Source organism: Salvelinus namaycush, chromosome 18, assembly GCF_016432855.1.
Source record: "Salvelinus namaycush isolate Seneca chromosome 18, SaNama_1.0, whole genome shotgun sequence".
NCBI classification, from domain to species: Eukaryota; Metazoa; Chordata; class Actinopteri; order Salmoniformes; family Salmonidae; genus Salvelinus; species Salvelinus namaycush.
Genome location: NC_052324.1, coordinates 15,092,565 through 15,236,743, shown reverse-complemented (window position 1 = coordinate 15,236,743; position 144,179 = coordinate 15,092,565). Strand labels below are relative to the sequence as shown.

General features: G+C 44.6%; 4 protein-coding genes and 1 pseudogene across 5 annotated transcripts; all 5 read right to left on the bottom strand.

Annotated features, from left to right (window-relative positions):
* Positions 1–8,172: 8,172 nt before the first annotated feature.
* Positions 8,173–8,919, bottom strand: LOC120063576 (annotated as a pseudogene).
* A 53,093-nt stretch (positions 8,920–62,012) lies between these two features.
* On the bottom strand, positions 62,013–63,123 carry LOC120063575 (LIM domain transcription factor LMO4.1-like). Its single transcript, XM_039013925.1, has 3 exons — positions 62,906–63,123; positions 62,484–62,580; positions 62,013–62,195 (listed from the first exon to the last, which is right to left on the bottom strand). Exons 1-3 carry the CDS (start codon positions 63,121–63,123, stop codon positions 62,013–62,015), a joined length of 498 nt encoding a protein of 165 aa, XP_038869853.1.
* Positions 63,124–74,424: 11,301 nt separating this feature from the next.
* On the bottom strand, positions 74,425–78,768 carry LOC120063128 (CCN family member 1-like). Its single transcript, XM_039013306.1, has 5 exons — positions 77,775–78,768; positions 77,261–77,474; positions 76,692–77,045; positions 75,916–76,118; positions 74,425–75,739 (listed from the first exon to the last, which is right to left on the bottom strand). Exons 1-5 carry the CDS (start codon positions 77,844–77,846, stop codon positions 75,437–75,439), a joined length of 1,146 nt encoding a protein of 381 aa, XP_038869234.1. The 5' UTR covers positions 77,847–78,768; the 3' UTR covers positions 74,425–75,436.
* Positions 78,769–105,176: 26,408 nt separating this feature from the next.
* Positions 105,177–121,280, bottom strand: LOC120063126 (FK506-binding protein 15-like). 2 transcript variants are annotated; one of them, XM_039013304.1, is made up of 28 exons: positions 121,092–121,280; positions 118,359–118,462; positions 117,148–117,226; positions 116,957–117,026; positions 116,755–116,829; positions 116,552–116,650; positions 116,296–116,445; positions 116,104–116,172; positions 115,816–115,959; positions 115,557–115,708; positions 115,418–115,466; positions 113,281–113,397; positions 113,116–113,191; positions 112,797–112,900; positions 112,445–112,645; positions 112,265–112,363; positions 112,075–112,169; positions 111,661–111,763; positions 110,658–110,829; positions 110,414–110,550; positions 110,014–110,169; positions 108,246–108,398; positions 107,919–108,011; positions 107,703–107,831; positions 107,107–107,214; positions 106,403–106,989; positions 106,125–106,221; positions 105,177–105,835 (listed from the first exon to the last, which is right to left on the bottom strand). In XM_039013304.1, exons 1-28 carry the CDS (start codon positions 121,139–121,141, stop codon positions 105,755–105,757), a joined length of 3,549 nt encoding a protein of 1,182 aa, XP_038869232.1. In that variant the 5' UTR covers positions 121,142–121,280; the 3' UTR covers positions 105,177–105,754. The 2 variants fall into 2 exon arrangements, with proteins under 2 accessions (XP_038869232.1, XP_038869233.1); XM_039013305.1 differs by lacking the exon at positions 106,125–106,221.
* Positions 121,281–123,003: 1,723 nt separating this feature from the next.
* Positions 123,004–125,714, bottom strand: LOC120062704 (fibroblast growth factor 17-like). The gene is made up of 5 exons (XM_039012764.1): positions 125,683–125,714; positions 125,560–125,596; positions 125,030–125,207; positions 124,263–124,369; positions 123,004–123,294 (listed from the first exon to the last, which is right to left on the bottom strand). Exons 1-5 carry the CDS (start codon positions 125,712–125,714, stop codon positions 123,004–123,006), a joined length of 645 nt encoding a protein of 214 aa, XP_038868692.1.
* Between the last annotated feature and the right edge of the window lie 18,465 nt (positions 125,715–144,179).

The window sequence follows — 144,179 nt, the reverse complement described above, 5'->3', positions numbered from 1 at the left end:
CAAACCTCATCCACGGCCTGAAGGAGGGTGGTACGCTCATGGAGATGGAAATCATACATCTTCCACCTGTATTGTAATTGCTTATTGTATTTTACAGTATTGTATTGTACTTATGCATTGTACGTGTCCTGTACGTGGCTCAGTTCATAACAGCATTATACTAGCAACACCAGAACTGTGGGTTCGATTCCCACTGGATTCACATACCCAAATGTGTGGACTGTTACATAAATGGTATATATTACGGTATTACAGTACTGTATTGGCCAATGCAATTAAAGCAGTGTGAACCCCCACACAGTCAGATTAAGTAATAGTAAAATGTATTTTAACAAAAGAGAAGAGAATCATATCAAAAGTAATGTGAGCATTGCATTGTGAAAGGGAATTCCTTTATATGAACATGTTTTGTAACTCGATCATCAAGTTTGCAAGCGACACAACAGTAGTAGGCTTGATCACCAACAACGACGAGACAGCTTATATGGAGGAGGTGAGGGCACTCGGAGTGTGGTGTCAAAAAACCACCTCTCACTCAACGTCAACAAAACAAAAGAGATGGTTGTAGACTTCAGGAAACAGCAGAGGGAGCACCCAACTATCCACATCGATGGGACAGCAGGGGAGAAGGTGGAAAGTTTTAAGTTCCTCGGCATACATATCACGGACAAACTGAAATGGTCCACCCACACAGACAGTGTGGTGAAGAAGGCCCAACAGCGTCTCTTCAACCTCAGGAGGCTGAAGAAATTTGGCTTGTCACCTAAAACCCTCACCAACTGTTACAGATGCACAATTGAGAGCATCCTGTCGGGCTGTATCACCGCCTGGTACGGCAACTGCACCGCCCACAACCGCAGGGCTCTCCAGAGGGTGGTGCGGTCTGCACAACGCATCACCGGGGGCAAACTACCTGCCCTCCAGGACACCTAGAGCACCCAACCACCCGAGCCACTGCCTGTTCACCTCGCTACCATCCAGTAGGCGAGGTCAGTACAGGTGCATCAAAGCTGGGACCGAGAGACTGAAAAAAAAATAGCTTCTATCTCAAGGCCATCAGACTGTTAAACTGCCATCACTAATACAGAGAGGCTGCTGCCTACAGTGGCTTGCAAAAGTATTCACCCCCCTTGGCATTTCTACTATTTTGTTGCTGTAACGTCTGCTTCCCACTCACACTCTCAAACACGTAGATCCCTTAAACGCAGCTCACTTTCCAGCCCACTTTCCAGCTCACACTCTCAAACACATAGATCCCCTGAACGCAGCTCACTCTCCAGATCCCAATCACCTGAATTCTGATCACCTGTTCACACACCTGTATGTCATTATCACACACTATTTAGTTCAATTCTTTGTACCCCATCATTGTGAGGTATTGTTTGTTTTGTGACACAATTCTATTCGGCGCGCTGTTTTTCCTGTATTTTAATCCTCCCGTGTATGATAGTTTTGGCTGCCTCACTAATGACTCCTTTTGCCTATTCCCTGTCTGTACCTATCAGATTTCCTGTTATCAACCTATTGCCTGATCTCCTGGACGACGTTACTAGCCTTTTCCTTGCCTGTTGCCTTTTTGGACACCATGTGTATGACCTTCTGCCTGCCCATGGACCCAGCTACCTGCCTCCTCCTGAGGTCATTTACAATAAACACCTACTGCGCCCTGTGCTTGAAACCAGCTCTCTGTCTCCCATCATGTTCATTACAGTTGCCTTACAAACTGGAATTAAAATAGATTTTTGAGGCGGTTGTATCATTTGATTTACACAACATGCCTACCACTTTGAAGATGCAAAATATTTGTAATTGTGAAACAAGCAAGAAATAAGACAAAAAAACTGAACTTGAGCATGCATAACTATTCACCCGCCAAAGTCAATACTTTGCAGAGCCACCTTTTGCAGCAATTACAGCTGCAAGTCTCTTGGGGTATGTCTCTATAAGCTTGGCACAACTAGCCACTGCAATTTTTGCCCATTTTTCAAGGCAAAACTGCTCCAGCACCTTCAAATTGGATGGGTTCTGCTGGTGTACAGCAATTTTTAAGTCATACCACAGATTCTCAATTGGATCGAGGTCTAGGCTTTGACTAGGCCATTCCAAGACATTTAAATGTTTCCCCTTACACCACCCGAGTGTTGCTTTAGCAGTATGCCTAGGGTCATTGTCCTGCTGGAAGGTGAACCTCCGTCCCAGTCTCAACTCTCTGGAAGACTGGAACAGGTTTCCCTCAAGAATTTCCCTGTATTTAGCGCCATCCATCACCCCTTCAATTCTGACCAGTTTCCCAGTCCCTGTCGATGAAAAACATCCCCACAGAATGATGCTGCCACCACCATGCTTCACTGTGGGGATGTGTTCTCGGGGTGATGAGAGGTGTTGGGTTTGCGCCAGACATAGCGTTTTCCTTGATGGACAAAAAGCTCAATTTTTGTCTCATCTGACCAGAGTACCTTCTTCGATATGTTTGGGGAGTCTCCCACATGCCTTTTGGCGAACACCAAAGATGTTTGCTATTTTTTTCTTTAATGTCAATAGGGGGTGCTGTTAGCACTTTGTAATAATTACGTTCCCAAATTAAACTGCCTCGTACTCAATTCTTGCTCGTACAATATGCATATTATTATTACTATTGGATAGAAAACACTCTCTAGTTTCTAAAACCGTTTGAATTATATCTGTGAGTGAAACAGAACTGGACTTAGAGCAATTTTCCTATGTGGATGTGAGAATGCAGAATTCTGCAAGCTGCTCTGAGATCTGTTTATAAATCTGCCTGTCTTCTATTGGTTGAGATGCACTGCATACGCCTTCCCCTGGATGTTAGCGAATAGTGAGACTTGAAATGGAGTCTCTACGCAGATCTGAAAGGTTATAAATAGCTTGGCAAGGAAGTGTCTGGTCTTTTCCCTCTTCGCTCTGACGCAGGGAGGACCTTGGCATATCGTACTAGAACCTTCGGTTATAGCTCTTAGAAATATCCGGCTGTGTTTTTATTCGATATAGGCGTTAAAGACATCATAATGTTGTTATTTTAAACCGAATTATATCAGTTTATGTCAGTATATTGCGATTTTCGGGTATTTATTTTTGTGGCGTTCTAGGGAGTTGGGTATCTCTGGCTCACATGCTAATGTTTACTGCTAATTGCAACGTTGAAGACGACATTCTACAACCGAGCAACGATTCTTTTGGACAAAGGACACCTTTCCCAAGATTCTGATGGTGTCACGCCCTGGCCTTAGTATTCTTTGTTTTCTTTATTATTTTAGTTAGGTCAGGGTGTGACATGGGGAATGTATGTGTTTTTGTAGTGTCTAGGGTGGTTGTAAGGTTTAGGGGGTTTATTAGAGTAGTTGGGTTTATGTTTAGTATAGTAGTCTAGCTGTGTCTATGGTTGAGTGTAGGTGTCTAGGAAAGTCTATGGTTGCCTGAATTGGGTCTCAATTAGAGACAGCTGGTTATTGTTGTCTCTGATTGGGAGCCATATTTAAGGCAACCATAGGCTTTAGCTGTTTGTGGGGAATTGTCTATGTTGAACGTTTGTAGCCTGTGTTTGTGCACTACGTTTATAGCTTCACGGTCGTTTGTTGTTGTTGTAATAGTGTTTCGTTTCATGTTCATCTTCGTAGTCAAATAAAAGAAGATGGCTTATTTTCCACATGCTGCGTTTTGGTCCGTCTCTCCTCCACACGATCGTGACAGATGGGAGTTCATCAAAAAGTAAGAACTATTTATGCTGTTAATTCGTTGTTCTGTTGAAAAATGTAAAATGCATAAGCCGCCATTAATTTCAGTGCAGCCTCGCTTTAACGCACGCTGTATGTTGTAGTAACGTTAATTTTAAAAATGTAACACAGCGATTGCATTAAGAACTAATTTATCTTTCATTTGCTGTCCAACCTGTATTTTTTTGTCAAGTTTATGATTATTTATCGATTAGAATAGGTGCCTCTCCCAAGATTTCTCCCGACATTTTCTTGGCAGCTTGGCTACTTTTCTCATTGTATAACCACGATTTGTGCCGCTAAATATGCACATTTTCGAACAAACTCTATATGCATTGTGTAATATGATGTTATAGGACTGTCATCTGAAGAATTCTGAGCAGGTCAGTGAAAAAATTAATATATTTTGGTGGTTTATACGTTATCGCTATTTTTGGCTTGAATCAATGCTGTTGTGTGGTTTGCTATTGTGGTAAGCTAATATAACGCTATATTGTGTTTTCGCTGTAAAACACTTAGAAAATCTGAAATATTGGCTGGATTCACAAGATCTGTGTCTTTAATTTGCTGTACGCTGTGTATTTTTCATAAATGTTTTATGACGAGTATTTAGGTAATACACGATGGTCTCTGTAGTTATTCTAGTTGCTTTGGTGAGAGTTGTGATGGTGGCTGCAATGGTAAACTATGATTTATACCTGAAATATGCAAATTTTTCTAACAAAACATATGCTATACAATAAATATGTTATCAGACTGTCATCTGATGAAGTTGTTTCTTGGTTAGTGGCTATTTATATCTTTATTTGGTCGAAATTGTGATAGCTACCTATGCAGGAAAAAAATGGTGGAGTAAAAAAAGTGGTGTCTTTTGCTAACGTGGTTAGCTAATAGATTTACATATTGTGTCTTCCCTGTAAAACATTTTAAAAATCAGAAATGATGGCTGGATTCACAAGATGTGTATCTTTCATCTGGTGTCTTGGACTTGTGATTTAATGATATTTAGATGCTACTATTTACTTGTGACGCTATGCTAGTCAGCTTTTTTACTGATGGGGGTGCTCCCGGATCCGGGTTTGGGAGGAATTAGAGGTTAACCTCTCTGCGAGTAAGGCTAGTTTCCTGAATTTCAAAGTAAACTGCCTGTTACTCAGGCCCAGAAGCTAGGATATGCATATAATAGAATTCGTATAATTGGATAGAAAACACTCTGAAGTTTCTAAAACTGTTAAAATGTCTGTGAGTATAACAGAACTGATATAGCAGGCGAAAACCAGAGGAAAATAGATCCGTTAAAAAAATATCTATATATTTTTTTGGAGCTCCGAATTACTTCCAATGCAATGCTATTGAAAGATCTAATTTCCGCCTCCCAGATTGCAATTCCTATGGCTTCCAGTAGATGTCAACAGTCTTTATTTTAGGCTTATTTTTTTAATGAAGAAGCATTTGTAGTCTTTCCAAGTTGAGCGTCAGGGCAAAAGTAGTCTTTTTGCGCTAGTGAACATGGGCGCGTTCTTCATTCTTTTCCTTTGCTATTGAACATAGTAATCTCCGTCTGAAATGTTATTGTTTATTTAGATATTAGACAACCTGAGGATTAATAAAAAACATGCTTTGACTCGTTTGGACGAATTTTGCTGGTAACTTTTTGGAATCCTTTGTATGCATGTTGATGGACTGGATTATTGAATTCAAGGGCGCCAACTAAACAGCGTTTTTGGGATATAAAGAAGGACTTTATCGAACAAAACGACCATTCATTGTGTAGCTGGGACCCTTGGGATTGCAAACAGAGGAAGATCTTCAAAAGTAAGTGATTTATTTTATCGCTATTTGTTATTTCGTGACGCCTGTGCTGGTTTGGAAAATATGCTAATGTCAGGCGCTGTCCTCAGACAATCGAATGCTATGCTTTTGCCGTAAAGCCTTTTTGAAATCTGACAACGCAGTTCGATTACCAAGATTCTAAGCTAAAGATTCATGTATGACACTTGTATTTTCATGAATGTTTAATATTACGATTTTGTATTTTGAATTTGGCGTGCTCCGATTTCACCGGATGTTGTCGAATTTGATCCCGCTAGCGGGATCTCCGCACTAAGTTAAGCAATGGCTTTTTTCTGGCCACTCTTCCGAAAAGCCCAGCTCTGTGGAATGTACGGCTTAAAGTGGTCCTATGGACAGATACTCCAATCTCCGCTGTGGAGCTTTGCAGCTCCTTCAGGGTTATCTTTGGTCTCTTTGTTGCCACTCTGATCAATGCCCTCCTTGCCTGGTCCATGAGTTTTGGTGGGCGACCCTCTCTTGGCAGGTTGGTTGTGGTACCATATTCTTTCCTTTTTTTAATAATGGATTTAATGGTGCTCCGTGGGATGTTCAAAGTTTCAGAAATGTTTTAATAACCCAACCCTGATCTGTACTTCTCCACAACTTTGTCCCTGACCTGTTTGGAGAGCTCCTTGGTCTTCATAGTGCCGCTTGCTTGGTGGTGCCGCTTGCTTAGTGGTGTTGCAGACTCTGGGGCCTTTCAGAACAGGTGTATATATACTGAGATCATGTGACAGATAATGTGACACTTAGATTGCACACAGGTGGACTTAATTTAACTAATTATGTGGCTTCTGAAGGTAATTTTGTTGCACCAGATCTTATTTAGGGGCTTCATAGCAAAGGACTGAATACATATGCACGCACCAATTTTCCGTAAAAAAAAACAAAAAAACATCTGAAGTTCTTTTTTCATTTCACTTCACCAATTTGGACTATTTTGTGTATGTCCATTACATGAAATCGAAATAAAAATCAATTTAAATTACAGGTTGTAATGCAACAAAATAGGAAACACGCCAAGGGGGTGAATACTTTTGCTAGGCACTGTACATACAGCCTTGAAATAATTGGCCACTCTAATAACTTTACATATCTTGCATCAAATCAAATCAAATTGTATTTGTCACATGCGCTGAATACAACAAGTGTAGACTTTACCGTGAAATTGTCACGCCCTGACCTTAGTTTTCTATATTTCTGTATTATTTTGGTCTGGTCAGGGTGTGACGAGGGTGGGTATGTGTGTTTTTGTCTTGTCTATGGTTTTTGTTTATCTATGGGGATTTTGTATGTATAGGTAATGTAGGTTTATGGTGGCCTGAATTGGTTCCCAATCAGAGGCAGCTGTTTATTGTTGTCTCTGATTGGGGATCCTATTTAGGTTGCCATTTTCCATTTAGGTTTTTGTGGGTAGTTGTCTATGTGGAGTTGCATGTCAGCACTCAATCTATTTAGCTTCGTTTTTGTTACTTTGTTAGTTTGTTCAGTGTTCTTCCTTTTATTAAAGAAAGAATGTATTCATATCACGCTGCGCCTTGGTCTCCTCAATACGACGGACGTGACAGAAATGCTTACTTACAAGCCCTTAACCAACAATGCAGTTCAAGAAGAAGAAAATATTTACCAAGTAGACAAATAAAAAGTATAATAATATAATATATGCTTGGGGTGACTCAGTTACACCAGCTCTGTCAGGAGGAATTGGCCAAATTTACCCAACTTATTGTGGGAAGCTTGTGGAAGGTTACCCAAAACGTTAGACCCAAGTTAAACAATTTAAAGGCGATGCTACCAAATACTAATTGAGTGTATGTAAATTTCTGACCCACTGGGAATGTGATGAAAGAAATAAAAGCTGAAATAAATCATTCTCTCTACTATTATTCTGACATTTCACTTTCTTAATATAAAGTGGTGATCCTAACTGACCTAAGACAGGACATTTTTACTAGGATTAAATGTCAGGAATTGTGAAAAACTGAGTTTAAATGTATTTGGCTAAGGTGTATGTAAACTTCCGACTTCAACTGTATTTATACATATGTATTCTTATCCCATCCCTTTACTTAGATTTGTGTGTATGAGGTAGTTGTTGTGGAATTGTTAGATTACTTGTTAGATATTGCTAGAACTAGAAGCACAAGCATTTCACTACACTCGCAATAACATCTGCTAACCATGTGTATGTGACCAATAAAATTAGATTTGATTTGAATGTGAAACGTATTTCTAGATGAAACAGTGACTCTATGATTTTGTGTGTACATAGTCAATTGAAAATGTGCGTAGAGTTTTGAAACAACTGCTTTTTTGATCTGTTTTGAGTTTTGTACTAATGGACCCCATACTTGTGAAAAAAGCTATTACTAAGATAATGTTTATTGCCATTATGATTCAGAGGTTTTAAGTTACACATACATGATACACATGATGTGCATGTATGTATGCTGTGCATTGTTGATGTTATTGTTAAAAAACTCTACTGTTATTGCGCACTTCAATGGTTTAAAATAGGGGATAGTGGGTCATTGAGATGCGTTTGGAAATGAGAAGCTTTGGGGAAATATTTAATCACAGAGCAGATGATGGAGCTATCTGAATGTGGTCACCAGGTGGGGGTGTTGTTTAAGCTATTTTTTTGTTTCCACAGGAAATAGGATAAGATGCTGGTGACCAATAGCAAGAGTCCAGCAACACACATTCTTCACCTGGGCCTCCAAGTCCTGCTTCTGCCCAAAGTGGCACACAAAGCCTGTCTACCAACAACAGAAAACATGATTAGATCCGAGGAGTTAGAATGCAAGATTCACAACAACAGCCACAACAGTACAACGTAACCACATTTTAAACTGTAGCCTAGTCTTACTATGCCAGTGAAGAACCTTGACCAGTGAACTTACCCATCCACCTTTGTGCCTAATCTCTGGACAGATGACCCTCTCCACATAACCACCCACACACTCCTTAAACTGAGGCACAATTCCGTCCATGCCACTCTCGCACATACACAGACAGCACAGCGTTCCAGGCCAGGTCTCGCCGCCGTCCTCCGGGGGTTGGTGGGTGCAAAGTGCTCGTCTAGGATGGCGGTGAGCATGGGGCAGGCTGAGATCTGAGTCACATCCTGGAAGACGCGTGGCCAGCCCATGAAGAAGATGGGGAACCTAATGAGCAGCTGGTCCCCAGCATGGCGCAGGGCTGCTGCTGTGGCTGTAGGGGGTGGCCCTACGTGGCCGTCGGGCCCTGCGGTCACATAGTTGATGTAGTCATGTAACATCAGATAGGCCTCTCGTACCAGGGGGTCAGGCCTGTTTATACCACTCCTGCTCAATAGCCCCTCTGACTGATCCATCGCCTCTGGCTGACTGACTCCCTGTTGCAAATCACAAAGCTGTGACTTGCAAAAAAGCAGTGGTCCGGGCACAGATAAACAGTCCCTATGCCAAGTAGCCCTCATCCATCCTCTTAGTAATGGCAATCCCTAGTACAAGGCTAGAGATCCAGGCACCCTTGAAATTACTAAGAAATGATCAACAACTGCACTGCACATGCTGACCAACAGTGGGTAAAAAACATGTAGCTAACAAAAATAATCTTGGCAAATCTCTAACTCCCTAATTTGTTAGACTAATGTCATATTATACATATTGTACAATATTTGAATATACCATATCCTCAAATGTCAACTAGTACAGCAAATGTGCCCGTGTCCAATTAACAACACTAGCAATCGTCAGATAAAGCATTTACAACTCACCCCTTCCTTTCCACCAAAACACAAGCGGTACCAAGACATACACACACCAACAAAAAAAGGAAAAAGAGGAACAGCTGACGGAATAACAGCGGGACCAGAGCAGTCTGTAGTTCAATAGGAGTAGGTCACCACCGGCTCGGCTCGCTGCTGCCTTTAACCAGGCTAAATTTAGAGGCCTTGTTGGAAAATGACACTGAGCTCCTACCTCATATGCACAATCATCAACCCTCTGACACACAGCCCCGTTCCAACACAAGCCGAGTTAAATATAGATCATAGAGAGTATGTGGCTCAGTGTAGAAACAGGTTAGCGTTAACAGTCTGTGAGTTCCTGTCGACCGGTGAAGACAGACAGAAGGGGCAGGCCATAATAAATTCAAGTAATCAGTTGATAGGTTTCATCTTTCACTGAGCTATTGCCTTTGAAACCCATTCAGAGATGTTTATTTTGGGATTCTGCCCTCATCAAAACCAGAGATCATAATTTGATGTTGTGCTGCTTTACAAAGACGTTCCATTATACCGTTTTAGCTCTGGAATATGTATCCTGGAAGCTTGTTATTGATGTTTGATTGTGCTATTTTAATTTAGAGATCTGTGATCAATCTCTGCAACACACGCACGTGCGCACACACAGTATTACAATAAACATACATGCACAATCCCTCTCTTTCTCATACAGACATAGTGTAGAATGTGCTTCTTCCAGTCTGGCAGTAATGTGTGTGATGCTAGTCAGGGGAATGTGGTGAGGAGGCATAGGCTTTAGGAGCTTGGTGCTGCTAAAGGCTTTGCACTACTGACCATTGTTTTCGTCCAATGGGAGTCTGCCAATCTACACATCCATTCCTCCACCTTGGGATATAGGAACAATGCTGCCCAGTGAAGTGCAAGGCAATATTCGCATGCAAGCACTGGGACTTCCACTAGGGTACAGTGCTGTGTCACTGAACAGATTTTAGGCTTGTGGGTTGCAGTCAGTATTTGTTTGAACTGAAAATGATGGTTTTGGAATACTGTAGATTTGTTATTTATGATTGAAATAACAGAGATCAGGAAATGGTCTACTTGGTACTCTGTGCCCGTCAGCTCTGTCTATACAACCTGTTTACACTATGGCCTAGGCACCAGAGATATGGAAACAACAATAATCATCTTTAACACATTTTCAAGCAATTTGGGTTTCTAGACATTTCTGGTGATTATGCAAATTGCAGTCAAGTGATTGTCTGTTGTTTTAAAGAGACGAAAAGCAGGGTGTTGTTATTGCTACAGTGTATGGTTTCATGACACACTCGTTAAATGTTTGTGTGTGGATCTCCACTGGCATGTGAGTGTTAACTATCTATTTACACTTTAATCTGATGGAGCACTCGGGGACCAATCAAATGCACTCAACATGACATTTACTACTGTTTACTCCACTGATTAATAATCTACGACAAAGACATGCTCAAGTGGCACCAGTAGCAGCTCTGTGTGTTTGCCCATCTGGTACATACATTGGGAATGTGCATGCAGAAGTAGATATGGAAAACCCCAAGAACCCTCATCCACCCCCATAGATAGATGAGAGAGAGAGAGAGAGTGAGAAAGAGAGCTGAATTGCGGGTGCAACATATTTTCTGAATATCAAAATGAGAAAATGTTATAACATTACAGTGAGTGTGTAACATGGCTACCCTCTCCTCATAGAGGAGTCCGGGTGCAGGGGAAGTGACATCGTTGATAGTACCTGCTATCAGGGCTCTCATATGTTCATGTGGCAACATCTGCAGGGGGGAACTTTCTGTCTAGAGTTTTACTGTAGGCTACGGGGCCCTTTGAAGTTGGTTCAGTCGCAGACAGGGAAAGCAAAGTGTTTAAACAGATGACAGAAAATACACTCTGACAGTTTCATCTGACAAGCTGATTACAAGTGAACTGCTTCCCAACGCCAGCTTTAGTCGGAAGCTAAAGTAGTAGAGAGTATGTGAGTATGTTACGTACTGCAGTTTCTTTGACCTTGGTAAAACAAGGATTTTTACTGTTTAGTCTTTCTCATACAGTACATCTTACACCTGATTGAGTGTAAAAACTGTCTCCTCCTTTTCCAAAAGAATCACAGGATATTGTGGAAACACCCTGCAAGTTATGCCCTTTAGATGGTAGATTCCTCTTGTGAAGTCTGCAGAAACACAAACTGTTTTTGCCCTATTCATTAGGACAATATACTTAATCCATCCTGTCTGTCTGTTATCTTTAAATCCGTAAGTACGTATATATATCAGTGTTCAGGCAGTTTCTTATCAATACCTAACAGAGAACTTGAAACAATTGGACGTTTTTTACCTTTTCTATAAAAACACTCTGCTCAATATAAATCTGCAAGGTGACTGAGAAAGGTAAAATGAGACACACAAATGAAAAAGCACCCCCTCTTTACCTTTATCCACCCACCCCCACTCAAACAACCACACAATTGATGCTGATCTTCCCGCCTCTATTGTGTGAGCCTCCAATCCCCCTCACAGAGGGGGGGCTTGGCGGAAAGATGAGGAAATTGCTCTGATTTTGCCGGTAATTGAAAACACCTATACCACCCTGTGTCCCTATCTCTACCTGACCTCAAACATCCCCACCCCTCTACCTCCCATGTTACTGCCTTTTATTCCAAAGCAGTCTTAATGGCTCACATACCCCAACCTGTCCTCTGTCTCCCACCGGACTGAATTGATGCAAACGATTGGGGCCCATTTAGTGTCTGGAGGAGAGGTGACCCATTTGTGCTGTGTGCCCTGCTGTCTCCCACCCCACCTACATTCCCCCAATTGCAGGTATTGATGCTCCGCCATTGTTTCCCCCTCTGCCCAGGGGGTAGAGTGGTTTGGAGGAAATTGGGGGACCCCTCAGGCGTAGATGGCGTTTATTGATTTCTGCCTTCCCTTCCTATTTTTCTTTTCAGATACCAAGCCAAATCTGAGGAGGTGTTTGCAGTTAAGTGGCATCATTCTGGGTTCTGTACTGTAGATGCAGAAGCCACATTTTCTTCATGCTGGGACGATGACAATAGAGAGATGAATGTGTCTTTCTGAATGGTTGTCTGTCTGTGATCGCTGTCTGACTGGGTCTCTGTGCTTCTGAAGTTAACTTCAACACTCTTCTCATTTGTCTTCATAAAGGTTTTTATTTTTATTTTTTAATTTCACCTTTATTTAACCAGGTAAGCTAGTTGAGAACAAATTCTCATTTACATTTGCAACCTGGCCAAGATAAAGCAAAGCAGTGCGACACAAACAACAACACAGAGTTACACATGGAATAAACAAGCGTACAGTCAAAAACACAATAGAAAAAAAAGAAAGTCTATATACAGTGTGTGCAAATGGCGTGAGGAGGTAAGGCAACAAATAGGCCATAGTAGCGAAGTAATTAGAATTTAGCAAATTAACACTGGGGTGATAGATGAGCAGATGGTGATGTGCAAGTAGAAATACTGGTGTGCAAAAGAGCAGAAAAGTAAATAAAAACAATATGGGGATGAGGTAGGTAGATTGGGTGGGCTATTTACAGATGGGCTATGTACAGCTGCAGCGATCGGTTAGCTGCTCAGATAGCTGATGTTTAAAGTTAGTGAGAGAAATAAAAGTCTCCAGCTTCAGCGATTTTTGCAATTCGTTCCAGTCATTGGCAGCAGAGAACTGGAAGGAAAGGCTGCCAAAGGAGGTGTTGGCTTTGGGGATGACCAGTGAGATATACCTGCTGGAGCGGTGCTACGGGGGGGGTGTTGTTATCGTGACCAGTGAGCTGAGATAAGGCGGAGCTTTACCTAGCATAGACTTATAGATGACCTGGAGCCAGTGGGTCTGGTGACGAATATGTAGCGAGGGTCAACCGACTAGAGCATACAGGTCGCAGTGGTGGGTGGTATAAGGGTATGCTGGTGAACATTATACAAGTTAATTGTCACGCCCTGACCTTAGAGATCCTTTTTATTCTCTATTTTGGTTAGGTCAGGGTGTGACTAGGGTGGGCAATCTATGTGTTCTATTTCTTTGTTGGCCGGGTATGGTTCCCAATCAGAGGCAGCTGTCTATCGTTGTCTCTGATTGGGGATCATACTTAGGCAGCCTGTTTTCCACCTTAGTTTGTGGGATCTTGATTTTGTTAGTTGCTGTATAGCCTGCAGAATTTTACGTTCCTTTTTAATTTTGTTGGGTTTTGGTGTTCATTTGAAATTAAAAGTAAGATGTTCACCTACCACGCTGCACCTTGGTCTAAGTCATCTAACGAGCTTAACATTAATATTCACTGAGTATAGCAAACATTAGGAACATCTTCCTAATATTGAGTTGCACCCCCCCCCCCCCCTTGGCCTCAGAACAGCCTCAATTCATTGGGGCATGGACTCAACATGGTGTCCAAAGCGTTCCACAGGGATGCTGGCCCATTTTGACTCCAAAACTTCCACCAGTTGTGTCAAGTTGACTGGATGTCTTTTGGGTGGTGGACCATTCTTGATACACACAGGAAACTGTAGAGCAGAAAAACCTGGCACCTACTAACATACCCCTTTCAAAGCACTTAAATCTTTTGTCTTTCCCATTCACCCTCTGAATGGCACACATACACAATCCATGTCTTAGTTGTCTCCTCCCCTTCATCTAAACTGTTTGAAGTGGATTTAACAAGTGACATCAATAAGAGATCATAGCATTCACCTGGTCAGTCTATTTCATGGAAAGAGCAGGTGTGCTTAATGTCTTGTATACTCAGTGTTTAATATTGGTGATGTCAGTGGAGGCTGCTGAGGGGAGGACAGCTCATAATAATGGCTGGAATGGAGTCCATGGAATGGCATCAACCACATAGAAACCACATGTTTGATGTGTTTGATACCATTACATTGACTCCATTCCAGCCATTATTATGAGCCATCCCACCCTCAGCAGCCTCCACTGGGTGATGTATGCATCTCAGATATGTTGAGTTCTATGGAGGACGGTAAATTATGTGGATAGAATACAGTGTTGAGGTCAAGGTCAGGTTAAGGTAGAGTGGGTGCTGAGCTTCCTAAAGTGGTCAACTTTTATCCAAGTGTTCTCTATCTATTAGCCTGCATTAGCAGTTAGATCCATTGGACCAACCAGCTCTAAACCTCTCCTTCACCTCCTAAGCCATTCCAAACCTGGATGAATTTAGCAAGCTATTAAAATGTAAAACAATCTCTATCAATGTGCTAGGACCTGGGCATACAGAAATAGAGCTGAGAGGATGTTCTGTTCATTGTTGTGAAGGAGGGGTGAGAGTTGACTCTCCTGTGGAATATGAGCTGCCTCTCCATACCAATAACTCCCTCTCACTGTCAGACCTGTGACATGATGAGAGCTCACCCACTGGAATATGTATCAGTCTCAACTAGCATTCTCTGCCTGCTCTTCACCACATTAACATGTTCACACACACACACACACACACACACACACACACTCTCTCTCGCTCTCTCTCGCTCTCTCTCACACACGCACCCACACAGTCAAGGACAAGGGGGATATGTGTGAGTACCTGCTATCTGTATTTGAGATAATGAGATAAAAATTCTAATTGTGTAAGACAAAGAACTAGCAGAGTGCTGCATTAGTAGCTGCTTACAAAAACACCAAAGTAATTACATGAATTTAGATTAGGTTTTTATTTTTCATTTTTCAGTTACTCTCACAGTTTTGTTTCTCACCTCCATATTTTTGTGCATTCCCATATGAACTACTGCTTGCTTTTTGCCCTTTAATCCTTCCTATCGATCATATAGGCCAGAGGTTCCCAAACATTCAACCTCCAGCTGCGTAGCCCCTCTAGCACGAGAGTCAGCGCATTCTCAAATGTTGTTTTTTGCCATCATTGTAAGCCTGCCACACACACACTATACGATACATTTATTACATATAAGAATGTGTCTGAGTTTTTGTCACAACCCGGCTCGTGGGAAGTGACAAAGATCTCTTATAGGACGAGGGCACATATAATAATATAATAATCATCAATCATTTTGCTCTTTATTTAGCCATCTTACATATAAAACCTTATTTGTTCATAAAAATTGTGAATAACTGTAACGCTCGTCGGAAGGATGAGACCAAGGTGCAGCGGGGTACGTGTTCATGATATTTTATTAAATCCGAACTCCAAACAAAACAACAAAAGAACACTGAACGGCACGTTCCTTGGCTACGCAGAGCTAACAAAAAAACAACATCCCACAACCTAAGGTGGCAAAACATGCTGCCTAAGTATGATTCCCAATCAGAGACAACGATAGACAGCTGTCCCTGATTGAAAACCATACCCCGGCCAAAACATAGAAACCCAAATCATAGAAATAAAGAACATAGAATGGCCACCCAAATCACACCCAGACCAAACCAAATAGAGACATAAAAAGGCTCTCTAAGGTCAGGGCATGACAATAACTCCCCACAGGTTATTGAGAAGGGTGTGCTTGAAAGGAAGCACAAAACTCTGCAATGTTGGGTTGTATTGGAGAGTGTCTCAGTCTTAAATCATTTTCCACACACAGTCTGTGCCTGTATTTAGTTTATATGCTAGTGAGTGCCGAGAAATCACTCTCACATAGGTACGTGGTTGCAAAGGGCATCAGTGTCTTAACAACGCAATTTGCTTAGGCAGGATACTCTGAGCGCAGCCTTATCCAGAAATTGGCAGTGGCTTCTGATTAAATTACATTTTCACAGAACCGCTTGTTGCAATTTCGACGAGGCTCTCTTGTTCAGATATCAGTAAGTGGATTGGAGGTAGGACATGAAAGGGATAACAAATCCAGTTGTTTGTGTCATCCGTTTCGGGAAAGTACCTGCGTAATTGCGCACCCAGCTCACTCAGGTGCTTTGCTATATCACATTGTCCGTAAGCTTGAGTTCATTCGCACACAAAAAATCATACAATGATGGAAAGACCTGTGTGTTGTCCTTGCTAATGCACAGAGAAGAGCTCCAACTTCTTAGTCATTACCTCAATTATGTCCCGCACATTGAAAAGAAAACTTTAAGCTTGTCTATCTATGCAAAAATCGTGTCAATACTTTGCCCCTTGATAACCAGCGCACTTCTCTATGTTGTAAAAGCATTACATGGTCGCTGCCCATATTGCATAATGCAGAAAATACACGGGAGTTCAGGGGCCTTGCTTTAACAAAGTTATCCATTTTCACTGTAGTGTCCAAAACATCTTTCAAGCTGTCAGGCATTCCCTTGGCAGCAAGAGCCTTTCGGTGGATGCTGCAGTGTACCCAAGTGGCGTCGGGAGCAACTGCTTGCATGCGTGTTACCACTCCACTATGTTTCCCTGTCATGGCTTTTGCGCCATCAGTACAGATACCAACACATCTTGACCACCAAAGTCCATTTGATGTCATAAAGCTGTCCAGTACTTTAAAAAATATCCTCTCCTGTTTTCCTGGTTTCTAGTGGTTTGCAGAAGAGGATGTCTTCCTTAATTGACCCCCCATAAAAGTAACGGACATATACCAGGAGCTGTGCCAGGCCCGCCACGTCTGTTGACTCATTCAGCTGTAACGCATACAATTCACTGGCTTGTATGCGAAGCAGTAATTGTTTCAAAACATCTCCTGCCATGTCACTGATGCATCGTGAAACAGTGTTGTTTGATGATGACATTGTCTGTATAGTTTTTTGGGCCTTTTCCCCCAGCATTGTCCCAGCCATATCCGCGGCAGAACAATAGTATGGGGCTTGCCTGTCCTAGCCACTTGGTAGCTCCCCATATAAGACACTTCTAGCCCCATCATATTAATGGTATCTGTTTCTTCATGTCTTACTACTCGAAAGTCGTCATAAATCTCGCTCAAAAAAGTCCCGTGGCTTATTAACACACTGTGGCTGAGGAAAGGAAAGGCACTGTTCCCAATATAAGTGAACCCCAAACCCAACGTCCTTGTCTGTTGTTAGGTGCTTTCCCGGTTAAGGGGGCTCTTCGGCTGCATCAGATTCACAACTGTCAGTGTCCATGCTAGCTGGGCTAGCAACAAATGTAGAACTACTGATGCTAGCATTGGGTATGCTCGTGGAAGCCAACAGCTTGTGTCGTCGACAGGTGCAGGTGTAGTAATGCTGGTAGTAGCAGTACTACCATTAGAGCTGCTATGTGTCTCTATGGACGCGCATCTTTAACCATTTATCAATTTTTGAGCAAACGGAATGAGCAGCAGCTACGTTTGGCTACATAAGGACCGTTAGTGGAATTCCCGCGAGAGAGTAACGGTTCATGTGATTGGATGTTAATTATTTGACTAGGCTACCTGTATTTGACATTGTGTTGTTATTTCGCTGATGTCACAATTCCAATAGTGGTGATGAAGGACTCAGGCGCAGAGAGCAGGGTAGTGAGAATTCAAGTGGATTTAATATTCCAAAAGAATAACGAGACGGCTACGCCACACATATAAGGGCGCGTCAAGTACAGTCCAAAACAAACAGGACAAAATCCACATGGAACAGACACCACAAGAAAATACGACACCACAAACAGAAAAACAAGCCCGCACAAAAGTCGGCGGGCCAACTGGGTTTAAATAGCCCACAATAAACCTAAACACAAAACAGGTGCAACAAATCAGACAAAACTAAATGAAACAGAAAAGGGGATCGGTGGCAGCTAGTAGGCCAGAGACGACGACCGCCGAGCGCCGCCCGAACGGGAAGAGGCACCATCTTCAGCGGGATTCGTAACAGTACCCCCCCCCTGACGCGCGGCTCCCGCAGCGCGCCGACCCCGACCTCGAGGGCGACCCGGAGGGCGAGGAGCAGGGCGATCCGGGTGGAGGCGGTGAAAGTCCCTCAAGAGGGAAGGATCCAAAATGTCCCCCACCGGTACCCAGCACCTCTCCTCTGGACCGTACCCCTCCCAGTCCACGAGGTACTGCAGGCCCCTCACCCGGCGTCTCGAGTCCAGAATAGCTCGTACCGTGTACGCCGGGGACTCCTCGATGTCAAGAGGGGGCGGAGGGACCTCCGGCACCTCACCTTCCTGAAGGGGACCAGCTACCACCGGCCTGAGGAGAGACACATGAAACGAGGGGTTAATACGATAGTAAGAGGGAAGTTGCAATCTATAACACACCTCGTTTATCCTCCTCAGGACTTTAAATGGCCCCACACACTGCGGCCCCAGCTTCCGGCAGGGCAGGCGGAGGGGCAGGTTTCGGGCCGAGAGCCAGACCCTGTCCCCTGGTGCGAACACAGGGGCCTCACTGCGGTGGCGGTCAGCGCTCTTCTTCTGCCGTCCACTGGCCTGCTGAAGAGAGTCCTGGACTGCACGCCAGGTCTCCCTAGAGCGCTGTACCCACTCCTCCACCGCAGGAGCTTCGGTCTGACTCTGATGCCATGGAGCCAGGACCGGCTGGTAGCCCAGCACGCATTGAAATGGCGATATGTTCGTGGAGGAGTGACGGAGTGAGTTCTGCGCCAACTCCGCCCATGGGACGTACCTCGCCCATTCTCCTGGCCGGTCCTGGCAATACGACCTCAGAAACCTACCCACTTCCTGGTTTACTCTTTCCACCTGCCCATTACTTTCGGGGTGATAACCAGAGGTCAGGCTGACCGAGACCCCCATACGCTCCATAAACGCCCTCCAAACACGGGACGTGAACTGGGGACCTCGATCAGATACGATATCCTCCGGCACCCTGTAGTGCCGGAAGACGTGGGTAAATAGAGCCTCCGCAGTCTGTAGGGCCGTAGGGAGACCACGCAATGGGAGGAGACGGCAGGACTTAGAGAACCGATCCACAACGACCAGAATGGTGGTGTTCCCCTGAGATGGGGGAAGATCAGTCAGAAAGTCCACCGATAGATGAGACCAGGGCCGTTGTGGAACAGGGAGGGGCTGTAACTTCCCTCTAGGCAGGTGCCTAGGAGCCTTACTCTGCGCGCACACCGAACAGGAGGAGATATAAAGCCTCACGTCCTTAGCTAAGGTGGGCCACCAGTATTTACCCCTAAGACCACGCACCGTCCTCGCAATCCCCGGATGACCTGAAGAAGGTAGTGTGTGAGCCCACCGAATCAATTGATCACGAACACCAAGCGGCACATACCTGAGGCCGGTCGGACACTGTGAGGGCGCAGGTTCCAACCGCAACGCCCGCTCGATGTCCGCGTCCACCTCCCATACCACCGGAGCCACCAGCCTAGAAGCTGGAAGGATGGGAGTTGGATCGATGGACCGGTCCTCAGTGTCATAGAGACGGGACAGCGCGTCGGCCTTAGTGTTAAGAGACCCTGGTCGATAAGAGATGTAAGAGATGTGAGAGATTCAGTCTCCTCGCCGCCCGGATATACTCCAGATTGCGGTGGTCAGTCCAGATGAGGAAAGGGTGTTTAGCCCCCTCGAGCCAGTGTCTCCACACCTTCAGGGCTTTTACCATAGCTAGCAACTCCCGGTCCCCCACATCATAGTTCCGCTCCGCCGGATCCAGCTTCTCAGAAAAGAAAGCGCAGGGGCGGAGCTTCGGTGGCGTGCCCGAGCGCTGTGACAGCACGGCTCCAACCCCAGCCTCGGACGCATCCACCTCCACTATGAATGCTAACGAAGGGTCCGGATGCGCCAACACGGGCGCGTCAGTAAACAGAGCCTTCAGCTGGCTGAAACGCACCGGCCCCCCCTTCAGCAGTGAGGTAATAGGCACCGCCACTTGGCCAAAACCCCGGATAAACCTCCGGTAGTAATTGGCAAACTCTAAAAACCGCTGCACCTCCTTTACCGTGGTCGGAGTCGGCCAATTACGCACGGCGTTAACGCGGTCACACTCCGAGGTGGAAATGCGATAACCCAGGAAGGAAACGGCTCGTTTGGAGAACACACATTTCTCAGCCTTGACGTATAGGTCATGCTCCAGCAGTCGCCCAAGTACCTTGCGCACCAGGGAGACATGCGCGGCGCGTGTGGCAGAATAGATCAAGATGTCATCAATGTATACCACCACACCCTGCCCGTGCAGGTCCCTGAGAATCTCATCGACAAAGGATTGAAAAACGGCTGGAGCATTCTTTAACCCATACGGCATGACGAGGTACTCATAGTGGCCTGATGTGGTACTAAACGCTGTTTTCCACTCGTCTCCCTCCCGAATACGCACCAGATTATAGGCGCTCCTGAGATCCAATTTTGTGAAAAAACGCGCTCCGTGGAATGATTCCACCGCCGTAGCGATGAGAGGTAGCGGATAACTAAATCCCACTGTGATCGAATTTAGACCTCGATAATCAATGCACGGACGCAGTCCTCCCTCCTTTTTCTTCACAAAAAAGAAACTCGAGGAGACAGGTGACATGGAGGGCCGAATGAACCCCTGTCTCAGAGTTTCCGTGATATATGTCTCCATAGCCAACGTCTCCTCCTGAGACAGTGGGTACACGTGACTCCTGGGAAGTGCAGCGTTCTCCTGGAGGTTTATCACGCAATCCCCCTGTCGATGGGGTGGTAATTTGGTCGCCTTTTTTTACAAAAAGCGATCGCCAAATCGGCATATTCTGGGGGGATACGCACAGTGGAAACCTGGTCTGGACTCTCCACCGATGTGGCACCGATGGAAACTCCTATACACCTACCTGAACACTCCTCTGACCACCCCTGAAGAGCCCCCTGTCTCCAGGAAATGAGGGGATTGTGACTAGCCAACCAGGGAATCCCCAACACCACTGGAAACGCAGGTGAATCAATAAGGTAGAAACTGATCCGCTCCCTATGATTCCCCTGCGTTACCATGTCCAGCGGTATCGTGGCCTCCCTGACCAGCCCTGACCCTAACGGTCGGCTATCTAAGGAGTGCACGGGGAAAGGTGGGTCTATCTGCACTAACGGAATACCCAACTTACAGGCGAGTCCGCAATCCATAAAACTCCCAGCTGCGCCTGAATCGACTAGCGCCTTATGCTGGAGAGAGGGAAAAAACGCAGGGAAGAAAATAAACAAAAATATGTGACCGACAGGGAGCTCTGGGTGAGTTTGTTGCCTACTCACCTGGGGTGGCCGAGAAGTGTTCCGCCTGCCATTTCGACTCCCTGACTGACTCCTCCAGCACCGGTCCGAAGTGTGTCCTCTCCGGCCGCAGTAGGTGCAGGAGGAGCCTCCTCCGCCGGTCCCCCTAGATGCAGCTCCTCCCAACTCCATCGGAGTTGGAGCGGGAGGGCTGGGAGGTGGAACTGACAGGACCCCCTCTGAACGCCCGCGGGCAGCTAGCAGGTTGTCCAGTCGTATCGACATGTCAATGAGCTCGTCGAGGGAGAGTGTAGTGTCCCGACAAGCTAGCTCCCGACGGACGTCCTCCCGAAGGCTACATCGGTAGTGGTCCATCAGGGCCCTGTCATTCCACCCCGCACCAGCAGCCAAGGTCCGGAACTCCAAGGCGAAGTCTTGCGCACTCCTCATCTCCTGTCTGAGGTGGAAAAGTCGCTCACCCACCGCTCGGCCCTCCTGAGGGTGGTCAAATACGGCCCGAAAGCGGCGGGTGAACTCTGGGTAGTGGTCCCGAGCCGAGTCTGGGCCGTTCCATACAGCGTTGGCCCATTCCAGGGCTCTACCCGTCAGACAGGAGATGAGGAGGCTAACACTCTCCTCTCCCAAGGGAGTCGGACGAACGGTAGCCAGGTAGAGCTCCAGCTGGAGCAAAAACCCCTGGCACCCAGCCGCCGCTCCATCGTATTCCCTCGGGGGCGCGAGACGCAACGCGCCGGAACCAGACGACGACGTGGAAGGAGTGGGTTGCGTCGTCTGTGGAGGAGCTGGGGTAGATGTCGGGAGACCACTCCTCTCCCATCGCTCCATCCTCTCCATCATCAGGTCCATCGCCGAACCGATCCTATGAAGGACGGCGGTGTGATGGAGGACACGCTCCTCCATCGATGGAAGAGGGGTGGTCGCTGCTCCTGCTGACTCCATGCTTTGGGTGCGGGCTTCTGTCACAATTCCAATAGTGGTGATGAAGGAGTCAGGCGCAGAGAGCAGGGTACTGAGAATTCAAGTGGATTTAATATTCCAAAAGAATAACGAGACGGCTACGCCACACATATAAGGGCGCGTCAAGTACAGTCCAAAACAAACAGGACAAAATCCACATGGAACAGACACCACAAGAAAATACGACACCACAAACAGAAAAACAAGCCCGCACAAAAGTCGGCGGGCCAACTGGGTTTAAATAGCCCACAATAAACCTAAACACAAAACAGGTGCAACAAATCAGACAAAACTAAATGAAACAGAAAAGGGGATCGGTGGCAGCTAGTAGGTCGGAGACGACGACCACCGAGCGCCGCCCGAACGGGAAGAGGCACCATCTTCGGCGGGATTCGTAACAGCTGAACACTAGACAGTTTGTTTAATTTGATTTTTGGCAGTGAAACGAGGCTACTCAGGCGAGAAAAAAACATCACCCAAATGTATAGCCCCGTTGGAAAATCTAAATGGACTGTTTGAAAATGTGAATCACATTTTTATTTGGCGTACCCCCGACAGCATTGTGCGTGCCCCTGGTGGTACCCCCAGTGTGGGAATAGTCGATATAGGGCATCACATTACAATGCATAACAATGGAGGTTTAGCCCAGTTCCAGGCCTATCACCCGAGTTAGATTATAGTTAGTGAGGGAATTCAAGGGCTATTTAAAGTTTAGCTGCTCTCAACTCCAAGGTACTGTAGCCTCCCTGACACTACCACAGAACTAGTAGCCAGGGTGCATGGAGCTCAGCTCACAGGGAGTATAAAGACCACATTCACTTTGTATTTACTTTATGGATCCCTCCCATGGGGCATGTCCACAGCCTAAAGGCATATTAAGAACTATGTGTATGAGACAAGCTGCATCCGTTTACACTTGACACTTTGACAGTTTGAGCTATTCTGAGACAGAGCCGGCTCCAGGCATAGGACACATAAGCAGTCACTTAGGGCCCCCGGCTGCTAGGGGGCCCCCGACCCCAAAGTAAAAGAAACTCAGTCGGGGTCTCAACTTACTGACGAGAGTAGTAGAATACACAAGGTGCACATTCGAAATTTGGTTGTGCACCATCAGTTTCTCTCTTGTTTTGTCTGTCACTGACAGTCACTCAATTAGCTATGTCAGCTAACAATTTGTAGATTGGTAAATTAGTCAAACCAGTTATCTAAACTTGTAGCAATCATGGCCGAATACCAACCGGGCATGCAGGGCACGTGCCCAGGGGTCCTGACCTCCAGGGGGCCCTCATTGATTGTATTAGTCACTCTCACTCAGATATCATTAACATGGCATAAGTCATGGCAAAATGTGTATAATTGCTGGAAATTCTCTTTAAACCTGCTAAAATCTCTCTCCACCCCATGCAAAAATGGGTAGAGTTGCTGGAAATCAGCTTTAAAACTGCAAAAATGTCTCTCTGCCCAATTGCAAAAGGAGTAGAATTGCAGAAAACTTGATTTAAAACTGCAACATTATCTCTATGTACAGTAGCATGGTCAATTTTGTAGATTTGATGGAAATTAACTTTAATACATTTTTCTCTCTGTCAATGAGGGGGCCACTTAAAGATTTGTCCATGTCACGCCTGCTCCCGCTCCTCCTCTCTGGCGCTCTCTGGCGCCAGGCTGCCTGTCATCATCATCTGCGCTCATTGGACTCACCTGGACTTCTTCACGTCTGTTGATTGCCCCTCCTATATCTGTCTGTTCCTTGGTTAGATCCCTGTATCAGCATTATTGTTATTTTGTTTTCCCCTGTCCAGACACTGTCCGTATTCTGTTCCTGTCTGTGTTTCATTAAATGTTCACTCCCTGTACTTGCTTCTCGTCTCCAGCTTCTGTCCTTACAGTCCGCTTGGTGGGTGGGTGGGGGGGGGGTCCCCCAACCAAAATCTCACTTAGGTTCCCCACAAGGCTAGAGCTAGGCCCTGATCTGTTGATATACAAGCTGTGCGAACATACAGAACTGAATTGTGCTGTGGGGGTTCTGAGAACGGAGATCAGTGGCTGTTGCCAACAGGTCTGGACCTGTTCGTGTAGAACCAGTTACATTTTTGTCTAAACTGAGTAAAGGGTAAATCAAATCAAATCAAATTTACAAGCTCTTAACCAACAATGCAGTTTTAATAAAATAAGAGACATAAGAGATAAGAATAACAAATAATTAAAGAACAGCAGTAAATAACAATAGCGGGGCTATATACAGGGTGTACCGGTACGTAGTCAATGTGTGGGGGCACCTGTGTCGAGGTAATTGAAATAATACGTACTACATGTAGGTAGACTTATTAAAGTGACTATGAATAACAGAGAGTAGCAGCAGAGTAGAAGGGGTGGGGGCAATGCAAATAGTCTAGGTAGCCATTTGATTAGCTGTTCAGGAGTACTATGGCTTGCGGGTAGAAGCTGTTTAGAAGCCTCTTGGACCTAGACTTGGCGCTCTGGTACCGCTTGCCGTGCAGTAGCAGAGAGAGTAGTCTATGACTAGGATGGCTGGAGTCTTTGACAATTTTTAGGGCCTTCCTCTGACACCGCCTGGTATAGAGGTCCTGGATGGCAGGAAGCTTGGCCCCGGTGATGTACTGCTGCCGGACGCACTACCCTCTGTAGTGTCTTGAGGTTGGAAGCCAAGCGGTTGCCATACCAGGCAGTGATGCAAACCGTCAGGATGCTCTCGATGGTGTAGCTGTAAAATCTTTTGAGGATCTGAGGACCCATGCCAAATCTTTTCAGTCTCCAGAGGGGGAATAGGTTTTGTCGTGCCCTCTTCACGACTGTCTTGGTGTGCTTGGACCATGTTAGTTTGTCAGTTTGTACATGTAGTTTGTTGGTGATGTGGACGCCAAGGAACTTGAAGCTCTCAACCTGCTCCACTACAGCCCCGTCGATGAGAATGGGGTGTGATCGGTCCTCCTTTTCCTGTAGTCCACATTCATCTCCTTTGTCTTGATCACATTGAGGGAGAGGTTGTTGTCCTTGAGCCACACGGTCAGGTCTCTGACCTCCTCCCTATAGGCTGTCTCATCATTGTCGGTGATCAGGCCTACCACTCTTGTCATCAGCAAACTTAATGATTGTGTTGGAGTCGTGCCTGGCTGTGCAGTCATGAGTGAACAGGGAGTACAGGAGGGGACTGAACACGCACCCCTGAGGGGCCCCCGTGTTGAGGATCAGCGTGGCGGATGTGTTGTTACCTACCCTTACCACCTGGGGGCAGCCCATCAGGAAGTCCAGGATCCAGTTGCAGAGGGAGGTGTTTAGTCCCAGGGTCCTTCGCTTAGTGATGAGCTTTGAAGGCACTATGGTGTTGAACACTGAGCAGTAGTCAATGAATAACATTCTCACATAGGTGATCCTTTTGGCCAGGTGTGAAAGGGCAGTGTTGAGTGCAATAGAGATTGCATAATCTGTGGATCTGTTGGTACGGTATGCAAATTGGAGTGGGTCTAGGGTTTCTGGGATAATGATGTTGATGTGAGCCATGACCAGCCTTTCAAAGCATTTCATGGCTACAGCTGTGAGTCCTACGGGTCGGTAGTCATTTAAGCAGGTTACCTTAGTTTTCTTGGGCACAGGGACTATGGTGGTCTGCTTGAAACATGTTGGTATTACAGACTCAGACAGGGAGAGGTTGAAAATATCAGTGAAGACACTTGCCAGTTGGTCAGTGCATGCTAGGGGGGTACATGTCCTGGTAATCCGTCTGGCTCTGCGGCCTTGTGAATGTTGACCTGTTTAAAGGTCTTATTCACATCGGCTGCGGAGAGCGTGATCACACAGTCGTCCGGAACAGCTCATGCTCTCCTGCATGCTTCAGTGTTACTTGCCTCGAAGCGAGCATAGAAGTTATTTTGCTTGTCTGGTAGGTTCCTGTAACTGGGCAGCTCTCGGCTGTCCTTCCCTTTGTAGTCTGTAATAGTTTGCAAGCCCTGCCACATCCGAAGAGCGTCGGAGCCGGTGTAGTACGATTCGATCTTAGTCCTGTATTGATGCTTTGCCAGTTTAATGGTTCGTCGGAGGGCATAGTGGGATTTCTTATAAGCTTCCAGGTTAGAGTCCCACTCCTTGAAAGCAGCAGCTTTACCCTTTAGCTCAGTGCGAATGTTGCCCGTAATCCATGGCTTCTAGTAGGGGTATGTACGTAAAGTCACTGTTGGGTCGACATCCTCAATGCACTTATTGATAAAGAAAGTTACTGATGTGGTGTAATCCTCAATGCCATCGAAAGAATCCCGGAACATAATCCAGTCTGTGCTCGAAAAGCAGTCCTGTAATTTAGGATCTGCTTCATCTGACCACTTTTTTATAGACCGAGTCACTGGTGCCTCCAGCTTTAATTTTTGCTTGTAAGCAGGAATCAGGAGGATAGAATTATGGTCAGATTTGCCAAGTGGAGAGCGAGGGAGAGCTTTGTATGCATCTCTGTGTGTGGAGTAACGGTGGTCTAGATTTTTTTTCCTCTGGTTGCACATTTAACATGCTGATAGAAATTAGGTAAAACTGATTCAAGTTTCCCTGCATTAAAGTCTCCGGCCACTAGGAGCGCCTCTGGATGAGCATTTTCCTGTTTGCTTATGGCGCTATACAGCTCCTTGGGTGCGGTTTACATATATGCATAGGCCTCCTGCCGATGTATAACCAGCCAGCTGTACGTTCTTAATGTCGTCATTCAGCCACGACTCGGTGAAACATAAGATATTACAGTTTTTAATGTCCCGTTGGTAGTATATACGTGCTTTCAGTTCGTCCTATTTATTTTCCAGCGATTGAACTTTAGCTAGCAGGACGGAAGGCAAAGGCGGATTAGCCACTTGTCGCCTGATCTTCACAAGGCACACTGATCTTTTTCCGCAAAATCTCAGTTTCCTTCTCCAGTGAATGGCGGGGATTTGGGCCTGGTCGGTGTCTGTAGTATATCCCTCCCGTCCGACTCATTGAAGAAAAACTCTTTGTCTAATCTGAGGTGAGTAATCGCAGTTCTGATGTCCAGAAGCTCTTTTCGGTGATACGAGACAGTAGCAGCAACATTATGTACAAAACAAGTTACGAACAATGCGAAAAAACAAACAAAATAGCATGGTTGGTTAACCTGTTTGGGCTGCAGGGGCAGTATTGAGTAGCCAGATAAAAGGTGCCCATTTAAAACGGCCTCGTACTCAATTCTTGCTCGTACAATATGCATATTATTATTACTATTGGATAGAAAACACTCTCTAGTTTCTAAAACCGTTTGAATTATATCTGTGAGTGAAACAGAACTCATTTGGCACAAACTTCCTGACCAGGAAGTGGAAAGTCTGAAATCGAGGCTCTGTTCTACTTCCTGCCTATAAATGGGCATGATACGTATTAGTATACATGCACTTCATACACCTTCCCCTGGATGTCAAGAGGCGGTGAGAGAAGAAATTGAGTGTTTATCTTGGTCTGAAGTGGAATACAAGCTCTTTGTATGACGTGTCCCCCATTTCCTGAATTCTGGAGAGCGCGAAGAGGCACCTGGATTTGCCTTCTGATAAGCTGCCGTTATGGATGGCTAATATCTCCGGCTTTGATTTTATTTGATACATGTGACCATATCATCGTAAAGTATGTTTTTTCAATATAGTTTAATCAGATTATTGAAATTTTTTTGGGAGTTTTGCCGTGTTCCGTTCTCTTCCGTTTGTTGACATGGAGAGATTCGTGCCACTTGGCAAGTGTGCTTGCTAAATCGAGAGGGAAAAAGGCCGTTCTAAATCCAAACAACGATTGTTCTTGACAAAGGACCCCTTGTACAACATTCTGATGGAAGATCAGCAAAAGTAGGAAACATTTTATGATGCTATTTCATATATCTGTCGTACATGTGAACTAGTCGTCGGCGCCCAGCTTTTGGGTACTCTAGCTATACCGAAGCTGCATATCGTAATGAAGTTATTTTTTAGAATTCTAACACGGCGATTTCATTAAGAACTAATGGATCTATCATTTCCTATACAACATGTATTTTTTAGTTATGTTTATGAATAGCTATTTGGTCAGAATATGTGTGTCAGAAAAAGTGTCAGAAAAAAATCCGGACGTTGTGGGAAAAAGTAGCTAAGTTAGCACAATGTATAACCATTGATTTCAGCTCTAAATATGCACATTTTCGAACAAAACATAAGTGTATGTATAACCTGATGTTATAGGACTGTCATCTGATGAAGAATATCAAGGTTAGTCAAAAATTATATATCTTTTACTGGTTTGTCACGATCGCTAACTTTTACTGCTGGGGAAGGGCTTGTGTTTCTGGCTATTGTGGTAAGCTAATATAACGCTATATTGTGTTTTCGCTGTAAAACACTTAATAAATCGGAAATATTGGCTGGAATCACAAGATGCCTGTCTTTCATTTGCTGTACACTATGTATTTTTCAGAAATGTTTTATGATGAGTATTTAGGTATTTGGCGTTGGTGTCTGTAATTATTCTGTCTGCTTTCGGTGCAATTTCTGATTGTAGCTGCAATGTAAACTATGATTTATACTTGAAATATGCAAATTTTTCGAACAAAACATAGATTTATTGTATAACATGTTATAAGACTGTCATCTGATGAAGTTGTTTCTTGGTTAGTTTGGTTGGTTCTTGGTTAGTTAGGTTGGTTTTGTGCATGCTACCTGTGCTGTGAAAAATGTCTGTCCTTTTTTGTATTTGGTGGTGAGCTAACATAAATATGCGTGCTGTTTTCGCTGTAAAACATTTTAAAAATCGGACATGTTGGCTGGATTCACAAGATGTGTACCTTTCATTTGCTGTATTGGACTTGTTAATGTGTGAAAGTTAAATATTTAAAAAAATATATCTTTTGAATTTCGCGCCCTACACTTGAAGTGGCTGTTGTCATAAGTGTACCGACACCGGGCTGCAGCTATAAAAAAGAGCCGATAAGACGGCAGCCATCACATATAATATAAAGGGTTATTCTAATGTAATAAGTTAATGTCCCTTTATTTTAGAAGATTACAGTGCATTTGGAAAGTATTCAGTCCCCTTGACTTTTTCCACATTTTGTTACGTTACAGCCTTATTCTATAAACGATTAAATTGCATTTTTTTCCTCATCAATCTACACACAATAGTCCATAATGACAAAGCAAAAACAGGTTTTTAGAAATTTTTGGAAATGTATAAATAAGAAAAAGCTGAAAAATCACATTTACATAAGTATTCAGGCGTTTTACTCAGCACTTTGTTGAAGCACCTTTGACAGCGATTACAGCCTCAAGTCTTCTTGGGTATGACACTACAAACTTGGCACACATGTATTTGGGGAGTTTCTCCCATTCTACTCTGCAGATCCTCTCAAGCTCTGTCAGGTTGGAGGGGGTGTGTCGCTGCAAAGCTATTTTCAGGTGTGTCCAGAGATGTTTGATCGTGTTCAAGTCCTGGCTCCAGCTGGGCCACTCAAGGACATTCAGAGACTTGTCCACAAGCCACTCCTGCGTTGTTTTGGCTGTGTGCTTAGGGTCGTTGTCCTGTTGGAAGGTGAACTTTCGTCCCAGTCTGAAATCCTGAGTGCTCTGGAGCAGGTTTTCATTAAGGATCTCTGTATTTTGCACCGTTCATCTTTCCCTCGATCCTGATTAGTCTCCCAGTCCCTGCTGCTGAAAAACATCTCCACAGCATGATGCTGCCACCACCATGCTTCACCGTAGGGATGGTGCCATGTTTCCTCCATACGTGATGCTTGTCATATAAGGCAAAATAAATTGAATTGTCACGCCCTGACCTTAGATATCTCTGTTTTTCTATATATTTTGGTTAGGTCAGGGTGTGACTAGAGTGGGTACGCTAGTTTTGTATGTCTAGGGTTTTTGTATGTCTACGGTTTTTGTATGTCTAGGGGTGTTGTATGTCTAGGGGTTTTGTATGTCTATGTTGGCCTGATATGGTTATTCTTGGGATCTTGTCTACATTGAGTTGCCTGAGTGCATACCAGTAGTTCCACGTTTCGGTTGTTCTTTATTTGTTTTGTTTTGGTGAGATTCAATTTCTTAAAAATATGTGGAACTCTACTCACGCTGCGCCTTGGTCCAATCATTACGACGATCGTAACAGAAGATCTCACCAAAAATAGACCAAGCAGCGTGTACAGGAGGAGTGGACTTGGGAGGAGATCCTGGATGGAAAAGGACCTTGGACGCAGGCCGGGGATTATCGCCGTCCTAAGGAGGAAATAGAGGCAGCGAAAGCGGAACGGCGACGATACGAGTATATAGATCAACGGAGCAAGCACGAGAGGCAATCCCAATAAAAGAAAATTGGGTGGGGCACATGGAGCAGTCGGCGAAGTTGAGGGGTGAGTCAGAGACTGTCGAGGAGTTATTGGACGAATTGGAGGAGAGTGAACGGAGGGGAGAGTTAGAGACCTTCGAGGAGTTGTTGGTCAAATTGGAGGAGAGTGAAGAGAGAGAGCTGTTGGTTTGGCGTAGTATCCACGGCATTCGCCCTATGGAGCGTGTTAGCGGTCCGATGCCACCTGTGTCAGTTCCTCGTACTCGTCCTAAAATGTGTGTTAACTTCTTATGGCTGCAAGCCCGACGTCGGTACACTTATGACAACAGCCAGCTCAAGTGCAGGGCGCGAAATTCAAAATATATCTTTTTTAAATATTTAACTTTCACACATTAACAAGTCCAATACAGCATATGAAAGGTACACATCTTGTGAATCCAGCCAACATGTCCGATTTTTAAAATGTTTTACAGGGAAGACACAATATGTAAATCTATTAGCTAACCACGTTAGCAAAAGACACCACTTTTTTTACTCCACCAGTTTTTTACTCCATCAGTAGCTATCACAAATTCGACCAAATAAAGATATAAATAGCCACTAACCAAGAAACAACTTAATCAGATGACAGTCTGATAACATATTTATTGTATAGCATATGTTTTGTTAGAAAAATGTGCATATTTCAGGTATAAATCATAGTTTACATTGCAGCTACAATCAGAAATTGCACCGAAAGCAGCCATAAAACTTACAGACACCAACGTCAAATACCTAATTACTCATCATAAAACATTTCTGAAAAATATATAGTGTACAGCAAATGAAAGACAGGCATCTTGTGATTCCAGCCAATATTTCCGATTTATTAAGTGTTTTACAGCGAAAACAAAATGTAGCGTTATATTAGCTTAGCACAATAGCCAGAAACACTTGGGCGCCGACGACTAGTTCACATCTACGACAGATATATGAAATAGCATCATAAAATGTTTCTTACTTTTGCTGATCTTCCATCAGAATGTTGGACAAGGTGTCCTTTGTCCAGAACAGTCGTTGTTTGGATTTAGAACGGCAACTTTCCCTCTTCATTTAGCACGCGCACTAGCCAAGTGGCACGGATCTCTCCATCGTCAACAAAGTCAGAGAACGGAACACGGCAAAACTCCCGAAAAAATTTCAATAATCTGATTAAACTATATTGAAAAAACATACTTTACGATGATATGGTCACATGTATCAAATAAAATCAGAGCCGGAGATAGTAGTCGTCCATAACGGCAGCTAAACAGAAGGCAATCCCACTGTCCACCTCGCGCTCCCAAGAGTACCGGAAATGAGGGACACGTCATACAAAGAGCTTGTATTCCAATTCAGACCAAGATAAACACTAAATTTCTTCTCTCACAGCCTCTTGACATCCAGGGGAAGGTCTATGAAGTGCACGTAGACTCTTACGTATCATGCCCATGTATAGGCAGGAAGAAGAACAGAGCCTCGATTTCAGACTTTCCACTTCCTGGTCAGGAAGTTTGTGCCAAATGAGTTCTGTTTGACTCACAGATATAATTCAAACGGTTTTAGAAACTAGAGAGTGTTTTCTATCCAATAGTAATAATAATATGCATATTGTACGAGCAAGAATTGAGTACGAGGCCGTTTGAAATGGGCACCTTTAATCAGAGCTACTCAATACTGCCCCTGCAGCCATAAAAAGTTAAAGTTCCGGAACAATTGATGCCGGCTATACACACCAGGTCTCCAGTGTACCTTCACAACCCAGTGCGTCCTGTGCCAACTCCTCGCACTCTCCCTCAAGTGCGCTTTCTCAGTCAGGTGTGTCCTGTTCCAACTCCTCGCACTCTCCCTCAAGTGCGCTTTCCCAGTCAGGTGTATCCTGTTCCTGCTCCTCGCACTCTCCCTCAAGTACATGTCCACAGTCCAGTGCGTCCTGTGCCTCCTCTTCGCACTCGCCCTGAGGTGCGTGTCATCAGCCCAGTGCCACCTGTACCGGTCCCATGCATCAGGTCTCCAGTGCGCCTCCACAGTCCAGTACGTCCTGTGGCTCTTCCCTGCACTCGCCCTGAGTTGCGTGTCATCAGCCCGGTGGCATCTGTACCGGTCCCACGCATCAGGCCTCCAGTGCGCATCCACAGTCCAGTACGTCCTGTGCCTCTTCCCCGCACTCGCCCTGAGGTGCGTGTCATCAGCCCGGTGCCACCGGTACCGGTCCCACGCATCAAGCCTCCAGTGCGTCTCCACAGTCCAGAGCTTCCGGCAACAGTTCCCAGTCCAGAGCTTCCGGCGACAGTTCCCAGTCCAGAGCTTCCGGCGACAGGTCCCAGTCCAGAGCTTCCGGCGACAGTTCCCAGTCCAGAGCTTCTGGCGACGTTTCACAGTCCGGAACCTCCAACGACGGTCTACTGTCCGGAACCTCCTGAGACGGTCTACGGTCCGGAGCCTCCTGAGACGGTCCCCAGTCCGGAGCCTCCTGAGACGGTCCCCAGTCCGGAGCCTCCTGAGACGGTCCCCAGTCCGGAGCCTCCTGAGACGGTCCCCAGTCCGGAGCCTCCTGAGACGGTCCCCAGTCCAGAGCCTCCTGAGACGGTCCCCAGTCCAGAGCCTCCGGCGACGGTCCCCAGTCCAGAGCCTCCGGCGACGGTCCCCAGTCCGGAGCCTCCGGCGACGATCTGCAGTCCGGAGCCTCCAGTGGTGGTTCCCAGTTCAGAGCCTGCGGCGATGATCCACGGTCCGGTGCCTCCAGCGACGAAGCCTCCAGCGACGGTCGGCGGTCCAGAGCCTCCAGCGACGGTCGGCGGTCCAGAGCCTCCAGCGACGGTCGGCGGTCCAGAGCCTTCAGCAGGGGTTCTCAGTTCAGAGCCTCCTGCGACGATCTATGGTCCGGTTCCTCTGGCAACGATCCACGGTCCGGAGCCTCCAGAGATGACCCATGGCCCGGAGCTTCCGGCGACGATCCACGGTCCGGGGCCTCCAGAGACGACCCACGGTCCGGAGCTTCCAGAGCTGCGTCCAGAACCGGAGCCGCTACCAAGGGTAGATGCCCACCCGGACCCTCCCCTATAGGTTCAAGTTTGTGGCCGGGAGTCCGCACCTTTGGGGGTACTGTCACGCCCTGACCTTAGATATCTGTTTTTCTATATATTTTGGTTAGGTCAGGGTGGGTACGCTAGTTTTGTATGTCTAGGGTTTTTGTATGTCTAGGGTTTTTGTATGTCTAGGGGTGTTGTATGTCTAGGGGTTTTGTATGTCTATGTTGGCCTGATATGGTTCCCAATCAGAGACAGCTGTTTTTCGTTGTCTCTGATTGGGGATCATATTTAGGTAGCCATTTTCCCATGGTTATTCGTGGGATCTTGTCTACATTGAGTTGCCTGAGTGCATACCAGTAGCTCCACGTTTCGTTTGTTCTTTATTTGTTTTGTTTTGGTGAGTTTCGATTTATTACAAATATGTGGAACTCTACTCACTCTGCGCCTTGGTCCAATCATTACGACGATCGTAACAAGAATCTTGGTTTCATCAGACCAGAGAATCTTGTTTCTCACGGTTTGAGAGTCTTTATGTGCCTTTTGGCAAACTCCGAGCGGGCTGTTATTTGCCTTTTACTGAGGAGTGGCTTCCGTCTGGCCACTCTACCATAAAGGCCTGATTGGTGGAGTGCTGCAGAGATGGTTGTTCTTCTGGAAGGTACTCTTATCTCCACAGAGAAACTCTGGAGCTCTATCAGAGTGATCATTGGGTTCTTGGTCACCTCTCTGACCGAGCCCTTCTCCCCCGATTGCTCAGTTTGGCCCGACGACCAGCTCTAGGAAGAGTCTTGGTGATTCTAAACTTCTTCCATTTAAGAATGATGGAGGCTACTGTGTTCTTGCGGACCTTCAATGCTACAGACATTTTTTGCTACCCTTCCCCAAATCTGTGCCTGAGCTCAATTTTGAGTCTCATAGCAAAGGCTCTGAATACTTATGTAAATAAGGTATTTCTGTTTAGGTTTTATATAAATTTGCAAAAATTCTATAAACCTGTTTTCGCTTTGTCTTTATGGGGTATTGTGTGTAGATTGATGAGTAAAATAAATAATTTAATCAATTTTAGAATAAGGCTGTAACGTAACAAAATGTGGAAAAAGTCATGGGGTCTGAATACTTTCCGAATGCCCTGTATGTAATTGTTTTATGATTGTATTGAATGTTCATATAATGGAGGGCATTAAGAGGTATGAGCTGTGATACGGATCCAGTTTGTATTTATGTTACTGTAAACACAGGACTTGCAAACATCCAGTAAACAGTGCTGCTGAGGTATTTTCTGTGACATGGAACTTTGAGCTATGGCATCCTGAGACATCCCGTGTGTTAAGCCTAGATTCAATCAGATCAAGCGTTAACCAGCGACAGAGTCACATGTATAGAGAGTTCGGCCATGTTTTTGAATGGCTGCCATGTTAGCGCCTTTATTCTCAAAATGTTGATGATGTAACAATACCAGAGTGCCTCCGACAATTCCCTATTAAATGACCCGCTGTAAACAACCAAAACAGAGCAGCGAATTTATCAGACTATTTATTGATTAGCATTCGGTGTATCCAAGTCTGCACTGTGTTTTCAACAAATTGCATATCTGCTGTCACTGGACATGCATCTTCATAGGTTTTGAAAGCTATCAGAAATAAACAGCACAATGCAGTGTCAATTATCCTGTAGCAATGGCTATGGAGGAGAAAGTGATGTTCTCGGAACGTTCAGACAGAATCTGCATTGGCCCAACTCTGTATATCAGCATTTCTTAAAGTATGGGTGGTGAACCAAAGTGGGATCATGTTAAGGGTGGGTCGCCACAAGTTTTTAGGAACTCAGTAGTAGAATACACAAGGTGCAATTTCAAAATGTGTTTGTGCATCAGCAGTTTTTCTCCTTTATGACATTCAACTCAATTCAGTTCAATTTAAGGGTCTTTATTGGCATGGTAAACATATGTTTACATTGCCAAAGCAAGTGAAATAGATAATAAATAAAAGTGAAATAAACAATAAAAAATGAACAGTAAACATTACACTCACAAAGGTTCCAAAAGCATAAAGACATTTCAAATGTCATATTATGTTTATATACAGTGTTCTAATGATGTACAAATAGTTAAAGTACAAAAGGGAAAATGGGCAACACCCTTCCAGGTGTCACTTCACCAGAGCTCCCATCTTGGTTCATCCTGACCCGTCCCGCCAGTTCGTGGTGGAGGCCGATGCTTCAGAGTGGGGGCTGTCCTGTCCCAGCAGTCTGCCCTGGACCTCAAGTAACATCCCTGTGCCTTCTTCTCCCACCGCCTCAATGCCACGGAGAGGAACTACGATGTGGGGAATCGTGAGCTTCTCGCGATGGCGTTGGAGGAGTGGAGGCACTGGCTGGAGGGGGCGGAACATCCATTCATTGTGTGGACCGACCACAAGATCCTGGAAAATCTCCGCACCGCCAAGCGCCACAATTCCAGGCAGGCTAGGTGGGCCCTGCTGTTCACCTGGTTCAACTTCTCCCTCTCCTACCAGCCGGGATCCAAGAATGTCAGGCCGCATGCGCTGTCACGCCGCTATAGCTCCACGACTACTACCCTGGAACCTGAGACCATTCTTCCCATCTCGTGCCTGGTGACGGCACTCAGCTGGGGAATAGGGAAGCAGGTTCCAGAGGCGCAGCATTCCCAGCCGAAACCCGGGGAGGTCCAGATAACCGGATGTTTGTGCCTGATGCGGTCTGCTCCACGGTCCTGGAGTGGGCCCACTTCTCCAGGATTGCCTGCCACCCGGGCTCCTGTCGGACCCTGGCTTTTGTGTGACAACACTTTTGGTGGCCTACCATAGTTCCTGACGTCTCCGCATTCGTTGCCTCTTGCACGGTCTGCGCACAGAACAAGACTCCTTGGCAAACTCCAGCTGGTCTCCTCCAACCTCACCGTCCCTCAACCTCGCCTTCCCTGGTCTCACATCTCCATGGACTTTGTCACGGGTCTCCCCCCGTCTGATGGCAACACCACCATCCTGACTGTTGTGTATCGGTTTTCCAAAGCCGCCCACTTCATTCCTCTACCCAAGCTACCCTCTGCCAAAGAGACGGCCCGGCTCATGGTGCAGCACATCTTCTGGAGCCATGGACTGCAAGTTGACATGGTCTCCGACCAGGGTCCTCAGTTCTCTTCCCGGTTCTAGAAGGCTCTCTGCACCCTCATTGGGTCATCGGCCAGCCTGTCCTCTGGGTTCCACCTCCAGTCCAACGGCCAGTCGGAGCGAGCCAACAAGGACCTTGAGACTACTTTGTGCTGCCTGGTCAACACCAACCCCACCACCTGGAGCCAGCAGCTTGTGTGGGTCGAATACGCCCGCAACACCCTTCCCTGCTCTCCCGCAGGCCTATCATGTTGTACCTGGATGAGAGCCCGGTCGGCCCTACTCAAGACCACCTTCAGGTATTGACGACAAGTGGATCGCAACTGGACCCCGGCTCCCCGGAATCATCTCGGGCAGAAGGTATGGCTGTCCACCCGGGATCTGCCCCTCCAGGCAGGGGTCAATAATGTGTTTGTGCTTGTCTCCACCCTCCTCCAGGTGTTTCTCATCTTCCCCATTATCCCCTGGGTACTTATACCTGTGTTCTCTGTTTGTCTGTTGCCAGTTCGTTTTGTTTGTGAAACCTACCAGCGTTTGTTCCCCTGCTCCTGCCTGTTTCTTGCTCATGTTTTCTAGTCCTTCCCAGTTTTGACTGTTCTGCCTGCCCTGATCCTGAACCTACCTGCCATTCTGGATCCTTTGCACCCTTTCTGGATTATTGACCCCTGCCTGCATTTGACCTGCCGTTTGCCTGCCCCTGTATTAGAAATAAACGTTTGTTTCTTTGACACTGTCTGCATCTGGGTCATACCTGAAACCTGATAAAATCACTGGACATATTGATGGAAACATAGCTAGGGTCACAAAGCCATACCCGTCCCACTCACGTTAGAAGCTTAGAAGGAGAAAATGTAGAAATAATGATGCTCAAATTGAAAATCATTAAACAAAATAATGAGGATTTCTATCAACCTCCGACAGCGCCAAAACAACCGCTATGCATGTGTCTACTAGCCCGGATCTGATAGAATCTATCCCTTAGTTTCCTAAGTTCTAAGAGGCAGCATGCTCTGAGGTTGTGTGGTAGAATAATATGGTCGGTGAGGCCAGGCCAGGTGGTCCTCTGGGGACGAGGGGACGAGGATGGGGGCTGGTCCGAGAGAGGGAGACGTTATCCTGCTGCTTCACTGAACTCCAAATCAAACCAGATGGAGTCATTTATGCCAATTAGCTCCAGTATTGTGAGTGGAGTCAATTAGACCTTTTATCTTTATTTAGAGGAAAGCCGGCAGCTGTAAAGCTATGTTTTGGTGGGGATTTGGCCACCCTCCCCTAAAGCAGTTAGAGTCACGATCGTTAGCATGCTCATAGAGGCAGAAGAAGGGACTGGAAGACATTTGATTTATTTTTTATTGAACCTTTATTTAACTAGGCAAGCCAGTTAAGAACAAATTATTACTAACAATGACAGCCTAGGAACAGTGGGTTAACTGCCTTGTTCAGGGGCAGAACGACAGATTTTTACCTTGTCAGCTCTGGGATTCGATCGAGCAACCTTTCGGTGTTTGGGTTATATATGTGTGTGTGAGCATGCATGGGTGTGTGCGGGTGGCCATAGAAAATTGAGCTGATTGGGATAACTGTTTGAACTGGGGTTTTCAAAGTGTGCGGTTTGGATTCGGGATATTTGGAAAGGGTCAAATGTATTGGTTGGGTTGGATGTACAAGGATAAATGTGGGATTATAAAATGAAAGACTTGACCTAAAAACCACAAGGAGACTGCATTTACAAAAACGACCCTGCAAACACAAAACAATGGTTGGTCTGGTGTTGGATATTCTATTGCTAAATGTTTCTTTCCTCTGTGGTGAGAGTATTTTGTTCCTGAGTGCAGTTGGTGAGAGGGATTGAGTTCTGCAGAGGAATGTTGCTGTAGTGCCTCCCTCTCTTTCATCCCTCTCTCTCTCTCCTCTAATCATTCTCTCCATCGCTTACTCAGCCTTTGCTTGACTCCTTTCGTGATGGTCCACTTCACTTAGCTCATAAACAATGCCCCAGCCCCCTCCACACCTTCATATTTCTCCCTCCTATGAACACTAACCGGGCTCTGCTGCCTTTCTACCTCCAAGTCATACTGGACCTTTTGCCAGCACAATTATAATTAGTTGAGGAGCTGCAGCACAGCAAGATATTCCCCTAATACGTCTTCATCCGAGCCGTGTGTGAGGTTATATTGAGAATGTTAAAATGATAATGTGCTCATTATACACTTATTCAAACAAAGTGGGATTTTATCCTGAGTGTGATTCCCTCTATGTTCTAGACAGGGTTGTCTAAATGTAGCTATCATAATAACATAACTGGGCAGGATGTAAGTGAGACAGACATGTGATTTTGCCAAGTTAAAACATGCAGTTTGTGGAGTGTGCACACAAGCTGAACATATCAGTACCAACCAATGACTACCTCTCTGGTTTGTTACTGCACTATTGGACATTACCCTCTAATGGTGGGGGTATTTGAATTTAATTTAGGAAAATACTTTTCCGTTTGGTGCAGTGACACAGTCCCATGGATATCAGCCACCAACCACGGCTGAGCTTCATTTCAGTGCCTCTCAATGAAACCGTTTCTAATTGTCCCTGCAATGCTTATCAACACTGCCAATCCCAACTAGAGCGGAAAGACGGACCAATTTTCCCATTACTACAGGAGCAGAAAATGGAGGATAGCTGAGGGGATTGGGGAGCCTGGCCTCTCAGGAGAGCACTGCAGATGGCTTCATCTCTAAGTTCAAAAACACAGACAGGAGGGATGGGGTGAGGGGCACTCATTTGGCTTGTACACACACACACACCCATATACACACGTGCACTCTCTCTTACACACACACACACACACACACACACACACACACACACACACACACACACACACACACACACACACACACACACACACACACACACACACACACACACACACACACACACACACACACACACACACTGACAACACGCAATCAATTTGCTTTTACCTCCTTTCTGTAGCCAGACACTGCTCCTGTACACAGTCCCACAGCACAAAGTGGAGGGGGAAGATTTTTACTGAGATCACAGCCATTTTCCCCCGTGTAAACACCCCAATCAAACAATCAATCAATCAAACAAATGTATTTATAAAGCCATTTTTACATCAGCTGATGTCACAAAGTGCTATATAGAAACCCAGCCTAAAACCCCAAACAGCCAGCAATGCAGATGTAGAAGCAGAGACCATGACCATGGCAGTCAGATGAGACTGGACAGACAGTCTGCCTTCCCTCTCTTCATCACTATATCACTGGGTCATTTCACCTTTCCAATGCCTTTCATGTTTGGATTTTCACTCAGAATGTGGAAATTTACTTTGGAGTTTCCAGGTGATCTAGAACTGTGTTTTTAGACTGCAGAGGAATGTAAAAGCAACCGTGGTTGAGTGGTTATGACAACAAGCGGCCTCATGATAAAATAATTTGGACTTGGATTCACGTGGAGGTACTCCACTACATTGGGATTGAGATTCATTTGTTTACTTGCTTACATGAAGGAATGTTTATTCAGAGACATACAGTATACTGTGAGATCACTGGACGAACAACAACAGGGTAAAGTGTGTGTGTGTGTGTGTGTGTGTGTGTGTGTGTGTGTGTGTGTGTGTGTGTGTGTGTGTGTGTGTGTGTGTGTGTGTGTGTGTGTGTGTGTGTGTGTGTGTGTGTGTGTGTGTGTGAAGGAGAGACTGCCATGACTAACTCCCCCGTCTAGTATCAGTGCAGACATCTCCAAGTCTACTGCAGAGTGTCTACAGTCTGGCTCCATACGGCTTATCAGAGTTCCTCATTGACTTACACAATAATAGAGCACACACACACACACACACACACACAAACACCCACACACACAATCACAAGTATCATTATCCACCGAGAACATTTTGTATTTTGGGGGCTAATCGAATCAACTTAAAAGGAGAGTATTATTTCAACTTAATCGCCCTAATAGCTTTTTGATTATGTCAAGTCCACTGAAGTACATAAACATGCAACTTTAAGATAAAAGGCTCTTGTCTGTAACATACTAACTCCATATACATTATACAATCAATTCACACACATAGGTCTCTCTCTGCAGTCACTGAGGTCATGAACAGTAGAGAATAAGCAAGTAGACAGAGATAAGAAACCAAGATGGTGGAGTGACTGTTGGAGTATTTATGTACTTTTATTTATTCAGGGGAGCCCTATTGAGACCAGTGTCTCATTTGCAATGGTGCCCTGAGGACAAAAATGCCATCAATACAACAACAAAATATAAAAATAAACTATAAGACAGCTATAAATACATTACATCAGGATATTACAACAAGTTACAATAATAATTCGAAACAATTGCACACTTCAGTGAACTCATTTAACAACAGAGTTTTAAACGGCCCTATCGGGATTCCATTTGTAATTAGGGAATCCATTTGTAATTAGGGAATCCAGTTGTAATTAGGGAATCCAGTTGTAATTAGTTTTGTAAGGTATTCCATAACTGTGGTGCGTTAAAACAAAAGGGGATTTACCAAAGTTTGTGGAGACAAGCGGGACCTCGTGTCACGACTTCCACCGAAGGTAGTTCCTCTCCCTGTTCGGAGTCGCCGGTCTACTTGTCACACCCTGGCCTTAGTTATCTTTGTTTTCATTATTATTTTAGTTAGGTCAGGGTGTGACATGGTGAATGTATGTGTTTTTGTAGTGTCTAGGGTGGTTGTAAGGTTAGGGGGTTTATTAGAGTAGTTGGGTTTATATGTTTAGTATAGAAGTCTAGCTGTGTCTATGGTTGCCTGAAGGGTTCTCAATCAGAGACAGATGTCATTAATTGTCTCTGATTGGGAGCCATATTTAAGGCAGCCATAGGTACTAGGTTTTTGTGGGTAATTGTCTGTGTCTATGTTGCATGTTTGCACTTAGTCTTTTGATAGCTTCACGTTCGTCTGTTTGTTGTTTTGTTTCATTTTTTCTTCTTATAATAAAGAGAAGATGTATTTTTCACGTGCTGCGCCTTGGTCCTCTCTCTCTCCCTTTGACGATCGTGACAGAATTACCCACCAAACCCGGATCAAGCAGCGTGACAAGCGGCAACAGGATCAAGGCATCAAGGATTCATGGACATGGGAGGAGATATTAGATGGAAAGGGACCTTGGGCACAACCGGGAGAATATCGCCTCCCTCGTGAAGAGCTGGAGGCAGCGAAAGCCGAGAGGAGGCGATATGAGGAGGCAGCACGGAGGCAAGGCTGGAAGCCCGTGAGTACTACCCAAAAATTTCTTGGGGGGGGGGCTAAGAGGTAGTGGGCCGAGGGCAGGTAGGAGACCTGCGCCCACTTCCCAGGCTAACCGTGGAGAGCGGGAGTACGGGCGGACACCGTGTTACGCAATAGAGCGCACGGTGTCTCCTGTACGTGTTCATAGCCCGGTGCGGGTTATTCCACCTCCCCGCACTGGTAGGGCTAGATTGGGCATTGAGCCAGGTGCCATGATGCCGGCTCAACGCGTCTGGTCTCCAGTGCGTCTCCTCGGGCCGGTATACATGGCACCAGCCTTACGCATGGTGTCCCCGGTTCGCCTACATAGCCCGGTGCGGGTTATTCCACCTCCCCGCACTGGTCGGGCGACGGGGAGCATTCAACCAGGTAAGGTTGGGCAGGCTCGGTGTTCAAGGGAACCAGTACGCCTGCACGGTCCGGTATTTCCGGCGCCACCTCCCCGCCCCAGTCCAGTACCACCAGTGCCTCCTCCACGCACTAGCCCTGAGATGCGTGTCCCCAGTCCGGTACCACCAGTTCCGGCACCACGCACTAGGCCTAATGTGCGCTCCCAGGGTCCAGTATGCCCTGTTCCTTCTCCCCGCACTAGCCTGAAGGTGCGTGTCCTTAGCCCGGTGCCTCCAGTTCCGGCACCACGCACCAGGCCTACAGTGCGCCTCATCCGGCCAGAGCCATCCGTCTGCCCAGTGCCATCTGAGCCATCCGTCTCCCCAGCGCCATCTGAGCCATCCGTCTCCCCAGCGCCATCTGAGCCATCCGTCTCCCCAGCGCCATCTGAGCCATCCGTCTCCCCAGCGCCATCTGAGCCATCCGTCTCCCCAGCGCCATCTGAGCCATCCGTCTGCCCAGTGCCGTCTGAGCCATCCGTCTGTCCCGAGCCATTAGAGCCGCCCGTCTGTCCCGAGCCGTCAGAGCCGTTAGTCAGTCAGGAGCCGCTAGAGCCATTCGTCAGTCAGGATCTGCCAGAGCCGCCAACCAGACAGGATCTGCCAGAGCCGCCAACCAGACAGGATCTGCCAGAGCCGCCAACCAGACAGGATCTGCCAGAGCCGCCAACCAGACAGGATCTGCCAGAGCCGCCAACCAGCCAGGATCTGCCAGAGCCGCCAGCCAGCCATGAGCAGCCAGAGCCGCCAGCCAGCCATGAGCAGCCAGATCCGTCAGCCAGCCATGAGCAGCCAGATCCGTCAGCCAGCCATGAGCAGCCAGATCCGTCAGCCAGCCATGAGCAGCCAGATCCGTCAGCCAGCCATGAGCAGCCAGATCCGTCAGCCAGCCATGAGCAGCCAGATCCGTCAGCCAGCCATGAGCCGTCCAGCCAGGATCCGCCAGAGCCGTCCAGCCAGGATCCGCCAGAGCCGTCATCCAGCCAGGATCCGTTCCTCAGTCCGGAGCTGCCGTCCCTCAGTCCGGAGCTGCCCCTTATCCTGGTGCTGCCCCTTATCCTGGTGCTGCCCCTTATCCTGGTGCTGCCCCTTATCCTGGTGCTGCCCCTTAGTCCGGTGCTGTCCCTTAGTCCGGTGCTGCCCCTTAGTCCGGTGCTGCCCCTTAATCCAGTGGGGTTAAGTTGGCGGGTGGTCAGTTGGAGGAGGCTACGAAAGCGGGTAGTGACTATGGTGGGGTGGGGACCACGACCAGTACCAGAGCCGCCACCGTGGACAGACGCCCACCCAGACCCTCCCCTAGACTTTATGCTGGTGCGCCCGGAGTTCGCACCTTAAGGGGGGGGTTATGTCACACCCTGGCCTTAGTTATCTTTGTTTTCATTATTATTTTAGTTAGGTCAGGGTGTGACATGGTGAATGTATGTGTTTTTGTAGTGTCTAGGGTGGTTGTAAGGTTAGGGGGTTTATTAGAGTAGTTGGGTTTATGTTTAGTATAGAAGTCTAGCTGTGTCTATGGTTGCCTGAAGGGTTCTCAATCAGAGACAGATGTCATTAATTGTCTCTGATTGGGAGCCATATTTAAGGCAGCCATAGGTACTAGGTTTTTGTGGGTAATTGTCTGTGTCTATGTTGCATGTTTGCACTTAGTCTTTTGATAGCTTCACGTTCGTCTGTTTGTTGTTTTGTTTCATTTTTTCTTCTTATAATAAAGAGAAGATGTATTTTTCACGCGCTGCGCCTTGATCCTCTCTCTCTCCCTTTGACGATCGTGACACTACTAGCCATCACCGATCACTTTTTCCTTTTCTGTGTGTATATATTTACCCTGTTGCCTGCCTAGGTTTGTGCGGGATTATTCTTTTATTGTGATGTAGCTCGGTGAGGTTATGCCCTTTTTCTTGTTTTCACGGATTTAATAAGAGTGTGTTATTGTCTGAGCTTTGTTTGTTCCTCCGTGCGTTTGTACGGGTTCTCTGTTGTCGAGGGCGTTTTACTTTTGGATTGTGCCATACCTGTGTTGGTGGACTTGCCAATTAAAGTACGCTTCTCAGACATCTCTGCTCTCCTGCGCCTGACTCCTTCACCTACCTCCTAACGCAACATTATCACACCTCAAGTTAGTAGTAATAAGTGTGGGATACACAAGGTATACACCGTCCAATGAAATGCTTACTTGTAGGTTCCTTCTTGACAATGTATTGTTTCTTTTTTTATTCAACTTTTATTTATTCAGGGGAGCCCAACTGAGACCAGGGTCTCATTCTCAATGGTGCCCTGAGAACAAAAAATTTCACAAAATCAACATGATAATTCAATAAAACAGCAAAAAAGAAATGACAGGCTACAGCAATTACATTTGAACAACACAAATCAATTATTACAATCAACTAAAATACTCGCAAACCTCAGAAAATTCATTCCTTATCAGCATAATAAACTGCCCTATTGGCACCAGCGATTCAAGAGGTTTGTTAACAATTCCAAACATGGGGGGACTACAGTTTTTCCCAATTTGTAACAGTAGTCGTCATATTCCTCCTCCTCGGACGAGGAGAGGCGAGAAGGATCGGACCAATACGCAGAGTGGAAAGTGTCCATGATTTATTAACAATAAACTGAACACTACACGAAACAAAATAACAAAAGCGAATCAAACCAGAAAGACAGTCCCGTGTGGCACGAAAACTGACACGAAATACAAAACAAATAAACGAAGTGCAGAAAACAGATACAGTACCGTGTGGTGAAAAACACAAACACGGAAACAAACACCCACAAAACACACGTGAAACCCAGGCTGCCTAAGTATGATTCTCAATCAGGGACAACGATTGACAGCTGCCTCTGATTGAGAATCATACCAGGCCGAACACAAAAATCCCAACATAGAAAATCAACCATAGACAAACCCACCCAACTCACGCCCTGACCAACTAAAATAAATACAAGACAAAGGAAAACAGGTCAGGAACGTGACAGAACCACCCCCCTTAAGGTGCGAACTCCGGGCGCACCACCATAAACTCTAGGGGAGGGTCTGGGTGGGCGTCTGTCCACGGTGGCGGCTCTGGCGCTGGTCGTGGTCCCCACCCCACCATAGTCAATCCCCGCTTCCGTGACCTCCTCCCAATGGCCACCCTCCATATACGCAGCACCGGACTAAGGGGCAGCTCCGGACTGAGGGGCAGCTCCGGACTGAGGGGCAGCTCCGGACTGAGGGGCAGCACCGGACTGAGGGGCAGCACCGAACTGAGGGGCAGCACCGGACTGAGGGGCGGATCCTGGCTGGCTGGCTCTGGCGGATCCTGGCTGGCGGATCCTGGCTGGCGGAAGGCTCTGGCGGATCCTGGCTGGCTGGCTCTGGCGGATCCTGGCTGGCGGAAGGCTCTGGCGGATCCTGGCTGGCGGAAGGCTCTGGCGGATCCTGGCTGGCGGAAGGCTCTGGCGGATCCTGGCTGGCGTAAGGCTCTGGCGGATCCTGGCTGGCGTAAGGCTCTGGCGGATCCTGGCTGGCGTAAGGCTCTGGCGGATCCTGGCTGGCGGAAGGCTCTGGCGGATCCTGGCTGGCGGAAGGCTCTGGCGGATCCTGGCTGGCGGAAGGCTCTGGCGGATCCTGGCTGGCGGAAGGCTCTGGCTGCTCCTGGCTGGCGGAAGGCTCTGGCTGCTCCTGGCTGGCGGAAGGCTCTGGCTGCTCCTGTCTGGCGGAAGGCTCTGGCTGCTCCTGTCTGGCGGATGGCTCTGGCTGCTCCTGTCTGGCGGGCAGCTCTGGCTGCTCCTGTCTGGCGGGCAGCTCTGACGGCTCGGGACAGACGGGCAGCTCTGACGGCTCGGGACAGACGGGCAGCTCTGACGGCTCGGGACAGACGGGCAGCTCTGACGGCTCGGGACAGACGGTCAGCTCTGACGGCTCGGGACAGACGGACAGCTCTGACGGCTCGGGACAGACGGACAGCTCTGATGACGCTGGGCAGGCAGGCAGCTCATAGAGCGCTGGGCAGGCAGGCAGCTCTGATGACGCTGGGCAGGCAGGCAGCTCATACAGCGCTGGGCAGGCAGGCAGCTCATACAGCGCTGGGCAGGCAGGCAGTTCTGGGCAGACTGGCAGTGCAGGCGGCTCTGGGCAGACGGGCACACCTGTAGGGAGGAGACGGAGAGACAGCCTGGTGCGTGGTGCTGCCACAGGACCCACCAGGCTGGAGAGACCTACAGGAGGCTTGATGTTAAGAAGAGGCACCTGAAGGACCGGGCTGTGGGGGAGCATTGGAGCTCTGGTGCGCAGCCTTGGCACCACTCCCCCAGGCTGGAATACTACTCCAGCCCGTACCCTCCAGAGTGCAGGCACAGGTTGAACCGGGCTGTGGATGAGCACTGGAGATCTAGTGCCTACTACGTGCACCTCTCCCTTAGGCTCCACTCCCACATTTGCCCGGTACGAGCGGAGCGTAGGCATAGGACGCACTGCACCCTCCTAGCGCCCCGGAGACACAGCACGCAGAGCCGGCGCAGGATACCCTGGACCGAAACTGCGTACCGGAGACCAGACCCGCTGAGCAGGCACAATACGCCCCGGCTGGATGCCCACACTCACATGACACTTTCGGGGGGCTGCCCTATAGCGCACCGGGCTATGGGCACGCACTGGCGACACCGTGCGCTTAACCGCATAACACGGTGCCTGACCAGTAACGCGTTGCTTATGATAAGCACGAGGAGTGAGCTCAGGTCTGCTACCTGGCTTAGCCACACTCCTCTCTAGCCCCCCCCCCCCAAAAAAAATTCTGGGGTTGCCTCTCGTACCTGTCGCGCTGCCGTGCTGCCTCCTCATATCGCCGCCGCTCAGCTTTCGCTTCCTCCAGCTCAGCTTTCGCTTCCTCCAGCTCAGCTTTGGGGCGGCGATACTCCCCAGCCTGTGCCCAGGGTCCTTCACCGTTCAAAATCTCCTCCCATGTCCAAGAGTCCTGGGATTTCTGCTGCTGCTGTCGCTGCCCTTTTCCACTCCACTTGGTCCTTTGGTGGTGGGTGTTTCTGTAACGGTAGTCGTCATATTCCTCCTCCTCGGACGAGGAGAGGCGAGAAGGATCGGACCAATACGCAGAGTGGAAAGTGTCCATGATTTATTAACAATAAACTGAACACTACACGAAACAAAATAACAAAAGCGAATCAAACCCGAAAGACAGTCCCGTGTGGCACGAACACTGACACGAAATACAAAACAAATAAACGAAGTGCAGAAAACAGATACAGTACCGTGTGGTGAAAAACACAAACACGGAAACAAACACCCACAAAACACACGTGAAACCCAGGCTACCTAAATATGGCTCCCAATCAGAGACAACGACAAACACCTGCCTCTGATTGAGAACCATATCAGGCCAAACACATAGAAATAGACAAACAACATAGAATGCCCACTCAGATCACACCCTGACCAAGCAAAACATAGAAACATACAAAGCAAACTATGGTCAGGGCGTAACAGTACCCCCCCCCCCCCCCCCCCCCCCCCCCCCCCAAGGTGCGGACTCCGGCCGCAAAACCTAAACCTATATGGGAGGGTCTGGGTGGGCATCTGTCCGCGGTGGCGGCTCTGGCCCGGGACGTGGACCCCACTCCACCATAGTCATTGCCCGCTTCAGTAACCTCTTTGGAGCGGCGACCCTCGCCGCCGACCTTGGCCTGGGAACCCTAATAAAGGGCCCCACTGGACTGAGGAGCGCCTCTGGACTGAGGAGCGCCTCTGGACTGAGGAGCGCCTCTGGACTGAGGGGCAGCTCCGGACTGAAAGGCAGCTCCTCACTGGCGGGCGGCTCTGGCAGCTCCTGACTGGCGGGCGGCTCTGGCAGCTCCTGACTGACGGGCGGCTCTGGCAGCTCCTGACTGATGGGCGGCTCTGGTAACTCCTGACTGACGGGCGGCTCTGGCAGCTCCTGACTGACAGGCGGCTCTGGCAGCTCCTGACAGACGGGCGGCTCTGGCAGCTCCGGACAGACGGGCGGCTCTGGCAGCTCAGGACAGACGGGCGGCTCTGGCAGCTCAGGACAGACGGGCGGCTCAGGCGGCACTGGACAGACGGACGGCTCAGGCGGCGCTTAACAGAAGAGAGACTCAGGCGGCGCTGGACAGACGGGAGACCCTGGCGGCGCTGGACAGACAGGAGACTCTGGCAGCGCTGAGCAGGCGGGAGCACCTGTAGTGAGGAGACAGAGAGACAGCCTGATGCGTGGGGCTGCCACAGGAGGGCTGGTGCGTGGGGCTGCCACAGGAGGGCTGGTGCGTGGGGCTGCCACAGGAGGGCTGGTGCGTGGGGCTGCCACAGGAGGGCTGGTGCGTGGAGGCGGCACCGGATAGACCGGACCATGGAGGCGCACTGCAGGTCTCGAGCACCGAGCCTGCCCAACCCTACCTGGCTGAATGCTCCCCGTAGCCAAGCCAGTGCGGCGAGGTGGAATAGGCCGCACTGGGCTGTGCTGGCGAACCGGGGACACCATGCGTAGGGCTGGTGCCATGTACCCCGGCCCGAGGAGACGCACTGGAGACCAGATGCGTTGAGCCGGCTTCATGGCACCTGGCTCGATGCCCACTCTAGCCCGGCCGATACGAGGCGCTGCTATGTAACGCACTGGGCTATGCCTGCGCACCGGGGACACCGTGCGCATCTCCGCATAGCACGGTGCCTGCCCGGTCCCTCTCTCTCCACGGTATTTTTGGGGCTGCCTATCGGGCTTCCTTGCCAGCAGAGTTTCTTCGTAACGCCGGTTCCCTTTTCCTGCTGCCTCCGCTCTCCTGGCTGCCTCCACCTGTTCCCATGGAAGGCGATCCCTTCCAGCCAGAATCTCCTCCCATGTGTAACATCCATTCCTCTCGAGATTTCGACCGCTGTTGCTGCTGCTGCTGCTGCTGCTGCTGCTGCTGCTGCTGCTGCTGCTGCTGCCCGTTACCACGCTGCTTGGTCCTTTGGTGGTGGGTGGTTATGTAACGCTCGTCGTTAGGAGAAAGAGAGGAGGACCAAGATGCAGCGTGGTGAGTACTCATATTCCTTTTAATGAAAACCGAATACTCGAACAAAACAACAAAATAACGAATAAACGAGAATAACACGAAACGAAACAATCCTGTGTGGTGACATACACAAAGACACAGGAAACAGGAACAATCACCCACAACCCACAAACAGACAACGACAAACACCTGCCTCTGATTGAGAACCATATCAGGCCAAACACATAGAAATAGACAAACTAGACAAACAACATAGAATGTCCACTCAGATCACACCCTGACCAAACAAAACATAGAAACATACAAAGCAAACTATGGTCAGGGCGTGACAGTACCGGGTTCTTTGATGGTCTGCATCATTCATACGCTCTGGTGGTATGAGAATGTTGTGGAGTCTGTCCAGAAATGTGAGAATATGGGCTGTGTTGTATGGTCCAAGGTTGGCATGACGGTGGAGGACACCATGCCTATTGGAGGTGGCAGCGCACATTGTGATGTTCCCACCACGTTGGCCAGGAACATCTATAATGGCTCTGTGGCCAATGACGTTTCTCCCCCTTCTTCTGGTCTTTGCTAGGTTGAACCCAGCCTCATCTATAAAGATGAACTCATGTGGGATTGCATGAGCATCCATTTCCAGTACTCCCTGAAAACAAAGAAAAAAAGCAGACAATATGGTGTTATCCAGTACACTGGGAAACAATGTTGCATGTAGTGTACTGCAGTCAATATTGTACTTACATCCACATATGCTCGTCTGACCTCTTTGTTTCTTTGAGAGTTTCTCTCAAACGGCACCTTATAAAGTTGTTTCATTCTGATTTGGTTTCGCTTGAGAATGCGAGCCAATGTGGACAGACTGACTTGTTGAATTTTGTTGAATATGGTGTTGTCTTGGATGATGTGGCTTTGAATTTCTCGTAATCTGATTTCATTATTTTCCAAAACCAAGTTTACAATGGCAGCTTCCTGTACCCCGGTGAACATTTGGCCCCTTCCTCCACCATGGTTGCGTCTCTCGGTCCTTTAGAAAAAAAAAAATATATATATATATAGGGCTTGGACAATGCAGCCTAAAGATATTTCCCCCACAGTAGAGTAAATTCTACAGGAAATTTGTGCAGTTAGTGTATGACATCAGCCATTCATGAAGTAAACAGGTGTCACCCAACTGATACACTATGACATGGGGTGTACTACACAGTGTGAAAGAAATGTTGGTTACATACCTGTACTCCAGTCTAAATGTCCGGATGACACAGGCGACAGTAAAACGGCTCAAGTTGGGCTGCACTCTCTGTCCAGCCTCTCGCATTGTCAGCCCATGGTTGATGACATAATCAACTAAGGTTGCTCTGATTTCATTTGAAAGTTGTTGTCTTCTTTGGCCATGAACTCCTCTACCAGCTCTACGCCTACCTCTCACTCTTCCTCCCCCTCTCATTCTCACCCTCCCTCTTCATCTTCCTCTTCCTCTTTCTGCAATGGCTTCCATTGTTGTTGTAAAACAAAAGGTGCTCACATGTGGTCTTTTCATAGTGCTTACTTGCTGATTGAAGTGGTAACAATTAACCATTGAGGTGTTTGGCCAGGTGGCACATGTATTGGCCAATTAGCTCATGTAGTGTCATTTTGAATGGCAGTGTTTTGAAATGGCAAACATGTGACTTTATGTCAGATTGTTGTGTCTTATGCAGAGAACCGTGTGCAGTGCATTTAAAAAGTGCCATTTTGAATTGCAAAATGTGTGTAAAGCAGAAAATGTGTTTAGACTTTTGGAGACTTGAGAAGAGGTTTTGCTCTCTGTGTGTCAGTTTAAATAATCATTTTAGTGTGTTAGTAATTGGAAAAAACTGTAAAACTAAAGGCTGATAAGAAATAACAAAATATAAGAACACGAACATAAAGTAAATATTTTAGCATAATTATAATACAGGAAGGCACCATTTGTAGTCCAATATTTACATGTGTTTTGGGGAAGGGAGATTGGGGGCCAAGTGTTTAAATTGTGCAGTATTTAGCAATCATAATAAGAGTCTGGTAGCAGCAGATGTGATGTGTGTGTGTGTGTGTGTGTGTGTGTGTGTGTGTGTGTGTGTGTGTGTGTGTGTGTGTGTGTGTGTGTGTGTGTGTGTGTGTGTGTGTGTGTGTGTGTGTGTGTGTGTGTGTGTGTAGCATCAATGAATGTGTGTGTGTGTGTGTGTGTGTGTGTGTGTGTGTGTGTGTGTGTGTGTGTGTGTGTGTGTGTGTGTGTGTGTGTGTGTGTGTGTGTGTGTGTGTGTGTGTGTGTGTGTGTGTGTGTGCTAAGGTGCAGAGAATCAGAGCAGGTGGTCAATCCAGTTCAAGTGTACAGCCGTCTGATGGCTTGTAGGTAGAAACTGTCTCTGAGACGGTTGGTATCAGACCTCATGCTCCGATACCGTCTGCCCGACGGTAAGAGAGTGAACAGCTCGTGGCTGGGGTGTGTGGGGTCCTTAATGATGCTGCAGGCTTTCCTCAGGCACTGTTTGGAATAGATGTCCTGGATGGGTGGGAGCACAGTCCCAGTGATGTACTCTTACATCTTATGTCCTGCTACGTCTCTAAACCTTGACTGGGAATAGAGAATTCAGTTCAACAGCAGTTTGGGATGGCTCACACAGAGACACTGTGATGACAAACCACAAGCTGACTTGCGATGACAAACCACAAGCTGACACGTATACAGTGTTGACTTGCTTGCCTTGTGCGTGACACACACCCGTATCCCAGACAAACACACACACACATCACCCTCCCCACTCCACACACACACACACACACACACACACACACACACACACACACACACACACACACACACACACACACACACACACACACACACACACACACACACACACACACACACACACACACACACACACCCTGCCATGCCCCCTATTGTCTATGTGTTCAGGTGTGTGGGTGCTGATAAGGGGTGGAGGTGCCCCATGGTTCAGTGAGGTGGGTGTCCATGGGGGTTGGCTGGGGAGAGCTCTGCCCTTGGCCCTGTGCTGGCATTTCCAAAGTGGGGAGGCAGCATGGAGGAGGGTAGGCAGACGCTGCTTATCATCCCAGAGACCAAGGCACAGACACTCAGCAGAGCCATGGGGAGTTGGCCTCCCGACCCACTGCACCAGCACTGAGCATCACCACCCTGCTTCACGCAGACCTTTCCCCAAACCATGAGCGCTGTCTGGCTGGGGGCCCTGTCAGTGTCACACACTCACAGGAAAACCGCAGTCCCACACTCTGAGGTTGAGACGGGCTCCTGAATCAGGCCTGCACACCTCTAACCCCAGTCTGAAATGATATCTCTCTTGAAATGCCATAGCACACGACCACATTCAGTGACATTTCAGCTGCTGTGCTACTTCTGATCAGCATCATCCTCTCCTGCCAGTCCTGTACAATACATGGCTGTACAATACATGGCTTCAGACAGGCAGGTACAAAACCTTCATGCACTGACTAAATGTGAGTGTAATGGTGGTTTGATACTGTAACTGTAAGGGCAACATTTTGTCTTTGAATAATCAGACATATTTTGATGCTCACAGGCACCCCATAGCAGAGGTTGATTCATGTATAAAGACTCCTGAGTTTGTTTTATTTTCTATATGGAGGCTTTTCCGGTAGGAGGCAGATATTCCTATGCCATCTGTGGTGATTATGTGATTGCTTAGGGTACATGCAAACCTGTGATATAGCAGGGGTCAAGCCCCATAAGCTGGGGGGTCTGGGACCATGCTGAGTTCAGTCCCAACGTGGCAGCGCTCAGACCGCCTTCCCCTGGAAGGCTTGAGCTCTTATTTTTAGGACTTCAATTAGAGAGCTTGGCTGGGATGGTGTGAGTTAACTTTAATGGGCAATTAAGGATTGTGTGCCTTGAAAGCATGCCCTTTTGAGGAGTGGGAGAAAGGCATTCATTACACATGGTTGTAAATGTAGACAGCAGGACACAGTGTGCTGCTGGTGTAGAGAAGAATAAAACATCTGTAAGTTATCATCAAAAACAGCAGTGATACGCTGACCAGCTGGCAAGTGTCTTCACTGACACTTTCAACCTGTACTTGACCCAGTCTTTAATACCTACATGTTTCAAGCAGACCATCATAGTCCCTGTGCCCAAGAATACGAAGGTAACCTGTCTAAATGACTAACGCTCCGTAACACTCTCATCTGTAGCCATGAAATGCTTTGAAAGGCTGGTCACGGCTCACATCAACATCCCCATCCAAGACACCCTGGGCCCACTCCAATTCACATACTGCCCCAAAAGATCCACAGATGACGCAATCTCTATTGCACTCCACACTGCCCTTTCCCAACCTGGACAAGAGGAATACCTATGTGAGTCCGCTGTTCATTGACTACAGCTCGGCCAGCCTTCAACACCATAGTGCCCTCCAAGCTCATCACTAGGCTCAGGACCCTGGGACTGAACACCTTCCGCTGCAACTGGATCCTGGACTTCCTGACGGGCCGCCATCAGGTGGTGAGGGTAGGCAACAACACATCCGCCACGCTGACCCTCAACACGGGGGGCCCATCAGGGGTGCGTGCTTAGTCCCCTCCTGTACTCCCTGTTCCCCCTCGACTGTGTGGCTGCGCATGACTCCAACACTATCATTAAGTTTGCCAACGACACGACGGTGGTAGGCCTGAACACCAACAATGATGAGACAGCCTAAAAGGAGGAGGTAAGGAAAGGGAGGGCCGACTACAGGGCTGTAGTGGAGCAGGTCGAGAGCTTCAAGTTCCTCGGTGTCCACATCACTAAGGGTCGATCATGATCCACACACATCAACACAGTCATATAGAGGGCCTGCCTCCTCCCCATCAGGAGGCCCGGCATGGGCCCTAAGTTCCTCAAAGAGTTCTACAGCTACACCATTGAGAGCATCTTGACTGGCTGCAGCACCGCTTGGTATGGCAACTGCTTGGCATCCGACCGCAAGGCGCTACAGAGTGTGGTGCGTACAACACAGTACATTACTGGGGACTAGCTCCCTGCCATCCAGGACCTCTATACCAGGCAGTGTCAGAGGAAGGCCCTAAAAATGTTCAAAGACTCCAGCCACCCAAGTCATAGACAGTTCTCTCTGCTACAGCACAGCAAGCGGTACCGATGCACCAAGTCTGGAACCAGCAGGACCCTGAGCAGCTCTTACCCCCAAGCCATAAGACTGCTAAATAGTTAGTTAAATAGTTAACCAAATAGCTACCCAGACTATCTGCATTGACTATCTGCATTTTTGCAACTTTTTATTATCTGCCGCTTTATTCCTAGTTGTATCTACCTCAATTACCTAGTACCTCTGCACATCGACTTGGTACTGGTACTCCGTGTATATAGCCAGGTTATCGTTACTCATTGTGTATTTATTGTTACTTTTATTATTACATGTTTTACTTTTCTATTATTTCTCTACTTTCTTTCTCTCTGCATGGTTGGGAAGCGCCCGTAAGTAAGCATTTCACTGTTAGTTGACACCTGTTATTTGCGAAGCATCTGACAAGTAAAACTGGATTTGATTTGATTTCACTGACACTCTAGACAGCAATGGAAAAACAAAAACTTGAAGGCAGTGAATGCAAGGCCAAGGGAGTCACAATAGCTGGAGCTCAACCCAACCACACCACCAGAATACATTTTTGTATTCAAAACTCTGACAGAACTTCATACACTCAGTTCCTTGGGGATAAAAATAGACTGACAAGAGAGAATGATATACGATCTCAGTCATTCATCTAAATTGGACAAATGTCCTTTAATGAAGCCCACATGTCGGAGCTGTGAAAGACCTCCACAACAGGACTGAATGGAGAGGAAGCCAGCGCTGTGTGAAAGAGAGAGAACTAGGGCGAGAGAGAAGGAGAGGGTGTTGCATCTGCTGCTCATTAACAGAGTGCTAATGAACGCACGTGTGTTCCACCTGGTTCCAGTGAGAGGGGGTTGGAACACACACTAACTAAACCTGCCAACCAGGGCTTTCACAACATTTCTACTGAGCAATAATGAAACTGTCTCAAGATGGAGAGACTGGTGCTGTGGAGTTGGATGAAGATGCCTGTAGAAGCTGATCTATGGTCATTTTTGCATTTCTCCTCCCACTGGTTAAAGTTAGGATTAGGGGAGGGTAATCTAATCCTAGATATGTCTACAGATCCTGAGGAACAGCCTCAGATTGGGTGTAGTAAGAGCTTCTGGAGTTTAGCAGTGGGGGACAGGAAGACACGGGTGTAAGTAAATAAGGTCGACACTACGCTGTGTGGGGTCGGTCTGTAGATGTAGACTCCTTCACTACTAGATGATCAGCATCCCACATTGAGTTCCATTTACAAACAGGTCACAGCCCATTTTAGAGCAGCATCTGTTCCCTGCCTCTCAGGTGAGAATAACTTTAGTCCCTCTGGGGGTCTCCAGTCTGTCTTGTTTTGTATCGATACAACACTCTGTAGGCTTACCCTAACACGGGCCACACCTGGGATAATCAACACCACACCAGTCTGTCTTGTGTTGTATCGATACAACACTCTGTAGGCTTACCCTAACATGGGCCACACCTGGGATAGTCAACACCACACCAGTCTGTCTTGTGTTGTATCGATACAACACTCTGTAGGCTTACCCTAACATGGGCCACACCTGGGATAGTCAACACCACACCAGTCTGTCTTGTGTTGTATCGATACAACACTCTGTAGGCTTACCCTAACATGGGCCACACCTGGGATAGTCAACACCACACCAGTCTGTCTTGTGTTGTATCGATACAACACTCTGTAGGCTTACCCTAACATGGGCCACACCTGGGATAGTCAACACCACACCAGTCTGTCTTGTGTTGTATCGATACAACACTCTGTAGGCTTACCCTAACACGGGCCACACCTGGGATAATCAACACCACACCAGACTGTCTTGTGTTGTATCGATACAACACTCTGTAGGCTTACCCTAACATGGGCCACACCTGGGATAATCAACACCACACCAGACTGTCTTGTGTTGTATCGATATAACACTCTGTAGGCTTACCCTAACACGGGCCACACCTGGGATAATCAACACCACACCAGACTGTCTTGTGTTGTATCGATACAACACTCTGTAGGCTTACCCTAAAATGGGCCACACCTGGGATAATCAACACCACACCAGACTGTCTGGCGTTTCAACCATTAATATGTGAACAGGATTAGAAATAGTGTGTACAGGATGTTGTGTGGTACTGTATGTCAAAGAACTTGTATGTTCTGCTCCCTACATTCAACCCCCTCCACCCCCCCGACCTCCTCCCTCCACCGTCCTCTGCCTCTGTCAACCATGCCCCAACACACCATTTCTCAACCATGTCAAACAATGACAGGCCATGGTAATGACAGCTGAACGCATGCTTGCTCTTCATTTTATCGAATTGGCAGCATTACGCTTCGCTCAGAATCTTAAGTGGTTGATAATTTAATATGCAAATGACTCTCTTGTCAGTCTGTATGCATTTGAATGAAAAGCCTGTTTCCAAGGGAGGAGGTTGCAGGTTGTGGGGATGTAGAGGAGAGAGAGTCCGGATAGACAGGAGAGCAGGGTGAACTTGAATCATGATCTAAATGCGACAGAGAGGTGGGGATACAAGATATCATGGGCATTTTTTTCAAAGGGACAAACTAGATATACCAAGTTGTCCCAGGGCCCAGCTAGATTTACCTAGGCACTCTAATTTTAACATCTGAACCTTACAGTAGAGAGCATGGTAGTTACTGAGCAGAACATGCAGCTATGTTTAGCTTCTGCTCTTCGAGTCAAACAGAAGCCATGGGGTGGGGTCTGGGGACTTTGAGAGGGGCTGGTGTCACTGTGAGACCCTGAGAGGGAGCAAACACAAACATCAGCCTGCACAAACTGCATCATGCATGTGCACACACACACACACACACACACACACACACACACACACACACACACACACACACACACACACACACACACACACACACACACACACACACACACACACACACACACACACACACACACACCTTATCAAATGTACACACATATATACAAATCCTCTATCTACAGACCTTGGCAAAACATTTGCTTGTACATCCATTCTGTTGTAGACGTGTGATGGGAGTAAGGTGAGTGTGTTATTGGGGGGGTGGGGGGTGGATTGCAGGCGGTGTTAAGTCAAGCAGGAACTCTCAATGTTGCTAATTTATTTACAAATTTAATTAGATGGATAGAGCCCTCACAGATATAAGAAAGAGAGGAGAGATGTTGCCTGCGTTACAGCACTTTAATTATGGTACCAGGCTCCTGATCCCTGTGCGCTGCTGTCTGGGGAACCAGTTAATTAAAATCCTCATTATTTTACTTTTAATTAGTTCCCCCCTCTTTTGTTTCCTTTCACCATATGGCCGTGTTCCGTGGTCAAATTAACGTAATTGAGCTAATAAAGCCGATCAGTTTAATTATTCAAAGCATTCTGATTGGCCAGGGAACTTTTCTCTTCTCTCTCTCTTTCTCTCTCTCTTTCTCTTTCTCTCTCTGTCTCTCCTCTCTTCCTATCTCTCTGACATTCCTGTGTGAGGCTCATAGTTGTAAACTCGTTTTCTTTGTCTTAAGCCTGTTCTCTACCCACCTTGTTCAAGACAGTGAGTTATTGCTGAGGAAATGATTGTCTTGGAAAACATGTTTCTGTTGAGTTCATGCCTCATTCAGGAACATAATACATTTATAGGCCTAATAATAATGATTTCTGCAGAAGTCAACATCTTTCCAGGGGACACTAAGTGCAATGCACATTCTCTTGATGTTGAGATACTTATCACTAGTTATCTAGTGTTGAAGGAGGAACGCACAAATAGTTTTAGCAGACAGGACAGTTTTATGGTCGAAAGAAGGATTCTTAGCATAGTTACAATTCCTTAGGCGACAGTATCAAATAGATAGACCTAAATGTAAAAAAAAAAGTAAAAGATGTATTTTACTGGAAACCTGTTACCATGAATATTATGTACAGGTAACTGCCAAAATAAAGGAAACACCAACATAGAGCGTCGTAATAGGGCGTTCGGCCACCATGACCAAGAACAGCTTCAAAGCACCTTGCAATAGATTCTACTAGTGTCTGGAACTCTATTGGAGGGATGTGACACCATTCTTCCATGAGAAATTCTATAATTTTGAGTTTTGTTGATGGTGGTGGAAAACACCGTCTCAGGCACCACTCCAGAATCTCCCGTAAGTGTTCAATTGGGTTGAGATCTGGTGACTGAGACAGCCATGGCATATGGCCCTCAAACTCAACTCTGGACCTCGAAGCCAGTTCCAGTGCTTTTTTTCATTGTTCCCCTCTAACCAGGAACTGATTTAGACCTGGGACACCAGGTGGGTGCAATTAATTATCAGGTAGAACAGAAAACCAGCAGGTTCCGGACCTTATAGGGTAAGAGTTGAATAACCCTGGAATATCATTTACATCGTTTTCATGCTCATCAAACCATTCAATGACCACTTGTGCCCTGTGGATGGGGGCATTGTCATCCTATGGGGGCATAGCCATGGTAACCAAAATAATGGCCTGCCCAGCATTTTTACACATGACCCTAAGCATGATGGGATGTTAATTGCTTAATTAACTCAGGAACCACACTTGTGTGAAAGCACCTGCTTTCAATATACTTTGTATCCCTCATTTACTCAAGTGTTTCCATTATTTTGGCAGTTACCTGTATGTTTGTGTAGGCGAACACATAGACATAACCTCAGCTTGCATGCCTGTCTATCAACACAGACCCCCTTTCAGCACAGTCTCTGGCTCTGTTCCTGACAGTGACCACATGCACATACCTCTCTAACATACTGTACACTCACTGGAACAGATCTAACACCACACTGCTTGAGCCCAGAGGATTTCAATGAAGGGCTGTCTGTCTGTCTCTTAATTCCAGTTTATTGTCAGATTGCTCAAACCCTCTCGTTGGCTTCTCAAAAGATCATGAGACAGAGATGATCTTCTTGCCAGTCCTGCTGGCACAGAGACAGTGGATCATCATCATGACACAGAGACTCCATCTTGGATCTGTATCAGAGTGTCTGGGCAGAAGGACACCACTCAGAACCTCTCTTCCTCTAAAAAAAATATACTGTCTCATTTCTGTCTCTTCACACAACGTGAAGCGTTGAAGCTAAGGCAATTACACTCATTTGCATGTGTTAATATGATTAATTAGTGAGTATAAACACTTTCTTATGACAGAAACTACATAGTGAGCCATACACCTGCAAAGTCTCTAATAAAAGACAACGCCTCTTGGCAGAGAGGCTTTTTATGAGACCTGCTAATTGGCATCTGAAAATGCTGGGCTAATTAGAGATATGCAGATGAGGCCTGATTGGTTTGAATGCAAAGTGTAACTTGTGGTGCGGTGGGATTCAGATTGTGCAGAGGTTTATTTTCTCACTATATAGATATGAAGATAATTGTAATTGTGATCATTTGCATACGTTAATGAATTTGCGTGATGCTTTTCAATCAAACGTGGAATAAATAATTGATGCAGGATCAGCACCTACCATGACAAGTGGGACTTCTGAAATAGCTAAGCACATTAAGGTGTAATTTTTATGGCTGCCATGCTCCTAGCAAAGGTGTGAAAGTACAGAGCTCATTTAAAGCACAGCAGATGCTATCGACTGCTTCACTGTAGCTTGGGTTTTCTTAAAGCCTTAAAGGAAAACTCCACCCAAAAACTAACTTTTGGTATTTGTTTCTTTTGTCCATTGTTGACATAGTGCCAACATGTTATGCTTGTTAGCACTAAAGTTTTCAAGATATGTAACTTTCAAAATACAGAAATCATCCCAAATGCAGCATCATATGATGCTAAATGCATCATATTTGGTTGATTTCTGTATTTTGAAAGTTACACATCTTGAAAAGCTGACAGGCAAAACACTTTGGGACTATGTCAACAATGAACTAATGAAACAAATACCAAAATATCGTTTTGGGGTGGAACTTTCCTTTAATTCCTCAAGTCTACAAACCTGTCTGGCTATATATGCTACATGTACATAGTCATGTCCAGTTTTACATTACAAGAAAGTTCAAGCAACTTAACCAATGCAGAGCCTAACAGAGAACAAAGACCAGCAAAGGGGGATTGGAAAAGCTTTGGTTTGTGTCTTTTAATTGCAAAATGGTAAACAGTAAAAGTATCAGATTGTTGTCATGTTTTTTTCTACATGCTGACTGGATGCATAGGAGCCCCTCCCTTTAATTAGGCTTGGTTTCTAGATTAGTCTTTATTAAAGTCAGCCACGGGATATGGCCAAAGTTCAGCCTCCCAGGAGCTGCAGCAGGCAGCAAGCACAGCAGCACAGATACACCACTCATGTTTAATTGCTTCTGTAAACGGTCAGGGCTCTAGCCCTCTAATTCCATTCCTCAGGGTAATCAGGCATGTTTTCACCATACAGGGCTGGAGGGAGCAATGCAGGGACAGTCAGGGAGGAAATGTAACACCAACCGGGTGGTAGCCTACCATATAATACCACGAGACTCGTGTCATGTAACCAACCAACTGCACATAGACTTCAATTACTTCAGTTCACCTCGTTACAGTCAAATGTTTTAATAGCATTTTTTTCTCTCCATTTGATAATTTCACATATTGAACAGGCATCCAAAATGAAATTGAATGCAACATTTATTAAGGAAATAGAACTCTACTGGGAAACACACAATAACATTGTAAAAAAAGAATGTACATTTATCTTCTTCCTTCACTTCAGCCAGATTCATATGATGGTCTAAACATCACTGAGTAACAGATGACAGGCCATTGAGAGGGATTGTGAGTTCATCATCTAAGTGATGGGATATCCCTGACAATAATAACCATAGCAATGCCACTGTTAGTGATAGGGTTTTAGTTGTGTTCATGAGAAAGCTTATTTTTGTCTACTTTAATCTTACTATAGATTCTAGACAGGGTCCAGACTATTACCTTACTCATTGCAAGATTTGTCCAAAAGCACCAAAGTTCTGGATATGCACAAAGTTGGGTGTCCTTTACATACAACACGTAGCCTCAGTCCTGAAATAGTTGATGTGGTCCATATTGTCTTTGATGGACAGACCAGCACTGCACCACACACACACACGACTCACCACCACTGTGTATCTGTACACTCTCTCAAGCATGGATATACACAACACATCTGAAATAGATACTGCAAGCAAAAAGAACCTCCTGGTCAAAGAGACAGGGTGGTGGTTGGTGATGAGGGTCAACAACAACAGTATCGGGAGCAGGGTGAGCAGGGATGGACGGTCCTCTGGTGACAAGGGAAGCATGAAGGGAAGGATGAAGGCACACCGCACCGCTCTAAGCACTCAGCACACCTACAGACAAGAGCAGGGGGGGAATAGAATGTTAGTTACTAGACATACAGCATGTCTGTAGGTCTCCTATCATGATGGTTGTGTGTGTGAAATGTGTCAAAGTGTGAAAGGCCTCATGGTCCTGGTCCCTCTTTCACCTTCTGGTCAGACAACACAGGGTTGCTCTGCAGTGGGGGCAGGTGGCTGCTGAGCAGTGCACCCCCTGGCCGGTCGTGCTCACAGAAGATGGTGCCGTTGACATAGTGGAAGTGGTCGCCTGGCACCAGTCGGTTTCTACAGGTGGCACATGTGAAACACTAGGGACAAAAGACAGACACAGGAGTTAGAATCCTCATCCCAAATGTGCCACTCAAGTCCAGGCCTAATCTCTCGTGAACAGAATACGCAAGATTTTAGTTCTGGGTTAACCAAGGTTAGTCCAGGCCTAACTAGCGTCATAAGCAAACGCTAAACTCAGGTACAAGGTAACTTTAGGTCAGTGTATAGCACTTATTTCAATGGGTTTCACACAAACAACTGTTACACATTCACTGATGACGACATACACTAACAACAGTGAGACCTTAACTGCCAGGGGGTCTTACCTTGAGATGATACACATTGCCCTGTGCCCTCATCACCATCTCATTAGCCGGGATGGACTGGCCACAGGTGCTGCATGCCCCACTGTGCCCGAACAACCTGCAGACACAAAGCAGAGCCAGATCAGTCTTAGTGCCCTAGCCTGGGAGATAAAGTCTACATCCTACCCTCCCTGTCCTCTCCCCAGAGCCAGATCAGTCTCAGTGCCCTAGCCTGGGAGATAAAGTCTACATCCTGCCCTTCCTGTCCTCTCCCCAGAGCCAGATCAGTCTCAGTGCCCTAGCCTGGGAGATAAAGTCTACATCCTCCCCTTCCTGTCCTCTCCCCAGAGCCAGATCAGTCTCAGTGCCCTAGCCTGGGAGATAAATTCTACATCCTCCCCTTCCTGTTATGTCCTCTCCCCAGAGCCCAATTAGGACCTCACCTGATATAGTCGCTCCTACACAGGATCATGCCTCCTTTACTGTAGCAGGTGGTGCCGATGTCGCCCAGGTGTGCGTGGCAGCAGGAGCAATTGAGGCAGCGTGTGTGCCAGTAGCGCTCCATGGAGAAGAGCAGGAAGCGGTCAGCGATCTTTCCCCCGCATCCAGCACACGACCTGGGGGCTGACGCCACACCACCGCCCACCTGACTGTTCACCATGCTGGGCCCTCAGGAGCTCTTGTTAAATAAAAACAATGTTGACACTTCAGCGACATGGGAAAGCTACTGTAGCATGCTGTTACAATGACCTCATTGACAACGTCTCCCTCATCCACTATGGTTTTGATTTTGTCTGTGGTTTGGTTAACAACTTCATTACACTGTTCATCCGCAGTTGTCTAAGACAGGGCTTGAAGTGTTCAAAACAAACAAGTGTACAGCCACACAACAACCAATATGATGCATAGCCTAATGCCTCACTCACTCTATCAAAAACTGACCTGACAGCAGTGAGCCCCAAAACAACTACTACTGGAAGGGATCAGGTTATCCAAAGTCCTAACAGGTGACCACTATCGCAAGCATGCATGGGCAACATGAAGAATTTTAACTAAGTACAGTGTTTAGTCAACATGCTCATGTTTCACTACTGTACACCTTCAGACAAAGGAACTCCCCACACCTTTACTTTCTGTATGTTCGCTAGCTCAAGAACATGTAGGAATCTCTTACAGGACATGCCGGGTAAGCTGTAAATGTAGGTTTTAATGATGGTGCCCATATTAGTTGTTGGATGCATTTTTTTTTTATTCCAAATACCAAGCAATACCAAGGTATACCTAGAAAGTGTTCATTTGCCTCCATCACAAGTCCCCAAAAACATTGGAGTTCCACAAATAATCTGTTCACTGATTGAACAAAATAGGCTAAATTATACTAAAAACAATAATATAACATTTATAACACATTTTATGACAATCCACAAAAATAACACCCATTTAACCTGTCATTTTAAAGGTAACACAATTAAAAATACTTCAGTGTGATAAGGTAGTCTAAGCATCCAGGTTTCTGCAAATAAAATTCAAGTTTATTCAAGTTGGATGAAATATTTGGGGAAAACTGTGATTTATATTCCACAAGACAAGGGAGCTATATATATTCATACAGAACACTTTCCTATGAGTAAGGTCCTGGTTTATGAATAGTACGTTTTTTTTAATAGAGGAAATCATACAGTGAAACACAGAAGAGTGCGGATGATGCCCTTGCATGAAAACAGAATAGCAGTCTTAAAACAGGAGGCTCTTGGTTGAACTTCGAACCAGCATGCAACAGAGAATCAAGATGCGGTAAAGATAGCCTGTATGTAATACAAATTCATATGAACATTACGGTTAGCTCTGTTTTGGTTATGAAAAATAGGCTAATTTGCACACCACAGCGAACAGAGAGATGCTCACCTTGATGTGCGTTCCAGATAATTCAGACGTGAAGAAGTTCAGTTGTAAAAAATAATAATAATACAAATAAATCCAATGGATGACAGCGGATAATCTTTCAACAATAGCTAATCCAGACTGTGACAATCTAGCGCTTCTCTGATATCCATATCAAACAAATAAAGCGAAACATTTGCGATGGTTTAACTGGTTATTTAAAACGAATTGAAGCAATGTCAAAAAGGAAAAAGCGCACGTTTTCAAAGATACAATTTGATACAATGTAACTAAATTGGTTTTAAAGAGATGGCATAAACCATGTTTTTTTCATCAATTAGATTTATCATCCGACTCTCAACTATGACTAGCGTCTTTGACAGCAACACTATTTACTGAATTGCACAAGCGGGTAGGCTATTTAATTCGCTTTATGGTGACGTTTTGAACATGCAGTGTGCGCAGCCAGTCAACTGTCAGGGGTGGGGTTACTGTCAAAATGATGTATGTGTTTATAGATGCCCATTGTACATTCATATTCTCATTAGATTGAACTAAACGATAACTGTTTTCAAATATGACAATCCTTTCCACAATTCATATGTGCAATTAAAACGCTTAAAATGAACCACTTCCACTTCCATGCATGATTTAGTCTATTCAGAATCATACAAATTAGAATTTTAATAGACATTTACATTTACTGTTAAGAAAAGTTAGGGGAGGATGTGGCAATACATTTATTTGAATATAGGCTAATATTGTTTAGGCTAAATGATGTATACCATATTTCTCTTAATAAATGAAGAATTGGGGGTAAACAATAATGCCTGGAAAATAAAAAAAAGTTCAAAATAAGACTGAATCTTAGTATTATAAGAGTAGTACACAGTGGTTAAATTGAGCTGGAGCCAGGCTCCTGCACATTGGGTCTAAGGGAGAGCCCTAGTCGTAACCCTAACCCTAGCTTCATGTCCACACCCCGGCTCAACCCTAACCCAAGCCATAACCCTAACCGTGACCATAAACATAACCCAGGGGCAGTGTTACAGCTGTTTCAGTTAACTTTTGCTTCGAGTTCTATTCAGAATCAAAATGTGCATTTATGAATTTAAGTATATTTCTGCACTGCTTCCTAAGTGCCAGTAGAGGACAGTGTTCTCTTGTGCTGTAGGCCTACTGTCTCCTCATCACTGGGCGCTGAACAGCTAGAACTTCAGTGTACTGGAAAACAGTGGTCTGCAGAAAACGTCCACCCAGTGTAGGTTTTCCTTTACATATATATATATATATATATATATATATATATATATATATATATAGTACCAGTCAAAGGTTTGGACCCGCCTACTCATTCTAGGGGTTTTCTTTATTTTTACTATTTTCTACATTGTACAGTAATAGTGAAGACATCAAAACTATGAAATAACACATATGGAATCATTTAGTAACCAAAAAAGTGTTAAACAAATCAAAATATATTTTAGATTTTAGATTCTTCAAAGAATCTTCCTTCTCTCAAGGAGCTTCACCTGGAATGCTTAACATTCTTGAAGGAGTTCCCACATATGCTGAGCACTTGTTGGCTGCTTTTCCTTCACTCTGCAGTCCGACTCATCCCAAACCATTTCAATTTGGTTGAGGTCGGGGGATTGTGGAGGCCAGGTCCTCTGATACAGCACTCCATCACTCTCCTTCTTGGTAAAATAGCCCTTACACAGCCTGGAGGTGTGTTGAGTCATTGTCCTGTTGAAAAACAAATTATAGTCCCACTAAGCGCAAATCAGATGGGATGGCATATCGCTGCAGAATGCTGTGGTAGCAATGCTGGTTGTGTGCCTTGAATTCTAAATAAATCACTGACAGTGTCACCAGCAAAGCACCATTACACCTCCTCCTCCATGCTTCACGGTGAGAACCATACATGCAGAGATCATCCATTCACCTACTCTGCGTCTCACAAAGACACGGCGGTTGAAACCAAAAATGTCAGACCAAAGGACAAATTTTCACCGGTCTAATGTCCATTGCTCGTGTTTCTTAGCCCAAGCAAGTCTCTTCTTCTTCTTGGTGTCATTTAGATGTAGTTTCTTTGCAACAATTAGACTGCGAAGGCCTGATTCACGCAGTCTCCTCTGAACAGTTGATCTTGAAATGTGTCTGTTACTTGAACTCTGTGAAGCATTTATTTGGGCCGCAATTTCTGAGGTTGGTAACTATGGGTCTTCCTTTCCTGTGGCGGTCCTCATAAGAGCCAGTTTCATCATAGCGCTTGATGATTTTTGCGACTGCACTTGAAGAAACTTTCAAAGTTCTTTTTTTCCCAGATTGACTGACCTTCATGTCTTAAAGTAATGATGGACTGTCATTTCTCTTTGCTATTTGAGCTGTTCTTGCAATAATATGGACTTGGTCTTTTACCAAATAGGCTATCTTCTGTATGCCACCCTACGTTGTTACAACACAACTGATTGGCTCAAACGCAGTAAGAAGGAAAAAAAATTACACAAATTAACTTTTAACAAGGCACACCTGTCAATTGAAATGCATTCCAGGTGGTTACCTCGTGAAGCTGGTTGAGAGAATGCCAAGTGTGTGCAAAGCTGTCATCAAGGCAAAGGGTGGCTATTTGAGGAATCTTAAATATAAAATATATTTTGATTTGTTTAATACTTTTTTGGTTACTACATGATTCCAAACGTGCTATTTTATAGTTTTGATGTCTTCACTCTTATTCTACAATGTAGAAAATAGTAAAAATAAAGAAAAACCCTTGAATGAGTAGACGTGTCCAAACTTCTCACTGGTATGGCGTCTCAAATTATTAAATGTTTTTATTTTTTACAAAGGATGGCTCAAAGTAAGTTTATTTACATGTGTACATATACACCACACAAATTATATGTGTTTTAGAAGTTAACCTTTCACTAAAATATTATCTAATGGTCGCATGCTAATTGCTAACCGCTAATGCTAGCTAGCTCAGCACTAGGTACTATCTAGCCCACCATTTCGGCCTACTAGCTAGCTTATGTTGTTGTTAGCTAGCTGTTCATGGGTTTTTGTTACATGCAATACACAGGCATCTTCTATAATTTGGTTGTACAATTAGCACTGTATAAATAGTGTGAATGAGATTTACTGTTGTTGCCCATACAATGCATGGGTGTCAGAGGAAGAAGGGGACAACCATCCTCCTCAGTGAATTTCATAAAAATTAAAATAGTGAAACATTTAAAAAGTTATCCTTTTTAGATAAAACTATACAACATATATTCACATCACCAAATAATTGATTAAAACACATTGTTTTGCAATGAAGGTCTACATTAGCCTCAACAGCACTCTGTAGGGTAGCAGCATGGTGTAGCCATAGGGCCTCTAGCTTCCGTCCTCCTCTGTGTACATTTACTTTATTGCAAAACCTAGGAGGCTCATGGATCTCACCCCCTTCCATAGACTTACACAGTAATTAGGAAGTTTGAATAACTTCTGGAGGAAATCCTCCAAACTATCAGAGCTCTTGCAGCATGAACTGACATGTTGTCCACCCAATCAAATGATCAGAGAATAAGTCTAGTACAGAAATCATAAGCTACAGCTAGCTAGCACTGCAATGCATAAAATGTGGTGAGTAGGTGACTCAAAGAGAAAAACAATAGTTGAACAGTTTAGAACAAATTAATTTCTTCAAAAATGGAAGAGGAGCAAGAGAGAGAGGTAGCTATATTTAATTCATTTTTTTGACTTTCACTTACTTAGTTTTTGCAGCTAGCTAGTTTAGCCTACTCAAACACGTGGCTCAAACAGAGGGATGCTATGTTAGCTAGCTGACTATGACTGTCCAACACCGGAGCTCTTCCAAGTCAAGGTAAGCTTTTGGTTTTACTAATTTATTGCTAATATGGTGACAACAATGTAGTCTGTGTGTAGAGGTTATGAATTGAAGGTTTGGCTTGGAAAGTTTTTTTTGCCTGGTCACAGGCAGCTGATGTGTTGTGCATTGAAGTCCACAAGCAAAGTGAAAAAGTGAGAGGAGAAGAGCATGTAGATACGAGAAGGAATACAACGAGCTGTTTGTATGTGGTTATGAAAGTGAACTTTTTTTTTTTTGTGTCATCAGGGGTGTATTCATTCCACCGATTCTGTTGAAAAACCTATCTTAAATGGAAGCAAACGGAACGAAACGGGGATAAACATACCTGAATTTGTCCAATAACAACTCTCATTTGCAACTGTGTGCAAGGTGGTATTGAATGTGTCACTGTCTGTCACAAATCTTTCTCTAGACCTGTGTGCACCTACGTTGTAAACTTTAATTCATAGGCTAGGTTGCGGCAAAAAAACAAAAACATTTGAGTATCATGTAGTAGCCTAAACCTATCGGTGTTACATTGAACTGGGTGAATGGAATATAAATGACAGAATGCTGTAATAGAAATAAGGCTGCGCTCATTAAAAAAAAAAATTGTCCTCCCTCATCTTAAACGGCACCGACCGCCACTGGTTTATACAGGAGACAAAGAGTGAAACTCTCAGATGCCCTTTTTACATACAACAGCAATGTCCTGCACCGGTGTCCTGGCCACCAAAACAACATTGTGCTTCTATCCATTGCAGGTTCTTGTGCCAGATGAGTAGAATGAAAGCAGACGATGAATTCCACCCACCTGGTCTAAAGTGGCTGCTATGTCCCCCGTAGTTCCATTAATCACCAATTGCTGTACTTTATTGAAACACGAATTGCCTCTGTATCAGAACTGCCAAGACTGTCTTACTGTAAATAGCAGTAATCATGAGCTAGGTACACATTTTGGTTTCCTACTCTAGTCCATATGCCTGTAACTCTGTGCACTGCCAGTACCACATGCATAACTTGTGGCATATCTCGTTGGTTATAATAATGACATTTGGGTAGATGTTTGTGATACATCCAGTGTACGGAGCAAAAGGCATGTGGAGCCAATTTCAACCAGGTGGATGGAATTCAACTAGTGTTTTCACAATAGTCCAATAATACCAATAATCTCAGTAATTTCACAAGATATCAAACATTGTTTGGGGGATCTACCATCAAGGTCAGAGTGATATATGTCAAAGGTTGGAATTCACCTTTAATATCTCTCAATCTGGGGTTGCTGGGGCTTTAAAGTAATGTTCAGCCTTGAATTGTATGAATATGCATGACTTGATGCATTTGTTTACTGTGTTCTATTGTTTTGCACAGTTGAGTGCTTACAGAGGATGAGAGAGACATTGGAGAGAAGTTGATGTGGACCTGATGAGCGATGAGGAGGATAGCCTGCAAAACAGTAAATCAGTGTGGTTCGTCAAGCCACCTTACTTCTGGAGTGAGGTGTACTGCCCTTTGTCAAAAACTATAGTGCGAGAGGGGGAACAAAGATACTTGGCGAGCCACACCACAAGGATCATGTCTGTGGAGATTTCGTCAAGGCAACCTAGATCCCACGGACCCCTCAACTCTTAACACTATAGGTCAACTCTTCCAGGGTCAAGCTGTGCTCTATTCTTTTGAAAACACTTTTGTTTTGAATAAGCTTGTTCATATTCCTCCATCTGGTGCTTACCTGTTTCCATCTGGTACCATCTGGTGCCAACCTGTTTCCATCTGGTGCCTACCTGTTTCCATCTGGTGCTTACCTGTTTCCATCTGGTGCCTACCTGTTTCCATCTGGTGCTTACCTGTTTCCATCTGGTGCCATCTGGTGCTTACCTGTTTCCATCTGGTGCCATCTGGTGCTTACCTGTTTCCATCTGGTGCCTACCTGTTTCCATCTGGTGCTTACCTGTTTCCATCTGGTGCTTACCTGTTTCCATCTGGTGCTTACCTGTTTCCATCTGGTGCCATCTGGTGCTTACCTGTTTCCATCTGGTGCCTACCTGTTTCCACCTGGTGCTTACCTGTTTCCATCTGGTGCCTACCTGTTTCCATCTGGTGCTTACCTGTTTCCATCTGGTGCCTACCTGTTTCCATCTGGTGCCTACCTGTTTCCATCTGGTGCTTACGTGTCCCAGGTCGAGTTTATGGGGTTTACTTTAGTTTCAGGCCCTGCTTAGCCTAAATGCAGATACTATTACTATTACTTTCTCCTGCTCTACTGAAATGAATTATCATCCTTCAAGAAGTGCTTAAGTGGAACTACAACATGTTTAGAGATAGTGATGTCGTGAGGTGCTGGTTAAACCTTGACAGTGGTGCTCAAATGTTATTTCTGAAAAGGTGTAGGAACCCTGATGTGTGATAATAATAAAATATTATTAAATAATGCTTTCATTCATTCATATTTCACTGTGATTAATTCATTCAATAATGAATTGTGTTTTAATATACCAGTGACAACCACAAAGGCAAGCTATCAATGACTAACATTCAGTGGGGGGCGAATAAGCATGCGCAGCCTTGAACAAGGGCACGGTCATTTACTGACATTTATGGCAAAGATGTTGTGGGACATGGACTGAGATGTAATGCAACTGATGTCAAACGTGCACTGGAATTTCAAGATGTGTCCTGGTCCATGGGTGGACGTGTGTGGTCATTTCAGGGGATTTACTGAACCGTTTCTGGACATATACACGTCCGTACATGTCCGTGCACAAAAGTGGTCTGTTATTGGAGATATACGGGACGTGTGCAGGGCCGTACAAGGCTGGACACTTGCCACAAATTTCCAGAAACAGCACGTTTTCGGACTTGTGCACCAGAGTGTTCGAGATGTAAATGTGCCTTTGCATGCAGCAATGTATAAACATCCTTTACAGTTATACAGTATGGCTGGACAAGTTATACATTGTGTTTTAAACACAAAACAATTGTCCCAGGCTGCAGTACTGAACTGCTGGAACAGTTACCTTTTGATTAAAACTGACTCATGTTAAGAGAGTGACATTCCTCTCAGAGAAAATGTTTTGCTCAGAAAAAGGTGTTTGTAACTGTTGCTTATACAACAGTTGTCTTCTACAGAGGATGCTATGGTTGTTTTGGGGAGTGTCTCCTGCTCTAGTAAACCTTCCACCCAGGCCCCCACCGCCACTTCCCAGAGGCCCTGTTGATCTCCGACATATTTCCTTTTCCTATGTCACAGCCATGCTGAAACTCACACTTCACTGTGAGGCTGGACAACACCTTCCAGTCTGGTGCCCAGGCCAATGTAAACTCCACCGCAGCAGGAGGCTACAGCCAAAAGAATCACTTTCACAGGGGAGAGAACTGCATACACTCACCGCCTTCATGAGTAACGCTCCTTTCACCGGATGCTGTGCTTTCATATGTTTCAGTGTATGTCAACTACAGTACATCACAAAGCTTTTGTTTAATGTGGACTGGACCCTAAGTTGTTCTTTCACACAACCTCCTATAACCTCCTCCCCAGTCCTCATATTGCCATGGCTTTCACTGAAATACAAGAGCACCTCTTTGACAGCCGTTTTGTCAAACGTTGTCCTGGGACACATGCTTTAGTGTACAATAAGTCTGAGGATGATAGTCTTTCCCTAAATTTACAACACCAAATAGCCCTACTATACAAACACTACAGACCATAGTCTTCGGGGAAACATGGTACAGTCAGATGGGATACAGCCAATAGGAGTTATGCCTCTAGTGACGACAATGGCAGATAGTACTGCCGTCTCTATGGTGATGATGGAATGCCATGTGTGCTCTGTTGATTTTTGTCTGTCATTGGACCAGTGAACAAAATGCAAGGAGGTTGCATAGGCCTATAATAAACAAATTGTAACCCTATTCCCAGCCTTATCTCTAACCTAAGGCCTGCCCTAGCCTTTTGGGGGCAATTTTACACATTTTGCCACAGGGTGGAGAAATATGTGCAGTTTTGAAGCAAATTTCCTGAAATTCTACACATTTTGCCATGGCTTATGCCATGTTAAAGGAAAATTCCACCCAAATCTATTTTTTGGTATTTTTTAGGACTATCATATAGTCCCAAAATGTTTTGCATGTCAGCAATCAAGCTTTCAAGATATATAAATTTCAATATACAGAAATACAGTCGGTATGATGCATTTTGCATCATATGAAGCAAAAGCAGCATCATACCAGCTGTATTTCTGTATTTTGACTAAGATAATCAATGGGGGCCCCCTGGAGGTCAGGGCATCTGAGCACGTACCCGGTGTGCCCAGTTGGTAATTCGTTTAGATAGCTGGCTAGACTCATTTACCAATCTGAAATTTTTTAGCTGACATGGGCTAATTGAGTGACTGTCGGTGAATGACATAACAAAAAAAAATGTATGATGCACAACCAAATTTCGAAACTACACCTTGTATGTTATACTGTTTTAACTCTCAACAGTAAGTTGAGACCCCAACTGAATTCCTAAAAACTTGGTCGGGGACACCCTAACAACTGCGGGGCCCCAAGTGGTTGTTTTAGTGGCTAGGGACGGCCCTGCTCCAACCCTGTAGTGTATGCTTGATGTGTCCAAACCTACATTTCTAAGCTGAGTACATTGAGGATGTGGATAGGTGATACATTGAGATGTACTAAATACATTAAACAGTAGGCCCATGCTGTGATAACCTCAGAGTCACCATTTAGGCAACTAGCACACTAAGCAGACAGACAGGTCTGTAAAGAGAGGTGGGATAGACCGGGGAGGAGGTCAGGGTGGGATAGATGGACAGGGGGAGACATATGAGATGGGGAGGAGGACAGGGTGTGGAATTTGGGAGGCTGCTGTGATGTTTGTGATCCAGAGACCAGCCTGTACATTATGTTGAAGGATATGAGGGAACATAAACCTGGCTAGAGCACTGGCCGCGGCCTCACTGGAGACCCTAACGCCAAAACAACAGGCTGGCTTTCAGCACTGCACCCCTCTTTGGAGTTATGTACTCCTAGCCCTAAGGTACTTCATCAAGTTAAGTGCCAGACTTACAGTGCATTCAGAAAGTATTCAGACCCCTTCCAATATGTTTATCAATCTACACACAATACCCCATAATGACAAAAAACTGTTTTTTAGAAATGTTTGCAAAAACATAAATACCTTATTAACATAAGTATTCAGACCCTTTGCTATGAGACTCATAATTGAGCTCAGGTGGATCCTGTTTCCATTGCTCATCCTTGAGATGTTTCTATAACTTGATTGGAGTCCACCTGTGGTAAATTCAATTGATTGGACATGATTTGGAAAGGCACACACCTGTCTATATAAAGGTCCCACAGTTGACAGTGCATGTCAGAGCAAAAACCAAGCCATGAGGTTGAAGGAATTGTCCAGAGACAGAATTGTGTCGAGGCACAGATCTAGGGAAGGGTACCAAAAATGTCTGCAGCATTGAAGGTCCCCAAGAACACAGTAAATAGAAGAAGTTTGGAACCAGCAAAACTCTTCCTAAACTGAGCAATCACAGGAGAAGGATTGAGGGAAAGATGAAAGGAGAAAAGTACAGAGAGATCTTTGATGAAAACCTGCTCCAGAGCGCTCAGGACCTCAGACTGGGGAGAAGGTTCACCTTCCAACAGGACAACGACCCTAAGCACAGTCAAGACAACGCAGGAGTGTCTTTGGGACAAGTCTCAATGTCCTTGAGTTGCCAAGCCAGAGCCCGGACTTGAACCCGATCGAACATCTTTATAGACCTGAAAATAGCTGTGAAGCGACGCTCCCCATCCAACCTCACAGAGCTTGAGAGGATCTGCAGAGAAGAATGGGAGAAACTCCCCAAATACAGGTGTACCAAGCTTGTAGTGTCATACCCAAGAAGACTCAAAGCTGTAATCGCTGACAAAGGCGCCTCAACAAAGTACTGAGTAAAGTGTTTTAATTGTCATTATGGGGTATTGTGTGTATATTGATGAGGGAAAAAAACGAATGTAATCAATTTTAGAATAAGGGTGTAACGTAACAAAATTCTGGGTCTGAATACGTTCTGAATGCACTGTACCCCCTTCTGTGAGTCTGTCCAAACTCAGGAGAGACTCTTGTTTGCCCTCCTTACAGCAGCATTCCAGACCAACCACCCTATGCTGTCATCTAAATCACCATCCACCTGACACACCTCTCAGAGAAGCACAAGACAGAGCACGTGTTGAAGGTTTTATTTGATGTATCAGAGAATTATTGATAAGAATTCAAACAATATATAAATCTTAAATATATATATAATAAAATCTTCCCTCCAGTATAAGAAAGTATCCATACTATGAGGCAATAAAAACACACCCCGGAAAATGAGGTGATCTGTATAAATTGCCACTCAACAAAGAGTGAAGTCTGTACACTATACTCTGTAATATGACAAACACACACACATGTAAACACTCTGTTTTCTCACCCTTTCATTCTCTCACACACACACAAACACTTCACTTTACAACATGTAACATACAGGTACAATCATTGATGACGTCCTGTCCTCATTCGACCATCAATGTATCAGACAAAACACTTCATCATACATTAATGTATGGGATTACCTATGGTCATCGCTCATCACATCTTTACACATTATGACAAAAAGTAATATGTCCCTCATATACATGCATACAAGTTCCTTTCTTTTCCCCCCACTGTGGTTATAGAGGGACTTGACAATGTTAACAAATAAAAATAATTAATAATAAAAGGGTGAAAAGCAGAGGATTCATTTACATATTTCACCCACAAGTCCAACATGACATCAAGAAAGTGACATCAGGCCATCTAGTCTGTTGTGCTCAGTGCTGTCCCTTCCTCCACCGGAACAGTTCCGTGGCTGGGTCATCAGCAGGGAAGGGGGACTGGACCTAGCCGCAGAGAGTTGCACCAAATAGCTACGCATCTCTCATGTTGGATAACTGGGGGCAACGTGTCAGGAAGCTTAAAGTGCAAGCAATGGTTCTGCATGGTTGGGGGGAGCGGCCACCTAGCTCTCTCTCCCATAGTCTGGCGCTGGTGCAGGCGGGGAGAGGCTGCCAGCCACACTGGTGTCCAGGAAGGGGCTGAAAGGCAGGGCTATCTGTGGGCAGAGGGCGTATGGAAGATGGGGAGAGACTAGCATGCCCTAGCCCTATCCAGTGTGTCGAGGCTAGGGTTGGGCATCCTCCTAATCCTGACTCAGTGCCTGAAGGTGTGGATGTCATTGTGTAGGCTGACAGAGGGCCTTGAGGGAGAGCCGTGATTGGTGCAGCTCTTCTTGCAGCTGCAGCGCTGGATCCACATGACGTTGCGTGTGAAGCCCTCTCCGTCGGGACAGTGGAAGCGCAGGCGGACGGTGCGGGTCAGTGAAGGGGTGCAGCATCGTCTGTCCGCACAGGAGCCGCAGCTGCGAGGTCGATAGTGCCGTGCTGTGTAGCAGCCAGCAAAGTTGATGCTGATTGGCTCCTGAGGGCGCACTGAACGCTGGCACTTCTTTCCCCTCTGGACAGTTAACAAACACACAGTTAGACAACTGAGCTACATAAACCATAATAAATAGTCATATTGAAAAGGTTCTCATCATCAAAAATGAAATATTAACATGTTCTATGTGCTCTACTTGTATGCTTCATAATTTCCCACAAACATATCAGACATTGAGAGGAGCCTCATTTTACCTTGATTGCTGGGGTAAGTCGCAGGTCACATTGGCGGACTTGACACAGTCGTGTCTCTCTGACAAGCCGGCAGTCTGCGTTGTTATTGGTCACCCGACTGGAGATGCCCATCCCACAGGTAGTGGAACATTCCGTCCAATCAGTGGTCTGCGGGAAGCATCTGGCGCTTAGCGACACCTGGGACCTGGGGAGGGGCACCACCTCTGTGAAAGGAGGGGACAGGGAATCATGAGAAACATACAAGGTAAAGACTATGGGAAACATACAGGGTTACAATTAAGAGAAACATACATGGTTACAATTAAGAGAAACATACATGGTTACAATTAAGAGAAACATACAGGGTTACAATTAAGAGAAACATACAGGGTTACAATTAAGAGAAACATACAGGGTTACAATTAAGAGAAACATACAGGGTTACAATTATGAGAAACATACAGGGTTACAATTAAGAGAAACATACAGGGTTACAATTATGAGAAACATACAGGGTTACAATTATGAGAAACATACAGGGTTACAATTAAGAGAAACATACAGGGTTACAATTATGAGAAACATACAGGGTTACAATTATGAGAAACATACAGGGTTACAATTATGAGAAACATACAGGGTTACAATTATGAGAAACATACAGGGTTACAATTAAGAGTAACATACAGGGTTACAATTATGAGAAACATACAAGGTTCAGATTATGACCAAGATAGGATTATGCCTGGATAGAGACTGTGGAAGAATGAGACATTGGGATAGGTTGTTGACTGTACCTCTAAAGGTGACTCCAGTGCTGGCCTGATAGTGTGGCTGTTCCTGGAGCTGATTGTTGATGTGGTTTGGGAGGGTTTGTGGGTTGGGCAGGGCTGCCTGTGGAGGTTCCTCTGGGTCCTCACTGATGTGGTTGTTGTCGTCACAGACCCACTCCGCACAGCAGCGGCCCAAGGGCCGTGCCAGCCTTGGTCGGGAGCAGCGCCAGTCGGGCAGGGACACCTGGTGGGGGCAGAGTGGCATGCAGCCCACCACCCCGTCCATGCAGCTGCACTGGTGCTGGCAGCTGGGCTGGAAGTCCTCGCCATGCTGGTAAACACGCCCGCTGAATTCGCAGGACCGGCCCTTGGCCTCCGCTAGGGAGACACACAGACACATTATCAGCACAGTGGACTTTATACAACTATGGCAGTGTTACAATGATGCTGAGCATTTATCTACTTGAATGATAACATTTCTACTATAATTCTGAAATCCCCATACCCAGCTGCTACACCCATACTTCTGCATCCTCCCATACTGGCCCAACCACCTCTCTCCCGCTGATGTTAGGGGTGCTCCTGGTCCTTACCTCGGCACAGGCCTCTCTCTGGGTTTCCCCCAGCCCCCAGGTGGCAGTGCAGACCCTTGATGTGGTCACAGGGCTGGCTGGGGCTGCAGTCCTGGTTGAACTGCCTGGCACACACCTTACAGCAACCACAGGCGTCTGTCACCCAGCTAACGCCCACTGGGCACAATGGGGGTGATGGGCCACATGAGCACTGGGCAGGACAGTCACTCTCCACCTGAGAGAGAGAGCAGTGTCAGTGTTACAGATGTGTTGGGGTCCGTACAGCAACAGTAGGGTAGAGGTGCAGCCTCGTCTTTACTAAGACTAGTAGTACTGTAGTATAGTCTCATACTTGAGTGTCTCTCTTCATTGTAACAAAAAAACAAAAAAGTTAAACAATTGTTTTTGTAAAAAAAACTTTTGGGGAAAGCAGAAACACATCGTAAATAAAATAATGCAAAATGTAGAGAGAGAGAATGGAAAATAAAGGGAAAAAAAGAGGGCAGGCAGGTAAGTATGCATCTATGAAACTCACCATGACAGCAGCACTGGAGAGGAGAACGAACAGGGTAGAAACAGTCCTTCGCAAACTAACCAGAGAAAACATCCTGAAAGCGTACTTCCCAAAATTACAATCAGATGTCGTTAGATGGAGAATAGAAACCTGGTGGCTGTGACGATATACTGTCCAGAACCTGCACGCGAGTCCAGAGAGGAGAGAAGTCTGTTGATCTGTCAGCTTACCTATTCATTCATCTGAACCGATCCATAGTTCTGTGCGAGCGCACTAAAAGCTACATTAGTTTGGTGTTTGCTCTCCTACAGTGTCAGCACAGCTCAGCTAGGGTTAGCTTCCCTTCATATAGAGATTCCCTCTGTGGTGCCTGTACTTATAGACACAGGCAGACCGCCCCCTCCCTGTGACATCAGCTCTCCTCTTAAGGAGTAAGGGAAAGTGTATGGAGGGGGATTCAGTGAGTGGAGTAGGAGAGAAAGAAATTGCACCTTTGCTACATTGCTATAATGAGAAAGCATGGTTATATTATGAACACAGTACTATAGGCACTTCAGTGCACTGACATCGTATTACTTATATGTCCCTAATGCTATTGATAAACTACAAGAATAGCTAATTGCTGGTAAATTCACAATAAGCAAAGCTAAGTGTGGAGTAACTTCAAATAGTATTTGATTTCTTTCAAATAGGTTGAGCATTTGATTAAGCCTGCCTGAAGTGCCAGATGGGTGTGGTTTGCACTTTTGGGACTATTCCTGCATATGAGCAGTGTTTGACAATGAGGATCACCTAAGCTAAGACCGATACTGGAAACAGAAAAACAAGTGCAGGTGTCATGGGAAAAATGAGTGGGGAATCCCGCTCTGGCGTAGAATCCACTTTAATAGGGGAAGTGGTTATGCAGATAGCTGAGAAAATCTGTGCGTACAACTCTTCAAACATTCTATTACCTGGCCGGGCTGGCCCCAGAAACCCCACTGAAACACACTGCCCAGGCCAGGACACGTATCCTGTGTTCTCTTTCCTAATGGCCACATTCCAGGACAAAAAAAGTATCTTCTACAGGTTCCCATGTTCGGTAGGAAAAACTAAACATTGCCATTGTCATCCCAGAGTAATATAAAGTGTTTTGCTCGAGGGCAGGAAGGCCCTGCGTTAGGCCTTGGCTCTCTCTGTTATGAAACACAGGAAACATAATTTAGCACATTTGATGATGCAACTGAAAACCTGCAAAGCGGGAGAAAGGAGTGAGTGGGAATATAGTCTCTCACACCACAGGAGAAGGCAAAGAACATAAATAGGAACCATTTCTGTGGATCCTTGCTCTATTTGTCAGACCTGTCCTCACTTAACCCAGTTCACCCTCACAAAACCACAACGACAACACAGCTTCATCTACGAAGGCAAATCCTAAAAAGCATCAAATAGGATATAAATAATAACGGTTTAGAATAACGTGTATTTCTTTGAATACCAAAACCACTTCAGAAATCCAACAATTGCGAGGAATGAACCAAAATGAAAAACCAAAGATAAAAACCGCCATGGCTATGTTGTGAGTTGAGGCAGCAGGAATCTGTGTGTGTTAAGATCAGTGGGAGCAGGGGAAACCACGGAGAGCAGGTGTTGCTACCTACCTGCCACTGATGTGGGGATGGATGAGCACTGTGGAGAGAGAGAGAGACGTGAGCCACACCCAGACACCCAGGCCACTGGGCTGAAACCACCAGGATTCTGGGAATGTTTGAGAGAGAACACCTTGTAGGGGAAGGAGGGGTGGGAGGATTAGGGCAGAAGTCTGGATTCCTGGCATTCCTGACCCACAAAGACAGGATGTGTGTGCTGGCCATGGTGCATGGGACACTGACGAAAGGGGGAGGGGGGCCTGTTTGGCAGCGTCCCCCCCTGGCCCTCAGCCAGCGATTGTTTGTCAGCCAGACAAACATTTCCCAAAACGGGGGGGGGGGGGGGGGGGGTCAGGAGCCGTGACGATTTATCACCACAGTCCCTTTGCTATCTACTCAGCCTAGTCTCAACCTACACCTCAGTTATCATACAAACCACCTACGATCTGAAGATTCACTGCACCCTGATATGCACCATCCCTATTGTATGGCTGCAGTTAGCAGCTTCTCTCCTTTGGAGGCTTTTACAGCGGCTTTAGGTCTGGTCTACTCACAGCCTGAAGATAATGGTCTGTGGACATATTGATATTGTTGGCAACTCTGATGCCAGTATGTACCCTGCATAGTGCCAAGAAAGGCCAGTGTTGATGGAAAACTCTGTATCACTGGTGAAGAAGTGGGTAAACAGGAAGTCTATCTGCACAACTCTCAGGAAGAGTTGTTCTAATGTTCTAATCGAAACAGATCTGCCCTGAACACGTAAAGCAGTGTAACTGGATGTGTGTGTGTGTGTTCCATATCATATAATAGCAAACAGACAATTTTATTGAAGTCAACTCCATCAGACTGGTTTACTGTAGCTATTTCCTTCACTAAAAGTCCATTTAAAAAATAAACATCTGACAAATACGTGATTTGCATTCTGAGTAACAGTATATGACAGTGGGAGCAGCCTCACATGTATTTGGGTAAACATATACATGTGTGGAATCAGCTGTGTGTCAGTGGTGCACCCTAACCCAGCCCATGATACAACCTCTATAGTTCAGGCCACTGGATTCCTCATACTAGTGTCCTAAAAACCTTGGCTGGTACACTCACACACTCAATCATAAGTAACCCTTAAAAGCGTCCCTTCCAAAAGTGCCTGCTTGTTTGTCAAATGTCCATAAATGTACATCTAGGAGAGAGAATACTAATTACACAACAAATAAATATGTTGCACTTCGCACATTCCTTTAAGGCAGTTGAACAAGACAGCTGTGAAAAGGATGATGTCATGGGCCCCGGCCTTGTGGCGTATGGGACCTCATGACTGGCAGTAGACATCTGTGCATCTTCCCTCCAGTAGGATGACAGGTAGCCTAGTGGTTAAGAGCATTGGGCCAGTAACCGAAAGGTCACTGGTTCAAATTCCCAGCCTACTGGGTGAAAAATCTGTCAATGTGCCCTTGAGCAAGGCACTTAACCCTAATTGCTCCTGTAAGTCACTCTGGATAAGAGCGTCTGCTAAATGACTCAAATGTAAATGCACGCTCCTCCATGAGGCCCAAGAGAAGAGCCTGATAAGTAGACCCGTGCTAGCCTAATGCAGGTGTGGCTGTCCTGCACCCATTAAGACACAAATGGGCCTCATTTAACCTGGCGGCTGCCCAAGCAGGAGCGCAGAGGGAACCTGTAGTCTGTGCATTCCTTCACCCAGCCTAATAGGAGTGATGAAAGCAGCCAGAGACCCCATGGGCAGAGCTCTCCACAGCACTAACCTGTCCATTGTGTGGCTGACTGACATGAGCAGGTATGCTACAGTCAGATACAGAGAGAGAGACACCCCCCCCCCCTTCTCTAAGAGAAGAGAGGTATGCATGCCCAGTGTAATCAGTCAGCCCATGCTGTAAGCCAAAACTACTGCTGAGTCACCTGATATTGTGAAGCACACCCACCTACAAGGTTATGAGTTGTGGAGTACTTGCATGACAGCCAGGGACCTTACAAACGCAATGCATAGAAAATGAAATACAATCCCAGGACAAGACTACTAGACTGTGACAAGGGATTGATTATAATCCATTTACTGTAATAATGTCTGAATCCAGACCACCTATACAGTCCATTTCCAAATGAATCCTCTCTTTTACTGTAGCCTACCTAATCAACTGTGGCGACTAGATTACGAACATTCACAAAATACTTCTCAGAATTCAAAGCTCAAATTAAATCAGACAAACAGATGATGGGCCACAGCAACCATAGCTACTGAGGTTTCTTAAGCTGCACACTGCCTATTAAGTCAAATAAAATAAAATGTTATTCATCACATGCTTAGTAAACAACAAGTGTAGACTAACAGTGAAATGCTGACTTATGAGCCCTCGCCAAAAATGCAGATAGAGAAATAATAGAAAAGTAATAACACAGAATAGTAAAAGTAATAATAAAAACACAATGAGAAACGATAATTGGCTATATAAAGTGCCTTCGGAAAGTATTCAGACCCCTCAACTTTTTCCACATTTTGTTACATTACAGCCTTATTCCAAAATGGATTAAATTAAAGCATTTCCTCAGCAATCTACACACAATACCCCATAATGACAAAGCAAAAACTGTTTAGACATTTTTGCAAATGTATAATTTTTTAAAACAGAAATACCTTATCTACATAAGTAAAGTACGCACTACCCTCTGTAGCGCCTTGCGGTCGGATGCCAAGCAGTTGCCATATCAAGTGGTGATGCAGCCAGTCAAGATGCTCTCAATGGTGCAGCTGTATAACTTTTGAGGATCTGAGGGCCCATGCAACATATTCTGAGGGGGAAGACTGTTTGTTCACGACTGTGTTTGTGTGTGGGGACCATGATAGATCCTTAGTGATGTGGACAGCGAGGAACAGGAAGCTATCGACCCGCTCCTCTACAGCCCAGTCGATGTGAATGGGGGCGTGCTCGGCCCTCTGTTTCCTGTAGTCCACAATCAACTCCTTTGTCTTGCTGACGTTGAGGGAGAGGTTGTTGTCCTGGCACCACAATGCCAGGTGTCTGACCTCCTCCCTATAGTCTGTCTCATCGTCGGTGATCAGACCAACCACAGTCATGTCGTCAGCAAACTTAATGATGGTGTCAGAGTTGTGCGTGGCCACGCAGTCATGGGTGAACAGGAAGTACAGGAGGGGACAAAGCACGCATTGCTGAGGGGAGCCCATGTTGAGGGTCAGCGTGGCGGATGTGTTGTTGCCTACCCTCACCACCTGGGAGCGGCGTGTCAGGATGTCCAGGATCCAGTTGCAGAGGGAGGTGTTCAGTCTCAGGGTCCATTGCTTAGTGATGAGCTTGGAGGGCACTATGGTCTGGAACAGTGAGCTGTAGTCAATGAACATTGTTCTCACATAGGTGTTGTACTTGTTCAGGTGGGAGAGGGCAGTGTGGAGTGCAATATAAATTGCATCATCTGTGGATCTGTTGGGGAGGTATGCGAATTGGAGTGGGTCCAGGGTATCTGGGATGATGGTGTTGATGTGAGCTATGACCAGCCTTTCAAAGCATTACATGGCTACAGATGTGAGTGCTAAGGGCCAATAGTCATTTAGGCAGGTTACCTTAGTGTTCTTAGGCACAGGGACTATGGTGGTCTGATTGAAACATGTAGGAGTGGGTCAGGGAGAGGTTGAAAATGTCAGTGCATGCTCTGAGTACGTGTCCTGGTAATCTGTCTGTCCCGGCGACCTTGTGAATGTTAACCTGTTTAAAGGTCTTACATCAGCTACAGAGAGTGTGATCACACAGTCGTCCGGAACAGCTGGTGCTCTCATGCATGGTTCAGTGTGGCTTGCTTCGAAATGAGCATGGAAGGTATTTAGCTCGTCTGGTAGGTTTGGTTCACTGGACAGCTCGTGGCTGGGTTTCTCTTTGTAATCCGCAATAGTTTGCGAGCCCTGCCACATCCGATGAGCATCAGAGCCGACATAGTAGGATTCGATCTTAGTCCTGTATTGACGCTTTGCCTGTTTGATGTAAGGGTCCAGATTAGTGTCCCGCTCCTTGAAAGCGGCAGCTCTAGCCTTTAGCTCAGTGTGGATGTTGCCTGTAATCTTTGGCTTCTGGTTGGGATATGCCCGTACGGTCACTGTGGGGATGACGTTGTCAATGCACTTATTAATGAAGAAGGTGACTGATGTGGTAAACTCTTCAATGCCATCAGATAAATCCCGGAACACATTCCAGTCTGTGCTAGGGAAGGAAACAGTCCTGTAGCTTATCATCTGCTTCATCGGACCACTTCCGTATTGAGCGTGTCACTCCTGATTTCCGTTTGTAAGCAGAAATCAGGAGGATAAAGTTATGGTCAGATTGGCCAAATGGAGGGCGAAGTTGAACTTTGTATGCGATTCTGTGTGTGGCGTAAAAGTGACTTAGAGTTTTGTCTCCTCTAGTTGCACAGGTGACATGCTGGTATTAGGAAAAACAGATTTCAGTTTCACTGAATTAAAATCACCGGCCACTAGGAGCGCCACCTCTGGATAAGCATTTTCTTGTTTGCTTATGGCCCTATACAGCTTGTTGAGTGAGGCCTTACTGCCAGCATCGGTTTGTGGTGTTAAATAGACAGCTACGAAAAATATAGATGAAAACTCTCTCGGTAAATAGTATAGTCTACAGCACGGGTATTCAACTCTTACCATACGAGGTCCGGAGCCTGCTGGTTTTCTGTCCAACCTAATAATGAACTGCACACACCTGGTGTTCCAGGTCTAATTCAGTCCTTGATTAGAGGGGAACAATTAAAAAATATATTGGAACTGGCTTTGAGGTCCATAGTTGAATTTGAGGGGTCTACAGCTTATCAGGAGGTATTCTATCTCAGGCGAGAAGAACCTCGAGACTTCCTTAATATTAGAGATTGCATAGCAGTTGTGAACAAAGACACATACACCTCCCCCTTGAGCTTACCCGAGGCTGCCGTTCAACCCTGCCAATGCATAGAAAAACCAGCTTGATGTATATTGTCCATGTCCAACCCACGACTCAGAGAAACACAGGATATTACAGTTCTTCAGGTCCTGTTGATAGGATAGTCTCGAACAGAGCTCGTCCAATTTGTTCTCCAATGACTGTACATTCACCAATAGAACGAAGGGTAGTGGCGGATTATTTATTCGCCAAAGTAGTTTCATCAGGGTGCCCGCACATCAGCCTCTCTTACGTCGTCTCTTCCTTTTCCGAGTCTCAGGGATTAGGGCTTGGCCTGGGGTGAGCAGTATGTCCTCCACCGCCGACTCGTTGAAGTAGAAATCTTCCAAATCGAGGTTAGTGATCAAAATTGGACAGAAGCCCGTAAAACTGCAGCTATCCATTGCAGCGCCATTCTACCACTAAAATGAACGGTGTATTAAACTAAGTACACAAAAAAATATACAAACTTGCATTGCAAAGAGACTTTAGTGTATCCTGTTAGTGGGGAGGTGTGAGGGGGGAGGGCTGTGTGGCACCATTATACAGTAGTGCCTGTGATTCAGAGGGGAAAATGTTATCGCAGAAAGTTTCAGGATTATCCAACAGGGATGGTGACACAAACACATAAAACCTAATGTGACTGACTGGGCCACTAGGCTAAATTCAAGCCAATAAAGTGTAGCCCACCATACACTTGATCTACAAGAAATCTAGAGCTTATGATGAAACAGCCAAGTATGTCCAGGTAAGGGAGTCAGACCTACTGGATATTCACACAACTACCACAGTTCATAGCATTAAGCATTAATTTCCTTAGTAGCTAGATCATTTGTTTATTCAGAAACTTGCAGCAGGCACTAATACCCACTAACACATTATGCAGTGTTATGCCACCTAAAATGAGGCCAGTTTGTTTGCTCTGACATTCAACTTCATTCCTAATCTAAGGCTTCTTTATACCCTGGTGAGGTCTCATGAATAAAATCATACAGGAACTTTACGTTATGAAAAAATACCAGTTTCATTAAAAACAAACTAATCTAATCTAAACAACAGTGTATAAGCAACAGAAAGAGGCCTTTCCCTGATAGGGTGATAGGAGATGCTCTGGTGTAAGGCAGTAAGAGAGAAACCTGTTGAAAACATGCTGTAACTTCATGTAGTAGTATTTGCTTTAAAAACCTTTACTTATACACAGAGAAGTAAGTAAAAGCTGGCATCAGACAGGTTCGGTTCAGTCAGTTCTTTCCTGAACTCAGCTTTGTTATAGTAAGAGTCTGAACTTAATAAGTACTGTTAATGTGAGGGCTTCATAGGAGCACCGGGCAGAGCAGCAGGAAACATCTCCTGGGCGTCTGCTCCACTAGCGGTAGGAGAGCTAGCCTAACCTCCTGCACCCAACACTGGCCTTAACACCCTCTCCTACATTACCAACCACTGACTGACTGCTGCTGCTGTCATAATTAAACCAAGGACAAGGAGCGGAAATGAGCACAGCTGGAGAGTTTGAGTCTAGGGGGCACCATCAACTATTCCATAAACAAACTGACTGAACAATAGCCCTAGCCTTGTGATGTATTCCAACCCCAGGCCCACTTCTTTCAGTTGTCATTGCCAATGTACAGCGCCTTTGGAAAGTATTCAGATCCCTTGACTGTTTCCACATTTTGTTACGTTACAGCCTTATTCTAAAATGGATTAAATTATAAATCTACACACAATACCCCATAATGACAAAGCGAAACCATTTTAAAAAAAAACAGAAATACCTTATTTACCTAAGTATTCAGACCCTTTGCAAGTCCCGAAAAACACAGTGGCCTCCATCATTCTTAAATGGAAAAAGTTTGGAACCACCAAGACTCTTCCTAGAGCTGGCCGCCCAGCCAAACTGAGCAATCGGGGGAAAAGGGCCTTGGTCAGGGAGGTGACCAAGAACCCAATGGTCACTCTGACAGAGCTCCAGAGTTCCTCTGTGGAGATGGGAGAACCTTCCAGAAGGACAACCATCTTGGTAGCAGTCTACCAATCAGGCCTTTATGGTAGAGTGGCCAGATGGAAGCCACTCTTCAGTAAAAGGCACATGACAGCCCACTTGGAGTTTGCCAAAAGGCACCTAAAGGACCCTCAAGACCATGAGAAACAAGATTCTCTGGTTTGATGAAACCAAAATTTAACTATTTGGCCTGAATGCCAAGCATCACGTCTGGAGGAAACCTGGAACCATCCCTACAGTGAAGCATGGTGGTGGCAGCATCATGCTGTGGGGATGTTTTTCAGCAGCAGGGACTGGGAGACTAATCAGGATCGAGGGAAAGATGAACAGAGCAAAGTACAAAGCGTTCCTTGATGAAAACCTGCTCCAGAGCGCTCAGGACCTCAGACTGGGTCAAAGGTTCACCTTCCAACAGAACAACGACCCTAAGCACACTGCCAAGACAACGCAGAAGTGGCTTTGGGACAAGTCTCTGAATGTCCTTGAGTGGCCCAGCCAGAGCCCAGACTTGAACCCGATCGAGCATCTCTGGAGAGACCTGAAAATAGCTGTGCAGCAACGCTCCCCATCTAACCTGACAGAGCTTGAGAGGATCTGCAGAGGAGAATCTCCCCAAATACAGGTGTGCTAAGCTTGTAGCATCATACCCAAGAACACCCTAGGCTGTAATCGCTGCCAAACAAAGTACTGAGTAAAGATTCTGAATACTTATGTAAATGTTATATATAGACACAAACATTTTTTTTACTATTTTTTCTTTGTTATTATGGGGTATTGTGTGTAGACTGATGAGGGAAAAAAAACATTGAATCAATTTTAGAATAAGGCTGGAAGGTAACAAAATGTGGAAAAAGTCAAGGGGCCTGGATACTTTCCAAATGCACTGTATGTGGGCCGCTGCACAGACTGACAGAGCTCACAAAACATGTGGAACCACATTTTTCTTTTTTGTAGATTATTTTATCATAATATATATATATTTTTAAAATATGTTTCAAATTGAAATATTTCGAGGTTGGCAATGGCCCACTATTGATCAAAACGGAACCAAATTGTGACTTTCCTGAATGACTACAGCTTCCTCAATGACCTGGTGCCCTCTCATAACCACGAAGGAGGACTCCAAATCAAATATTATTAGTCGCATACACATATTTATTTTTTCGTTTTTTAAAGGGGTGGATCAGCTTAATATTGCGGAAAGATTGTTGCTTCCACCAATGTAATTGTCTGCATCATTTCCAATCCTCCATATATTTTTGGGGTAAATATATATATCCATATATATACACAAATGCATACATATACACATACCTATGTAGACATACATACTTTTTTTTAGAATATACCTTTATTATTCCCCTCAAACCCTACCCCCAATTGGAGTAAACTAATAAACAATAGCACTTAGGCTTCTACCATCAGTTTATACATCTTATACACATTTTACAGACAATCTATTTTACAATAGTTATATTTTGTTTGCTTTTATTCCTTCCTCTATTTATGATGTCCATCCAGTTTGATTTCTATTTGTAACTGTGCTATTTCACAAAAGTTCTGAACCTACATACATTTTTCAGACCCTGTATGTTTTACATTGGTTATCTTGTTATTAGTCCCATCCTTCAGTTCCACTCAACCCTTCCCATCTATCTTCCAACACCATCCATTTTGGATTTCTATTTGCCATATATTTTTCAACTGTGCTGTGATGCTTGACAAAAGTACTGAACCTTTCTATTCTCATAGCTTCTACAGATTGTAAATTAAAAATAAACATTTTTGCTAAAATAATTATAATATTATTGATTGATTGACTATGGCTTTTCAAATCACCCAGTATTGCTATCTGCAGCGTTAGTTCTAGGCAGATTTTGCACTTCTTCAGCCATTCCTGGACCTGTGACCAAAAACGAGCTACATATGGACAATACCAAAATAAATTATCTAATGACAAAATCTGCAGAGCTGGGAAGATTGTATCCCCCATATACTGTATATAACATTCTATTGGTTGCAAGAATTTTGTATAGTAATTTAAGTTTTAAGTTTTGAATCCGGCGGTTTTGTGTATCAATTCATAAACCATGTGCCATGGAATGGGTACATCGAAAATCTCTTCCCAACCATTTTGCAATTTATATGGCACAGCTGTCAGTTTGTTGGTCCTTAAATTAAATTGGTATATGTTTTTATTTATCACACTTTAACCATTTATGTTCTTTAATACAGGGCCGACATACAAGTTCCTTACTTTTTCCCCCTTCTACTTGCCTCTTCCATTTTTGCTGTAATGCTGCAATTAGTTGGTTGTAATTTTGGGTAGAGCAAACATTTCCATATGTCTGTGTTAGCTGCATGTGTGACATAACTCCACCAGTCCTATTTATGATATTCACTAAAATTATACTTTTTTTTTTCTTTTTTCTTCGAAAAATACGTAAAAAAAAAAAAATCAATTAGTATATTTGAGTTTAACCATATTTGTTGTATTATTTGTTCTCTCTTTTCAGGTGGATTAAACTGAAATTGCAACCAACTTTCTAAGGCTTGTTTAAAAAAATAACAATATTTTGGAGATTATTTCCTTTTCAAACAACCGAAAGTGAGCAGGTGTAATCTGAGTAAAGGGAAAAAGGCAATTCTTGAACATAGGATGAGCCATTCCTACCAATTTACTAGAAAACCAGTTTGGATTTAAGTATAACTTTTGTATGACTGATGCCTTTAGTGAGAGGTCTAATGCTTTAATAATATCTGTCCTCCGAATTCATATTCGTTATATAAATAGGCCCTTTAAATTTTGTCTGGCTTGCCATTCCAAATAAAAATGAATCTTTTTTTGTTCACATAATTTAAAAAGCAGGTCACTGGGTGTAGGCAAAACCATAAGCAAATAGGTAAACTGTGATATGACTAAAGAGTTAATCAGGGTGATTTTTCCACAAATAGACAGGTATTTTCCTTTCTATGGTAGCAAGATCTTATCTATTTTTGCTAACTTTCTATAAAAATGTATTGGAGTGAGATAATTTCTTTCTTTTGGGATTTGTATACCAAGTATGTCCACATCTCCGTTAGACCATTTAATTGGTCAACTACACGGTAATGTAATTTTTCATTTTTTTTGTGATCCAATACCTAATATCATAATTTGGTTTTAATCCAGAGAGGATAGCAAAAGTATCTAGATCCTCTATGAGGCCGTGGATAGACTCTAATTGTGGTTTTAAAAGAAAACATGAATCATCAGGGTACAATGACAACTTAGTTTTTAAGCCGCGGATTTCTAATCCCTTAATATTATTGTTTGATCTAATCTTAACAACTAACATTTCGATGGCAATAATAAATAGATATGCCGATAGTGGACAACCTTGTTTTACTCCTCTAGATAGTTTAAAGCTTTCTGAGATGTAGCCATTATTTACTATTTTACACCTAGGGTTACTATACATAACTTTAACCCATTTTAAAAGAGATTCCCCAAAATTGAAATATTCTAGGCATTTATATATAAACTCCAGTCGTACTTTATCAAAAGTCTTTTCAAAATCAGCTATGAAAACCAGGCCTGGTGTCCCCAATATTTCATAGTATTCTATTGTTTCCAGTACTTCTCTTATATTATCTCCAATGTATCATCCATGTAAAAAACCTGTCTGATTAGGATGAATAATATCTGACAATACTTTTTTAATTCTATGCGCCAAGCATTTTGCTAGGATTTTTGCATCACAATACTGAATTGTAAGAGGTCTCCAACTTTTTTAATGGACTGGATCTTTATATATACCACTTGGGTCCTGTTTCAATAATAATGATGATATCAGACCCTGTTGTTGCGTGTCTGATAATCTACCATTTATATAGGAGTGGTTAAAATATGCTAATAACGGTCCTCTGAGTATATCAAAAAATGTTTCGTATACTTCCACTGGTATCCCATCCAGCCCTGGAGATTTCCCAGCCTTAAAGGCTTTAATTGCATCAAGAAATTCCTCCTCTGAAATTTGGCCTTCACATGAGTCTTTCTGTACAGATGTTAATTTTACATTATTATTAGGGGAAAAATCCATACAATTAGTTTCAGTCAGTGAAGATGGAGGAGACAAACTAAAACATATTCTTAAAGTACTTTACTTCCTCTTTCAAAATATAATTTGGTGAATCATGCGTGACTCCATCATTCGTAACAAGTTTCAATAAAACATTTTTGGTAGCATTTCTATATTGAATATTGAAAAATAATTTGGTGCATTTTTCCCCATATTCCATCCAGTTCGCTTTATTTTTATAATATATTACACTGGATCTTTCTTGAGTAAGTTCCTCCATTTCTTTTTCCTCTAACTTATTCTGTGCCTCTATGGTATAGTTTTTATTGCTATCTAACTGTACTGTTAGTCCTTCAATTTCCTTTGTTAATATGGACTCTTTTGATCTAAATTGCTTTGTTTTATAGAAGAATACTGAATTGCATGGCCTCTAAAAGGCACATTTAAAAGTGTCCCATACAATAAGGGGATCTGCTGTACCTATGTTATGTCTGAAAAAGTCAGTTATAAATTCTTCTGTCCTAGTTCTAAACAATTTATCATCTAGTAGGCTTTGATTAAATTTCCAATATCCTCACCCACGTGGAAATTCTGTAAGAGTAATATATATGCCAATTATGTGATGATCCGACCGCATTCTGTCCACTACGAACACTTTTTTAAAAAGTAGTCAAGATGACTAGCTTGATTAAGCCTACGCCATGTATATCTCACTAGGACAGGGTATTTAAGTCTCCATATATCCACTAATTCCAATATATCCATGACATTCATGATTTTCTGAAGTGCCTGAGGGTGATAGTTTGTAGTGTGATTTCCTTTCCGATCCATAGAGATATTTAAGACCGTATTAAAATCTCCCACCAAAATAATAGGGTCTAGTGTTGCTTGTAGAGTTAATATATATTTTCAAAGAAGCTTGGATCATTATTTGGAACGTATAGGTTAATAAGCCATATCTGTTTATTGTCCAATAACATATTTTAAAAAATCCATCTACCTTGATGATCTGTTTGGACAATTTGCACATTTGGATAAAAATTACTGTTAATTAAAACCATCTTTGTCCATGGGAGAAATATATTTCGCGCCCCCAGTCCTTTTAACACAAAACTTAATCTAAAATTGTTGAATGAGTGTCAAGTAAGGCTTCTCTCAGAACGATGTTCTCCTTTTTAAGTTCATTCACTTCGGTTTTAATCTTATTGACTGTCACTTTTAGCTTGTTTGTTTCCTTCTCCAATGTCGCAGCTTTTTCATCACTCATCTCGAGGATTGCCTTCAACTCTTTTATATCCTTACTGACTAGTTCAAGTATACCCAGCTTGTCATTTATTGATTTTAACAGATCGGTTTCGACCTTTACCATTCCCGGTGGTGAAAATATTAAATCGTCTGTGTCTGTAGAAGAGTCACGTTTTCGTTTTGAAATCGGTTCCCCTGTCTTACTCTCCATTATGTTTGGGTGTTGCTTGTTTTCGTAATATTTGTCGATAAATTTCTCTAGTATTAAGATTTGTTTTGTATTATTATCCAGATTGAAGGTTATCACCCACCAGATTGTGTAGTGCTAATATTTAGTCTAACTTGCCGATATTGAATATTACGTTTTTATCTTGAGGTGCTCTACATAACTACTTTCAGTCCGCCATTACCTGTCTCAGTCCCGCCCACCAATAGCACTATTAGTGGTGAGGTGCGGTAGTGCACACACCTAGTTAGCAGATGTTATTGCGGGTGTAGTGAAATGCTTGTGTTTCTAGCTCCAACAGTGCAGTAATATCTAACAATACACAGAGAGAATGGCACCGGAGGGGATGGCTGCTGTTTTATGGGCTCCTAACCAGTTGTGCTATTTTGTGTTTTTTCGCATTGTTTGTAACTTATTATGTACATACTGTTGATGCAACCGTCTCTTATGACCGAAAAGAGCTTCTGAATATCAGAACATTGATTACACACCTCGAACATGACAAAGATTGTTTCTTTAATGAGTCTGACGCGAAATATATAATGTTGCTCCCAGACAAGGCCCAAATTCCTGTCATTCACATGAAGAGAATAAGGAAATATATGGGGCGCAGATCAGAGAGCCTTGTGAAAAAATTTTGGCAAGTGGGTAACCTGCCTCTACCATCAGTTCTATTGGCCAACGTGCAATCACTGGAGAATAAACTGGATGAGCTCTGTTCGAGACTATCCTACCAACAGGACATTAAACTAAAATATATTATGTTCACTGAGTCGTGGATAAACGACGACATGGATAATATACAGTTGGCTGGGTTTCCCAGCATCAGCAGGACAGAACAGCTACGTCCGGTATAACGAGGGGTGGGGGTGTGTGTCTATTTGTCAATAACAGCTGGTGCACGATGTCTAAAATTAATCTAGTCTCGAGGTATTGCTCGCCTGAGGTTGAATACCTTATGATAAGCTGTAGACCACACTATCTACCAATAGAGTTTATCTATAATTGCTTGTAGCCGTCTATTTACCACCACAAACTGACGCTGGCACTAAGACTGCACTCAACGAGCTGTATAAGGCCAGAAGCAAACAAGAAAATGCTCATCCAGAATCGACCCACCTAGTGGTCGGGGACTTTAATGCAGGCAAACTTAAATCAGTTTTACCTAATATCTACCACCATGTCACATGTGCAACCAGGAAAAAAGAAAATCCACATCACCTTTCAGACGACGCAGATGTTATGCTACAGAACTGTAATACGTTCATCCAATGGCATTGAGGACTATACCACCTCAGTCACCGGCTTCATCAATAAGTGCATTGACCACGTCATCCCCACAGTGACAGTACGTACATATCCCAACCAGAACCCATAGATTACAGGCAACATCCGTACCGAGCTAAAGGCTAGAGCTGCTGCTTTCAAGGAGCGGGACACTAATCCGGACACATAAGAAATCCTGCTATGCCCTCAGACGAACCATCAAATAGGCAAAGCATCAATACAGGACTAAGATTGAATTCTACTACACCGGCTCTGACGCTCGAAGGATGTTGCAAAGCTTTCAAACTATTATGGACTATAAAAGGGAAGCCCAGCCACGAGCTGCCCAGTGACGCGAGCCTACAAGATGGGTTAAATGTATTTTATGCTTGCTTCGAGGCAAGCAACACTGAAGCATGCATGAGAGCACCAGATGTTCTGGACGACTGTGTGATAACACTCTCCGAGGCCGATGTGAGCAAGACCTTTAAACAGGTCAACATTCACAAGACTGCAGGGCCAGAAGGACTACCAGGACGTGTACACTCAGAGCATGCCCGGACCAACTGGCAAGTGTCTTCACTGACATTTTCAACCTCTCCCTGACCATGTCTGTAATACCTACATGTTTCAAGCAGACCCCCATAGTCCCTGTGCCCAAGAAAGCGAAGGTAACCTGCATAAATGACTACCGCCCCGTAGCACTCACGTCGGTATCCATGAAGTGATTTGAAAGGCTGGTGATGGCTCACATCAACACCATTATCCCAGAAACCCTTGACCCACTCATACCGCCCCAACAGATCCACAGATGATGGAATCTCAATCGCACTCCACACTGCCCTTTTCCACCTAGACAAAAGGAACACCTATGTGAGAATGCTGTTCATTGACTACAGCTCAGCTGTTCATTGACTACTGGGGTAAACAGGCCGTGGCTCGGGTGGTTGAGGTCCTTGATGGACTTCCTGTGATTCATTGGGCAGACCGCACCACCACCCTGGTGCTACAATCCTGATCCCCAAGGCTGCCATGAAGATGACTTGTTAAATAATCAAATACTGAATCAGGAGATAGTGGATTGTTGAATAAGGATTAGGCCTGTAGAAACGATGTAACATATATTGTTATGTTACCATGTTAGGCTACACTTTGACAAAAAAAGAAAAAGCAAGCAGCCAGAAATATTATTATTTATCTAAAATAAAAGGATAGCTCTGGATGAAATATTTAATGTTCACAGGCCTGATGAGTGTTTTTACTTCTGGGTCTTAGTCCTGGATCTTTCAGTGTCTTTCTTCCTTTTCAAGGTTTACCATCTCCATTTGTATCCGAGTTGACGCGTGGCCTGTGGCCATTGTCCTCAGAGTTCCTCCTTGACCTCTCTCAGGCTCCTAGACTTCCTTCAGCATCTCTCCCTGAGCATAGGCCAAATGTATCATCCTCTCCTTGACAGTCTGTGGAATCACATAGAGATCAGGAAAATAATCAATGAGAATAAAATGCATATATTAACACTTCTGATGTACAAATACATTTCAAAAAGTAGCAGATGAACGATGATACAATAAAACAAACATAACAAAATATCCTATACTATATTGATTGTGGCGTACAGCAGGTCAGCCACCAGGGGGAGACTCGTCGAGGCCTGGTGACAGACGGAGTTAGACATCACGAGGCAACGGCTCCATCTGCTGGACGTGCCAGGTCTCGACGTGCTCTCCGGCCAGGATTAATTGGGGCTGATTGGGAGTTGGTGAGTAATCAAGGGCTGATTGCTCACCAGCTGTACAAGTCCCATAAAGCTGCCAGAAGGGCAGCACACAGGAAAGATACTGGTGAAAGAAAGGACTCCCGTATAGTTGGGGACAGTTCCAGAGGTAACAGGAGTGAGTTCAGTTTTTGATCCCCACAGGATACAGCAAGACCCGGAGCCCAGAAGACGGTATCCCGGAGAGGGTCTCATGGGGGAGACCTATTATTTTAATAAACACCTTTGAAACTGAGCTAATCCTTCTCTGTCCGTGTCTGATCCGTGTAAACGTTTTGACCCAACCCCCTGGTCTGCCACAAGTGGTGGAGAATGCGGGCATTCTGATAACGTGGTCAGATCAAGATTGACGTTTACTCAGCATCAGCATGGACGAGATGGTAGCTCAGTTCATCCGGGCCCAACAGGCAGTTCAGGAACGAACGCTGGAGGAACAGCGGCTACAAAACGGCCGCCTCATTGAGGAAATCAGGAAGCCACAAGGAGGAGCGTCTAATGAATCACATCCAAACCAGTTTTTAATCAAGCTAACAGAAGATGACGACATCGAAACCTACCTCTGTACGTTTGAACGGACGGCACTACGGGAAGGATGGCCAAGACAGAAGTGGGCCAGTCTGCTGGCCCCGTTTCTCTCTGGGAATGCCCAAAAGGCATATTGGGACCTGAACGATGAACAGGCGGCTAACTACGACGGACTCAACCTGGAGATACTCAGCCGCTACGGGTACAGCCTGGCCCATCGGGCTCAACTCTTCCACAACTGAAGGTTTGTAGCCGACGCATCCCCCCAGCCCAGATGAGCGACCTACTGCGCGTCACCAGAGGATGGCTCCTAACCAACGTATCCACCCTCTCCATCCTAGACAAAGTGGTCCTGGATCGCTTCCTACAGCCACTACCCCACGACATGAAGAGGGCAGCGAGTTTATGCGCATCCCAGACCTTGGAGGGCCTCCTGGAAGCAGTGGAGACGCATCAGAACACTCAGGCTCTGCTGAGTGTGAGCCGGGCCGAGTCGGCGACCAGTTTGAGGAGTCGGAAGGACAGCCCCACTGCTGTGTACCCCAAACCGACAGTCGGCAGGGCCAAAGGACAGCAAACCCCTGGAGAGACGGCTGGGGTAGGGCCAACCCGCCACCGACGACCCCAGGTAGATGGAGACCAAAGGAGGTGTTTTGAGTGTGGCGCCTGGGGGCACATTGCCTGGAATTCATGTACCCCATCATGTACATCAGCTGAAAGCTGATGCCTAGAGAAAAAACTCTATTGTTGAGAAAGAGTGTCTAGCGGTGAAGTGGGCGCTAGACACTCAAGTATTACCTGTTTAGGTACCCACTTCACCCTGGTCACGGACCATGCTCCCCTGGTCTGGATGGCCAGGGGAAGGGACACAAACGATCGGGTCACCAGGTGGTTCTTGTCCCTTCAACGCTTCTCTTTTTCTGTTGTGCACAGGTCAGGGGCGAAGCATGGAAACGCGGATGCCCTATCGAGAAGGGAGACATACGTCGCACTGATGACAGTCCCCTCCCTGACAGAGCTAGGGGAAGGGGGGGGGGGGGCGTACAGCAGGTCAGCCACCAGGGGGAGACTCGTCGAGGTCTGGTGACAGACGGAGTTATACATCGAGGCAACGGCTCCATCTGCTGGACGTGCCAGGTCTCGACGGGCTCTCCGGACAGGATTAATTGGGGCTGATTGGGAGTTGGTGAGTAATCAAGGGCTGATTGCTCACCAGCTGTACAAGTCCCATAAAGCTGCCAGAAGGGCAGCACACAGGAAAGATACTGGTGAAAGAAAGGACTCCCGTATAGTTGGGGACAGTTCCAGAGGTAACAGGAGTGAGTTCAGTTTTTGATCCCCACAGGATACAGCAAGACCCGGAGCCCAGAAGACGGTATCCCGGAGAGGGTCTCATGGGGGAGACCTATTATTTTAATAAACACCTTTGAAACTGAGCTAATCCTACTCTGTACGTGTCTGATCTGTACGGTCCCGTGTGGCTCAGTTGGTAGAGCATGGCGCTTGCAACGCCAGGGTTGTGGGTTCAATTCCCATGGGGGGACCAGGGTTCAATTCCCACGGGGGGACCAGGATGAATATGTATGAACTTTCCAATTTGTAAGTCGCTCTGGATAAGAGCGTCTGCTAAATGACTTAAATGTAAATGTAATGTAAATGATCTGTGTAAACGTTTTGACCCAACCCCCTGGTCTGCCACATGATATACTCACCACATCTGTCAAAGAATTATAATTGTAAGGCGCGATGGTGCTTAGAGGACATGTGAAATGAGTTTCAAATGCAAGGATGAACTTTGATTGGTTCATGCTGAGTGTGTTGGCTAGATTTGAGAGGTGAAGAGTCAGACACTTACTTGGTTGCAAAGGGTTTTGACAGCTGAGGTTGGAGCTGCTACAGAACCTGAAGGAACTGTTTGGCACCAATGAGAGATGGCACTTGGACTTGGAGGCCAGTGGACCACCACCATGGCCCCGCCACATCCCGTCCACACAGTCCAGGCAGTGCCAAACAACAGGACCTGCAATACACGCACGTTTTCCTCAACAACTTTCTTTGACATATTTATCTCTATTGGTATCACACCAACATGTATATATAAGTTCGTTACAAATGAGCTATTCTTTGATCAACTTAATCCATTCATTGTCAGATCCACAAATCTGTAAGCCTTTCTGTGACAGCATAGCAAAGCCTCCTGGCCTGCATCCATATGTAGCCTAGAGCTCCAGTGTTACCTATGGACAGAGGGATCCTGGGGTGGTGATGGAGCATGGCCTTAGGGATGGGGTAGAAGCCAAAGCCATCCCACTGCTGGGCTGGCTGGGAAACAGTTACGTCCTCTGGGGGCGATGGCTTTTCTCTGTCACAGTTGGGCGGAGGGTTGTGATTTCTCCACAGATAGTCTGAGAAGACAGACCTATCCCAGTCAATGCCATCCCCTCCAGTCTAGAGTAAGAGCTATGAAGACAGAAGAAAAAGGAAATCATTTTTGGGGGAAACAAACTTATATTATTCTCAAACAAAACATGGGTCGCCAGAATTACCTTATTCAAGTGCGACACTACAAATATTTGTTTATTCTCATTGACTAAACCCTATGAAATAGCAGTTCCTCTCCTCGTTACACACACCAACAGGACATTACGATAGACAAGTGTTGTCTACAAGAAGCATACATCCGAGACAGTATATTTTGAAAACATTCAGTTAAGTCTTTAATTCATTTGTTTATGAAGAGCTGTAAAAACAAATTGTCTTACATTCTTCCTAAAGCACGGATAATCAAGGAAGTACGTGACCACTGACCACTCTCTACATGAGATGTTGGAAAACAGAAAATAAACACTGAGTTATAAAACTAGGCAGAAAAGCTCACTGTAATAAGAGCTATCAGGGCCCGCATCTTCAGAACCAATGCCCAGTCTCACTCTCCCATGACTCTCCCTCATTGCTAGACATGTGGAGCCAAATCAGGGTTTTTCCCATCTCTCAACAAGGCTGATGAATAAGGACTGAGGCAGCAGCAGGTTTCACACCTGTTAGTTACATGTACTCTACGCATTCCATTTCACTCAAAGAGCAATGGAGACACGCCTTTTAATGACCAGTCAGATCATAGGTCAGCCATACTTTGAGTTTCAAAAGAATGCCATGGGGCAGTACTATGACAGTATGAGTGACCTTGCTGTCCAGTTTGTATGTTGAGCGATCCTGCTGGGTGTGTTGCCTCAGCACCCTCTCCCTAACACTGTGGAACACCAGAGGCTTGTTCCTGAGGAGGAAAGCACTGGGGACCCTGGGTGCTGAGGGGGGGTGGGCGTGTTTGAGCCTGGGTCTGGGCCTCTGGGCTAGCCTACAATGACAGGAGCTCCTGGTTCTGGGGCCTACCAGCATCCTCCTCCTCCCTCTGGGGGTCAGTGCCAGGCTTGGCCAGGACAAGGTCTTTTGGGTGGACAGCTTGCTGTGCAACTAGGGAGCCCAACCCATGCTCACTTCTCAGCTGTGACGTCAATGGTGTCAGCTGGAACGGCACCCTCTTCCACACATTCTTGGACTTCTTTCTGTTCTATAACACACAATATAGATGAGCAAATGTAACTGGTAAACGATATAGGTGTTTTCATTGACACTAATTTAATACAAAGATAAATAACCTGCCACATACAATTTATGAAAGCAGTGAAAATATAGCACTCACCACTTTGGAGGTTTTTCAGGACGGAAGGCAAATGAGCTCCTTGACAGCTACATGGGGAGATTTAGGCATGTGTTCAAAAAGGCAATTTGACACCAAAATCTGCATATCTGCCAAGTTTAATGCCTAAAAAGGTTATGTGGTAAGCAAACAATACAATCTTCTAAGGTCTAGGGCTATAACATAAAAAGTACAACAAAGTGACTGATATGACGAAAAAGAAAGATAAAATCCACATCAAATACAATAAATCATGTGACCTATTTTGGGCGTGGCTCTGAAGGATGTGTTGGGGATTGGGTATCCACATCAATAGGGAGCCAGAGCCCCATGATGCACTGGAGCAGCTGGCCAAATGATTGATCTGGGCTGAGCTGCAATAACAGCCACAACAGACATTACACAGCATCAGCTCTACTACAATCAACATTACTTACCATAGAAAAGAATAGTCTACAAAAAATACAACTTTGGTTTTCAAAGGATGTAAGACAAAGTCAACAAGCCTTGCATCTGACATTAGGCTTACTATCTGCTAGTGTAACTGGGACCAACCTTGACTCCCTTGTGTTGCTTGTCACTAGGACTATGGTCAACAGAGTTAAACCCTGGAAAGTGGAGATCTGCACTGCAAAGAATGAGAGTTGTAATTGCTTCAAATGTAGACCCTTATGCAAATCTATTGGTCAAACTTTTAAACATATTCAACTAAAATGTAGGACTCAATTTTGGGGGGTGTTTTCTGTTGCAGTATACTGGATGGCCAATGGCAATATACTTACTATATTGAATTGTATTAGGCTATAACTCTGTTCTGTTCTCTCTCACCTCTCCAACCTTGTGTTGTGCTCCCTCTGGTGGGCTTGTGACTGGCTGGAGGGGAGAGTTTGAGAGGCATCTGTGGCAAAATTCTCGTCTTGTAGAGCAACTTCACTTTAAGGGTCTTTCGGCCTTCATTCCACTCTGATAACCACACTAAGGGTGGTTAATGTATCAAGGCTGCCCATGGACTACACTTGAGAGAATGAGTAAGTGCAATCATTTAGTCCTGTACATGTGCTACACACTAGCTATTCCCAGTGTCCATGCTAGCATAACACGTTAGCATTCCCAATACATTGGTTCAATCTAAGTAGTGTGCTATTACGTAGATTAGAAAAGAACTAACTACTTTTTTGGCGAAGCCCCATTCTTCTCATTCATTGGAAGGAAACAACTTCAAAACATCCAGAGAAGCTTACAGTAGCTATCTAGGCCAGCCACTTCTACAGTAACATGCTGACCAGACACGTCGCGTGCGCGAGCGTCGCAAAATACATTTAGAAATCCATGTTGTTCGATTATTGCGCTCACGCGCGCTAACAACCATCTGCGACGCCAATTGCTAAAAAATAGAACTTTCTATTTCTTACGCAGATCGCGCTGAAAGTCCTGCCTCTCCCATCTCCTCATTGGTTTATAGAAGCAGTTACCCACGTGCCATCTCATTGGATATACACACATGGGTGATTGAAAGACGAACTTTGTTTCCGGTTGTCATGGTAATACAATGAAAGTTTAGATGCGATCACCATATAAGTTCAAAGATGAAAAAGCATGGAAGGAGGAGAGATGACTAGAAACGATTCGGGTTGGCTGTTTTATGTGTGGATTAATTGTCGGAGTAGAGGTCCTTGTGCATTTCAGGTAAAATAACAACCTCACTACTCACTGGACCCTTATGATCACTCGACTAAGCATGCCTCTCCTTAATGTCAATATGCCTGATCCATTGCTGTTCTGGTTAGTGTTTGTCTTATTTCACTGTAGAGCCTCTAGCCCTGCTCATTATACCTTATCCAACCTTTCAGTTCCACCACCCACACATGCGATGACATCACCTGGTTTCAATGATGTTTCTAGAGACAATATCTCTCTCATCATCACTCAATACATAGGTTTACCTCCACTGTATTCACATCCTACCATACCTTTGTCTGTACATTATACCTTGAAGCTATTTTATCGCCCCCAGGAACCTCCTTTTACTCTCTGTTCCGGACGTTCTAGACCACCAATTCTCATAGCTTTTAGCCGTACCCTTAACCTACTCCTCCTTTGTTCCTCTAGTGATGTAGAGGTGAATCCAGGCCCTGCAGTGCCTGGTTCCACTCCTATTCCCCAGGCGCTCTCTTTTGATGACTTCTGTAACCGTAATTGCCTTGGTTTCATGCATGTTAACATTAGAAGCCTCCTCCCTAAGTTTATTTTATTCACTGCTTTAGCACACTCTGCCAACCCGGATGTTCTAGCCGTGTCTGAATCCTGGCTTAGGAAGACCACCAAAAATGCTGAAATCTCCATCCCTAACTACAACATTTTCAGACAAGATAGAACGGCCAAAGGGGGCGGTGTTGCAATCTACTGCAAAGATCCACCTCTCTAAAAACAAGTCTCTCACCGTTGCCGCCTGCTATAGACCACCCTCTGCCCGCAGCTGTGCTGTGGACACCATATGTGAACTGATACCCCCCTTCTATCTTCAGAGCTCGTGCTGCTAGGCAACCTAAACTGGAAAATGCTTAACACCCCAGCCATCCTACAATCTAAGCTTGATGACCTCAATCTCACACAAATTATCAATGAACCTACCAGGTACCACCCCAAAGCCGTAAACACGGGCACCCTCATAGATATCATCCTAACCAACTTGCCCTCTAAATACACCTCTGCTGTTTTCAACCAAGATCTCAGTGATCACTGCCTGCATCCATAATGGGTCAGCGGTCAAACGACCTCCACTCATCACTGTCAAACGCTCCCTGAAACACTTCAGCGAGCAGGCCTTTCTAATCGACCTGGCCGGGGTATCCTGGAAGGATATTGATCTCATCCCGTCAGTAGAGGATGCCTGGTTATTTTTTTTTAAATGCCTTCCTCACCATCTTAAATAAGCATGCCCCATTCAAGAAATTTAGAACCAGGAACAGATATAGCCCTTGGTTCTCTCCAGACCTTACTGCCCTCGACCAACACAAAAACATCCTATGGCGTTCTGCATTAGCATCGAACAGCCCCTGTGATATGCAACTTTTCACGGAAGCTAGAAACCAAAATACACAGGCAGTTAGAAAAGCCAAGGCTAGCTTTTTCAAGCAGAAATTTGCTTCCTGCAACACAAACCCAAAAAGTTCCGGGACACTAAAGTCCATGAGAATAAGAACACCTCCCAGCTGCCCACTGCACTGAGGATAGGAAACACTGTCACCACCGATAAATCCACTATAATTGAGAATTTCAATAAGCATTTTTCTACGGCTGGCCATGCTTTCCACCTGGCTACCCCTACCCCGGTCAACAGCACTGCACCCCCCACAGCAACTCGCCCAAGCCTCCCCCATTTCTCCTTCTCCCAAATCCAGTCAGCTGATGTTCTGAAAGAACTGCAAAATCTGGACCCCTACAAATCAGCCGGGCTAGACAATCTGGACCCTTTCTTTCTAAAATTATCTGCCGAAATTGTTGCAACCCCTATTACTAGCCTGTTCAACCTCTCGTATCGTCTGAGATTCCCAAAGATTGGAAAGCAGCTGCGGCCATCCCCCTCTTCAAAGGGGGGAACACTCTTGACCCAAACTGCTACAGACCTATATCTATCCTACCCCTGCCTTTCTTCGAAAGCCAAGTCAACAAACTGATTACCGACCATTTCGAATCCCACCATACCTTCTCCGCTATGCAATCTGGTTTCAGAGCTGGTCATGGGTGCACCTCAGCCATGCTCAAGGTCCTAAACGATATCTTAACCGCCATCGATAAGAAACAATACTGTGCAGCCGTATTCATTGACCTGGCCAAGGCTTTCGACTCTGTCAATCACCACATCCTCATCGGCAGACTCGATAGCCGTGGTTTCTCAAATGATTGCCTCGCCTGGTTCACCAACTACTTCTCTGATAGAGTTCAGTGTGTCAAATCAGAGGGCCTGTTGTTCAGGCCTCTGGCATTCTCTATGGGGGTGCCACAGGGTTCAATTCTTGGACCGACTCTCTTCTCTGTATACATCAATGATGTCGCTCTTGCTGCTGGTGAGTCTCTGAACCACCTCTACGCAGACGACACCATTCTGTATACTTCTGGCCCTTCTTTGGACACTGTGTTAACAACCCTCCAGACGAGCTTCAATGCCATACAACTCTCCTTCCGTGGCCTCCAATTGCTCTTAAATACAAGTAAAACTAAATGCATGCTCTTCAACCGATCGCTGCTTGCACCTGCCCACCCGTCCAACATCACTACTCTGGACGGTTCTGACTTAGAATATGTGGACAACTACAAATACCTAGGTGTCTGGTTAGACTGTAAACTCTCCTTCCAGACTCACATCAAACATCTCCAATCCAAAGTTAAATCTAGAATTGGCTTCCTATTTCGCAAACAAAGCATCCTTCACTCATGCTGCCAAACATACCTTGTAAAACTGACCATCCTACCGATCCTCGACTTCGGCGATGTCATTTACAAAATAACCTCCAATACCCTACTCAATAAATTGGATGCAGTCTATCACAGTGCCATCCGTTTTGTCACCAAAGCACCATATACTACCCACCACTGCGACCTGTACGCTCTCGTTGGCTGGCCCTCGCTTCATACTCGTCTCCAAACCCACTGGCTTCAGGTCATCTACAAGACCCTGCTAGGTAAAGTCCCCTCTTATCTCAGCTCGCTGGTCACCATAGCAGCACCCATCTGTAGCACGCGCTCCAGCAGGTATATCTCTCTGGTCACCCCCAAAACCAATTCTTCCTTTGGCCGCCTCTCCTTCCAGTTCTCTGCTGCCAATGACTGGAACGAACTACAACAATCTCTGAAACTGGAAACACTTATCTCCCTCACTAGCTTTAAGCACCAGCTGTCAGAGCAGCTCATAGATTACTGCACCTGTACATAGCCCATCTATAATTTAGCCCAAACAACTACCTCTCCCCCTTCTGTATTTATTTTGTTCCTTTGCACCCCATTATTTCCCTCTACTTTGCACATTCTTCCACTGCAAATCAACCATTCCAGTGTTTTACTTGCTATATTGTATTTACTTCGCCACCATGGCCTTTTTTTTGCCTTTACCTCATTTGCTCACATTGTATATAGACTTATTTTTCTACTGTATTGACTATATTTTTTTACTCCATGTGTAACACTGTTGTTCTATGTGTCGAACTGCTTTGCTTTATCTTGGCCAGGTCGCAATTGTAAATGAGAACTTGTTCTCAACTTGCCTACCTGGTTAAATAAAAAAATATCCCAGGACACATTAGCTAGCAACAGCAAGCTAGCTAAATAAGACAAATTAACGTTAGCTTGCACTTGCTAGCTAAAGTGCCATACATGTTTAATGCTTTTCGACCTGTCCCCAAATTAATGTAATTGGTTCAGAGTTTGTTTTGATATTTTAACTTGCGTGTCGTGGTCGCGTTTGGTGTGGGAGGGCAAAATACATTTATGCACGACAGCGCACGCGCGCAGCCGGTTTGGGTTCCGTGTAAACTCTGCTGATATTCTTTGAGCAAAAACCATCCGTGCAACGCATACGTACCTCATGGGAGGGCAAGCCAGACAAGTAAATGAAATAGGCTAAGAAAAATCAGTGTAGGAGCTAGCTAAACAACTTTGTTTGCAAGAACACTAGCTACCCAAGAGCTACCTTTCAGAACTTGCGTTACCAAGCAACGGCGTGAGACTAGTTCTTCTCCACCTGCTGGTCAAAGTTGTTTTTACACCCACCCCCAGCCTGTCTCGGAGGATGCCATGGACAGCTCTCCATACTCATGACATTGCTCATCTTGGGCATATTTCTTGATTATATGGTGTTATGTAAATGTATATCAACACCAAATTCTGATCCAGTTTTTTGTCAATGTGTTTAAATGTTTTAATTGCAAGTATCAGTATTCAATTTAGCAAGTTGTTGGTTTGATTCTGGATGTCATCCCCAAAATGATCCAAAAATCGCTCTAGTGCAATATCTTAACGAAATACAAGAAAAGGTCAAGTTGGAAAGGAAACAACAATAGATGTCCACGTATTCTATGCATTTTATTTTCTGGAATGAATATTGGTTAGCAAAAATGTGTAAAAGTTAGAAGTTCTTGAAGAAGCAAGCCCTCTTATCATTAGCACATAATACATGACCGCCTTGAAACCCTTGAAAACAAACAGACAAACATGACAGGGAAAACAAGCAAAATCATCAGCTAGAGACCAAAAATGTTAATTTAAGGCCTAATGAAGTCAACAAATTACATGACTAACAGATAAAGATTGATTGACTGATTGCCTGGGGGGGGGGGGGGGGGGGGGGGTTCTGGTGGAAACCACCTTTAAATCAATACTTGATTAAATGTGGTTTCCAGGCAGCAGCAGTCAGGTCCGACCAAAACATCTCAACACAGCACAGGTCTCTAACCACAGTGTTCAGAGCAGTCAGACAGGACGTCCTTCTCACTCACTTGAGTTGCCTTATCTGAGACAGAGACTGAGTTCACCACGTCCCTTCCATGTAGTCCCTTTTCGGACAGTGGAAAAGATATCTCTAGAGGGCCTGTCGAACCATCTGGACTTTAAGACTCATAAGACTTATCACTTCAGTTGTTGCTCATCCCAGCCAGTCAAGATCATCATCTTCATCCTCTAAATCGCAAAACAGAGGGGCTGGGGGAGGTTGCCCCTTCAAGCTCTGAGAAAACATGGGGAAAGTATATCAAATGTGAGTTGTGTTCAGTAATTCTCTGCTGACCACAAAACACTTCAGAAATAAATGAATTCAGAACAAGTTCCTGTCAGACTTTCAACAGTAAAGAATGCCACTGAATTCGATCCCGAAACCATCTTTGTGTTACCTGCTGTACTATTCACAGAGTAAGCCACAAAACAGATAAACATAGGCTTCACTGACAAACAAGGGGAACAGAAGCAGTGTGTAGACATCTGAGAGAACTGGTGTGGCCCTACAGATCCTTCCTCACCAGCTCATCATCCTCCTCAGTGGGTGGGGGTTTGGTTGGGGCTGTGCTCAGGAAAAATGTCTCCTTCCCATTTTCCTCTCCTACTCCCTCAGTCAGACTGAGAGAATAGTAAAACACACGAGTGAGAATGGACATAGGGGGGGGGGGGGGAGAAATAGATAGATGCAGGAATTCATGCATATTTGCAAGGGACAACAGGCTTATTATGAACATAGATAAGGCTCAGTTATACTCAACCAAGTTTAATTTTAGTTCACTGGTCTCTCTATAGAACTCACCTTGTTACTTTCTCATGACTATCATACAGAGGGCTTGGTGGAGGTGGAAGCTGGGTTTGAGGACCTGTGGCTTTGGAGCTAGTTCTTTTCAGTTCACCCAGGGGACCCTCAATAATCACACTCACTTTCTTCACCTCCGGGCTACTTATGTCACCTTCGGACTGAGTTTTCTGTCCTATCTCAGAGGGCAGATTCTCCTCAGGGTTTATGCCAGTGGGTTCAGAAGGCTCTGTGGTGATCTCTCCCTGTGGTTGGGGAGATGGTGGTTGTGGCTGGGTTGAAAGTGGTTGGTGCTCTGGATCTGTGTCGGTGTCTGCCTCTAGCTCCACTCGAGTCGGTTTCTTTGTCTCTGGTACTGCCTCAAGGTGAGCCCTCTCCTGCACATCTCTGGGGTCTCCCTCCCTCTGCACAGAGGACTCACTAAGCTGCTCAGGCTCTGTCCTCTGCTCCTCCTCTTCTTCCTTCCCATTCACATGAGCATCCTGAGCTGGTCTCTCCTCTCTATGGCTCACATCACTGTCCACCTCTTCTTCCCTCAGATGGGATGAACGTCTCTCAGTACCATTGAGCAGTTGCAAGGTAACACTCTGTAAAGGGACAAAGACCAACATTAATTCACCCACATCCTTTTCAGTCCATCTTCATTGTGAATAACACATTATTGAGATAACAGTTTTTGTCATTGTCCTGAAGAGATGCTGTACCTTTATGATGTTGACGATTACTCCGAGCACAGTGCTGCCTGTGTAAGTCTCGTGTAGGTCAAACTCCCCCCTCAGAGAGTGAAACACTCCATTCATTACACGCTTCACCTACCAGGAAAACATGGCCAGGGTCAAAACATGAAATACAGTTTGATTGATTTTTGTGTCGTACGCCAATTAGTGCGCAGCCCGTATGGGCTTATAAAACACTTTAAGTATGTGTGAACAAAACACACATATATATATATTTTTAATGCATAACAAAGTACAGCTTTCACCTTGTCACATTATACAAACAATACACTTCTCCCCAAGGCTTTGAAAATAAATTGGGCAATGTCAAACTCCCATTCTGAAAAAGAATACTAGCCTGTGTTCATCATGTAGCCAGAACACTTCAAGGTGAGCATTTATTTTAATTTATTTTACTGGCCTTTGGCCTTTAAGTTCAGACTGACATATGGTTCAAGGCTGTAGTTCTACTTTAAAAAATGTATTTTCTAATTTTTGGTTTAAACCAAATATCTACTGCCCATTTTTCCAGGTAAGAAAGACACAGCTGTCTGAAAGAAAACATGGCTCTGTGTCCCTCTCACCTCCCCTGCAGTGTCCTGTCCTGCACTGTCCGCTTGGCCCCCTTGCTCTGCCAGCCTCCTTTCCAGCTCAGCCACTCGCCCCTCCAGCTTCTGTCTCACAGCTGACCACTGCTCCTCCAGGCCTGAATACTGAGAGAGCGAGAGAAAGAGGGCTTCATAACATTATGGAGAGAGTTAGCTGCTAATGCTATTACTAACACATAACCAGATCAATACCTTTTCTTGTAGGACCTGCTGCTCCTCGTCCTGTCCCTGCTGCTGTAACAAGCACTGCTCCTCTGAGTCCCTGGACTGCTTCAGAGCTGAGAACTGTTAGAATGAAAGAGAGCCCAGTTAGGGTTCCGCACCACTACTCTCACAGATTAAGCTACAGAATATGTCATTTCACAGCCTTGTACTTATGTCATTCCATAGTTGTAGAACAACAGTAACAAAACAAACCTTAGCCATGCATTATAAAACGATGTATGAACTCAGGAGTCCAAAGTGGCGTCGTGAGAGAGAAAGTTGTGTGTATGCTATAATATGGGTTAAGCTGTTGACCTTTTCCTGTAGCTGGGTCAGTCTCTGCTCCAGTGTGTCTCTTTGCTCTGCCAGTTCGGCCATCTCACGCCCCTGCTGCTCCTTGGCCGAGGCCAACGCCTGCTCACACTTCCCCTTCCACTCCTCCTCCAGCTCTGCTTGCAGTTGGGCTAGCTGGAACACACACACAAAAAAAAATTGACACGCACACAGTCAGGCACACAAAATGACTCTTCATAGACAAAAAAACTTATCCAAAAGGAGATTTAGCTATGTAAATATTTGTGTTATTATTTATCACTCCCTATAGACGATACATATACACCAGTGTTTACCCTAGGATTTTTTTCAGCAGCGGTGGCCAAGTTAGTGTAGGGAATGGGGGTGTTGTGATGGGGCTGACATGGCGCTGAAAATTAAAAAATACCAGTTATAAAGCTAATTTCCTGCAATGCTACACATTTTGCAATGGGGCTGAGAGAAAATGTGCAGTTTTAAAATAATTGACCAGTGCAAATCTCTTTAAAAAGTTCATATTCTGTTAACTCACACCCCCCAAAAAATGTGGGAAGGAAAACTATTTCGCTCCTATTGTAAGTAATTATAGGTAATATTTCATAATCTGGAAACACTGAACAATTACTTTAAAGCCAATTTCCTGCAATTCTACACAGTTTGCCATGGCTTGTGCCGTGTTCTAATACTATCTAAGTGACTCAAAGATTAATTCATTCAATAGGGGCCCCATGCCATGACATTTTTGGAATTGTAGATTCTCCCTGTGTAAGAACATTTCCATCCAACCATTTCATGTGGATGAATTACCTGAGGCATGAAAAAAGTAATGACCGGGCTGATTGCAACATGAAACGCCGGTACAATTTTAGAAATGCTGACAATTTGTACGTTCTACATGGCAGGATCTTGTGTCTGTAAAATGTATTATGCAAGAAATGGCGGGGGAAACGCCTTCATGCGCAAATATTGATATAATAACCATCAGATCGAAGTGAACTTGGGAGTCACATGATATGGTTTATGGTCCTCCCACTACGACCCGGAGCCTGCAGTTTATTAGGCTACAGTTTAAATAAGTTCTGATGAACTTTACAGGGTGGTGAACGTGCACGGTGATGAGCTTGATGCTCCTTTCCAATAAATACTGAGGGTCTTATTCTGGTGACATGATGATCGATGCTTAGCTTCCGTTTGACAAATAATATTGCTCATATCCATAATAATCTCATAATGTAGGTAGCCTACCCGCAATGCATCTGTGAGCTGTTGATTAGGCTAGAGCGCACGTGTCAAGACCAGAGTGGACCAGCTATATAACGCAACAGTTTTTGTGACAAAATCATCAGTAGAGTTGAAAATGTGACGGAAACCCATTTTTAATTCGGTACATGGGAATTTAATGGCAAAAAAAAAAATATATATGTGCACTACGTCACCACACACAGCCTTTTATCCGCAAAAAGTAATTTTGATGGAAACATCTCTAGTGGGAAAATGCAGATTTTAGAATATTCGCATGAAAATCTGTCGCAAATTGGATAGAAACCTAGTTAAGGTCTAGTTTTTACTCTGGTGGCTGTTAGTTCTCAAATATATAGGTCCATTATCTTTTCTACATACTTTATATCTGGTTTTAGTTGTTTAACTTTAAACGTTTTACCATCCCCAAAAATAATAATTATAATATATATATACATAAAAATGAACATCATACGATTTAATAGTGGAGCCCGCCGCTGCTGATTAATATAGGGGAAACACTGTACAGTACCTGTTCTGAGGCTGCCTGGCCAGTGCTGGTCCTGGCCTTGCGGAGCTGTGTCCTCAGACTTTCCAAGTCCTGCTGGCTGCTCCTCCTCAGCTCCTCCATCTCCTCATCACACCGCTGCCTCTCTGCCTGCCACTTCCTCTTCCTGTCCGACACCATCTGAGAAGAAGGATGATGATACCCTTAGACACCGATCTAACGTCAGTTTTAGGTCCTTCAACTAATGGTTAAGGTTTAGGAGTGAAGAGAGCTGAACTGAGATCTGTACGCTGATCCTAGATCTCTGCCTCTGGGCAATTTCTACCATGGACATCTGAGAGGAGGCCCACGCACACTGACGTAAGCATTGGTGCTCAAATCAAAAGATAAACCAACAAGAATATTTACTGTGTGACATACTCACTCGTTCCATACAGTCTTTGTCAGCCTTCAGGTCCTGCAGTTCCTCCTCCATGTTGTTCACCCGGAGATCCATCCCTTTGCGTTTCTGCTTCTCTGTGCGGTACTGAGCCTGGCCTCTCTCTGCCGTCAACTTCAGCTCTACACACACACACAAACCCCTTTAGTGACACTTCCTCCGTCCTACACCAAGATGAACACACTCTCACCTCTCTAAATAAAACACATTGTGTAACAGTAGCGCATACCTTCCAGTTGGGTCTCTAAGGAGGAGATGCGTGTGCAGTGTGTGTCGCAGTCCTGCAGGGCAGAGGTCAGTTTGTTCTGCAGCTCTGTAGCCCTCTGCTGGTGAGACGTGGCCTCCTGCTGCAGCTGGGACACCCGTGATGTGCACGTGGCCAGCTCCTCTGTCAGACGTACCTGAGGGACAGAGACAAGCACTGTTAGTCACCAGTGTTGTCTGTCTATACAATACACAGCCCAGTGACTGGTGTCCCAATAACAGGCTGGTGTCCCAATAACCTCAAATTTGCTTAGTTTCCTCATCTTCTTTCCTTTATGATCACTTATCTGACTGGAAGCAAAGCAACATGGTGGGAACTGTACATTTCTAGACCTTTTTTCCAGTGGTCATGAACAAAAGGCATCGAGGAAAGGAGGCCATCTCACATTTTTGGGACACAGCCATAGAGAGTGAGTTGACAGTGGTGGTGATTGGCTGGACATGATGAGTGAGAGACAGAGTTAACATGGACTCGAACAGCATGACCCTGTGGGAAGAAGATTAAAATGACTGATAATGAGGGAAGGGTTGAAGAAAAATGAAATAAATGAAAAGTTAGCAAAAAGGGGGATGGGGAAGATGACGAGTGGAGGGAGGTAGAGAGTGAGCAAACAGGCTCACCTGGCCCAAGCCCAGGTCCTGAGGCAGAGCATGCTGGAAAGAGAGAACGGTCACTACTAAAGGTCCTGAGACTAACACCGCAGGACAAACAGCCAGGAGCAGTGGATGGAGGTGAGATTCTGTTAGTCCCCAGACACACCAAAGTTCACGTAAACGCCACTGAAATCCCCACAGCCATGTTAAATACTGTAATAAACCCTTTTGTCATGAGAAGAATTCCTAGAGCCATTGCTATGGGATTAAATAATCACACCTCATACTGCCACTGGCTGGGAGAGTATAAGGGAACGTTTGTTGATCCTTGCAGGGTGATAACAGTATATACAGACGTAAGGTGGGTGATCTACCTTATCCTGCTCAGCCTGCAGCGCCCGGGCTTGGTTGTGTTCACTTGAGGACTTTAGGGAGTCATTCCTCTGCTCCATCAGCAGGTTACTCTGCTCCATATACCTGGACGACAACAACAGGTAAATTCAGCAGATCAATGTCTGCCTCCTACAGCAGATCAATGTCTGCCTCCTACAGCAGATCAATGTCTGCCTCCTACAGCAGATCAATGTCTGCCTCCTACAGCAGATCAATGTCTGCCTCCTACAGCAGATCAATGTCTGCCTCCTACAGCAGATCAATGTCTGCCTCCTACAGCAGATCAATGTCTGCCTCCTACAGCAGATCAATGTCTGCCTCCTACAGCAGATCAATGTCTGCCTCCTACAGCAGATCAATGTCTGCCTCCTACAGCAGATCAATGTCTGTCTTACCTCTGGTTCTGGTTGATAAGCTCCCCGATCTTGCAATTCTGCTCCTCTATACGTGAGCTCTTCTCGTACACGTCCTTCTTTAAAGATTCATTTTCCTATAAAGACAGTTACACATTTAATGATCAATAAATATGTATATATATTAAAAATAAATTGAAAGCTTAAAATCCCCCCCACCCCCAGACTGTACCTGAATGATTCTTTGGATGTTGTGCATAATCATGGTGGTTTCCATAGTGACACTGGGCACAGCCAATGAGTGACCTCCATGCCTATGAAGGTCGTCAATCTGTCAAAACATGAGGATCGATGAGAAGTGAAAAACTGATGTCTGATAAAACCAGAGAAATCCCTTCATATTACTGCTGACCTTTGAAGCCAACTGGTCCACTTTATCTGCCACTTTGCCAACAGCCAATCGGGTCTCAGAGTTACGCTGCCGAGCTTCAGCCATAAGGAAGGAAGTGACCTCGCCAGTGCCTCCCATGTATGGTACTGCCTGGGTGGGGTACATCTGGCCCATTGGTTGAAGTTGAGATGGAGACATAGAAGACTGTCGGTAGGCGTAAGGCTATGAAAGAACATAACGGACTGATTTAATGACACAGAGAATGAGGAAAGCATCATTAGAAAGAGAGGTTAGCCTTAAAGTCAATACAAAATAGCATGGAAATTAGTTACATTTTTGACAGTTGAATGATGATGACATGGGTCATTCTCACCTGAAAGGCATGGACGGAGCCTGACATCACAGGCTGTGGAGCAGCAGTTGTCATAGCAACAGACATCAAGGCAGAGGGCGATGCCCCGTGAGGGTAAGAAAGCACTTAAGAAAGAAATGAATATGTACAAACTGAGAAATGTCATCCAAAGGCAGCCTCCAGGGCATCAACAAACAGACACCCTGAAAAGGAAGTTTTACAGCAGATCTCAGTCTAACAATTCAAGACATAGGTCAATACCACTGTTTTTTAAGACCGATCTATTGGTCAGCTAAACATGGAGAGTGATGACTCCAGCAGAGGTTGTGGGAGAGCTCACCTTGCACTGGAGCTTGGGGGGCAGTGGAGATCTGTACAGGAGAGGGCGCAGCAGGACGCTCCTTCACTCTGGGGTCCTGGAGGAAGACAGAGATTCTCTCTCAAATACTTATCTCAGCTAATATACTGTAGGTGCAGCTATATGAAAATAAACCCTTCATCTCACCTCCATCTCTGAGTCACTGGCGTCTGGCTGGGAGGAGGGCCCTGCCATGAAGGGCAACATGGGCTGGCCCATCTTGGCCATGCGAGAGATCAGCTTGGCTTTGGTGGCATCTGGATTCTGGAGCAATGGGAAGATTAAGGAATAGGTTATACTTCATCAGGTCAGCTGTGCCTAGGGCTGTTGCGGTGACAGTATTACCGCCACACCAGCTATCATGAGTCAAGACCGCAGTAAAATTCCACGTGACTGTTGAGTCACAGTGAGCTCTTGGCTCTATTCTCCCTTCATCAGGTCACTAATGGCCTGCTACTCAGGGCTCTATTGTCCCACCATCAGGTCCTAATGGCCTGGTACTCAGGGCTCTATTGTTCCTCTAACCACTCTGACGTCAATGCAAATACAATCGAAAATCACATCAAACACTTATCATCAAGACAGTATTGTGATTTTAAAACTCACCTCACTGTGATTGATCAGTTTGAAGAAAGAAGTTCAACAGCAGGTTGAAACCGTGTAAAACGTGTTTGTTGTGGATATTGTTTCAAAGTCTAACAAAGAAACGGACAGCGCTTTTTAAGGTGATTAATTCAAAACACCCATATGCATATTAGAGTTTATGCATAGGCGTAGGAGTCCAAGCACCCCCAAAAAACTGAATTCAAATAATGATTTTGCCGTTATATATTACATAGACTACCACATACTATGCATGGCAGAAAAACAAACAAAACTGATTTAATGTCTTTGGTACATACTGTAATTGGTAGCCTATACTCCAAAATTAAACAAATTCAAGTAATCGTCTTTGGAGTGTGGACTGTATCATTATGCATACTGGATGGACTGGTTACCTTATGCTACTCTCCAAAATGTCTATCCATGATTCTGGGAGAGAATGTATGGCCCTAGGCGATGCTGTTGGTTCACTGATTGTGCAGGGTGGCTTACAGTTAGCCTACAATGAGTGCATTTGTATTTGATTTTGAATAGCCTAGTAATAGGGTAATTAATTGAGGGACCCCTTTAGGTATAACTATTTTTTATAGTATACTTTTTTTTGAATGACAAGGTTTTGAAGTGTCAGTCCTAAATCTAGGAGATATAAATTTTAAAAAACGAATCTCTATATACATACTCAAACACATTACCAGTCAAAAGTATTTTTACTATTTTCTACATTGTAGAATAATAGTGAAGACATCAAAACTATGAAATAACACATGGAATCATGTAGTAACCAAAAAATAAAGTGTTAAATAATCAAAATATATTTTATATTTGAGATTCTTCAAAGTAGCCACCCTTTGCCTTGATGACAGCTTTGCACACACTTGGCATTCTCTCAACCAGCTTCATGAGGTAGTCAGCTGGAATGCATTTCAATTAACAGGTGTGCCTTGTCAGAACTTCATATATGGAATTATTTTCCTTCTTAATGTGTTTGATCCAATCAGTTGTGTTGTGACAAGGTAGGGGTGTTATACAGATAATATCCCTATTTGGTAAAAGACCAAGTCCATATTATGGCAAGAACAGCTCAAAAAGCAAAGAGAAATGACAGTCCATCATTACTTTAAGACATGAAGGTCAGTCAATCCGGAAAGTGCAGTCGCAAAAACCATCAAGCACTATGATGAAACTGGCTCTCATGTCGACTGCCACAGGAAAGGAAGACCCAGAGTTACCTCTGCTGCAGAGGATAAGTTCATTAGAGTTACCAGCCTCAGAAATTTCAGCCCAAATAAATGCTTCACAGAGTTCAAGTAACAGACATCTCAACATCAACTGTTCAGAGGAGATTGCGTGAATCAGGCCTTCATGGTCAAATTGCTGCAAAGAAACCACTAATAAAAGGACACCAATAAGAAGAGACTTGCTTGTGCCAAGAAACACAAGAAATGGACATTAGACCGGTGGAAATCTGTCCTTGGTCTGATGAGTCCAAATGTGCGATTTTTGGATCCAACTGGAGATGCTAAACGTGTTTATGTTCATTTACAGTCAATTACCGTGAGACCGGCAGTCTTTTGCTTGACAATAACCATCTGACAAAATATTATGATCGCCACAGCCCTAGCTGTGCCTGTTTTATATAAAGTCTAATGTGACTCAGATGAGAAAGAGAGAAAGCACTCACTGTCAACTGTTCACTGATGGAATTCGACTTTGCCCGAAGTGGTGGTTCCCTGAAAAAGAGATGGTGAAAACAATGGAAAGAGGAACAAAGACAGAAAAGAGCTGGTTGTGATTGTGTTTAGATAAGCCCATGCTTTTACCCTGGTGTCCCGGGGCTTGTAGCATGGGGCAGAGTGGGCCCTGCCGGGAGGTAGGGACCGAGGTTCTCCACACAGGGGGCAGGTGAAGAGGCAGCAGAGTCCCGAGACCCAGCACTGGCACGGTCAGACCCACCGTCTTTCGCCAACTTCACCTGGAGACACAACAGAAGGGCATGATGAGACAAAGACACTCATTAAATATTACATTTTGGCTTAGAGTTACTGGACAGTCCCATTTGCGATATTCTGGAGGTCCTACCCGTCGTAGCTCTGCCTCAAAGATGAGTGTGCTGTCTGCTGGGATGCGGTTGGCCACTCCCTGGGAGCCATAGCCCAGACTGGGGGGGATCACCATAAGACGCCGGCCTGACTTCCTCATACCCACCATGCCCTCCTCCCAGCCCTAGCAATCAGAGAGGACAGAGGAAGCGGTGCATTCCCCATGCAAGTCTGGTATGGAATGCCCCTACTATTCTTCTTTAGAACAGAAGTGTTAGCTGTGCCTATACGACCCACATTATCCACCCATTGTACATCAATTAATCACCTTAATCACTTTTCCAGCGCCAAGTTTCAGTCGTAGCAGCTTGTCTTTGTTCAGGTTGAAGTCAAACACCTGAAACAATAGTTGAACATTACAAGAACACTGCTGTACCACTAGCTCCCAGGGCAAAGAGGACACACAGCAATGTGCGAAGCACTAATCTCTAACGGCACAACACATACAGCCATATCTTACCTGTCCGACAGCATGGTTCTGCAGGAGCCAGCCTGTGTATGTCACCTCCAGGGAGTCTCCATTCCCAACTCCCTGCCCCTCCCCTAGTGTCAGGTCCTGCATCACCACCATATCTAAGGAGGGGGCGCTGTTCACTTTTGCCAAACACACCTAAATTAAAGAAACAGCCAATTTAAAAGATATTTTATACCAGTCTCCATTAAAAATGTTTCTGCACAAAGCAATTAAACATGACCTAAGCTCAGCTGTCCATCACCTCTTTACAAAAGTCTACAGCAGCCTTCTCTGTGTCAAACATCAGGGACCAGTTCTGGCGCTGGTCATCATAAAAAGTACAGTAGTTGTTGGGCTGCACCTGCAGGAGACAACGGGAGAGAGTGAGATTCTTTTAGAGAAGCTTACTGGCTCTCTTTTCACTTGCTCAGCTTCCTCTGACAACAAAAAAAAAAAAAACCTCACCGTAAAGATGAAGCCAACATGAATCTTGGCCGCAGTCACTTGTTTCTGCTGACTGATGTAAAGCAAGAGTTTGTACTGCGAGAAAACAGACAGGGAACTTTTAGAATAATGGTAGCAAACGTGCATGATGATAAGCATTTTCAAAGCATAGAATTCTCATGGAAATTCACCGTTTCCAATAAAAGCACAACTCTGGTCTCACCTCTCTTGTTGTTTGGTTACCCAGGACTGCAGCTCCCAGCTTCCCTTGTTTCTGATACTGTCCGTTAAGACTAAACAGAAAGATGCACCGTCAGTTATGAATTAAGTCAAAACCAATGAATGGGTCTAATGATGTCACAGGATCCACGGGGGTGGTATTTCTAGTCATTTGTAGAGTTTAAAGATACTCACTATTTGAAAGCATGGATAGCTGTAGCCAATAGTACTGCAGGAGCACCTGGAGGGACAGCAGGTTTTTGAGCAGGAGGACCTGGAAATGAAAACATGCGGTAAACACATCTCAGGTTCACCTGAGCATATTAAAACTTCTTATGGATCAAATCCCGGGATCGATTTGACAACATCCGGTGAAATGGCAGAGCGCCAAATTCAAATTAAATTACTATAAATATTAAACTTTCATGAAATCACACATGCAATACACCAAATGAAAGCTACACTTGTTGTTAATCCAGCCGCAGTGTCAGATTTCAAAAAGGTTTTACGGCGAAAGCAAACCATGCTATTATCTGAGGACAGCACCCCCCCCCCCCAAACAAAGACAGACAATCCTAATTCAACCCGTCAGGCACGACACAGAACTCAGAAATAAAGATTTAATTCATGCCTTACCTTTGACGAGCTTCTTCTGTTGGCACTCCAATATGTCCCATAAACATCACAAATGGTCCTTTTGTTCGATTAATTCCGTCGTTATATATCCAAAATGTCAATTTATTTGGCGCGTTTGATCCAGAAAAACACTGGTTCCAATTCGCGCTACATGACTAAAAAAAATCTCATAAATTACCTGTAATCTTTGTCCAAACAACTTTCGTAATACAACTTTAGGTATTTAACGTAAATAATTGATAAAATTTAAGACGGGATAAACTGTGTTCAATACCGGACGAAAACAAAGAAAGCACGTTCCAGGTCGTGCGCACCAACTCATTAGAGTGCACCTGGAGTGACACAGGAAAATAACAGGGCTACTTCTTATTTTCTCTAAAGAAAAACATCAACCAATTTCTAAAGACTGTGACATTTACTGGAAGCTATAGGAACTGCAAGCATATTTCTATTAAAATGGCCTTGCCATAGAAAACTAATGGAAAACAGATTGACCTCAAAAAACAAAAATCCCTGGATGGATTGTGCTCGGGGTTCCGCCTGCCAAATCAGTTCTGTTATACTCACAGACTTTATTCAAACAGTTTTAGAAACTTTGGAGTGTTTTCTATCCAAATCTACCATGCATATCCAAGCTTCTGGGCCTGAGTAGCAGGCAGTTTACTTTGGCACACTTTTCATCCAGACGTGAAAATAGCGCCCCCATGCCATAAGAAGTTTTAACCAAACTTTGGTCACATTTCCTTGCATCGGTTAAGTTATGTTTTTACCTGGATTTGAGGTCTTCCTGGGCTGTTTAGGGGCTGTATATTGAAAAGATTCATTCCCCTGACTTGCTGCTTGGTCCAGTCCAAAAAGTGATGCCAGCTTTGCGCTGAAATAACACAGAGGAAGTGATATTTAGGTTATTTCTGTAAGCCTATTATCTGCGATCGGCCTATTGGTGTGATGAGGTAGGCCTACTAGGCCCCCCTCCTAAGTTCACAAATATTTTATCAAAGATATCAATACACCATGGTATGTTCCATAAAGACAAAAACATCTCATTGAATGAAAAGCTAAAGGTCTTGTGTCATTTCAGCAGCTGTCCTGTTTCATGGTTAATCATTTCCTGGCTTACTGTTCCTGATTTCACCTAACACAAAAAAATGTTAATGAAAAAAGTTAATGTATATTGAGCAGGGAGAACAAAAGTCCCATGCCCATTTGACACAGCAACCACACACTGTATATCAAGACCCATGCCCAAACAATAGAGAAAAGCTGTTCTTATGAGCCCTTTCATCTGACAGACTGAGGATATCTGAATCCCAATACAACTGCCTCCAACAAGTCAGCATTCCGTAGTTAACACCACAATGACTTGTTAATGTTAAGTCAAGTAGCCAATTTCCACATTTAACAGGTCGTTGAATGCAAGACGCCGAAAACACAATACCATTAGTGTAGGTCATTTTATCACAGCAGCTCTTACTATGACTACACACTAGAAAAGCCTATATCATCATGTATTGCAACATCTCTAACAATGTCACGTTGCCATAACTGAAGCGTAAATAGAACGATCACAAGAACATTTTCCCAGTCGCTACTAGAACCAGGCAACCACAAATTCAAATAATAAAACGCCCCATAACCTTCCTCAACTGCTACAGACAGACCACCAGTGGCAAATGAAGCTTATGCGGTCATCATCAAGACACAACATCAGCTTTTACTTTAACTCTTCCCTCCAGAGCAGGACAATACTGACCCTTGGATCTCCCTCCACAGGTAGTCATTATCCCTTAGAGCAGAAGACATGGTGGACACCTTGAAGCCTGTCTGTTGCTTACGACTGGTGGTGAAGAGTAGCCCCTTTAGCCTACATGTGTAAGGCAGGCACGGGCCACCCAACACACTGCGTTTCAGTGTTCCCACCCTCAGTGATGCCCTCCACTCCTTTCCTCAATGTCTTGCTCTCCAATGCAGTCACACATCCATGGCCGATTTGACACCATATCACTGGAAGAGCTGTGGAGCTCCGGCTCAGTCTGCAGTCCAGTGTGTGCTGAGCTGAAGGAGCAGGCAGCCCTCGCCCTACTGGCCCAAACTAGCAGCATGTGAGAGGAATTAGGAGCCACAATGCTCGCCTCCCCCCTCCTTCACTGCTTCTGGCCCAGACAAGCTTCATTCCTCCAAATCATATTAGCTGAGGGAACTATTGCCCTACTAGCCAGGAAATGTTAGAGAGCAAAACACATAGGCCGTAGTTGGCAGTTAGCCTGCATTGTACAAGTGATTTATAGCTATCTACTTCAGAGCAGACATAGCAGGCCGATTAATCCAGCAACCAAAAACTGGGCTCGCAGCCAAAAAGGAAACAAATCTTATTGGGGGGGGGGGGGTCACAAACGACCAAAAGCATAGGATCTAGCAACTGAATGCATGAGGCACCACCTACTGTACCTGCAAATCCCGTGCAGTACTGTGTCTCTGGTTAAGAGGTGGAGGACAAAGACTGTCTCACAAGGCTCTGACTGAGGATGCGCGAGGAGTCAGACGAGGTCAGGTCACCCTTCCCATCGATTATTATTTTGCAAGGCATAGATGCGGTAAAGAGGGTCAATCGAACTCGACCAAAACAATGGAATTGACATGAAAACGCATGGGGGAAAGATCCCGAGACTCCTCATTGGCCCCTAATAAAATTAACCTACATTTAGGCTATTGTTTATATGTGTAATTCACACTAATTTGAGGAGAAAAATCAGAGCATAATGCTGTATGGATGTCAACCCCAACACATGTTCATGTCATGGTTACCAATCAACTGCATTGAAGTTACAAACGAATTTGACTACCACCCCCGATGTATGTATGCTAGTTATGAAGATTATATGAACCAGAGGTAGCATTTAGCAGTCACTGAAAAGAGACAACTTCTACATGTTACGCAGCGAAAACAGACAAATCGGACTTAATTAACAACATTATGGGCCTCTTACAATACTTCAATCATGACGGATTTCACGAATATCCACTTTGTTTGACCAGATGTGTTCAATGTGCGCCAATCTGGTAAATGGAACGTCTGCGTTCCATTGTCTTTTTTACAGCATCTATGCACCTGACTTGGTCAAGTCAATAGAAGGGTTGGTTGTTTAGCAACAAAAATACCAGAGCGCAACCACGGGGAAAAGAGAAGTTGGCTTAGATTGTTGACAACATGTAATCTGTATTTCGTCTCCAATGTTTATTGAAAACATAAATATATATTTGCACAATGACCACTTGTCTCGCAAATACATCATTATAGTTGTTGGTTAGTTAGCTAGAGAATTTTTAGTTAGAGAATTTTTGGCCATATTAACATTGACATGAAATCAGTCAAAACACCTCAAAACAAGACATGGTATCAATAACAATGAAACAAGCTGAAACGAGAAACGATTCCCCCACATGGCAATTTCTTGTCATTCTTGCTAGCAATCTGTCCAGAAAAAGAAAGGAAACTTACTCACCCTCCAGTAGGTGACAGAAAATCTCCATCCTCGTCGTCAGGGGCAAACATTATGAATGGATTTGCTATTGTGTAGCAGTTACGTTTTTCTCAGATAGTATGATGTGTCTTGGGGTGAGAACTGACATACTTATTGAGAAATAACGCTATGACTGCCACCGCTCACTAAACTTGGATCTCTTCCTGTTCAGATCAGCTGACATACCACCTGATCCATGGTGCTGTACATTTTTCTGCTCCCGGGTAAATTGAGGCACTCTTTAACTTCCACTTCCGTTTGACACACAGCGGAAGCTTTTCCTTTAGGTCTGACTGCAGGTCCAGGGTCAGTTTATCCAAAATGGCTTTATTGGGGCATGTGCAGAGAGGAAGCGGCGATGCGGTAATTGACCCCATTAAAACGGTAATTGAAAACGGTAATTGCCCCAATGGGCTGATCTAGAGTTATTATATACCGGAAGCTCTGGCTTATCCTACCAAAAGCACCTGAATCAGAAAATGACTCTCGATAAACCCAATGGGACAATTACCGTTGCAGTATACAATGATAACCACTAGAGTGAACCGTTACTCCCTAACTCCAATCCCAGTATTTGCAGAAGGTTACCCCCCAAAAAGAACAAAACTGACATTATAGACCACTAATTACGGGGGACACTGTAATTGGGATACTTGTTCCATTGAGCTAAATTTGCATGTGTCAACAGGCTATTTTATTTGAGAACTATTACAAAAGGATGGGGATAAAATGTATTCTGTCCCTATAATAGCATTAGCAGGGTATATCAACGTGGTCCGTGTTTAATCAGAGGCTCTTATCTGACTTTTGGCGATGATTGAAATAAAAGACAGATGTGGGGGGTGGGTGGATCAGCACCTCTCCAGTGGGGCCATTCAGATGGTGGCTTTCATTAGGCCTACATTGACAAAGGGTTTTCCTAAAAAATTATCTGTCATCAGGTTGAAAATAGATCTAATTTATATTACATAAACATGACCACATGTCTTGCTATTAAGGATAATTAATTTTAATACCCATGTCTTACTTCCTTGCCAACTTTATTACAAGCGATAATCTCACAATATTACTGGCCTATTCCTTAATAAAGGGGTTAGTGCAATATCATTTTTGATCTGTCATAACAGTACAGTAAATCCATGTGATTGATCATTTGGAATAATTTGATGTTTTGTTATTTGTTTTTGCATAACAAATTCATCCTACACAGAACATGAATGGTGCTATGGGATGGATTGGTGTTGTTGCTCTTTTGAAATATAGGGTTAAGGCAACATAATTAATATCATGGAATTGAGTAGGTATTGAAGTTGAATTCATATTCATGACCAAAGTAAAGTAGCTAGGCTACATATCAGTAAATAAATTGAAGATTTGAGCCTGAGAAATGAATATTGTCTTTGCATAGCCGTTTGTTAGAATGATATGCCACTTGGCTATTGATTTTTATACTGGATAAAAATGGATGCACCTGTTGTGCATACTGATCTGCGAAACAAGAACATTGCTAGTTCCTGTACATTTCTGAAGAGGTTTTGTTAACTCAGAAATCTATTTCAGCACACGTACCAAGAAAGTAGTCATTTGAGAGACATGATCTAAAGGTAAGATGTTGCATTTGTCACGCTTAAGTTTTGTGCCAACCAAGTCGAACATGTTTATTAATGTACCTATTTCCTCTCTGTCGCATCACCACTCCAAAAGATAAATAAAACACATACACACAGTCATATTAAATATATACATCAATCTCATTTACTCTCTTACATTATTTACATGGGATCATTTTACAACAATAATCCTTTAGACTTTTGAGCATTTTAAGTATCTTCACGTATTAAAAATATAAAGTTCCATATTTTTACTCAATAATATGAGTCCAATTTGTTCTGTACTAGGCAGCAGCCTGTGATTTCCTGTTCCGTTTCGCGCGACGGGTGGGGGGAAAACTGATGAACTCAAAGTGTTTGATTCTATCCATGTTGGGGAAAGGTAGTGGGCCCTTGTGTAGCCTCTTGATGAAATGGACCTCTCTCTGGTTCTCCCTCGTCTTTGAGGCTTTGATGGGCCTCCCTTTCCTGGTGAAAGCCACATACCAACCCTCATACTTGGCATTCTGGAAGGCAGTGTAATTGTTCTCCAGAACAATCTCTGTAAAGATACAATCCCTGCTTCTTCCATTAAGCTGTTGAGAGGATGAGAGAGAGGAAAGACATCAAGTCAGAGTGCCACTACTAGAAGGCATATAGATCAAAACATCATCTGGATAGGTTAATTAAAGTATGGCCCTCTGAACTACATTGCTATCTATTGATTCTCAAGCTCCAAACAAAATGGAACACTTCAATGTTCTCCTGAAACACCGGAACCGTCTAGTTTACAGTTATGATGTTTACTTGAGTTGTATCACCATCAAACAAATGCAAACAATGTGTACAAGACAAGCTCACATCCATTGTATCTACATTTTCAGACGGTTTCATAACAACTACAATGAAGATGCCATATCAGTAAAGCCTCCTCCATTTCAAAACAATAAACTATGAACAGCGAATGTTAAATACATATCTAAACCACAATAACTATATTGTTGGATTTTTCCAAAGGACAGTTACCGCCAGAAAACTACAGCCTTCATCTGTACTTATTTATTCACTAGATGAAACCAGAACCTAGTCTTTCAACACCCCAAAAAGATGGAGCGATTTACTTCTCATGGCAAGCAGACAACACTGAATAGATATTTTCCATTTCCATGCAGGAAGTGGAGGGTTGACTTCCGACCAACCACCAAAGGGAATGAGGAGAGTTTATCCCATGCCTTGCAACTGTAGATCTGCTACAGTTGGAAATACATGTTGGTTGTCTCCCCATCACCGACCCTATGCAGGCTAATGAATAACATTACAAACAAGTGTCATTATAACACGCTATGAGCCAAATATGTCTGCCATATGACAGGGAGAAACACTGGTTAGTAAATACATCCCTTTTATTGCAGTTTCACTATTTCAAATTATTTTTCTATTTGTTGAAAGAAAACTTCACTTAAAGAATTTACAATCACAGTTACATAATAATGACCATATAACTATGAAACAAGCAAGCTAGAATTTGTTCAACTTTGAAAGTGATGTGGATTTGACATTATACCTTTCCAACCAGTTTCCCCTTCCCGTTCATACAGAGGTAACGTCCACTCTCTGCACCTTTGATCCGAACCCGACTGCCAAAGGTGTCAGTTTCTACAAAGAGACGTGCTACCACACACATATCCATATGAAAATACAACAATGGTGTGATAAATCCAGTATGTCAATTAACTATATTTTGTACACTCCTTATATCATATTACAATTCTTATATGGAAGTGGAATGAAAATAAAAAACCGTACGAAGCTAGCAATAAGCTGACCTAATTGGCCTATAAACAACTTTCATATATTGAAGAGAGATGATCTTAACAGCCTATGATGTGAGATATTCTGGGTTTCGGGTTGAGACATTAACAAGCCATTGCTATGATTAACTAAGTGTTGTTATGCATGTTTGAAGACAAAAGTAATCAGGGTGGAATACACAAATACCAATTGCATTTGTCCTATTGGTCCATTGATTTGCTCCCCCTGGTTAATTAGGGCTAACAACAGGAATGTGTATTGGACCTGGACAAAAGACTTGGCCTGATTCGCCAGACGAGATTTAGATATACCGTAGGTAGGCTAAATTACCATACAGCCCTATACAGAGGGTGGAGGCAGAATTAGGTGGGCAAGTAGGCCTAGCCTAGGCTACAGACCTCTTCATAGACAGCACATTGCAAATGCAGTCCTCGTCAAAAACTATTAATAAGCCTTGCATGCATGCGTCCGACTGTTTGAAAACAGTGTCATGGCCCTCATGAGAAGAGAACAATTTACCGTAATTGTTGCCGTCCTCAGCAGTAGCAGTGACCCTCTTGCCCTGTATCTGGACGTGCTTCCCGCTGGTCCGGCTGTATAGTTGGTAAACCCTGACCTGTCGCCTGCTAAACTGGTCCGTCACTGCGCCCTGCTCCCTCACATACTGGTTAAAATTAGGAGACGGGTGATTCTCCCCCTTTTTATGCAAAGGGAAAAAATAATCACTTATAGGATTTACTTCTAACCTCTAATTGAAATGTTTTCTAAAACAAGAGACCACTGCTTGACTCCAGAGTTTGACTGAATAACATAATCCCAAAAATACAAAAATCTGGGTTTGTAAATTATTTGGTAAAAAAACAAACATGATATCAACTCTGGTAGGACAACATATTGTGTTGCATCAGGCCTATAATAAATGTATTCAGAGGCAAGCGGCCCAATTAAAAATAACAAGAAAATCAAGACATCAAATTTTACATTTATCATCAAATGCGTATTAATAATTTGTCTAAACTATCTGCACGGGACTTTGAAAGAGGGTTTACCTGAGCATGGCACCACAGCACGAAGAAATGAAAAGATCTGCGAAATGAAATCACAATAAATAAAACATCACCAACAATAAAATGTTTTTCGATAAGGATGTTTCAAAAGGTAAATATTCTTACATGTAAATACAGCGCTGATTTATTCCATACATTCTCTTGTTATGTAATCCAATTGCGCATGTATTTCTCCACGGAGAGCAAGAGACCAACGGATCCAAAGTAATCCAACAGAGTCCCCTGGTTTCGGATATCCGCTTGACCTGTCCACTCTGTGTCCCTTGTTAGTTTATGAGTTTTATTCCATTCACACACCAACTTTCAGATGTGAAACACCTTCTTCAAAGTGTTTAGGAGAAACACATCATGGTACGCATATGAGGAAAATGGTAGGCCTATATATACTCCAATTACAGCAGGTGTGTTGAAGTGTGAAGGTCTTCCTGAGAGTATCCAAAAAGTATGCAACCAAAAGAGTCACCGAGATCCATCATACAAGTCCAGTGGAAAAACTATTAGGCCCTAACTATTGCCATTTGGATGTTTATTTCAAGAGAAAATATTGTTCCCCATACGTAGCTCAATGTAGCCTCAGGTAATTCCAGGTTTAAAAAGCGCTCTTACTCATAGCGCGTCTTGGCCTCTTGCTGCGCAGTGGTTAAATGTTGAAAGGCTGGTCCCTCCCATAAACTGGTTGTCGGAGGTTTTGGATTGTGGGTGGGCAGGGCACTGTGGCCTGTAAAGAAATAATACAAGGGGGCAAAAAAGTTTTAATAGCACCCGGGTAGGCCTACAGATGATAATGTAATTCACTTTGGGTATTAAGCACAATATTACGCAATCACAGCAAATTAACCAACATGCCTTAAGCATATCAGCATGTACTTTATCGGTTTTTATTTTATTTATTTTATGGAAATACACAACATAAAAAAATACATCCTGTTTTTCATCTCTTGCGCTGGATCGCTCTCTCTCTCTCACCTCTCTTTCACGACAGATGTAAATGCGAGTTATCTACTACGTTATAATGCATTTAGATCCTAATTAATCGCTGTATTTAAAAGTGAGTAACTTAATCTCACTAGAAGGGGTGTGGCATTGAGGTGTAAAATCCATTGCTTTCTCCATTCTCTCTCGTTGAGAGGTTTACGGCTAAAACAAATCATGTTAGCAATAGTCTAGTAGCCTAATCAACATCACTAACTGATGACTGACTGATGTTACCAGGATGCTTATTTCCCGCTTGTTAAACTGGCATTAATTGATGATGGTCTATTTTTGTCTAGGTTTACACCAGTGTCAAAATCGTTTTGAGATTATGGACATGTCTCTGAGAGATTATGATAGTTGCATAATTTATTGTTTCACTGTTTTTCACACTGTGCATTCATATACTGTATTCTTCACATAGCTCATTATAATACTGTTCATTGCATTTTTGTTACACTGTTTATACACGCCATAACTCTCTATAATATACAGTGCATTCGGAAAATATTCAGACCCCTTGACTTTTCCCACACTTTTTTACATTACAGCCTTATTCTAAAATGGATTACATCGTTTTTCCTAATCAATCTACACACAATACCCCATAATTACAAAGCAAGAACAGATTTTTAGACATTTTTGAAAATGTATTAAAAATAACAAACTGAAATATCACATTTCCATAAGTATTTAGACCCTTTACTCAATACTTTGTTGAAGCACCTTTGGCAGCGATTACAGCCTCGAGTCTTCTTGGATATAAAGCTACAAGCTTGGCACACCTGCATTTGGGGAGTTTCTCTCATTCTTCTCTGCAGATCTTTTCAAGCTCTGTCAGGTTGGATGGGGAGTGTCGCTGCGCAGCTATTTTCAGGTCTCTCCAGAGATGTTCCATCAGGTTCAAGTCTGGGCTCTGGCTGGGCCACTCAAGGACATTCAGAGACTCTTGCATTGTCTTGGCTATGTGCTTAGGGTCGTTGTCCTGTTGGAAGTTGAACCTTCGCCCCAGTCTGAAGTACTGAGCGCTCTGGAACAGGTGTTCATCAAGGATCTCTCTGTACTTTGCTCCGTTCATCTTTCTCTCTATCCTGACTTGTCTCCCAGTCCCTGCCACTGAAAAACATCCCCACAGCATGATGCTGCCACCACCATGCTTCACCGTAGGGATGGTGCCAGGTTTCCTCCAGACATGACGCTTGGTATTCAGGTCAAAGAGTTCAATCTTGGTTTCATCAGACCAGAGAATCGTGTTCTCTGGAGCTCTGTCCGAGTGACCATAGGGTTCTTAGTCACCTCCCTGACCAAGGCCCTTCTCCCTTGTTTGGCCGGGCGGCCAGCTCTAGGGAGAGTCTTGGTGATTTCAAACTTCTTCTATTTAAGAATGATGGAGGCCACTGTGTTTTTGGGGACCTTCAATGCTGCAGACATTTTTTGGTACCTTTCCCCAGATCCCCAGACCTTATATAGACAGGTGTGTGCCGTTTGAAATCATGTCCAATCAATTGATTTTACCACAGGTGGACTCCAATCAAGTTGTAGAAACATCAAGGGTGATCAATGGAAACAGGATGCACCTGAGCTCAATTTCAAGTCACATAGCAATGGGTCTGAATACTTATGTTAATAAGGTATTTCTGTTTCTTATTTATAATACACTTATTAAAAAATGCATCTCTGACAATTTATTCTGCCCAATGGGTGGCAGTCTTTGTAGCAATGTTAATGTCACTTCTTAAAATCTGTCAGTCAGTCCATCCATCAAGTTGTGTTGCCCAAGCTGTAGTCTCTGGCATAATTTGACAACAACCAATGTTTATTTTTTAGTAAAAACAAAGCAAAAACAAGCAAGAGGCAGGCAAGCAAGGTAACATTCATAATTTGAGATGAAGGAAACATGCTTAAAACACATTTGTGTGTATACATATAGATGCACATACAGCAATACAGAAATAAACCACAATTTCTTACGCAGCAGTAATAGACACCACATCACCTGGAAAACCTATTTGCTTCTTCAAAGAATGTTTGCCAGGCATCTGTTGATATTTGATCCTGTCTTCAGTGTAGTCTGCCACTACCACTACCACTCCACCCCACCAATTGACCTTTCGCACATAAAATGCGCATTTATGGTTGCTCATGACATTTCCATAATGTCATATTCATACCTAATTACCTATAGTCTTTCCTATTTCTATACTCTAGTATAGTGTGTGGAGTGATGTACTCTATAGTTTTTCCAACGGGGCAATAATGTGATGAATATGACCGTAGTTCAAAAGGGGTGTCACAAGGGGTGTTACATACTGCTATACGTAGAAACATGGCAACGTGGGATGTTTAGCTCTGTGACTAGACTCCAATTATAGGAGCTAACTAGAAGAAATGTTGGGGGGGGGGGGGGGGGCGGCGGCTGAGGGGAGAGAGCTTTTGCAGTAGCTAGCCTCATCACTGTGGAATTCATCTCCAGCAGGCTGTCTTGCTTGGGTGTCAGATGTTTTGGGGGGGGAGTGGGATGTACATAGAAAAAAATGATGTGGCCTCATGAAATACAAAATGATGGTGAGATCTGAGGCCTTGCAACCTGATCTAATTTATTCGTGTCTCCGCTGGCTTTACTGGCGCTACCTCATGAGAGAGAGAGAGAGAGAGAGAGAGAGAGAGAGAGAGAGAGAGAGAGAGAGAGAGAGAGAGAGAGAGAGAGAGAGAGAGAGAGAGAGAGAGAGAGAGAGAGAGAGAGAGAGAGAGAGAGAGAGAGAGAGAGAGAGAGAGAGAGAGAGAGAGAGAGAGAGAGAGAGAGAGGGTGACACTGCAGAAACCCATGACAGGTGGACAGAGAGATCTGACATGCTTTAATGTGAACTGATCATATATGTGATTGTAAATGTATACTACAACCTGAAAAAGTTATTCCTCATGTTATGCAATGGCTATGTTTTTTTTACCTACCTCAAATGTTACCTGCCATCAGTTGACCAAAGGCTTCCTGCATAAAGTAATGGACAGCTTTAAAACATCACTATACAGTATCACTACATGTAATTATTATATTGAGTAACTTTGTCAACACATGATAATCTTTATCCAGTCAGAGTTGCTGTACCTCCAGTAACAAGTGAAAGGACGATTGGTGGTCTCCCAACAGCTCCAACCACATCGTAAAGATCTCCACCATAAAGAACAACTGGTCACTTTTTTCTGACCCTGCAAAAATCGAGGAGGCGAAGGTTTAGAAAGTGGGTGGTCCTCTTTATGAATAATAAAAACTCAGATTGTTTCAGAGGATGAGCTTGGAGAATAGCCCTGTTGCTTCCCCCTGTGGATTTCTGCACAGCAGTTGGGCACCTTCACTCATGCCACCCAAACCCCTGCTATTAGGTCACTCAGCAGTGCTCTGGTGAGAGGGCTCCATAGACTCATAGGAGGGCTCTCACCATGGCTCTGTATAATGACAGAACGTACATACTTGCCTCTTATGGAATGTTATGTCAGAGTGGACTTTTTCTAGAATTGTCATACTCAGACGTGAAGGGGTAAATGCTGAAAAATTAGTTCAAATGTATCAACATGTAACATACATACCTGAAATCTAGTTACATTAATCACACTTTTTCATTTATACATTTAGAGTGCTAAAAATGTACAGATTAGCAGTTATTAGAAAGGCCTCTGACCCCTAAGTACACCCCAACCATTTGCAAGCTGACCATTTGAGTTTGCCAAATTTGACACAGCTGAGACAGGCAATACATTTGAACTAGTTTCCCCACCCCCTTTATCTGTAGTGAGCCTTGGCCTACAACACACAAACACACCATTTGAATGGGACCACACTTACTGCCAGCACAACAAAAATAGATGACATGCTGCTTTATCAGAGTAAGTGCATTTCATAGTATGGGAAGATACAGTTTAGTCAAAACACCATATCGTTTAAAAAGTATATCTATATAATACATTTTCCATATGACGTAACTAAAGTCTATCTTTGTGTAATAATAAGAACACTAGCAAGGGGACTATAGACTGGGAAGTCCCAGACCACTGGGATGCTCAACAGGTGAAACCCGAGTTGTTGATCCACGATTAACACCCGCTAGTTGCAGACAGGGTTTGACCACTTCATCTGATGAGGCCAAGAAGCTGGTAACATGTCAGGCTTCAAAACTAATAAAGTGACTCAGACAAGAGCGATTCACAAAGAGGCAATGAAAATAGCTGGACGCTGTCCAATTCCAATGGCAGGAATCAGACTGGCCTGCCGATGGCGTCAGAGCATCTGTGTTATTTTTAAGGAGCAAAATATCACTGAGCAATGAACATGCTCAAGGCACATATGTAACAGGGTTAGGCACAAGGTCACGTTGAAGCCGTATCACTTTCTGAAGATAGTCACTGTTGTTAATGTGGCATAGATCAAGTGCGTTTAAGGTCCAACCAGAGCTGCCGGAAAACATGTGGCGAGACATCATTTACCCCAGTACTTTTCAATCTGGTGGGGCGGCGCCACACCACTTTCAAAGCAGCAGCACTGAAAACTGAAGACCTTTACCAGACAAATAAATTAGTTCACGTCATAGAAAAACATTTTGCAACGGAAAAAAAGCAAGCATTTCTTATTGGACAAGTTGACATAGTACCTCCCCCAACTTCAGCCCGTTTGCCTCTGTTTTGTCTAGTGAATACAACTCTGTCCCTGGCATTTCACTCGGTAACCCCCCACCCTTCCTGCGATAGGCGGATTCACTTGTCAGTCACAGTGGTCTCTTAGCTACAGCCTACAGAGCCTCATCACCCATGCCTCTCAACAACTATTTGGTTGCACCAGCAGCACCTTTGACTTGGCTTCACGCTCGTCTCCGGTCTGTGGAATCCTGGTGGAATCTGACTTTGTGGCTGTGTTATCTAATGGAAAACCCTCCTCTCCTGCCTGCATGGTTGCAAGGTCGTCAATAGCTACCACAGCCACAAATGGCTAAACCCTGCCAATTTCTTCAATTTATCTTCTTAAAATCTGATTTTAAACCTAACCCTAACCTTAACCCTAATCTTAATCACACTGCTAACATTATGCCTAACCCTAACCTTAAATTAAGACCAAAAGCAAATTGTTGTTTTAATACATTTTTAATTAAGATATAGCCTATTTTCACTTTGTGACTGTGGTAACTAGTGACAACCCTGCTTGCCTGCCTCATAAGAGGGCAAACACAAATGTTAATGGAAAACAAGGAATGTGTTAATAAAAACGGTTAATAAAACCAGTTTAGTCATCTTCTAAAACAATATAGAATAATCCAATTTATAGCTAACTAGAAAAACTGCTAAAGTTAGCTTTAGAGTAGCCTGGCTAGATAGCTAGCTAGCTTGCTAACCTTAGATAGCTAGGTTGATGCAGTCATGCTGCCAGCAGTTCACGTTAATAATTTAGATTCACTGAATAAATGTGTTTGGCACAGGATAAAGAAGATGAAATGATCTGCTGCTGCTACCCAAGGCCAATGAAGTTCCTGAAAAGGTTAGTCAGACAGTTTGTTAGTCCAATAATGTTCATTTGCATATTATTTTATTTCCACTGCTGGTGATTATTCACACATGTTTGTAGCACATATTTCACTCTTAAATGTAAAAAAACCAACAAATTCCCCCGCAGAGCAGTCTACACAGAGAAGAACATTTTTGTTTGTCTAACTATAACAGATGGATGGCTAATGCAGAAAGAGAGAATTGATGGATTCTTGCACCACCATCACTTTCACAAATACAGAGACAGGCAGCCATGGCAACAACTTTTTTTGACTAGCTAGTGCATAGTGACATCCACTGATATGAACTGGTAATGCAGGTTTGGTTAGAATAGAGTGTAATAGAATGAGCGACATTCAATAAAATCTACTTCATAAAAAGGGGAATAAATTCAATGAAATTGGTGAAAGTCAGGGCCGCAACTGGAGACGGGGGACATTCTGAAATAGCATCTTTGCCCCACCCCCCTAGTTTTATCATTGGAATGTGTGCTTTAGGACCATCCGGACACCTCCAAGTGGTCGGGTAGGCTGTTTGGAGCGTTTACCCCCCCCCCCCCCCCCACTTCTAAAGCCAAAGTTGTGAAATTAATATTTAATACATTGTAACCATTCTTTGCATAACGCTCAGCCGTGCAATGGTAGGTCCCTAAACTACAGAGTATACTTGCCCATTGAAGTTGTTGTCCCTGGGTCTTTTGATATAATATTCAGGATGAATAATATCAAGGTTTGTGATAGTTTGAAAGGGTTTGATCCACCAGGCCATAATAATATATTCTCATATCCCCAGAATAAGACCCAGAATTGTACCTGATCAGGTCATGAGATCAAGAAAAACTCCAGGCCCCAGAAAAGACAGACAAATTTTGCCATACCACTTTTGAACCTGTGGTGCCACCTCTGGGTCCAACATTTAGAAAAAATACATTTTTTTTAATTTGATCAAGTTATTGTCAACTATTGGCAGAAGCTGTTCCAATACCCTCACAAGAGAGAACCTTGAAGTCCCTGTATGAAAATTGCATCCATTTTTATGGAGATGCTTTGCGGTTGTCCCTCATTCACGGACAGTATTTATGGATCTTTTGGGAAACTCAGGGAAACCATGAGTCATTAAAAATCTAAATGATCAAATGTATTATTCAACAGCTTTTTGGGGGCTCAGCAGAGCAAATCTAGGACTGCTCACATCTCACGTCTCAGTGAGAAAACAGTCTTTGGAGACGAGAGACTGCAGCAACAAAAAAAAGCATGCAAACAATGTGACCTTGGAACACTGGCACTAGGAAAAATAGCCATTTATTAGAAATGTGTTATGCATCCAGAAACATGTGACCTCCTGCTCCCCGAGGACACATTAAGCCATTATACTGTATTTGATTGGTTTTGCATTTCAAGATCTCACTGATTGGCTTTTTTTTTTAAATTCTCTCATCAGTTGACAGCAACACTTCAGACATATGTCGCTGATGTCACTGGGCCTTGTAGTCAAAACAATGAATTGCTTAGTATATTCCCTGAGGATTTTTAGAAGGGGGATTCTTTTGAAATTCACCCCCGGTCTTTTTTTTAGCAGAGGGATAGTATGCTCATACTAGTATACACTTAGAAGGTAGTTGATTCCTTTAGCAATTAAACATTTTAACAGAAATGCTGTTTTCAAAATAAACAGTCCTTTGTTTTAAAAGCACAAGGACTTTTTGTGCACATCCAATTATGATGAAAATATTTCATCATGGAGAGGGAGAAGGATCAACTGCTGATAATACAATTAATAAACTGCCACTAATTGATTAACTTTGTCACTAGTTGAATGTAATACACACACCTGGTTGCTTGCTCGAGCCCCTCAGCAACAACATATAATGTAATATTGTACATTTTAATGTTGAGGTAGTGCTAATAAACATTCCATACACAAAAAAAAATGTAGATTCTGAGTTATAGGTCCTCCTTCACCTTACTGTTGCACCTTGTGCAAATGATAAATGTGAAACAACCAAGCAAAACATGTATCTGCTTTGCTGACATAATGATTTGTTGATACATTCCAAACAGCGGGAGCCAAATATCATGGGGGGGAGTGTTGAATATTCTACCCCTGGATACAGTTTAACAAGCTGTCAGTCATCAGCAAGTGATTGCACATAAAATGTTGTGTGTCTCAACCACAGGAGGTTGGTGACACCTTAACTGCGGAGAACGGGCTCGTGGGAATGGCTGGAGCGGAGTTGGTAGAATGGTATCAAATACATCAAACGTTTGATGTATAGTTTCAGTACGGCGCCGACAGAGATGGCCGCCTCGCTTCGCGTTCTTAGGAAACTATGCAGTATTTCGTTTTTTTATGTATTATTTCTTACACTGTTACCCCAGGAAATCTTAAGTCTCATTACATACAGCCGGGAGGAACTATTGGATATAAGAGCAACGTCAACTTACCAACATTACGACCAGGAATACGACTTTCCCGAAGCGGATCCTCTGTTTGGTCCACCACCGAGGACAATGGATCGGATCCCAGCAGGCGACCCAAAACAATGGCGCCACAGAAGGGGCAGATGGAGCGGTCTTCTGGTCAGGCTCCGTAGACGGGCACATCGCCCACCGCTCCCGAGTATACTACTAGCCAACGTCCAGTCTCTTGACAACAAGGTAGACGAAATCCGAGCAAGGGTTGCCTTCCAGAGAGACATCAGAGATTGTAACATTCTCTGTTTCACGGAAACATGGCTCACTCGGGATACGTTATCAGAGTCGGTACAGCCACCTGGTTTCTTCACGCACCGTGCCGACAGAAACAAACATCTCTCTGGTAAGAAGAAGGGCAGGGGTGTATGCCTTATGATTAACGAGTCGTGGTGTGATCATAAGAACATACAGGAACTCAAGTCCCTTTGTTCACCTGACCTAGAATTACTTACAATCAAATGCCGACCGCATTATCTACCAAGAGAATTCTCTTCGATAATAATCACAGTCGTGTATATCCCCCCCAAGCAGACACCTCGACGGCCTTGAAAGAACTTCATTGGACTCTATTTAAACTGGAAACCACATATCCTGAGCCTGCATTTATTGTAGCTGGGGATTTTAACAAGGGAAATCTGAAAACAAGGCTCCCTAAATTTTATCAGCATATCAAATGCACGACCCGGGCTGGGAAAATTCTGGATCATTGTTACTCTAACTTCCGCGACGCATACAAAGCCATCCCTCGCCCTCCTTTCGGCAAATCTGACCACGACTCTATTTTGTTGCTCCCAGCCTATAGACAGAAACTAAAACAGGAAACGCCCGTGCTCAGGTCTGTTCAACGCTGGTCCGACCAATCTGATTCCACGCTTTCCACCAACCAGAAACCGTGGATTGATGGCAGCAATCACGCAAAACTGAAAGCGCGAACCACTGCTTTTAATCAGGGCAAGACGACCGGAAACATGACCGAATACAAACAGTGTATCTATTCCCTCCGCAAGGCAATCAAACAAGCTAAGCATCAGTATAGAGACATAGTAGAGCCGCTATTCAACGGCTCAGACACGAGAGGAATGTGGCAGGGTCTACAGTCAATCACGGACTACAAAAAGAAAACCAGCCCCGTCGCGGACCCCGATGTCTTGCTCCCAGACAAACTAAACAACTTCTTCGCACGATTTGAGGACAATACAGTGCCACCGACACGGCCTGCTACCAAAACCTGCGGACTCTCCTTCACCGCAGCCAACGTGAGTAAAACATTTAAACGTGTTAACCATCGCAAGGCTGCCGGCCCAGACGGCATTCCTAGCCGCGTCCTCAGAGCATGCGCAGACCAGCTGGCTGGTGTGTTTACGGACATTTTCAATCAATCCCTATCCCAGTCTGCTGTTCCCACATGCTTCAAGAGGGCCAACATTGTTCCTGTTCCCAAGAAAGCTATGGTAAATGAGCTAAACGACTATCGCCCCGTAGCACTCACTTCCGTCATCATGAAGTGCTTTGAGAGACTAGTCAAGGATCATATCACCTCCACCCTACCTGACACCCTAGACCCACTCCAATTTGCTTACCGCCCCAATAGGTCACAGACGACGCAATTGCAATCACACTGCACACTCCTCAACACTGGGGCCCCACAAGGGTGCACTCTCAGCCCTCTCCTGTACTCCCTGTTCACCCATGACTGCGTGGCCATGCACGCCTCCAACTCAATCATCAAGTTTGCAGACGACACTACAGTAGTAGGCTTGATTACCAACAACGACGAGACAGCGTTGTTGGGCCCTCGGAGTGGGGTGTCAGGAAAACAACCTCACACTCAACATCAACTAAACAAAGGAGATGATCGTGGACTTCAGGAAACAGCAGAGGGAGCACCCCCTATCCACATCGACGGGACAGTAGTGGAAAAGGTGGAAAGTTTTAAGTTCCTCGGTGTACACATCACGGACAAACTGAAATGGTGCACCCACACAGACAGCATGGCGAAGAAGGCGCAACAGCACCTCTTCAACCTCAGGAGGCTGAAGAAATTTGGCTTGTCACCAAAAACACTCAAACTTTTACAGATGCACAATCGAGAGCATCCTGTCGGGCTATATCACCGCCTGGTACGGCAACTACTCCGCCCACAACAGCAAGGCTCTCCAGGGGGTAGTGAGGTCTGCACAACGCATCACCGAGGGCAAACTACCTGCCCTCCAAGACACCTACACCACCCGATGTCACAAGAAGGCCAAAAAGATCATCAAGGACAACAACCACCCGAGCCACTGCCTGTTCACCCCGCTATCATCCAGAAGGCGAGGTCAGTACAGGTGCATCAAAAGCTGGGACCGAGAGACTGAAAAACAGCTTCAACTTCAAAGCCATCAGACTGTTAAACAGCCATCACTAACATTGAGTGCCTGCTGCCAACATACTGACTCAAATCTCTAGCCACTTTAATAATTAAAAATTTGATGTAATAAATGTATCACTAGTCACTAGTCTGTTTCTGACCGTTTGAGCAGACACATGCACATTTGTGGCCTGCTGGAGGTCATTTTGCAGGGCTCTGGCAGTGCTCCTCCTTGCACAAAGGCGGAGGTAGCGGTCCTGCTGCTGGGTTGTTGCCCTCCTACGGCCTCCTCCACGTCTCCTGATGTACTGGCCTGTCTCCTGGTAGCGCCTCCATGCTCTGGACACTACGCTGACAGACACAGCAAACCTTCTTGCCACAGCTCGCATTGATGTGCCATCCTGGATGAGCTGCACTACCTGAGCCACTTGTGTGGGTTGTAGACTCCGTCTCATGCTACCACTAGAGTGAAAGCACCGCCAGCATTCAAAAGTGACCAAAACATCAGCCAGGAAGCATAGGAACTGAGAAGTGGTCTGTGGTCACCACCTGCAGAATCACTCCTTTATTGGGGGTGTCTTGCTAATTGCCTATAATTTCCACCTTTTGTCTATTCCATTTGCACAACAGCATGTGAAATTTATTGTCAATCAGTGTTGCTTCCTAAGTGGACAGTTTGATTTCACAGAAGTGTGATTGACTTGGAGTTACATTGTGTTGTTTAAGTGTTCCCTTTATTTTTTTGAGCAGTGTATAATGTTTACATACCCTACATTACTCATCTCATAAGTATATACTGTACTCTATACCATCTACTGCATCTTGCCTATGCCGTTCGGCCATCGCTCATCCATATATTTATATGTGCATATTCGTATTCATTCCTTTACCCTTGTGTGTATAAGGTAGTTGTTGTAAAATTATTAGATTACTTGTTAGATATTGATGCATGGTCGGAACTAGAAGCACAAGCATTTCGCTACACTCGCATTAACATCTGCTAACCATGTGTATGTGACCAATAATATTTTATTTGATTTGATGCCATTCCATTTGCTCCGTTCCAGCCATTATTATGAGTCGTCCTCCCCTCAGCAGCCTCCACTGGTCTCAACAACTTTGTTTGACACTTTGCAGATAAACAATCATGCTGATGCATTTTTATGTGGAGCACGCTATGATGGTTCATGAACAAGTAGTATGACGTCACGAACATGGTTTTTACTAACGAAAATCACTTCATTCATTTATCAGACGTTTTCAAAACCTCACATTCTGCAAATATGAATGTGCAAGTGTAGGCGGATGACGGAGGTTCTCCGCCTTGCCTTTTTCCATTGGCTGCCTTGCCTCCCCTTGCCCCTTGCCCTCCAGTAGATGCGTGACTGTGGGCCCCAATCCCAGCTGGTGTGTGGAGTGGTGGAGGGCTGACTGGGTCTGGAGCAGCTGTCTGCTCCCTCCACCCCTAAGTCCTCTGATCTCTGCTCTGCAGTTCACACCTGATCACCAACGCCTGCACTTCACACAGGAATTTTCCATTTTCTATTTTCTCTCACCCCGGGCCCACCCCCACCGGCAGGACAAGTGGTGCCCTACAACTCCCTGACTGGCGACGCCCAAACCAGGCTGTGACACAACGGCATGCCTGGTATTTCAGTCACACTTCCATGACTCAGTTGCCACAGGAGTTGAAGGCTATTCTCTCTCTGTTGTTGTGACTCTAGCAAGTAGACTGAAAGGCAGTAGACTTAAAATCCACTCCAAAACTATCTTTTGGTATTTGTTTCATTATTCCACTGTTTATACAGTCCCAAAATGTTTTGCATGACAGCAGTTAGGTTTTCAAGATATTGGACTTTCAAGAAGCAAAATGTCACCGCTACATCATCATATGATGGTTTTTGCATCATCAGGATGATGGGGCTGGTGACACTTCTTTTATGGATATGCTTTGAGGCATTTGAAAAGCCTTTCCACGTCAAATAATTGTCCGTGTGTTCAATGAGCAACATCCCCTCATTATCTCCTAACTCATCACCTCCAATCATCTCTTCCCAACAGGCAAAACTTGTTGAAATGGTGACATTACAGCCAGACACTTCTAGTCGTAAACTGGTTGTAACGACATTATTTCACCAGCTTCGCCCGCTGAGTTGAAGCAGTTTAATGTCACAATAGCTGAGAAAATCAGACCATATCTGAGACTGACCCCTGAGATATCCCTGTCTAGAGGTCACGCGCTACTGTGAGCTGTACATCAACCCACCAGTCACTGCCATGAGAACCAAGCTGTCCACGGTCAGCCATGCTGCGTCTTACCTGCCTGTGACCTCTGAGAGGGCTGCCGTTGACCCCCGTCAATCTCTCCTCACATCTCTTTACTCTGAGCCCCATGTCCCTCTCAAAGGCCTCTTCACATCCAATCTAACACTGCATCTCTGAACCCAGGGCAGGCCTGCTTCCCCTGACTGGTCTGTAGTGCTGTGGACGAGTGCTTACAGCCTTTCAGTCAGTCCTTTATCAGTCAGTCACATATTTCACAGACATAATGACAAAGTCATACAAGGGCCGGTGACACATGGCCTTGTGAAGGTCTCTGACACATGGCCTTGTGAAGGCCGCTGCCAGAGAGTGTGTAGGGGGAGTGTGTGTGTGTGGTGGTGCAGGTGTGTCCTTTCATGTGTAAAGGCGGCAGTGTCAACCTTATTAGTAAAAGTTGAATTTACTTTTATAGTCAAGCTCATTATTGCTCATCATTGGGATTTCTGCATTGGAAGTGAGGGAATACAAATTCTGTACAAGTCTTTACCTGAACTGGGGCAGTTGAGGTTAACAGTCATGACAGAAACAGAAATTAGATTAAACAACGTTTTATATCAGGGGTTTATAAAAAATCATTCAAATGGTCTGCTGCTTAGATACAGATCTCAGTAGGCAGCGCAAATCAATAGCTTACGATTCCATTGACAATGCCACACTAAAGTAATGGAAGTAATTGGCTTAGCTTTGATGCAGGGGGAGGGTCAGAGGGTCACAGAGGGAGCAGCGTAACAGGACACTTCCAAAGGCAGCACTTAAACTCTTTACAAAAACACAAGTGCAGCTCCTGTTTCCACTCACCTGCACAACCCAGCGTAGAGGCCCTCTCTCCCAGCAAGTCACTACAGGACGGGCCCTCACGTAAGCTGGGAACACAGAGGTCGCTTTCACATCAAAAATAGACACAGAATACCATCAATGAATCTCAGAGTTCTTAGTTCATTAAGACTATTGTGACTGGAGTTTTGTATCCCTGTGTTGAATCACTGTCCATTTACTGTGCTTTGATTTTGAAAGCGATGTGTGAAGAATAATGAACAATGGAAAGTAGAACTACAGATGTAGGATCTTAATTTGATCACCCTGTTGCAGGAGAACTTTCCTGCAATGCAGGAAATTGAAAACGTGTAATGCACTTGAGGTTTTAAAAGGCTTCTGAAGTTTGTAATTTCCCCTTTTGAAATTTCTCACTTGATTTTCCCTTATGAGAAAATGCATCAACCCCTACAAAAATGTCCATTAATTATAATCCACAGAATGATTCACATTTCCTGTTGCTGCAGGAAGACTTTACTCTCAAATGAACATCCTACATCTGTACTACATGAAAATAAACGGTAGATTCTTAGTATTCTCACCATCTACCGCAGATGAGAATACTAATTAAATGGACCTTTTTATATGACTAAGATCATAGAAATTCCTGTCTCAACAGAAACACAGATTTAGGAGCCATTAAAAACCATGAATCACGTTCCGGTTCCCCTATTAGAGATCATCCTTTATCAATAATAAAATGAAAAGCTCCTTTTCCTATAACACCATGTCATTACAATCAACCAACCAAAGAAGAATGTGCACGTAGGCCACCATAATGACTACAGAGGGGCCTAGTGGACCATTCTGTTAACGTGACAGACAGCTAACCATCTTTTCCTCTTGTTAAAGTAACAGCGTAGGTGCAGAGAGAGGACAGAGAGAGGCACCTCTTTCCAAGGTCCTGCTGGGGTTCAGATGGTAGATATCAACAGATGCAGGACGACTAGTCAACAGGCACAGAGATAAAGCCAGAGATTTGAGAATGGCTATGGTTACATGTCAGTTCTGATAGCTTCTAACATTCCAGAGAAAATGTCTCCCTCACCACTCCCTCTGTTCTTCACCCCCACCCTCTCTCTCTCTCTCTCTCTGGGTTGGGCTGTCAGATTGAGCTGCGGACAGAGGGGTCCACAGCAGGGGGAAACTCTGCCTGCCCATCACTGGGCCCCCCATAGTTCCCAGTGTACCCTGTCACACTCCAATTAAACCAGAAGCTGATCTGAGGGGCACTTTCTTAGACAAGCTGCAGACAGCCATTTGAAATGGTACACAGGGACCCGCCCTTGCAATGTTTGTCTTTATACTAGCTATCACTTTGACACATTTTCAGCCACAGATGAGCTATGATAAATGTCCACCCCTCCGTAACACATGCTTAGTTAAATGGCATTCAAAAGTAAAACAATTATTTTATTCTGGATATGTCAACCGCATACTTTATTATCAAAGAGAAACAGTGAAAAATCATATAGATAAATATGAATATGCATACCGACATACTACCGAAATTATGATTATGAACGATGTGAACACATTTAATGTTTTAAAATGTAAATCTTAGGGCTAAAAACATGCGTCAGTCTAATTATTTTAAACATTCTTCAATAGAATAGTGACAAGTGACTTTGTCAAGACATCATGAACATTGAGTAATGCCATTTCGACAAGGGAATCATTCTACCAGCTAAAGTACAGTAGCACTGACCATGTATTCAACAGACAGCTCTATAAGACTTTTCTGTTTACACTGTCTGAAAAGTGTCAGTTGTTGAATGTAAAACATATCATGTTACCTTATAGGCCTTATAGGCAGATAGTGTAGAAAACATGGCTTGAAATTACAATTCCATGCAGAGCCTATAAAGCTTGGGCTTGAAAGTGGGACAGACACTACTTGATCAAACAATGACAAATATATGACTTTGTGGAAAATATGTATTTCAAGTCTCAACCTTTTTCAGAGTCAGGAACACAGAAGAATACAGGATTATTTTTTCAAACCCACAAATCCACACACCCTTTTGCAAAGTCCAACAAAGGAGGAAGCCGCCAATAATTGACATCCTGTGATGGACTGTATCCCTCACCCAACCCTCCCACAGATTCTAAATGCCTCAATACACAAGTGCACCTGAACCGTGAAAGGAAGGTGAAAATGAAGTCTACTTTGGGGCATAAAAAAATGGGTTTATCTCCCGGGTGGAACGATGCTCTCCCAATCTGACACACAAGGAGCCGGAGAGTTGACCTGAATGGGAAACAGCATGGCCCTTTACAAAGACCTGTTACAAACAATTAGTCCTGACCGCCGGGTTTGATTTGGACGGCTAATTGCCGGTTCAGGCTGAGAGAGTGTGTGAGGTGGCTGGGAAGCCCGGTAGCTGTGAGGACCCTGAGGGTGAGCGATGCCCAGACAATAGCTGCTTTTATTTCACATTCAGGTTCTACAAAGTAGGTGTGCTCAAAAGGTTTAATCCCTAATTCAGAGCCCACAGGAAAAGTCATTCATATTGAAAGGTGGTACAACACTGTTTCAGGTATGCTCCCCTCCCCTGTCTTACCCCCCAACATCTCCTGCTTTCCATGTCAAAAGAAAAGAAAAAACAATTACCTAAATTATAGTGATTTCTTATTACTTACGCAGAAGGAATTTTTGCCTTCCATTTCCAGAACAAGTGAAGGGAAACCTGATCCTGTTGGCTTGTCCTGTCTGGAGCACCTCAAAATCCTTCAGTCATGCTGTCTCAAAGACTTTCTTTTTACTGAGGCCAATTTGACCAGGATCAGGACTCTAATTTGAAATTTTTCATTGGTAACACTGGTGCTCTCATCTTAACAGTTAGAAGCACACCATAAAATCTAGAAGATTTGTATTATTATCATTGATAGAAATATAGCATATTGGGCCTACAGTGCCTTGAGAAAGTATTCAGACCCCTTGACTTATTCCACATTTTGTTGTGTTACAGCCTGAATTCAAAATGTATTACATTTATTTTTATCTCAACCATCTACACACAATACCCCATAATGACAAAGTGAAAACATGTTAATGTTTGCACATTTATTGAAAATGAAATACAGAAATATCTAATCTACATAAGTATTCATACCCCTGAGTCAATACATGTTAGAATCACCTTTGGCAGCGATTACAGTTGTCCCTAGATAACAAACTTGACGAAATCAGGGCAAGGGTTGCTTTCCAGAGAGACATCAGGGATTGTAACATGCTCTGTTTCATGGAAACATGGCTGTCTCTGAATATGCTGTCGGAGTCGGTACAGCCACCTGGATTCTCAGTACATCGCACCGACAGGAATAAACATCTCTCCAGGAAGAAGAAAGGCGGGGGTGTATGTTTCATGATTAACGACTCATGGTGTAATTGTAACAACATAAAGGGAACTCAAGTCCTTTTGTTCACCTGACCTAGAATTCCTCACAATCAAATGCCGACCGTATTATCTCCCAAGAGAACTCTCTTTGGTTATTGTCACAGCCGTGTATATCTCCCCTCAAGCCGATACCACGATGGCCCTCAAGGAACTTCACTCGACTTTATGCAAACTGGAAACCATATATCCTGAGGCTGCATTTATTGTAGCTGGGGATTTTAACAAAGCAAATTTGATCAAAAGGCTACCTAAATTCTATCAGCATATCGACTGTAGCACTCGCGTTGGTAAAACACTGGACCATTGTTACTCTAACTTCCGTGGTTTGTACAAGGCCCTCCCCCGCCCTCCTTTCGGCAAATCTGACCATAACTCAATTTTGCTCCTCAAACAGGAAGTACCCATGCTAAGGAATATTCAACGCTGGTCTGACCAATATCGGAATCGACACTTCAAGATTGTTTTGATCACGCGGACTGGGATATGTTCCAGGTAGCCTCAGAGAATAATATTGACGTATACTCTGATTCGGTGAGTGAGTTTATAATGGAAGTGTATAGGAGATGTTGTACCCACTGTGACTATTAAAACCTACCCTAACCAGAATCCATAGATAGATGGCAGCATTCGCGCAAAACTGAAAGTGCGTACCACTGCATTTACGCATGGCAAGGCGACTAGAAATATGGAAGAATACAAACAGAGTAGTCATTCCCTCCGCAAGGCAATCAAGCAAGCAAA

Coding starts and splice junctions, on each gene's coding strand:
- LOC120063575 (XM_039013925.1), bottom strand. CDS start 63,123: ATGGTGAACAGTCAGGTGGGCGGTGGTGTGGCGTCAGCCCCCAGGTCG. Junction 62,581..62,905: donor TGTAGGAGCGACTATATCAG/GTGAGGTCCTAA, acceptor TTGTGTCTGCAG/GTTGTTCGGGCACAGTGGGG. Junction 62,196..62,483: donor GCAATGTGTATCATCTCAAG/GTAAGACCCCCT, acceptor TTTTGTCCCTAG/TGTTTCACATGTGCCACCTG.
- LOC120063128 (XM_039013306.1), bottom strand. CDS start 77,846: ATGTTTTCTCTGGTTAGTTTGCGAAGGACTGTTTCTACCCTGTTCGTT. Junction 77,046..77,260: donor AGAGAGAGGCCTGTGCCGAG/GTAAGGACCAGG, acceptor GTGTCTCCCTAG/CGGAGGCCAAGGGCCGGTCC. Junction 76,119..76,691: donor CACTGGAGTCACCTTTAGAG/GTACAGTCAACA, acceptor CTCCTTTCACAG/AGGTGGTGCCCCTCCCCAGG.
- LOC120063126 (XM_039013304.1), bottom strand. CDS start 121,141: ATGTTTGCCCCTGACGACGAGGATGGAGATTTTCTGTCACCTACTGGA. Junction 116,446..116,551: donor CTGTAGACTTTTGTAAAGAG/GTGATGGACAGC, acceptor TCTTTAATTTAG/GTGTGTTTGGCAAAAGTGAA. Junction 108,012..108,245: donor TGACCCAGCTACAGGAAAAG/GTCAACAGCTTA, acceptor TCATTCTAACAG/TTCTCAGCTCTGAAGCAGTC.
- LOC120062704 (XM_039012764.1), bottom strand. CDS start 125,714: ATGTATGGAATAAATCAGCGCTGTATTTACAT. Junction 125,597..125,682: donor AATCAGCGCTGTATTTACAT/GTAAGAATATTT, acceptor TTCATTTCGCAG/ATCTTTTCATTTCTTCGTGC. Junction 124,370..125,029: donor TGAGGACGGCAACAATTACG/GTAAATTGTTCT, acceptor TGTGTGTGGTAG/CACGTCTCTTTGTAGAAACT.